This window comes from Notamacropus eugenii, chromosome 4 (genome assembly GCF_028372415.1).
Source record: "Notamacropus eugenii isolate mMacEug1 chromosome 4, mMacEug1.pri_v2, whole genome shotgun sequence".
Taxonomy (NCBI): Eukaryota; Metazoa; Chordata; class Mammalia; order Diprotodontia; family Macropodidae; genus Notamacropus; species Notamacropus eugenii.
In genome coordinates this window covers 302,514,719-302,658,897 of record NC_092875.1, presented here as the reverse complement: position 1 = coordinate 302,658,897, position 144,179 = coordinate 302,514,719, and the positions used below count along the sequence as shown (strand labels likewise).

Below are 144,179 nucleotides of genomic sequence, written 5' to 3'. Positions count from 1 at the left end.
TTATGAGTCATACAAAGAGAATAGGAGTCCTTCATTTTCAAAGAGTTTATGATAATGCAGGTAAAGAGTGAGCTTTGCATTTTCTTCTTCTGAGTAACTGGTCTGTGGAGCTAACTGTCAGTTACAAAATGCAAGAGTAGGTGGCACCAGATGTGGTAGGATCAGGGCAAAGAATTGTTTTTTTCTATGACACTGAATTACAGAGTATGACCCATTTTTCTACAGAAGAAGAAAGCTGAGAAGAAACAGGAATAATAAGAAACAGGATAGCCTGGGAGAAAGTTTTTGTACAACTTAGGGCTAATTTATGTTTAATGTGGCAAATTATAAAATATTTTATACAGTTGCATGCAAAATGTGGTTCTAACCAGAGACTTCTAGATACAGATCCCACTTGCTGGTTCTCACCTCACCCCTTCTCCTTCCTTGGCCCACCCCTACTTCTCACCCCTCCCCCCATAACAAAAAAGAGGTCCAGAGACCTTGAAGCAGCAGGATACACCATGAGTCTCAGTGTTCATAGGAGAATATACCTAGAGCTGGAAGAGACTTAGAAGCCGTTTAGTCCAACCCTTTTATTTTACATACAAGGAAACTGAGGCCAGAAGAAGTTAAGAGGCACCCAAAGTCATGAAAACTTGAAGTGGCAGATCTGTGATATGAACACGTTTTCTTTAAGTCATTGATTTTACTCTGTCTGATGAGTTCTTGTCAGATATTCCCTCTTTATGGAGAAAACAAATGTTCATGGTTATCTCCTGGTATCTGCTCACAACAAGCACTGATAGAAGTCCCCTCACTGGTATCTTTGAACTGTCAACTGGCTTTATCAACAAAGTGTTCTTATTCAGGTGCAGGTTGGACTGGATGGTCTAAACAGAGCTGAAGTGAAGGTCACAAAACCTGTGTTTGAATCCTGGATCTGCTAGTCGTTAGCTTGAGCCTATTGCCCTGTGAAGCTCAGATACCATGTGGCCCCTGCCTAAAGACTCTCCTCTGGACCCTCCTGGCTTCAGAGTGACTATCAATAGTAACTGTTGCTGTTTCCCTTCTGGCCTCAGGTCTTTCTTTTCCTTGCCTCATTAAACGGGCCATGCCTTGGTTACTTCTTAAACGGGCCTATTCAATGAATGGGTGTTACCTCAACCTAAGTGAGTACCTGCATAGACCCTGGCCTAGAGGGGCCAAGGTCTCCCAGTGCATCCTGGGTCATCTCCAGTCATTCTGAGGAATATCAGGTCATTGTATTCAGATGGATCTGGAGGAGAAGTGAGGCTGGTAACCTTGCACAGCCCTCCTTCACTCAAAACAGTCAAGTGCAAGTCATGTCATCATTTCTCTGATGTCATGGTCTTCTTCGGCAATGAAGGACAAACACACAGCAATGGTAATAAAGTCACATGCCTTTCCTCATCTGTAAGATAAGAGGATTTGACAAGATGGCCTCTGAGGTTCTATCCAGCCCAATTTCAAAGGTTTTTTGTGATCCCTTCCAATGCTGAAATTCTATGAAAAAGAGAGGCCCCTCAGTCCCTCAGGCATCTTTCTTATTGGCTGTTCCTATGCATAAAGTTTGTTATTCATGTCTCTTGTACTCCCCATTTAGATTGGTGGGTTCCTTAATGGGCTGAAGAGGGACTTTGGAATTTCTCAATACCCAGAACAGTGTCCCATACATGTTGGGTACTGAAGAATCTTTGTCACTGATAGATGTTTTTTAATAGGCATCTTGGTTACCTTCTAGTTGCTATGGTAATCACAAATAGTCCTTCCATGAGCTTGCTTTCTTAGTCCTTAAGGTTTTTGTTCTCTGTGCTTTATTTCAATAATGGACACCTTCTCCAGGACTACTATGTTTAAAGGATCTCAGACTGTATTGTCATATTTGCAAATTTTTCTGTTTTCATTATATCTCAAGTCATGGTTCTATACAAAACCCCAATCAAACCAACATAATCCACAGGTTTTTAAAAGAGAAACTGGATAATTGCAGCACCCAGGGGAATGTATTACTTGGGTCCCTAGACATGTCTTTCATGGTGTCAAAGTGATTATAACCTGGGAAGGAGAATATGTGATTGCCTTACAACCAGGGCAAATGTGACTTAGAACATGACCTTATTGTTTCCAGACAGCAAGAGCAGGCTAAGTGTTACCTTATAAACTGGCTAGAACAGGAGGGGTGGGGAGGGAGGCACTCCTCCAAGGAGAGTGGGCAGCAGTCAATCACACTTCCATTCTAATTAGTTCAAAAGGCTTCTGCTATTTTGACTCCGTAGAGTGATATACCAGAGCCCCTGGAATGGAAAAACATTTGTGGCTTTCCTATTCATGGAGCTGGGTGTTACAGTGGCAGAGAGGGACACATGATCCAATGGGCAGGAATCTCAGCCAGATCTTGAAGCTGAAAGGTGCTGCAGAGATGAAGAAGCCAGGGTTGTGCGTGAAGTCCAAAACCCTCTAGGGGAGACTGGGTAGAGAGGGGGAAAATCTACCACCTAGTTAGTGGTCCCAGCACTTGTCAATGGTTGAGCCATTAAATTATGTTCACCTAGAGTTTGGGGCCTGACCTCTCAGCTAGAGAAAGTCCCCACACTGTCAGTTAATACAAGGGAATGGGCAGTGGGGGTGGTGGAAGTGGGGGCGGGGAGGGTAACCAGGAAGTCGAGCTTATTTCTGAGAAGAAAAAAGGTCAAAGTTGGAGCCACCTGTGCAAATCTGTAAAAGAATGGAGAGTTTTTAGGCAAGCAGGCTGATAAATAAAAACAAAGCAAAGTAAACACACTCACACAAAACCCCAACACGCAAACATACCCCAATCCAAACATCTTATAATGAGAGGATTTCAGGGTTAGAGGGAAACTTAAGGTTATGTAGCAATAACAATAATGATTAGCAAGGGCATTTAGTTTGTGAAAAGGTTTCTACAACCGTTTTCTACTATTTACCTCATTTGGGGGAAAACACTTCTTCCAACGCAGACTATAAAGCAATTGCAAAGCAATTTTGAATCTTAGAGAATTGCCAGGAGCACTGAGATCAAATGGCTTACTCAAGGTCACATAGCCAGTGCACTTCAGAAGCAGGACTGGAGGGCTGGTCTTTAGGACTCTAAGATTGCTTCTTTCTGTTTCTCTTTCTCTCTGCCTGTCTCTGTCTCTGTGTCTGTCTGTCTGTATCTCTGTCTGTCTGTCTCTCACTCTCTCTCCTGCCACCAACAACCTAGAACCTCTGTGAAGGAGGTGCCACTGTTAGGCCCAATACATTTGACAGTAAGAAACCCAGACTAATTGACCTGCTCACTCTTTGTAGGATGTTGCTGAAACAGAGCAAAGCTACCAAATGCTCTTACTTTGGCCACTATTCAGTTGTTCCGCCATGATTCCTTAGCCTCTATGTCTGTGGACAATTTCTCACAGAACAGCAACAATTCCTTTCTATCTTTGTCTTGCAATCTTTTTTGACTGTCGTAGTCAGGACTCAGTGCTAAACCTCTGGCCACATGTGGATACTAATTTTTTTTTAAAGAGGGGTGGGGAATTGATCTCAAATTCAAATGTTTCTGAAGGAAGTGGCTTTTTTTAAAAATCCATTTTGGTCCAAAGTTCTGCCTCCCTCAGTTATGAGCAATCCAACTGCTTAGTTAACAGTTCATTTGTATGGGGATAGAGGTGAGTGATAAGAGATCATGCTACACTCTGCTTGTACCTCAGAGAGTATCACTTCTCCTGTCATTAGAGAAAAATGACCACAATGACCATTATTTGATATTTACTTCAGCGTGACACATGCATCCAGCTTGGAGCCTGCCTCCGATCCTTCAGCATCAATATGATTGTCGCACCTTCTTCCTACGTGAAAAAGCAGGGCCGCCCACAGGCCTAGTGAAGACAGATATTAAGTTGGTGCAAGGTTAGTCCAGAGTTAGCATAAGGTCACATTTTACTAGAATAGTATCAGCCAGAAAAGTTCTGTGATTTTTGTCAATGGAGGGAGTGTCCAATGTGGGAACCTAGTATCACTAAATTCTGGCTTTTACAACTTAAAAAAAAAAAAGAGAGATTGAAAAACAATGATCAGAGATGCGTTTATGAAGAATTATCCATTGAGTCATTGTGGCAGCCAGGGTTTCACAGTGGCAAAAGTAAGAGTTTGAATTAAAATAGTGGACTAGTTACAAAACTAGCAAGAAAATATCAGAAGTGAGGTTTGAACTCAAAGCCCAGTCTTGACTTCCTAGCTACTACAGCACATTGCCACTGCCTTGAGGACAGGGACTGTTTCGTTTTTGCCTTTGTGTCCCTGACGCCTGGTGCATAGTAGATACTTGTTAAATTCTTGCTGAAATAGTTTGTTTCAAGCTATATTCATAGTGTCATTGATCTTGAGGAAACCCCCTTTGCCAACAGAGATTGTTACCTGTAATGTAACTTATTGTCTTAGAGAATTGCAATTAGAGAATTGTTCCTTCAAGATGAGCACTGAGATTAAATGACTTGCCCAAGGTAACTTGTTAGGAGAGGTAAGACTTGAATTTAGGTCTTCAAGATTACAAGGTGGGTTTTCTATTTATTATACCAGACTGCCTCTGGGCTAGAACAGTATTTTTTTTTTTTTGGTTGGGTAATGGGGGTTAAGTGACTTGCTCAGGGTCATGTAGCTAGTAAGTGTCAAATGTCTTGAGGTTGGATTGAACTCAGGTCCTTCAGATTCCAGGGCTGATGCTCTATCCATTGCACCACCTAGCTGCCCTACTAGTATAGTATTTCAAAGAAATCTTCAGTGGAGAACTCGCCCATATCAAGAAACCCTGAAAGCAAAGTTTCTCAAAAAATCCTGTCTCCCCTTTCCTCTTCTACTACTTAACTCAATATGAACTTTCTCTTTTGAATTAGTAGTGGTTTTATTTTTATTTTTTTTGCCAGTGCCATTGATGGCATGCCCCAGAAGCTTGTCTCTGTTAGAGCAAACTCTAATCCAGTTTCCTACGTCATAATCAGGACTCTAGTTACTATGTTAGAGAAATAGTGAAAGGTAGATTAGTTGGAATACCTATAGCATGAACAAAATTTTTTGCTCAGGCACCGTTTTTGAAAATCTCAAAAGAAATGTGAGCTAATGTGGCCAAAAGTTGACTGGACAGAACTCATAGGGTGAGTGGATAAGGTGTTGGACTCAAAGTCACGAAACCTTTGGGATCAAAGACACTTTTGAGCTTTGTGACCCTGAGTAAATCACTAAACCCCTCTGAGCCTCAGTTTCTTTATCTGTAAAATGGAACAGTAACACCTATCTCCGAAGGTTGTTGTGAGAATTGTATGAGGTAATGTATTTATTTTACATGTAATTGAGAAAAAAATAAAGAATAAAGGCCTAAAAGAGAGACAATTTATATAAAGTATTTTGCAAATGTTAAAGTCTATATAACAGTCTCTTCATCGTAATATGTCTTTAATTTAACTAAGAGAAAGGATGTGCATTATAGTAGAGAGAGACAAGGGCTCAGAACCCAAGAAGACCTGAGTTCAAATCCTTTCTGTGACATTGACTACATGACTCAGGGTAAGTCACTCAGGACAAATGACAGGAAATCAGTGCACCAGACAAGTCGTAAGTGGCAGAGCAGACACTGATCTCTGCATAGAAGCAGCCAAGTGGCACAGTGGATTACAGCGATGTGCCTGGAGTCACAAAGACCTGAGTTCAAATTCTGCCTTAGATGCTGCCTAGCTATGCAACCTTGAGCAAATCACTTTACTGCTATTTGCCTCAGTTTCCTCAGCTGTAAAATGGGGATAATTATAGGATCTACTCTCCAGGGTTGTGAGGATCCATGGGTTAGTAATTGAAAAGCACTTAGTAGAGTGCTGAGCACATAGTAGGGGCTTAAAAGATACTCATTTCTTTCCTTCCTTGGTAAAAGGAGCCTCAAATCAGAAACTACCTACACCGATGGTTCAAAATCAGAAGCTACTAATACTATGGTACAAAAAGGAGAGGAGAGTTGGGGGGGGGAGGGCGGGGAGAAAGAGACACAAAGAGATATAGAGACAGAGACAGAGAGAGCAGTGAAGAGTGATCTTAAGGATGCCTGTACTTCACCTGAAGCTGTCTTCAGTGCTTACTTAGCCCAGAGCCTGACCCATAGTAATCACTTAATAAATGTTGATTGATTGAACCTGACAACTAGTAAATGCTTCCTGGCTTCTTCCTTCATATCATCAAATTTGCAGTGGTTATACCTCACCTGACCTCTTGCTGGCCTGTTCTCTGTGATTTCTTCCCTGACCCTCTGTCATCACAAATCTTGGGCAAAGTATTTTACCTGGATTCTTTCTACTTGATTTCTGGGCTCTCATAACTACTTGTTCTGATTCAGACAATTTGTTACAGTAGATGCCTGATTTTGGCCCTGATTAAGAGACTTGTAGCCTACAGGAGTCTTTCCAAGATACAGTGATCACTCTTTATGATTTTTAAGACAAGGAGGTACAGTAAGTTTATCATGCTGGGAATCTCCTGCTGATAGCCTTCTCACAAAGATAAGAGCTCTACCTTTCCCAAGCTAGAATTTTGGTACCACATTTTTCTGTGTGTTTCAGAGGGACACAAGGGTGGGGCTTAGTGGCAAAGAACATTTGGGACTGATAGGTCAAGAAAGCAAGACTTTATCTTTTCTGCTCATAAATAGAAGTCACCCAGATAAATGAGACATAACTAATCTTAATGTGGAATATTGCTGGTCTATTATATCTACAGGCAGCTAGGTGACACAGTGGATAGAGTGCAGGGCCAGGAGTCAGGAAGACTCATCTTCCTGAGTTCAAATCTGGCCTCAGACAATTACTAGCTGTATGACCTTGGACAAGTCACTTAACCCTGTTTGACTTAGGTTCTTCATCTGTAAAATGATCTGTAGAAGGAAATAACAAACCACTCCAGTATTTTTTTCAAGACATCCCTAAATGGAGTCATAAAGAGCCAGACATGACTGAAAAATAACAACATTATACCTACAGAACAGCACAACAAGAATAAATTTGTAATCACTGCAGAAAAACATAAGAGTTTTTCTGTGAAGAGATACAGTATGATTTTCTGTTAAAATTAATCACTGTTCTGATAGGAAAAAGCACTAATTCGTTTCTTTTTTTCACAACATAGTATAAATTTTTAAAAAGATGAATGCATAGGAAATTGAAATCTGTCATGTACAACTTGCTATTCCTTTAAAATATATAATAAAGTTATGTAAATTTTTTTCTCTCCCCTCGTGCTCTAGAGATGGCTACCATTAGACACAAATATTACATATATGTGTGTATATGTAAATATATGTGTAAAATAATTCTAACCATACTTCTAGTTATTAATTCTTTTTATGGATGCAGATAGCATTTTCTTTTGTAGTTACTTTGGGTATTTATAATAGTTATAATTACTTAGTTGCTTAGAGTTATTCTTTTTTTTAAAATTTTATTTCTCATTTCTAACACAGTTTATAACAGATAAAACAATTCAAACTTTTGGTCAGGTGAAAACTGACCAAACTTTAAACTTCTTTTTAAAACATTTACAAAATGGACCACAAACCAACTGAGACACAAATAATATTTATGTTGCTAACTTCACAAGCTCTTGACCTCATTGTCTCCACAGTATTACTAAGAATTAAAGGACCCTGACTTATTGTTGTTGGTCTAAAGCTTAGTTTTGCCTAATAGCTTAATTTTAGACTTAACCTCAGATTTCCCTACCAATAATCTATAATTTAATAGATCTGGTATTAAGCTTATAAACCTTTTGATTATAGGAAATTGCCATCAAGAGTAGGGACATTGCAGGGATACAATATCTCCCCAGCTTCATGTCAATGCCAGGCAGGATTAGATTGTCCAGTTGCATTCAGTCAGGCTTAAAGTCTGCCAGGTGTCAGTGTCAGGCTGAGCAGCCACTCTCCCACCCTTCCCATGAGATCACCTTTTTCAGTTCATACCAGCATCTCACAGGCTTACTGGTATCATGGGTTGGAGGCTCAGACTGTGTTTCTTGCTATCCATACCTGGAGTTAGACTCAGAAGAACAGTCACTAATAGCCCCATAGCATCTAAAACTGGCAAGTTCCAATAGCCAGGTTTCAAATATGATTATAATTTCACTTTGGTTAAGGAATATCTTTTGAGGCAAGTCTTAAGTGCCTTTACATGCCTTTCTATACATGTTCTAGTTCCTGATTGAATAGCAATCATAAAATCAAATTTACCATTAAAACCTTAACTTTTCCATCAGTGCCAAATTTTACTCAAGGTTATCTTCCTCTAGAAAATTTAGACTAAAATTCTTTTCTCCAAAGTAAAGATGTCATTGATTTATTCTCAGTAATGAATTCTGTCAATTGTTTTAATACTAATTGCTATTACCTCACTTTGTAACATGTCCAATTTTTTCCCCATCACTCCCCCACCCCTTCCTAATACCTTGCATTCTGATTACTCCTTCCCTCAGTGTAACCTCCCCTCCATCACACCCCACTCCTCTCCTATGCCCACCTTCTCTCTTTTCTTGTAGGGCAAGATAAATTTCTATACCCCATTCCCTGTATTTCTTATTTCCTGATTATATGCAATAAAAATTCTCAACATTCGTTGCTAATACTTTGAATTCCAACTTCTCTCCCTCCTCCCCTTCCTCCCCAACCCCACTGAGAAGGCAAGCAATTCAGTGCAGACTAAATATGTGTCATTTTGCAAAAGACTTCCATAATAATCATATTGTGTAATACTAATTATATTGCCCTCTGTCTTACTCTATCCCCCCTTGTTTTCCCCCCCACAATTGACCTTGTCCCTTCTCAAAAGTGTTTATTTCTAGTAACTCCCTTCTCCCATTTGCCCTCCCTTCTATCATTCCCCTCACCCCACTTGTTGCCTCCTCCCCTACTTTCCTGTGGTATATGTAAATTTTCATATCAAATTTAGTGAGCATGCTATTCCCTCCTTCAGCCACATGTGGGGAGAGTACCTTTATTCCCCCCCCCTTATCTTCTCCATTGAACAAGATTTTTCTTATCTCTTTTATGAGTTATAGCCTGCCCCATTTCATTTCTCCCTTTCTCTTCCTGACATTATCCTCCCTCACCCCTTAATTTTTATTTTATTTTATTTTTATTTTGTGTAGATATCATCTCTTCTGATTTGACACAACCTGTACCCTCTGTCTATATATGTGTATGTGTGTGTGTACAATCTCTCCATCTACTCAAATACTGAGAAAAGATTCAAGAGTTATAAATATTTTCTTTCCATGTAGTAATGTAAACAGTTCAGCTTTAGAGAGTCTTTTATGATTTTTCTTTCCTGTTTACCTTTTCATGCTTCTCTTGATTCTTGTATTATAAAGTCAGATTTTCTATATAGATCTGGTCTTTTCCTTAACATGAATGCTTGAAAGTCCTCTATATCATTGAATGACCATTTATTCCCTTGAAGTATTATACTCAGATTTGCTGGGTAGGTAATTCTTGGTTTCAATCCCAGTTCCTTTGACCTCTGGAATATCCCATTCCAAGCCCTTGGATCCCTTAATGTTGAAGCTGCCAGATCCTGTGTTATCCTGATTGTGTTTTCACAATACTCAAATTGTTTCTTTCTAGCTGCTTGAAGTATTTTCTCCTTGATCTGGGAACTCTGAAATTTGGCCACAATATTCCTAGGAGTTTCTCTGTTCGGTTCTCTTTCAGGAGGTGATTGCTGGATTCTTTCAATATTTATTTTGCCCTCTGGTTCTAGAATCTCAGGGCAGTTTTCCTTGATAATTTCTTGGAAGATGATGCCTAGGCTCTTTTTTTGATCATGGCTTTCAGGTAGTCCCATAATTTTTAAATTGTTTCTCCTGGATCTATTTTCCAGGTCAGTTGTTTTTCCAATGAGATGTTTCACATTATCTTCTATGTTTTCAAACTTTTGGTTTTGTTTACTAACTGCTTAGTTTATCTCATAGTCATTCATTTCCCTGAACTCAATTCTCTCTTTCAGTGAATTATTTTGTTCAGTGAGCTTTTGAACCTTCTCCTCCATTTGGCTAATTCTGCTTTTTAAAGCCTCCTTCTCCTCATAGACTTTTTGGACCTCTTTTTCTAATTGAGTTAGCCTCTTTTTTAAAGGTGTTATTTTCCTCAACATTTTTTTGGTTCTCCTTTAGTAAGCTGCTAACTTGTTTTTTAAGGTCTTCTATTGCCTGAGTCCAGTTTAAGTTCCCTTTGGAGGCCTTGAAGGCAGAGGCCTTGACTTCTTCTGATAGTATGCCTTGTTCTTCCTCATCTGAAAGGATGGTGGGAGACACCTATTCCCCAAGAAAGTAACCTTCTAGAGTCTCATTTTTTTCCCTTTTTTGGGCATTGTCCCAGCTGGTTACTTGACTTCTGAGTTTCCTCTCCACAATCACCTTGCCTCCAGTTCTGCCAAGCCAGCACTGGGGGCTGAGATTCAGGTGAGCTGCTCCAAAGCCTCAGGGGCTTTAGATGGAGGCAGAGCTGCTATTCAATGTGAGATTAAGATCAGCTGCTCAGGTTGGGCAGGGCCACCACACAGGGCTCAGTTCCCTCAGGGGGTTTTTGGTGAGACCTTCAACAATGGATGTGGGCTACTGCCTGCTTTGGGAGTCCCTGTCCATTGCTGCCACCTAAGGAGGACACCCTATTCCCTTCTCAGTCAGCTGAAAAGACCCTCTCACTGACCTTTGGCTCCTGTGGGTTGAGGGATCTACAGTGCCACTGGAGATTCTGTCCCTGAAGCCTGCTGGGTTCTGTTCCTCTCAGTGCCGCATGGCCAAGGCTGGGCTGGGCTCTGCTCTGCATCTGGTGCAACAGATCTTTCCTGTCAGTCTTTCAGGTCACTCTGGGCTAGAAATCTCCTCCACTCCATTGTTCTGTGGTTTCTGCTGCTCTAGAATTTGTTGAGAGTTCTTTTTTACAGGTATTTTATGGGCTGTAGGGTAAGAGCTAGCGTATATGCATCTTTCTACTCTGCCATCTTGGCTCTGCCCCCCCCCAAGTTGTTCTTAAAACTATATTGCTATTACTATAAAAATGTTCTCTTGCTTCTGCTATTTTCCCTCTTCATTATTTTGTGCAAGTTTATCCATGTTTTTCTAAAATCAATGAGCTAAAAAATAAAAAAACCATAAAATCAACAAGCTCATAACTTTATGATAGAAATCTATTAGATTGGGAATCTATCTTTAAGTTGCATTAGTTTGGGGCGTTCATAGATGGTAGAAGGGGTTTCAGAGGTCATGTATTCTAGTGCATATCTGAATAATGTTTCCCCCACTTCGTGTTTGTCCAGCTTCTGAATGAAACCACCAATGTGAGGGGATCTACTAGTCTATGAGAAAATCTGCAGGCACATCTCAGAGACATTGTGGGTTCAGTTTCAGACCACCACAATAAAGTAAATATTGCAATAAAGCAAGTCCCATGAATTTTTTGGTTTCTCAGCACAAATAAAAGTGATATTTACAATATACTGCAGTCTTTTAAGTGTATGATAGCATTAAGTCTAAAGAAAATCAATGTACACACTTTAATTTAAAAATACTTTGTTGTTTAAAAAATGTCAACCATCATTTGAGCCTTCAGTAAGTCAGAATCTTTTTGCTGGTGGAAGGTCTCACCTCAGTGTAGCTGGCTGCTGACTGATCAGGGTGATGGTTCCTGAAAGCTGGGTTGGCTGTGGAAATTTCTTTTTTTTTTTTTTTCAAAGTTACTTTTTTATTTTTATTTTTTTTCTGTTTTAATTTATTTATTTAACTTTTAACATTCATTTTTAACAAAATTTTGGGTTACAAATTTTCTCCCCTTTTCTCCCCTCCCCCCCCAAAACACCAAGCATTCTAATTGCCCTTATGACCAATCTGCTCTCTCTTCTATCATCCTTCTCTGCCCTTGTCTCCGTCTTCTCTTTTGTCCTGTAGGGCCAGATAACTTTCTATACCCCTTTACCTGTATTTCTTATTTCCTAGTGGCAAGAACATTACTCGACAGTTGATCCTAACACTTTGAGTTCCAACTTCTTTACCTCCCTCCCTCCCCACCCCTTCCCTTTGGAAGGCAAGCAATTCAACATAGGCCAAATCTGTGTAGTTTTGCAAATGACTTCCATAATAGTTGTGTTGTATAAGACTAACTATATTTTCCTCCATCCTATCCTGTCCCCCATTACTTCTATTCTCTTTTGATCCTGTCCCTCCCCATGAGTGTTGACCTCAAATTGCTCCCTCCTCCCCATGCCCTCCCTTCCATCATCCCCCCCACCCTGCTTATCCCCTTATCCCCCACTTTCCTGTATTGTAAGATAGGTTTTCATACCAAAATGAGTGTGCATTTTATTCTTTCGTTTAGTGGAATGTGATGAGAGTAAACTTCATGTTTTTCTCTCACCTCCCCTCTTTATCCCTCCACTAATAAGTCTTTTGCTTGCCTCTTTTATGAGAGATAATTTGCCCCATTCCATTTCTCCCTTTCTCCTCCCAATATATTTCTCTCTCACTGCTTTATTTCTTTTTTTTTAGATATGATCCCATCCTCTTCAGTTCACTCTGTGCACTCTGTCTCTATGTGTGTGTGCATGTGTGTGTGTGTAATCCCACCCAGTACCCAGATACTGAAAAGTTTCAAGAGTTACAAATATTGTCTTTCCATGTAGGAATGTAAACAGTTCAACTTTCATAAGTCCCTTATGACTTCTCTTTGCTGTTCACCTTTTCATGCTTCTCTTCATTCTTGTGTTTGAAAGTCGAATTTTCTTTTCAGCTCTGGTCTTTTCATCAAGAATGCTTGAAAGCCCTCTATTTCATTGAAAGACCAATTTTTCCCCTGAAGTATTATACTCAGTTTTGCTGGGTAGGTGATTCTTGGTTTTAGTCCTAGTTCCTTTGACTTCTGGAATATCCTATTCCATTCCCTTCGATCCCTTAATGTAGAAGCTGCTAGATCTTGTGTTATCCTGATTGTATTTCCACAATACTTGAATTGTTTCTTTCTAGCTGCTTGCAATATTTTCTCTTTCACCTGGGAGTTCTGGAATTTGGCCACAATGTTCCTAGGAGTTTCTCTTTTTGGATCTCTTTCATGCGGTGTTCTGTGGATTCCTTGAATATTTATTTTGCCCTCTGGTTCTAGAATCTCAGGGCAGTTTTCCTTGATAATTTCATGGAAGATGATGTCTAGGCTCTTCTTTTGATCATGGTTTTCAGGTAGTCCCAGAATTTTTACATTGTCTCTCCTGATTCTATTTTCCGGGTCAGTTGTTTTTCCAATAAGATATTTCACATTATCTTCCATTTTTTGAATCTGCACGGTATGTTCTGAGATATCTGTCTTTCTCATAAAGTCCTTAGCGTTCATCCGTACCATTCCAGATTTGAAAGATCTATTTTCTTCAGTGAGCTTTTGAATCTCCTTTTCCATTTGGTTAATTCTGCTTTTGAAAGCATTCTTCTCCTCATTGGCCCCTTGCACCTCCCTTGCCAGCTGAGTTAGGCTAGTTCTCAAGGTGCCAATTTCTTCAAGATTTTTTTGGTTCTCCTTTAGCAGGGAGCTGATCTGTTTTTCATGCTTCTCCCTCATCCCTCTCATTTCCCTTCCCAGTCTTTCCTCCACCTCTCTAACTTGATTTTCAAAATTCCTCTTGAGCTCTTCCATGGCCCGAGCCCATTGGGTGGGCTGGGACACAGAATCCTTGATTTCTGTGTCTTTGCCTGATGGCAAGCATTGTTCCTCCCCATCAGAAAGGAAGGGAGGAAGTGTCTTTTCTCCGATAAAGTACCCTTCAATAGTTTTATTTCTTTTCCCTTTTCTTGGCATTTTCTCCAACTAGTGGCCTGACCTCTGAATGTTCTCCTCACACCCACCTCGCCTCCTGGTCCTCCCAGCCAGCGTTTGGGGACTGAGATTCAAATGCTGCTTCCCGCCTTAGGGTTTTTGGCAGGGGCAGGGCTGCTATTCAGTGTTAAATTAAGTTCAGGTGCTGAGGTCAGGGGCAGGGCCGCCTTTCTGGCTTGGTTTCCTCAGGGGGTTTATGCACAGACCTTCCACAATGGATCCAGGCTCCTGCCTGTTTGGGGAGCCCCTGTCTGCAGCCGCCTCTCAGCTTCCATCTCCTGGGGGGGCCCGAGCCATGGGAGCACCCCACTCCCCTCTCAACCCGCCAAAGAGACTCTCTCACCTACCCCCGTCAGTCACCTGTTGGTGGGGGGGCTTGTGCCGCCGCTGAAGATCCCGTCTCTGGAGCCCTCCCAGATCCGTGCCTCTCGGAGCCGCGGCTGCCGCCGCCGCAGGTCTGGGCTGGGCTCCGCGTCTGCAGCGTGACGGACCTTTTGCGAGAGGTTTGCAGGTCCCTCTGTGGGTGGGGGGACCCGCGTGGCCTCTGGAGATCCCGTCCCCGTAGCCCTCTCGGATCTCTTCCCCTCGGTGTCATGGCCGTGGCTGGGCTGCACTCTGCTCCCCGTCCTGGTGCCCAGTCCACAGCGTGAAGGACCCCCCGCGAGAGGTTTGCAGGTCTCTCCGGAGCAGAAATCTCCCTCGCTCCAATACTCCGTGGTCTCTGGGTGCAGAATTCGCCCTGGCTTGGTCCCCTCTAGCCGCTCTGTGGTTTGTGGGCTCGGAGCTATGTGTATGTGCATCTTTCTACTTCGCCATCGTGGCTCCGCTCCCCCATCAGTTGACTCTTACTTGAACACTTACAGGACATTGCAGAATTATTAATTGGCCTAATTTCAATAATATTGTGTCTCAGAGAATAGGGAAGAGAACAGTTGGGGGTGCATGGAGCAGTCAGAACACAAACAACATTTATTAATGAAGTTTGCTGTCTTATCTGGGCGGTTTCTGGTGCCACCAAACAGTTACAATAGTAACATCAAAGATCCCTGACCACAGACCACCATAACAGATATAATAATAATGAAAAAATTTGAAATGTTATAAGAATTACTAAAATGGGACAGCGAGACAAGATATGAGCACATGCTGTTGGAAAAATGACATCCAAAGGTTTGCTTGACACAGGGCTGCCACAAGCCTTCAATCTGTGAAAAATGTAACATCTGTGAAGCACAATAAAGTGAGACACAATTAAACAAGGTATGCCTGTAGAAATTCTACTTTTGGATAGCTCTGTTCTATTCATGGAAACCATTGTTAGAAAAGATTAGGCCTGACTGTTTTGAGGCTTTCATGATAGTCTCCCTTTAAGGGAGCTTATAGAACATACTTGTGGAAAAATAGTGATAATAATATTTTTAAAGGTTAGTACAGCTAACCTTTTGTCCCCCCAAATAATATTTTGTCTAACACCAACTTGTTTTTTCTTCTTAATAACAAATTCCCCCAAATAAATTTTTGCTCTTATCCCTGCTATGCAATCTGGCCAGCTGTTGTGTGTGTGTGTGTGTGTGTGTGTGTGTGTGAGTGTGTGTATGTGTGAATGTGCCTAAAATCAGCGTGTAAGAGCCCAATTCTCAGTGGAGCTGTTTGGAGCCCGCCTTCTCCTCCATGAGCACACTTTCCTGCTGAAGCGTCCCCTTTCTGCTGAATAGACCTGTGTCTTAGTGCTTCCCAAGGTTTCACCATCCTTACAGGAGTTACACTGGTTACCATATATGCCTGAGTTGTATGTTAGATCCCCCTTTTCCTTTTTCTTTCCCTCTCTTCCACATTACTTTTAATAACACTTTGCATTGGGCTTCTTCTCATTGTTTTGCTTGTTATTCACAACACTCTAACTCATTAAGGGGGTGTTTCCCCCAATGTTTCTGGCTGGACCATGGGCCTACCCTTAGACAGATGCACCTACATTGGGGGAGTATGGTACTTTGAGGCAGGTTGTAGAGAGCAAGAGTTCATAAGCAACACTATACCCTCCCAGGAGGGCCTCTCTTTTACCAGATGACTGTCGAAAACAATTGTCTTGTCTCTCTCTGTCTCTCTGTTTCTGTGTCTCTCTGTCTCTGTCTGTCTGTCTGTCTCTCCCTCCCTCCCTTCCTCCCTCCCTTGGGATCTGATTTCATAGACATAGGAATCCCCATATAAGGAAACTTCCCAATGTAGTTTATGACCTTCTCTGTAACTTATAATCTTAGAGCATTGCTGGGGGTGGGGGTGGAGTGGAATGGGTGAACTGCAAGGTTCAGTAACTTTCTCAAGGTCACAGAGACAGTATTTGTCAGAGGTGGCACTTGAACCTAGGACTTCTTGACTCTGAGAAGTGGGGAGGGGAAAGGCTTTCAAACTCTCTAAACCTATTTCTTTGTAATAGGACCATTAAAGGAAACGTGTCTCAGACAGAAATTGGTAGATTTCCCTTTTCCAGAGAGAGAATCTCCACTTCACCAAAGTTCCACAGAATGCAACAGTTTACCTTAAAGTCTCAGTGGAATCCTTATCATTATGCCTTATGGACTTGTATGAAGCAGCTACTTCCCATATTATTTAATCCTTATAGAAAACCCTTCCAGAAGAATAACTCTTCAGTCTCCTTAGCTGATCCGCTCTAGGGATTTGCTGGCTTGACTGTCAAACAGTGTCTAACTCCCCACTGTTGACTTTTTTGTTTTTCCATTTGACCATCTGGTAAGATGATTTTAAATGTACTTGCCATGTTTTTCTAAAGGGTGTTGGGAGAATTCATTGTTATTTATAAAATACTTGAAGACCTTTGACTAATTACCTTCTATAGAGCAACAGCAAGCTGTTTTCTTTTTCAGAAATGTGCAGATGATATGGAATTATGATGATAACTCCTCTCTGTATAGTATTTTTAAAGTTACAAAGTGTTTCCCAACTATCTTGTTGGGGAGGTATCTACATATATTTTTATATGTACGTATATGTATATATTCATATTATATATCATATATTATATGCTATATAGCATTACTGACATAAAATAATGTATTATTCCATTATGTATGAGATGATATACAAACATATATACGTATATGTGACACATCCATACACATATATATTTACTTATGAGAGACGGCGTTGGTATGATGGATAGGGAATTTCCCTTTGAGTCAGGAAGACCTAGGTTTAAGTGCCTTCTCTGATATACGTTGCTTCTAGGACTCCATGAAAGTCATTAAACATCTCATCCCCCCTACTCCCTCTTGCAATTATCTAAGCCTATAAGTTACAAAGAAGGTGATGAACCACATTGGGGAGTTTCTTATATGAGAGTTCCTATGTTTAGATAGACAGACAGATGGTCAGATAGATAGATGGATGGTAAATAGATGATGATTTCGTTAGGTGGCACAATATATAAAGCACCAGGCTTGGAGTCAGGAAAACTCGTCTTCATGAGTTCAAATCTGGCCTCAGACACTAGCTGTATGACCCTGGGCAAGTCACTTAACCCTGATTGCTTCAGTTCCTCATCTGTAAAATGAGCTAGAGAAGGAAATGGCAAACCACTCTAGGATCTCTTTCAAGAAAACCCCAAATGGGGTCATGAAGAGTCAAATATAACAAAAATATCTTAATAATTAACAGATGACAGCTGTTTGATAGAAGATAGATTATCATGTAAGTGATATATATCAAGTTGATAGATAACAGATAGATGAAGATATACATGCATACGTAGTGTAATTAGAGATATACACACATATAGATGCCACCTAGCAACAGGTCTGAAAACAAGCTGGTTCATGGCTCTGAGGTTACCTTCCTCTTCCTGCACCCTGTTTTACCATCCACCCTGAAGGTGACCTCTTCTCTACATGTTGTTCCCCCTAATTAGAATGTGAATTCCTCGAGATCTGAGACCGTCTAGCTTTTGTATTTGAATTCCCAGCACTTAGCACATAGTAAACACTTAATAATCATTCATTCATTCTTTAATCTGTAGGGCCTGGTTTGGGGTGGTCTAGGAAGCCTCTCAGAAATGTGAAGACTTACTCTGTTTTCTGTGATCTTTCTTTCAGCTGATCCGTTCCTGAAGCAATAAGTTTAAATGTTTAAAGAGTTTGCATCTCACAGTATCAGATTGGCTAAAATGATAGATGAGGAAAGTGACAAATGTTGGAGGGGTTGTGGACATATTGGGACATTAATACACTATTGGTGGAATTGTGAACTCATCTAACCATTTTGGAGAGCAATCTGGAATCATACTCAAAGACATAAAGTCTTGTATACCCTCTGACCTGGCAATACCACTATTATGTCTGTTTCTCAAGGTGATTGGGGGAAAAAGAAAAGAACCTTTAAGTTCTAAAATATTTGTAACAGTTTTCTTTCTTTTCCAAATTATTTATTTTTAGTTTTCAACTTTCACTTTTATAAGATTTTGAGTTCTAAATTTTTTCCTTTTTCCTCTCCTCCTTTCCGAGATGGCATGCACTCTCATACAGGTTATACATGTAAAATCCTATTAAATATATTTCCTCATTAGTCATGTTTGAAAGTAGAATGAGGACAAAAGGGAAAAACCATGAGAAAGAAACAACAAAACAAAAAAGAGAGAAAAATAGTATGATTCCATCTGCCTTTGGACTCCATAGACTCTGATTGTAGATGGCATTTTCCATCATGAGTCTTTTGGAATTGCCTTAGATCATTGCATTTCTGGGAATAGCTAAATCTATCAGAGCTAATCATTGTACAACGTCGCTGTTACTATGTACAATATAATCCTGGTTCTGCTCATTTCATTCAGCATCAGTTCATGTAAGTCTTTCCAGAATTTTCTGAAATTCACCTGCTCATCATTTCTTATGAAACAATAGTATTCCATTACATTCATGTAGCACAACTTTTTCAGCCTTTCCTCAATTGCTGGGCACTATAGCAGCTCTCTTTGTGGTGACAAAGAACTGGACATTGAAAAGACGCCCATACGCAAATCAACTATATGACATACTCAAATCAACGATAAGGGACCTATGAAGGAAGATGCTCTCCACCTCCAGGGAAATAACTGATAAATAGAAATACTCACATGGTAGTTTTGCCATTTATAAATCTGTGTCAAATGGTAGGCTTCTCTGGTGCAGGGTGGGGTGGGTGGGAGGAAGATTGTTTGGAACTTAAAATGTAACAAAAAAAATTAAATTAAAAAAAGATTTTGAAGATGTTTGTCCTTTCAGGACAATCTGGTTCAGGATTGGTCCTGAACAAAACTGTAGTAAAGACAAGGACTGATCACTACTCTTTCTACCCTGTTTCCCTATAGCCCCTCACTTTGTTCTCCAACATACCGTATCAGTCACACACATACGCACGCACGCACGCACGCACGCATGTGCGCACTGACCAACTTTGGCCTGGACCTGTGATTTCACAAAGGAAAATCCCCAGTGTGGAAACTCCTCCCACTGATGTAGATTCCTATTCTACTGTAAATTGTATCCTTAGAGAGTTATCTGTGGGCATTGAGAGGTTAAGTGATTTGGCTACACAGCTAGCACGCATCACAGGCCAAAATTGAACCCATATGCTTCCAATTCCAAGTCTGGTCTTCTAGGTGCAACACCAGGTATTTCTCTAGTAGATATTTCTCTCCTTAATTTATAGGAGAGAGAAATCAGGTTCAGAGCTGGGAAAGTGATTCGTCCAAAGTCACAAGGCTAATTGGATCATAGTTGAGCACAGGCTTTCTAACCCCAAGTACAGCACTTTCTCCCACTAACTACCTAAGAAGAGTTATAACATACTTGAAATTGCAAAATAAAACATACAGGGCAACTGTATATGATTAACGTTAATAGAATCACAGGTTATAACTCTAGAGCTGAAAGAACCTCATCTAGTTCAATGTCTTCATTCTACAGATAAGGAAACTGAGGTCCAGTATGTTTAATGATAACAAGTATTCTCATTGTGCCTTGGACATGATTAAGAATTGCTTGGGCAGAATTCATTAGGAAACTTTACAGTGATACACAGTGGTCATTAAACATTCCATGCACTTATCAGCCATGGGAAGCCTATTTGCTAAAGGAAGGAGATGTGAGCTGTTCCCTAGTGGGGAGGGAGGGAGGGAAAACCAGCTTAAGTGTTTCTGCAGTTCCTGGTCTGGTATATATGTCACACAGTTTATTTTTCAAAAAGTGACACATAAAACACTTAATTCAATTTAACAACAAGGGCTGGCTTCCATGTAGCTTCTTATGTGTGACTTCAACAGATTTTCCTGGAGGTGGCTCCCCCATGCTTGCAAGGAGGTATGGCCTGAATTAACTGAAAATTAAGTGTTACCCTGCTGTTTACGTAGTTATATCCCTCAATGTAAACCCCCAAGGAAGGTCTGCTTCTGTCATGAAGTGGTCTAACCAGGGCTCTGTCTTATATTCTTTTATTCCTTAACATTAGAGAGAGGGAGAACACAAAACACATGAGGAGAAACTACACACTTGGGCTTTGGCTTCCTCTATTATCTCTGAGGAGTGGTCATTCACTGCTTCTCTCCTCCAGAGGTCTTACAGACTTTGCTGTAAAGGAAATCCTTCCTGCCAGGTTGCTCAGCAACACATTGAGACTCAATAAAGGGAGACTACTTAATGCTGGGTTACAAAGAAAATCCTCCACTCGATGTTACCCTGAACAATACACTACACGACTGCAGTCATTCAAATTAGTCAGCAGTATCAGCCTTGTGGTTTATTGGCTAGTCAGAAGACCTTACTAGGTTGAATAATATCTCAACTTTCTGAACTGAGAATGGGGCTTGGTCAGGGCTATCCCTAGGCAAAATAAACAGAATAAGCACTGGGCTAGGAATCAAAGGTGCGGGTTAAAATTCCAGTCCTGCCATTTGCCAACCATAGATAAATCATTTAACTTCTCAGGGCTTCATTTTCCTCATCTACAAAATGGGGGATGGGTAGTCTAAATGGTCTATGAGGTCTACTCTACACCTAAATCTTTGATTCTAGAGCCCTGACTCCCTACTAACTAACTCCTAGCTTCCCAATACTTTCTTGCTGCCTCTTGGATAGCCAGAATCCCTCATTGTTGCCTCTCTCCAAGCAGCCTTCAGGAATACTATCACTTTCTCCAAAATTACTTTTTTTCTCTTTCCCTTCTCCTCAAATTCCCTTCCCTTTAACTATTAGGAGCAAAGCAAAGTAACTAAACTAATTTACGCTTAGGTGTGACTAACAGTAGCCTAGCTTAATTTGCTTAGCAACCTGCAGGGTGTTTACATTTTAAAAAGGGACTCTTCTAACCCCAAAGACTAAACCAGCAGCAGTGATTTACATACTCTGAATAAATTTAAGAAGCATTTATTGAATGAAATGAGAAATAGTGGAATACCAAACACCAAGATGGAACTAGATTGGGGAGAGATGAATCTTAGTCAAGGGCTTTTTCTGGAAGTTACCTTTCCTTTCCCTAAACACATACATCTATAGGTTTTATGGAGCAAGTAGATTGAAATTGGGATGTTGCTTTATATCTGTAGAATTATGGGGATAGGTGTAGAGAAACTGTTAGAACTGGCTGTTGTTGACTTACGGGTTTGTAGCAAAATTCTATTATAATCACCAACACTATTTGTTTAAGGCATTGTGTTAGGCACTTTGACCAGGCTACAAGATGCTTTACAAGACATGAAGGAAAGTCTATAATAGTTTACAAGCTGTCACATACTGAGTTCAGCAAAAATCTTTTTTCCTGAGCTTGTGTTACAGTCTCACTACAGACGTAGGTCTAACACTAGTACACAAATAACCCTCATCACTGCCCCAAATGACACAATCTCCCTACTATTACTGCATTTGAAAATACAAGAAAAAGACTCCTAGGAGATGTTCATCTACTATGGATGCCAGTAGCATCTATCTGACTGAGATTAAGGTAGGGAACCTTGAAATTTCTTGTCAGTAGAAGGAATCTGAGTAACAAACAAACATGTAAATCATTGACAGGCTTCCCTGAAATCCAAGGCAGAGTAGCAAAATGCTGTCTGGGGTCGCAGATCACAGACAAAGATGGAGACATTTGTGAGGGCTGGGCGGATATAGTCATCACTTGACAGAAATATCAGTGCAATTTCAACAGAGTGTAATAAACAGCCCCACCAAAAGCTAACCTAGCATGGCAGCTAAATTGTAGAAACTTAGTGTCTACCATCAACCTCCCTCCTCCCCAAATGTGCCATTACTCCCCATTGACAGTATGACTGAACATGGGGGCACATTTTTCATCTGAAAGCATTTTTAGAGATGAACACACGGAGATTTGGGGTAGGTTATGTGAGATTTGAGCGAGGACTGAAAGGAGGATTTAATACTGAGAGATTGAGGTGGGGTCTTTTATGGATAGGAGTCAGTTTCGGTGGAGGTGAATGCACTTATAATATGATTTGGGATTCTGAGATAGTCATAAATAGTAGGGAATATGCTTTAATGGCCAATTTGCTTTTTTCTTTGCCTATTTTTTGCCTTAATTTCTGTTTCATTTTTTTTAACCTACTTCAAACCTTTGAGTTAATTTGCACTACACACAATGTCTAGTGACTGACTGAATGTAACAGGGTCCAGTGATCATTCATCTCTAAAGGCATTAGAGGACAATAGCCAGAAAAATAAAAGGAACCTCTGGGAGAAAGGGTGGTAGAAGGGAGAGAATTTGGAATTGAAAATAAAAATAAGGTAAAAAATGAAAAAAGGAGGGAACTCTAAGGTTATATATTCTAACCCCTTTATTTTAGAGGAAAGGTAACTGAGATATAGAGTGGTTAAGTAATTTGCTCAAGTTATATACGGCAGTGGTTCAGCCAGGATTCACACACAGATCCCTTGGATCCAATTCCAGCATTGTCTCCCTCTTACTAAGATGCATCCTGACTTAATGCTTCCTTCCTAGGCTGTGTGAGCTTGAGAGAAGCCTTCAGACACAGGATTTAGGCACCTTAGGCTAGTGAGCGGGAGCACAACCACGCCACTGGTTTGTTATGACTCAACGTTTATTTAGTGCTAGCTTACGTCCTGAAGGGCAAGTTTTGGAGTCTTGTTTCATCATCTCCAGAGAAAAACAGAATTTGGAAGAGAAAGGTGTCCCTTCTTGACCACAGAGGAAACAAGCTAATCAGGAAGAGATGAGAATGATATAATGGAAACGAAAGTTTCTGCTGAGATTCTCCATATGGCACCAATCTGGGATAGACAATGTAAAGAGCAAGTCCTCCAAGCACTGGGGCTTGTTGGGAGCTATGGATCACAAGCTGATGGAGGGGAGGATACACTACCATTGAAAAAAGTGAGAGCTCTTCTAGCTCACCCTACTCCACAAATCCCTAGAAATACACCTATTAACAGTTTTAAAAAGTGGGGAGAAATTGTTGGACCACACAGCAAAAGCAGAGGACTGTGCTATTTTTATATGGAATTATCTGTATAGGGGCAGGAACCTCTAAAATGTTTCCCTTTATATTTCTTCCATTGTTAATAACCCATACAACCAACACACTACTAACATCAGGCAAACACAGTTGAACCAAAAGTTATTTCTCAAATAGATAAGTGGTCAAAGGATAGGAAGAAATAATTCTCAAAAGAATTGTAAGTTATTAATCCCATATGAAAGAATGCTCTAATTACTAATAGTAAGAAGCAAATCAAAACATCCAACTTGCAAATTGGGAAAAATAACCAAAAATTACCAAATTAGAGAGGTTGGTTGTGAAAAACAGGCACACAAATGCATTGTTGGTGGAGCTATGAATTGATACAACCATTCTGAAGGACAACAGGAAATTATACAAATAAGATGACTAAAATGTCTATAGGTTTTGTCCATAGCCTACTAGACATATACTCTATGGAAGTTATTGTCCAAAAAAAAGATTTCATATAAAATTTCATATAAAATATTTATTGCAGTATTTTACAGACATTGATGGGGGAATGACTAAATAAATTGTGGCACATGAATGTGCTGGAATACTACTATGCTGAAAAAAATGATGGACATGTTGAATACAGAAAAGCACAGAAATACTTATATGAACTAATGCAAAGTGAAGTAGGCAGAGCTAAGAAAACTATACATAATGATTAAAACAATGTAATAGGAAGACTGACAACCACTAAAGAAATGAAAGTGAGTGTTGTGAAATTATAAAGAATAGGTTTGGCCTAAAAGAAGAGATATAATACCTTTCTCACCCTTTCCTTTGCCTAGATTGAGGTCCATGGGTATAGAAAATTGCATATTATTGTCAAATTATTTTCTAGTGTGTTGACTGAATTTACCATTTCTGGCACCCTTCCCCTGCCCCATTCCTCTTTTAAAAAATTATTTGTTATAAGCAATAGGTGTGTGGAAGGTAGTCAGGCAAATCTCCTTCGCTACATTTTCATTCTGGTTATTCTCACTAACTGTTGATATTTCCTGAGGTTTTGTCCCAGATCCTCTTCTATCTCTCTACTGTGTTTCTTGATAATTTCATAGAGTTCCACGGATTTAATTATCATCTCCCTGCAGATGATTTTTATATCCACTTATGTAGCCATACCCTCTTTCCTAGCAGCTAGATGGTGTAGCAAATAGAGTGCTGGGCCTGGAGTCAGAAAGACTCGTTTTCCTGAGTTCAAATTTGGCCTCACACACTTTCTAGCTGTGTGACTCTGGGCAAGTCACTTAACCCCATTTGCCTCAGTTTCTTCACCTGTCAAATGATCTGGAGAAGGAAATAATAAATCACTCCAGTATCTTTGCTGAAATGGAGTCATGAAGAGTCTGACACAACTGTAAAATCTCTGAACAACAAATTCCCTCTCCTGACCTAAGTCTTGCATCTCCAACAACCTTTTGAATATCTCTTACTGATGTCCCATAGACATCTTAAACCCAAAGAGTCCAAAATTGAGCTCATTATCTCTCTCCCTTCTCTAACCCTCACTTCTTTTGAACTTTCTTATCATCCAGGCTTGAAACTTAGGCAATCTGCATTTTTACTCTCTTTCATCCCCTACATCCAAGCAATTCCTATCATTTCTATGTTTGTAAAATCTTTCATATACGACTTATTCTCTCCTCTGACATTGCCACCACCTGGTGCAGGTCCTCATCACCTTGTACCTGGAATTTTTGTAATAGTCTCCTCATTTGTCTTCCTGTCTTGTCTCTCCTCACACCAGTCCATCTTCCACTCGGCTATTAAACTGCTTGTCCTTAAGCACAAGACTGACCTTGTCATCCCCTCTTCAACAAACTTCAATGGCTCCCTATTCCCTCTAGGATCAAATATTAAATCTTCTGTTTGGTTTTTATAGCACTTCGTAATCTGGCCCCTTCCTGCCTTCCCAGACTTCTTATATTTTATTCCCCTCCATGTTGTTTATAACCTAGTGACACTGGTCTTTCTGTTTCTCCCAGACATAATCTGAGCTTGTTTACTGGTTGTCTCCCATTCCCGAGACTGTCTTTATTTCTATCCCCTGACTCTCCTGGTTTCCTTCAAGTCTTAGCTAAAGTTCATCTACAAGAAACCTTTCCTAGTCCTCTTTAATCTTAGTTCCCTCCTTCTGTGACCACATGCAGTTTATCCTGTGTATATTTTGTTTTGTACATAGCTGTTTGTATATTGTCTCCCCCATGAGCCCTTGAGAATGGGGATTGTCTTTTACCTTTCTTTATATCCCTAACAGTGTCTTTGACCGACTGAGGGGGGACAAATATAGGAGAAAATGTAGGTGATATAAAAACAAAAGATATTGACTTAAAAAAAACCCCATAAATCCATTTAAATCTAAAAATCTCCTTAAAAAAATAAGAAAGAAAATTACTTAGGCACGCCTCTTCTACAAACCACACAGCTGCCTTTGCTCTGAAGTTTTACTCTGAGGCTGCCTTGGATAAGTTGGTGGCATTTTGAGTCAGGCAGAGATTCTGAACTGACTCAGGTGAAGTTCTGGGAGGGCTGGCTTTGGCTCTGATTCAGGTGGAAATTCTGTGGCTACTCCCACCCTCTAGATCAGAAGTTCTTTATTTGAAATCCATCAAACTCCTTGAGATTTTAGCAGGGTTGGTGAAGCTGGATGGGAAAAATATTTTGAGGATTATGTTTCAGTATAATTGATTTCCTTTGAAGCTCTGTGTGTTCTGTTTTATGAATATAAAAACAACATTATGAGAAGTGATCTATAGGCTTTACTAGACTTTAGAGTGTTCTATGACGAAGATTAAAAACACTTAAAACAGAAAGATTAAGAACTCTTGCTTTACTCATCTCAGCTCTATCCTTAGTTAGGCTTCTGAACTCAGACTAGGTCTGTGGCATTGGGGAGTTGGCTGGGCTGCTTCCACAGAGCTTGGACCACTCTGAAGGGAAACAGGATGCTCAGCTCCAAGAATTCTTTTTATGAAGTTCCCTGTGGTCCCCATAGGACATCCTCTTTTATATTGTGGTGCTTTAAGCAGCTAATGGTTGGTTGTGGGACAGATTGAGCAGGAAACCTTAGCCTGGAGAGTCTGTGTCATGGTTTGGTAGATATGGCTGGAATCATATTGAAAGACAAAATTGTAGAGTTTGTGGAAGAAAATTTCTCAACTACTGTCCTTATAAAATGATTTGAGTATTAAGTTAACAAATGACAGTCTGCCTGAGACTAAGATGAATATAGATTAAGGCAAGAGATAGAATTTTTTTCTCTTTGAAAGATTTGGATTGGAGGACTAGAAGAAAAGTTGAATCAGGAAAAGTAAAAGCCACCATTTTAAGAAAAGATTACTTTTGCTCAAATTCCTTAATGTCTAATAATAAAGAGATTTCTATTCATGAATATATAACAGATTAAAAGGAGTTTTCTTTTCTTGCCACTAGACTCCCTTAATTAGCTAATGAAGTCTGTGTCTACAAGGCTCCAAACATCTGGATGAGGAAATAAAAGATTTGGGCTAGATATTCTCTGAGGTCCCTTCCAGCTTTAAATCTATGAGCCACAATCTAGAAAATAAAGTATTCCAGATGTTTTCAAATATTTGGACAGTGAACATTATGTAACATAACATCAATTATTGCTATGTCATTTCATTGCAAATGTAATCTAATTTTAGCTGGAGAAACCAACATTAACACCGAAAGTCCCAGCTATGAAAATGAGGTCCCAAACTCTGGAGTTATTTGTCCAGCCTAAGTTTAAGATTCAAACTTAGTTCTCATCACACTAGTCATTGCATGATACATTCAGTGCCTACAAGAGATTCTTTAAGTTTTTATTGTGTCCTAAATGCCTTTGGCAGTTTGGCAGAGCCCATGGACCCCTTCAGTGAATAGTTTTAAATTCATAAAATAAAATATATTGAAAACAGATATCAAAGTAGTTAAAAAAAACATATTCACAAATCCCAGGCTAAGAGCCTCTTTTCTAAGGGAACTAACTAGTTCATTCCACAATTTAGAAAAGAGTAGATTAAAACCAACTCTTAGATTTCCAAGTAAAAGTGAAGAGGCAGTCAGCATAAGTGACAGATGGGCCACAGAAGTGCCCAATGGCCTGTGCCCATTGACAGTCCCAACAGATGGGCAGCTGTTCTTCATGGTCTTTCAGGAGCTCTAGGAAAACTTGATTGACATTGCTGGGATTATTTATATGATAGATTCGTGTGAGTATTTGAATACAGGAAAATGAGCTTTTACTAAAGTTTATTTAGTATCTTCATTTAGTGTCTGGAATAGCTAATGAATTAGCATAATGTGTTGCATAAAGAAGGATGTCCCTAAATGTTATTGACTTATCAAATCTGATTTTAAGAAAATAGCCATACTTGTGCGCTAAGACATTTTTTATTTGATTCAATAAGTATTTGTTAAGCACCTATTATTTGCCAGGCACAATTTAAAATCTAAGAAATGAATATTTAAAAAAAACTAAACCAAAATATGTTAGAGTTTAAAGGTGGGGGCAGCTAGGTCACACAGTGGATAGAGCATCAGCCCTGGAGTCAGGAGGTTTTTAGTTCAAATCTGACCTCAGACACTTGACACTAGCTGTGTGACCCTGAGCAAGTCACTTAACCCTGATTGACTTGCCAAGAAAAGAAGAAAGAGCTTAAAGATGATGCTCCATCCTAAAGAAATTACAAATAGGTTAATGGCTTTGGGCGAAACTCCCAGGTTCTCAGGCTCTTCATCTGTAAAATGAGAGTGTTGAGCTAGATGTTTCCATAGTTTTAAATTTGCAATGAAATGGGAGGGGGTATCTCAATGTATTGAGAATTATTTTGGATTTGGAAGTCAGAGCATCTGGATTGATATCCTGACTCTCCCATTTAGTACCCAGATGATCTTGGGCAAGGCATTTAGCTTTTCTGGCTCTTGCTTTCCCATCTGTAAAATGAGGCATTGGAACAGACGATCTTCAAGGTTGCTGCTGATCCTAACTCCTACAATTCAAAGAGGTCAGGAATAGGAAACAAAACAAAACAAGCTTCCCTCCCTTCCCACTTTTTTTTTTTTTTTACTTTCAGGAAAAATATCCTAAACAGATTTGAGTGACAAGGAACAATTTCAGATTCCGTAATGCTAAAGTAGTCTTCAGGAAGTCAATGAGATGTACGTGTGCAATGTGATCTCCCAGTGGAAAAGGCCAGGGCTATTTTGGGCAGCAAGCACCATGGAATAAGGAGGTGATAGTTCTTCAAGGATCTCTTTGGTTCCTCTGGGCTGAGGATGCCTGCTGCTTTCAGCATCCTTATCCTTATTCTTAAATGATGAAATTAGGAAGATTTACAAGAAAAGATAAGGGTAATTAAGAGGGAACAGAGACTGACTCATGATGAAATATGAAAGGAAAACAATATGTATATCTGTATAGAAGAGATAGGGATGGACAAGGAAAGGGTTAGGATGATGATTATACCTTTCATCTCTTTGACACTAAATTGCTGGTCACTTTCAGATAGTGGAGTACAAAGACATACATTTAGCAAATAAAATATGGATCAAATGCAAATGATAAATCCGTCAATAAACATCTGATGAAGCACTTACTTTCAGTCAGACTCTGTGCTGAATACTTGTTCATCCTTGGTTTTCTAAGGGGACAAATGACACGGGGTGATGTCTTCACTCCTGTGTGAACCGGATTTAAGTGAGGCAGATTTGCACAAAGGCATCAGCCTCACTACCTTCCATAATCATTGAAGTCCAGTGGTAAGGCAAAAGTCAAGATGACTGGTGATGACCCGGTGAATGTAGTGGATGACCTAAGCATCTTTGATGTCTAACCAAGCTCTAAGTGCTCCACCTTCGTGGCCTTTGGAACAAGTTGTTCTCCTTCGACCATTCTGTTGGGTGACATGTTTGGGGTAGATATCCCCTAACGGACAGGCCTCAAAAAACTAAGGATATACAGAGAAGTAAAAACACTGCCTGCCCTTAAGGAATTTACATTCTAATGGGAAGGACATGTAGATAAAGTTTTCTATCTATCTCTCTATCTATCTATCTATCTATCTATCTATCTATCATCTATCTGTCTGTCTGTCTGTCTGTCTGCCTGTCTGTCTATCTATCTACCTATCTACATATCTATTGATATATGCATATGTGTGTGCATAAGTATACATACATATATATATATAATACACACACACATAGAATAGATGTAAGATAATCTCAAAGAGCAAGGCCCTAGCATATTGGGGGTGGGGTAGAGGTGGGCAGGAAAGGCCTCCTGCAGAAAATACAAAGTAGATGGAAGGTAATCCCAGAGGGAAAGACACAAGCAGCTGGGGAGACTGGGAAAGGGCTCCTGCAGAAGGTGAGATTTGAGCTGAACGCATCCCAGCAGTAGGGAATGATGATAATGGTTGGTAACAAGGGTGATGGAATGTTGAAATGCTGTAATTCATATTTACACAGAATAAGTATTCTTTAGCTCTGGAAACTTAAAAAGGATGGAACTGATTTTATTTTTTTCTTTTCCCCAAAATAAGTAGTTAGCAACAATTCTATGCAGAAACAGAGGAGAAGACAAGATGGAAATTTTGAAGACGTATTATTTTGTGAAGTCTTAAGGACCATAGGAAAAAGGCTAAAGGTTAGGATATAGACTCTGCTGGAGATTTCACTTAAAATTGATGAAGAGGATAAAGTATTGAGGAAGGTTATTCCGGGAACCACCTGTCTTTGGACTTTTCTGTTTTAGATGTTTGTGCCTCTTATACCTTTAACTCTCTCATTCTTCAGTCTCAGGGACAGTCAATCAAACTTAAAAAACTCCCAGTCTTTGGGCAAGGCTTGGAAGTACTTGTATTAATTACTTTGTATGGTGGCACTGAGAGAGGAGTAAAGTACCCGTGGAGGGAAAGATTAACAAAAGGACAGAGGTAGAGCTTAGAGTCTGGGTACCAGAGCTTCTCTTCACTGCCCACCTGGAAAAGTGTGAGTTATGCTCAGTCAGTCCTCAGTCAGAAATGCCAGGAGAAACTCTTTTAAGGAAATTTAGTGTGAATGCTCAGACCCATTTACCCGAAGCCAGGCTGCTACATCAGCCCCTCCAATCTCAGGGGTTTGTGGAGTGTCTCTTTCCTACTGCCATTGTCTCCAGCTCCCACCAGATGGGTCTCTCCCCTGTTTTTAGGGAAGCAGTGACTAGTGTTCCTTTTAACCTCTTAATTTTCTTTTTTTTTTTGCTTAATTTAGTATTTTATTTTTTCCCCAGTTGCATGTAAAATGATTTTAAACATTTGTTTCTTTTAAAACTTTGAGTTCTAAATTTCGTTCCTCCCTTCATCCCCTCCCTTCCAATTGAGAAAACAAGCAATTTGATACAGGTTATACACATGCAGTCATGCAAAACATATTTCCACATTAGTCATGTCGTGAAAGAAAACAGACAACCCCCCGTAAGAAAAATAAAGTAAAAAAAGTATGCTTTGATCTGTATTCAGATTCCATCAGTTCTTTCTCTGGAGATGGACAGAATTTTTCATCATGAGTTCTTTAGAATTGTCTTATTATTATCTTCATTTTACAGATGAAACAAATGGAGGTTAATTGACTTGCCCAGAGTCACTTAGCTAGTAAGTGTCTGAGGCCAAATGTGAACTTAAGCCTTCTTGACTTTGGACCTCACAGTCTATCCACTGCACCAAGGAGTACAGAAAGTCAACACTCCCAAAGGTTGTTCCTCATTCCTCAAAGTATCAAAACTGGGTTTGGCTGTAAAAACTGGACTGGACTCCAACTTCTGGAGTCTTGTGGTTCATTCTCCCAAATTTCCTAAACTCCCAAAGTCAGAGAATCTCTTCTTTTCACCTGGACTGGAAAAGAGGCAATGCAGAGGCCAAGGGATGAGGCCAATTTTTGGGGTGGCATGGCCTCAGAGGTGATTGGGGCAGTCAGGGCTTCTGCTTTTAGGATGGTCTCTCCCTGGACACTGAGTGAGTGAAGGGATCACTGAATGATGTGGGGAAAAAAAAGGCCACTGAAAATGACAAGCATTTTAAATATGCCTCCAATTCTGGCTACCTAGCCAACCAAAAAAGGCCCCTCAGTGATGAGGTTAGCCGAATGGACCCAGTTATAGCATGTCTATGTCAACTTCAAACTCTCTCCAGGTCCCTCTCTTCACATATCATCATGGCAGTAGTAAAGAGACATTCCACTCCTGAAAGCAGGCTTCTCAGCATCTCTACATAAAGAAACTGTATTACCTGAGCAAGGGGAAGGAGTCTGCTCATACTCTAGACCTTGGTTATAGAAGATATTCAAAAAAAAATCACATATTATCAGAATTGAAAGGGACCTCAGAGGCCTTTAATAAAGGTCCTCCCAAAAGTCTTACTGAATTAAGCTTTAAGCACTTCCCAAGACTTTGGAAGGCTGTTTTGAGGGTTGTGGGGCACAGTATTAAAGTCCCCCCAATGCCTTTCTTTATAGAGGGAAGAACCTGAACTCTCAGATCACTTCACTTTACATCTGCTGCCCTGCCTACAAGATGCCCCTGTGCTGGTTACCTGCTGGTGTCCTTCCTCCCCTCCCCCTTTCTTACCTCCTTTTGGTGGGTTAACTCGCCCTTTAGATTGTAAGCTCATTAAGGGCAAAGATGGTCTTTAGACTATATGTTTATTTTTAACTTTTCCTGAGTTGGCACTTATTATTTAAGATCAAGAACACGTTATGAAGAGGATGAGGAGACCCTAGGGGAGAGGGAAGAAGGGAGAAGATAGGGAGATGAGAGCCTCTCATCTATGTCTGCTCTAGATGGGGTTGATCCTGATTTCAGAGCCTTGGTCCAGGGCACACAACGAAGTACACAATAAGATGGGGTTCCAAGGGGTACAGGTTTAGCAAAACATCTGGGGTGGCCAGTTACACATCCAACCAGAGGTGGGGGCTGGGATTTTGTGGGGATCAGCACAACTGCTACCTTTTAGGAACTGAAGCATAGTGTTAGGTTCTGTTCCACTTATTTCAGTTCTTATAAAACATTCTTGTAAAGTCTTTGTGCTAAAGAATTCTTTCATCACATTTCTAATTTCTTGTACATTGCTTCTAGTTTCTTTAAATATGCATCCAATTTGTATGCTGCTTGCTCCAGAGTTGCTACTTGCTCCTCAGTTAAAGCGATCTGATGCAGATAAGGCTAAAGTACTATGTATTTCTGGTTTAAGTCCTTTAGGTTTCTACTTATATTTACTGAAATATCTTTCATTTGTAGATACTTCTGGCTAGTCAGTTTGTTCATATTTTCCAGAAGTTTATTGTCTTCACTGGTGGCGATCACCTTGCCCATTGGGAATGTGGCCATTTTGGAGAACACGTACTAGTACAGCTCCATGATATCTGCCTTGGTGGGCTCTGTGGCCTTCTTGGCCATCTCCACCACAACATCGTCTAGGCAGGGGAAGAGAGGAAGGAGAAAGAATGGAGGGAAGACTGGGGATGGGGGAAGAAGGGGGAGGGAGGGCAGAGTGAAGGGAGGGGACAAGGAAGGGAAGAAAAAGGGAAGGATGAAGAGTCAGAGGAGGAGATGAGGCTAGAGGCTAGACTATAAGTTTATTGAGGGCAAAGACAGTCCCCCATTAAATGTATTTATTTCCATACCAGGGAGTTGTGCGGTATAGTAGAAATAGTGTCAGATTCAGAATTAGAAAACCTGGGCTCATTCTTTAGAACTTTCATTTTCCTTCTTGTGTGACCTTAGATGTGTCACAACTTTTCTGGGCCCATGTTGTTTCACCTGTAAAATGAGAGAACTGGATTAGATGTATTCAAAGTTCCCTTGTAGCTCCAGATGTAAAACTCTCTGGAATCATAGAAGAGACTAAATCTGCCATTCTCTGTTGTACCTTTCTATAAATCTCTGTTATAAATTGGTTATAAATCTCTTTTTGCTGTTTTTCTTGTACTCCAATCAGCAAGCCTGAAAGGGGCCAATGGACATTGTTCATTCTGTCACCAGGAGGGGAATGGAGTGAGCTATCTGGTAGAGGTCTGTTTTAATGAAGGCAGAATTCAGCAATAGTCTGAATGATTGCAGGGCTAAATCTTAGAGTAAAAATGCTATCCTATTCTGACAGATTTCCTGCTCAGTAATTCTTCCTTAGCTCTGTAAGTATTGTAGAACTTATCCTCACTTTGAAGACAGGAGACCAAAATAAAATCATCTTCTGCTTTAGTGTGTGACCCATGATCCTTGAGGCTGGCACTACCTGGGTCTGACCCTGGGGGTTAATCCAAATGAATAATTTCCTCTCTGTGGTTCCTTATGCCTTCTCCCCTAGGAAATCTCCACTTACAGCTTAGGTGTAGCTCATGTCTAGATAATTCAAAGTAATAATGTGGTGTCAGACAATATTTCACCCCACTGAAAATGTAAAAGACACAAAGGACTCACAGGAGCCCATAAATAGACAGAGAAAACACAGAACCACAGGTCAAAGGACTTTGCAGTAGTTCATAAACAGACATAGAAAACGCATAAAACACTCAAATAGACTTTTTGAACTGCTGAACAAGCAATAGTCTTTCCCAACAGATTTGCTCTGTTTGAATCTGTCACTGCAATAGTGGCAAAGTCAATGTCCCTTCCTTCCCTGAGCCATAGATTCCTTTTCACTGTTCTTTGAGTCTTTGAGGCCACTTGGGTGAGTTTCTTCTTTCTTTAGAAAGAATGGAAAGTCTGACCCTTCACTATGATTGGGTGATAACTATACCAGGAATGCAGGATTGGTTCAATATTAGGAAAAGCATTAACATAATTGACCATATCAATAACAAAATGAATGGAAATCATATGATTATCTCAATAGATGCTAAAAAAGCTTTTAATAAAATACAGCACCCAGTCCTGTTAAAAAACACTAGAGAGCATAGGAATAAAGGGAGTGTTCCATAAAATGATAAGTACCATCTATATAAAATCATCACCAATCATTATATGAAATGAGGATAAGTTAGAAGCCTTTCCAATAAGATCAAGGGTGGAGCCAAGATGCCCATTATCACCACTATTATTCAATATAGTATTAGAAATGTTAGCTGTAGCAATAAGAGAAGAAAAAGAAATTGAAGGAATTAGAATGGGCAATGAGGAAGCAAAACTATCACTCTTTGCGAATGATATGATGGTATACTTAGAGAACTCTAGGGGATCAATTAAAAAACTACTTGAAATAATTAACTATTTTAGCAAAGTTGCAGGATACAAGATAAACCCATATAAATAATCAGAATTTCTTTATATGACCAACAAAGCTCAGCAACAAGAGATAGAGAAATTACATTTAAAACAATTGTAAATCATATATAATACTTAGAAATCTACCTGCCAAGACAAACTCAGGAACTATATGGACACAATTACAAAACATTTTTTCATCCAAATAAAGTCAGATCTTAAACAACTGGAAAAATATCAATTGCTTATGGGAAGGCCAAGTCAATATAATAAAAATGACAATTCTGCCTAAACCAATTTACTTATTCAGTGCTATACCAATCAAACTACCAAAAAATTATTTTATAGCACTAAAAAAAATAAGAAAAGGTCAAGAATATCAGGAGAATTAATAAAAAAATACAAAATAAGGTGGCCTAAATCTCAAATTATATTATAAAGCAGTAATCATCAAAACTATTTGATCCTGGCTAAGAAATAAAATGGTGGATCGGTGGAATAGATCAGGTATACAAGACAGTAGTCAATGACCATAGCAACTAGTGTTTGATAAACTCAAAGATCCCAGCTTTTGGGATAAAAACTCACTATTTGACAAAACTTCTGGCAAATCTGGAAAACAATAGAACACAAACTAGGTATAGACCAGTATCTCATACCCTATACCAAGATAAAGTGAAAATAGGTACATGATTTAGACACAAAAGGTGACACCATAAGCAAATTAGAAGAGCAAGGAATAGTCTACCTGTCAGATCTATGGAGAAGGGAGGAATTCATGACCAATCAAGAGACAGAGGGCGTTATGAAATATAAAATAGATTATTTTGATTATATTAAACTAAAAAGCTTTTGTATAAACAAAACCAATGCAACCAAGATTAGAAGGAAAGCTGAAATCTGGGAAACAATCTTTATAGTAAGTATCTCTGATAAGGGCCTCATTTCTTAAATACATAGAAAACTGAATCAAATTTATAAGAATACAAACCATTCCTCAATTGATGAATGGTCAAATGATATGACTGGGTAGTTTTCAGATGAAGACATCAAAGCTATCTGTAGACATATGAAGAAATGTTCTAAATCATTTTTGATTAGAGAAATGCAAATTAAAGCAACCCTGGGGTACCATCTCGTACTTATCATATTGGTTAACATGGCAAAAAAGGAAAATGATATCGGTGAGGATATGGGAAAATTGGGACACTAGTGCATTGTTGGTGGAGTTATGAATCGATCAACCATTCTGGAGAGCAATTTGGAACTATGCCTAAAGTGCAACCAAACTGTGCATACCCAGCAATACTACTACTAGACCTGTATCCCGAAGAGATCATTAAAAAGGGAAAAGGACATACATGTGCAAAAATATTTATAGCAACCCTTTTTGTGGCAGCAAAATATTGGAAATTGATGGGGTGTCCATGAATTGGGAATGACTGAACAGGCTGAGGTATATGAATGTAATGAAATACTATTGTACAATAAGAAATGATGAACAGGCAGATTTCAGAAAAATGTGGAGAGATTTTTATGAACTAATGCAAAGTGAAATGAGCAGAACCAGGAAAACATTGTATTTAGTATCAGTAACATTGTGTGATGATCAACTATGAATGATTCAACTCTTGTCAGCAACACAATGATCCAAAGCAAGTACAATGGACTTATGAAGGAAAATGCTATCTATCTTCTGTTTTCACAATTGTGACTAACATGGAAATACTCATGTATAACCTATATCAAATTGCCTACTGTTTTTGGAAGGGGGAGAGAGGGAGAAAAATTTGGAACTCAAAAATGAATGTAAAAATGAATGCTAAAAATTGTGTTGACATGTAATTGAGGAAAAAATTAGAGTACTATTAAAAAATAACAATGAAATCTGATCCTTGAATATAAGTACCAAACTTGATTTGCCCATGAAGCAACTGCCAAAGCTGGAGCTATCCAAGGAATTTCCCTTTTCAGGTTCAAAGAAGGCTAGATTTTGAGACTGTGCTGCTTAGGAAATAAAAATCTTTCCTTCTCTAACCCTGAGATTTAGGTGGGTTTAGGGTCATTTCTCTCAGGTCATGTGGGCAAGCATACATGTGCTTCTGTGGGAGCTCTATCAATGCCCTGGTTGCTGCCATCTCTTGGGCTGGGAAAGCCAGTTTTCAACTTACTGGTGCTGTGAACCGTGTTCAGAAAGCTGTGAGCATACATTTATAAATCTCATGTACTACTGCTATGAAGTAGCCATTGATGATTATTGGATGGGCTTGGAGACTGTACACATATACAACCTGCCTCCTCTCAAGACCTAAATCTGTTGTGGGCATTCTGACTTTGGAACAGGAAAAATGAAAAGGGAGCCCCAACTGCTTTGTCAGCTTTCTTTTATGTACCCTTACGCAATGGCAAGGCTTTTTTGATGAAAATTCATCCTCCTAACTACAGGCCATCCAGTGGTTCTGGAAGCAGCCTTAGCCACTCTAAATGAATCAGTCCAATTGAATCCAACAAACGTTTATTAAACACCTTCCTACTTTAGTTGAAGGAGATTTGAAATGTCTTTTTACCATGTGAGTTTTGAAAGGTCAGGAGAATGAACTATCAGAAGTTCAGGAGCTGGAGTTCATGCTGGAATTTTCAGGAAGCCAGATTTGAGGAGCTAAGTCCCAAGAGATCTGCTTGACTCAATTGTGCATAGCAGAAATTCAGACTCAGCCATCCATCTGCCATGCCTGTTTGGAAGTGTGCTTGATAGAGAAACTATTTAGTGCTGTAGGTTTCTCTGTTTGAAGTCCAAGCCCACTCTCCCCAAGAAGAAAGGTAGTATAGGGGAAAGTATGTTCTTGGGTATTGGTCAGGGGTGTGATGTTTATAATTCTGTCTTTGCTATATCCTTGCAGTAAATATCTGTGAAAGTTAATTGATGTTAAATGGAACTGGCACATTAATGATTAGTAGGTATAACGACTAGACAATAGCATCACAGAAAAGATTTCCTAAACCTCTCAGGGATGTAGACAGCCTTTCTCTGCAAGAATTAAGTTGTTTCACCACAAAACATAAATACTTAATCCAGCACTTTAGTTTCAAAGCTGCCTCAGGTATCCATAGAATTGTCATATCTGAAAATGTACATTTCATTCTATGTCTCTAGTTCATTACTTCTTTGCCAAGAGGAGGGAAGCATCCTTTATCATTAGTTCTCAGGAGTTGAGATTAGAGAAGACAACTTAAACACCAAATAAAAAGTATTTTTGCATACGTGGTAGAACACAAAAGAGTATTCTCTATGAAATACTGGATTTCCATTTCATACCTCTTGTTTTTTTGAAGCGTACAGTTCTACACATGATTTTCAAAATTTTCCTGCTTGTTTCTACTTTCTTATTATCTTCCTTCACTTCTGCATACTTTAAAAATGTTACAACCCCCCCCAACCCTCTTTACATTAATTTTGCTTGCTAAACCACTAACATTCACCTTCATTATCCTCCATTAAAAGCTGAGAATAGGAAAAGAAAAAAAAGAAACCTTGTAACAAAGAATCATAATCAAGCAAAACAAATCCACACAGTGGCTATGTCAAAAAATGCATGCATCTATCCCTTGCATCTTTCAGTTCTCTGTCAGAGGTACTTAATCATAGGTCCTCTGTATGTATGGTTGATTATTATGTCGATTAGAGTTCTTGTATCTTTCAAAGGAGTTTTTCTTTGTGATGTTTCTATCTCATATAACGTATTCTCCAGGTTTTAGTCATTCACTCTGCATTCATTTGCCCTGTCTAGGATATCTCCTTTTGTAATTTTGTACTGCACAAAAGCTCCCATTATATCCATACGTCACAATTTGTTTACCATTCAGAACTGTTTTTCTTTAAAATCTTCTTAAATTCTACCACATCACACCTATCAGACTGGCTAACATGATGAAACAGGAAGATGATAAATATTGGAGAAGACGTGGGAGAGCTGGAACACTAATTCATTGTTGGTGGAGCTGTGAGCTGATCCAACCATTCTGGAGAGCAATTTGAAACTATGCCCAAAGGGCTACAAAAATGCGCATACCCTTTGACCCAGCAATATCGCTTCTAGGACTGTATTCCAAAGAGATCATAAAAATGGGAAAGGGTCCCATGTACAAAAATATTTATAGCAGTTCTCTATGTGATGGCCAAGAACTGGAAATTGAGGGGATGCCCCTCAATTGGGGAATGGCTGAATAAGTTGTGCTATATGAATGTAATGGAATACTATTGTGCTATAAGAAATGATGAACAGGAAGACTTCAGAGAGGACTGGAAGGACTTATATGAACTGATGCTGAGTGAAACAAGCAGAACTAGGAGAACACTGTACACAGTAACAACCACAGTGCGTGAGGAATTTTTCTGGTAGACTTAGCCCTTCACAGAAATGCAAGGACCTAAAACATTCCCAAAGGACTCTTGAGACAAAATGCCATCCACATCGAGAGAAAGAACTATGGAACTGGAACACAGAATGAAGAAGAATATTTTCTCTTGTATTATGTTTTGTTTGGTCTGTTTTTTTTTTCATGGCTTCCTCCCATTCATTTTAACTCCTCTATGCCACATGACTAATGTGAAAATGTGCTTAATAAGAATGTATGTATAGAAACCATATAAGATTGCATGCCATCTTGGGGAGGGAAGGGGAGAAAATCAAAGACTTGTGGAAGTAATTGTAGAAAACTGAAAACAAATAAATTAATAATAATAAAAGAAACAAAGCAAAGGTGAAAACTAAAAAAAATATATATAATAAATTATATTCTTCCCCTGATTCTGATCTCCTCACTCTGTCTGCTTCAGTTCATACAAATCTTCCCAGGTTTCTCTGAGACTGTTTTCATTTCTTACATCACAATACTTTTCTGTCAATTCATATGTGATAGAATATTATCATTCCCCATTCGATAAGCACTCCCTTAGTTTCTAGTTCTTTGATACAATCAAAAGTACTATTATGAATGTTTTGTACAAATGAATTCTTGCACAATTTAACAGTTTTTTGGGGGCAGTTCCAAATAAAGTTGAATCAATTTACAATTTGACCAGCTGTGTGTTAGTGTGCTGGTCCTCCTACAAGCACTTTAACATTTGTCATTTTTTAAAAAATATTTGCCAATGTGATAGATGTGAGGTGGAACCTCAGAGTTGTCCTGATTTTTAATTCTGTTAATATTAATGATTTAGAGCATTTTTCCCTGATATATTTGTTAATAACTTGATTTTCATTTTCTGAGGATGGCCTAGTTAGTATCTTTTGGCCTATTGAGGAATGGCTATTTTTCTTATATAATTGAATAATTTCCCTTTATATGTTGGATATCCCACCTTTATCAAATTCACCTTTATTCCTATAAAAAGTGGTTTTCTTTGTTGTATTCGTATAATTCTTGAGTGTCTCTTGTAGATGGACTTCCCAACATTTTATGTATTTTGCTGTTATTTTGAACAGCATTTTCCTTTGTATCTTCTCCTCCTGTGTTTTGTGGATAATATAGAGAAAGACTGCTGATTTGTGCAGTTTATTTTATTTTCTGGTACTTTTATGAAGTTGTTAATTGTTTCAATTAATTTTTAGTTGACTACCTCAGGTTTTGTAAGTAACCAATTATATTATCAGCCAAAAGCAATAATTTTGTTTTCTCTTTGCTTTTACTTATTCTCTTTATTTCCCTTTCTTACTTTATTGCAATAGTTAGCATTTCTAGAATTATATAGAATAATTATGGCAATAAGACACCTTTTCTTTACCCCTAAACTTATTGGAAAGACCTTTAATATTTCTCTATTACAGAAAATGCTAAGTTTTAATTTTAGCTCAATCCTGTTTATTATATTCCTGGGCAGCTCAGTGGTGCAATGAATAGAATGCCAGATCTGGAGTCAGGAAGTCCTGAGTTCAAAGTTGACCTCAGACACTTAATAGCTATATGACCCTAGGTAAGTCATTTAAACTCTGCTTGCCTCTGTTTCCTCATCTGTAAAATGAGCTGGAGAAAGAAATGGCAAACCGCTCCAAGAAAATTGCTCCAACCACTCATGAAGAGTTGAACATGAGTGAAATGACTTAACAGCAAAAACAATTTATCACATTAAGGGAAAGTTTAATCATTCCTATGATTTTTCATTTTTTAAAAACATAAATTGGTGTATATTGTTAAAACCTTTTAGAACATCTAGTGATATAATCATGTGAGTCTTAATTAATATGGTCTATGCTATTTATAGTTTTTCTCATATTAAGTCAACCACCTTGTATTTCTGGCACAAATCTTACCTGGTCAAACTGTATAATTTTAAAAATATATTTGTGTAGTCTCTTTGCTAATATTTTATTCATTGTAAGTGCAATATTCATTAGGTATATTGATACATAGTTTTTTTTTTCTTGGCTTTATCTCTCCTTGGTTTAGACATTGAGACCACATTTGAATCACAAAAGAAATTTGGTAGGAAATCTCTCTCTCTCTCTCTCTCTCTCTCTCTCTCTCTCTCTCTCTCTCTCTCTCTGTCTCTGTCTCTCTCTGTCTCTCTGTCTCTGTCTCTTTCTCTCTTCAGTCTACATAATATTTTTCCATTTACAAATTTATTTATTTTATTCTGACCTTAAGAAATAAAACAAGCATTTTCATACTGCTGTAAAATAGAAAATAGATGATTGTACATTAAACTGCAAATCTGTTATGTAGAACTTGCTATTCCTTTTAAATGTGTAGTAAAGTTATTATGTAACTCTTTTCCCCTCCCTATGCCCTCCCTTTAGAGATGATTGCCATTAGATACAAATGTGTGTATACACACATACACATGTAAAACCATTCTATGCATACTTTCATTTATCAGTTCTTTCTCTGAATGCACATAGTATCTCCTTTCACATCTCTTTTGTAGTTAATCTGTCTATAATAGTCACAATGACTTAGTCACTCAAAGTTGTTCTTAAAACAATATTGTTGCTACTGCACACAGTATTCTCTCGGTTCTGCTCATTTTACTCTTCATTATTTCTTGCAAGTCTATCCATATTGTATTGTTTTTGTCATCTGTTTTATAATTACTTAGAATTTCTGAAGTTTGCCTTAAATGAAGATTTTCAATGACTTCGGGTTCTTCTCTCTTCGGGTTTTAGTAGCTCCTTGATTTCAGTTCTCATGTCATTGAATCTGGTCTCAGGATTGAAGTTATTTCCAAACTGCTATGTGCTAGTCTACAACTCATTGCATGATTTGGAGTTGAGAGTACCATTAACAAAAAGCCCTTGGTAAGATTTAGTACATATTATATTGGTAATATAATGAACATATAATATTTTGGCAATGTAATGAAAATATTCATATTTTCAGGTCATTTCATATCATCTCATGGTTGACCTCCTTTAGTAAGTTAGAGCCAACTTGATTTACAAAAGAATTTCTGGCAGGAGTATTGCTATTTGTGATTTGTGATTTTTTTCCATTGCATTTTTCTTTTTTGCTCCACTAGAGCATTGCACCTAATAAGATTTCACTTAGTACAAGTGGACTTACCATTTATCCTCTGTATCAGCCATCACTGTGGTCCTGAATAGGGCTAGACTACAACCCTGTCTTCCATACAGTCTTATTCTTTGATTCTTAAGAGCAATTGCATCACACTGACTGGGTACTAAAGAAGACAGTGGAATCTTTAGACCCAATTTGCCAGCATTTCAGGGTTCTTGTCAGGTCTTCTCAGCTTCAGAGCAGCTTCTGGGTACACGAAATCTAATCTTCCTACTCTGACATTGTAACCTCTTTTGACACGGAAAACTCTGGTGAAACATGGGTGAAACTTTGAGGATATAATGATGTTAATGACAATGATGATGTAACGATGATGATTTTGATGGTGATGGTGGTGATGGTGATGATGCTGATGAAGATAATGATGGTGCTGGTATGAGGGTGATGATGACCAATCAAACTGGATTGTTTGTTGCTCGTCACACATGATGCTTCTATTTCCATGCCTGTGCACTGGATTCCTGAAATACACATGCTTCACCTTCACTTCTTATAATGCCTTGTTTCCTTCATAACTCTACTCAAAAGATACCTTCTGTTGAATAATATTTCATTTTCCCAATGACACTTAAAAACAATTTTAAACATTTAAAAAAAAATTGAATTCCAAATTCTCTCTTTTCCTCCCTCCTCAACTCCCTCCATAAGACAGTAAGCAATTTGATATAGGTTATACATGTGCAATCATGCAAAACATACTTCCCTATTAGTCATGTTGTGAAAGAAAATACAGACCAAAAATCCCCATTAAACAAAATGAAAAGGAGCATGTTTTGATCTGCATTCTGTTCTTTGTATGGAGTGGATAAGATTTTTCATCATGAATCCTTTGGAATTGTCTTGGATCATTGTATTGCTGAGAATAGCTAAGTCATTCACAGCTGTTCATTACACAATGTTGTTGTTTCTGTGTACAGTGTTCTCCTGGTTCTGCTCATTTCACTTTGTATCAGTTCATATAAGTCTTTCCAAGTTTTTGGGAAATCTACCGGCTCATCATTTCTTATAGCACAATAGTATTTGACTACAAATATATACCATAACTTATTCAACCATTCCCCAATTCATGGACATCCAGTTTCCAATTCTTTGCCACCATATAAATAGCTGCTATAAATATTTTGGTACAAATTGGTCCTTTCCCCTTTAAAAACATCTCTTTGGCTTACACACCTAGTAGTGATATTGCTGGATCAAAGGATATGCACAGTTTGATGGTCCTTTGGGCATAGTTCCAAATTGCTCTGCAGAATGATTGGATCAGCTCACAACTCCATCAATAATACATTAGTGCTCTGCCTGACAATTTTTCTTATATTTATTTTATGTACACTGTGTACATACATGTTTTCTCCCTCAATAGGATGTGAGCTCATTGAGGTCAAAGACTTTTATTTTTGTTTCTACATTGAGTACGGTGCCTAGAACATTCTAGTGACATGCTTAATAAATGCTTATTGATTGATTGATTGAGGATGAGGAGGATATTATTCCCTGAATTATCTAATAATGCCATTTTGAGGAATCATCATGGTATGCAAGAAAGAGTAGAGCTGGTGGAGTTGGAAGACCTGGGTCTGAAGTCCGTTTTGGCTACTTACTAGCTGTGTGAACCTTAGCAGGGGCATTGAAAGGGGCACAGTGGATAGAGTACTGGCCTTAGAGTCAGGAAGACCTGAGTTCAAATAAGATACTAACTGTGGAACCTTGGGCAAAATCCCAACCTTAGTTTGTCTCAGTTTCTTCCTCTATAAAACGGGGACAATAATAGCACCCACCTCCCAGGTTTGTTGGAGGATCAAGTGAAATACTAATTGTAAAGCACTAAGCCCAGTGCCTGGCATGAAGTAAGCACTACATAAATATTAGTAATTATTATTATTATTAAGTCACAGGCTCCCTTTCCTTATCTGGAAAAATGGGGGAAAATATTTAAAGTATCCTATCTTATTATGAGAAAAATGTTTCATAAAAAGCAAAGAATAACAAATATGAGTTATCATTATTTGGAAGTAAAAAAAGTGAAGAAGGGCCCCTTTCTCAAATATTTGCCCAGGAATTTGTTTAAACATATTCTATTGGGTAAGTCTAACTTTGATCACAACTTATTTTTTTTAAATCTAAAGCAGTGTCCATTGACTTTTTCCATTAAAGAATGACTAAGAAACCCTTTAGCCCCTGCATAGAGAATAGATATCAACAAGGATTGAGTCACTCTCCCTGTTCAGACACACTGTAAAGGGATAGAAAAAAGAGACATTTCTTCAAATTAACTCATCTTTTAAAAAATTCAGGCCACAAACTATTCTTTTAAATCAAAACTGTCCAAAAACATGTATGAGCATGTTTTAAGTGTACAAGCAGATCCATCAACCAGGAGACCAAACTATGTGCCCTGTAAGGCCCTGTCTGGTTCTAGCAGTCCATGATTTTATGAAAAGAAGAAAGTGCTAGATTTTATGCTCATTGGGGATGGGACTATATTTTTATCTAAACTTATTCTTCCTCCCAGCCTTCATCCCTATGATCTTGTCCAATGTTTTGCAGATAAAAGCTTCTCAACAAATGTTTATTGGGGAGATAGAAAATTCAAATACAAGAATAAATGATGTTTGGATGAATGGGACCTTAGTTTCAGGTTTTCCCTAACCAATGAGGAAATTTTGTAGCTGTTAAAACATGACTTTTCAAATAATGAAAGAACATTTTTGCAACTTCTTGGTTTATTACAGTCACCAGCTTCCCTGAACTCCATCCACTCTCATTTTTAAAGAATTATTTTCTTCAGTGAGCTTTTGAACCTCCTTTTCCACTAGGCTAATTCTGCTTTCTAAAGCCTTCTTCTCCTCATTGACTTTTTGGACCTCTTTTTCCAATTGAGTTAGCCTATTTTTAAAGCTGTTATTTTGCTCAGCATTTTTTTGGGTCTGCTTTAGCAAGTGTTGACTCACTTTTCAAGCTCTTCCATGGCCTGGTCCCATTGTATATTCATTTTGGAGGTACTGGATGCAGAAGCCTTGACTTCCTCTGACAGTAAGCTTTGTTCTTCCTCATCTGAAAGGATGGAAGGAAATACCTGTTCACCAAGAAAGTAACCTTCTATAGTCTTATTTTTTTCCCCCTTTTTTGGGCATTTTCCCAGCCAGTTACTTGACTTCTGAATTCTTTGTCAAGGGGAGGGTCCTAATGCTCCTGCTCACCCCAGGACTGTACTCAGGGCTGAGATTCAGATCAGCTGCTCAATTCCCCCAGGGGCTTTATGCTTAGTGCTCCAACAATGGAACAATAGATGCTAGATGTTGCCTGTCTGCTGTGGCCTCCAGAAGCCTCTACTGCCCAGCCTCCACCACCACCTTGGGCTGGGGCTAGGGGTGGACTCTGCTCCCTTCTCACTCAGGTTAAAAAGCCCTCTCACTGACCTTAGGTGCCTATGGGTTGAGGGATCTGCGACTCCCTGCTGCTTCTGGGGGTTTTGTCCCTGAAGCCTGCTCCTGTCCTGCTCCTCCCAGAGTCACATGGCCAAGGCTGGTCTGGGCTCTGTTCCACGTCCGAAGAGACAGACCTTTCTTGTCAGCCTTCCAAGTCACCCTGGGCTGGAAATCTCCTCCCCTCTGTCTTTCTGTGGCTTCTGCTGCTCTAGAATTTGTTGAGAGTCTTTCTTTATAGATATTTTATGGGCTGTGGGGGAAGACCTAAAGTATGTACATCTTCCTACTCTGCCATCTTGGCTCTGCCCCCTCAAGAACATTTTTAAAAGAGAATTCTGAGAAGGAGCTTTCAATTCCCACATAGATACCCATAGTGTTTGTTTGCATGTATACTTATATACAGTCAAACAAAAATTTGAAGTGTTTTTAAAATTTAATTTATAACAAATCTACAGTAGGACAGAGTCTTTCATACTAAAGAGATCATGTTTTCCTGATACATAGCTCCTGGCAGGTTAGCTTTCAGCAGGTGTGGTGTCAGTGTATTTTTAGCTTTGTAGGCACCCTTAACTGGCCTTATTCTCACTTTGAGGTGAATAGGGTGGTAAGGAAGGGTGAAGGCCACACTGTAACTCATTTCTATAATAGTTTTAGAAAGGAACTTCTAAGATGGTAGGATTAGCAGATCCCTAGGAGTGACTGGCCAGGTACCTCACAGGCTTTGCATGTGTGACCTAATTAATCCCACCATATTAATCTAAGAGAAGCAGGGTATCCTTTTTAAAGATGGAGAAATGGAGACTTGGAGGAGTGAGATTGCTTTCTCAAGGTCACACAGAATTTGTGGTAGAGACAAAAATAGAAGCCAGTCTTCCTAACTCCCTAGATGCCTTTATAGATTAGGCTTGGCTTTTATACTCCATCATGGTCAACTAGCTTTCAATTTTTGCCCAGTCTAGAATAAAGTGATTTTTTCCCCCAAGATCTAGTTTTATTGATAATTCTGCTTTCAGTCTTTTACTTCCAGAGACCAGGTCTGGGCACCCTAAGTTACTCAGCACTCCCTGGGATCCTGTGGCCTTGTCTTCATCTCTGCATGACTATTTTCCACACTACTGTCCTTAAAAATGCTTCCATACTTCAGCTTTCCACCCCTTGTTCTGAGGACTCTGTAATCAAATCAGCACTCCTGATGTTTCTGAAAAGGGAATGAAAATTGACTCACTGTGGTGTCACTGACCATCTTTGTGACTTCCCAAAACACCCCTGCATTCTCTTGCTATCACCAGTCTACCTTTGTTTTCTCCTCCATCAGGATGTAAGTTCCTTAAGAACAAGGATTATCTTTGCTTTTGTAACACAGTTGACTCTGGTTCCATTCTCTAAGTGTCATGTCTGTTTCTACTTTTTTGGGAGTAGGGGAGTCGCTTTTCTCTGTCATTGGCTCAAGCCCTCTCTGGCTACATTCCCTTCATTTCTCGGGGTTAAGGTATTTCTTACATTGTGTTAGATGGTCTTTCTATTTGGATTGTCAGTGGGACCTAGTTTTCTAGCTTCCATTTTCTCAAAAGCTATTTTCCCTTTAATTTCTTGCAATCTACTTTTCATTCTAAACAGTTTTATTGAAACAGCTAATGCCCTAAATGATAAATATAGCAGTATTTACTATATCCTCCGTTTCTAAGACTATTTTGTTGCATCTGATACTGTGGACCATTCCTTTCTGATACCTCTATCTCCATTGCATTTTGTAACATTATACTCTCCTACAATTTATACCACTTCTGTTTCTTCTGCTCCTTTCTCTTCCACTTCTGGACATACCCCAAAGTGCAGTCATTAATCACCTACTCTTTTCACTAAGATATTCTCTATTGGAAAACTCACTCATCCTAATGTCTTTGAATGCAATTTGCTTACTGGTATGTCCCAAACTTACATTTTTAGATTTGTCAGTCTTTTAACCCTTGATTCTATTTTCCGTCTCTAACTAAATGAATACTGACATTTCCACTTTCACGTGTTATCTTCATCTCAAACTTTATCCCAAACTGAAATTATTTCACCCCATGCCATAATCCTTTTCCAACTTCTGCATTTCTGTTGATAACATTACTGTTCTTTTAGTCACTCAGGACTGAAACCTCATAAATTAACTCAATTCTCTTTTCTCTTTCTTGCCTGTCTATTCTTCCTTTGATAAGACTCTCACCATCATTTTTCTTCTCTATTACTATTCTACCCCACATCACCATCAGCTCTTACCTGGATTTTTTCAATTGCATCCTGTCTAGATTGCTTGATCTCATGGTTTCTCACTTTGAAACTATCCTACATGCTGATATTACCACTAGTATCAAATATAAATTCCTCCCTTGGGCCTTTAAAGCCCTTCATTACTTGTTCCCTTCCTACTTTTCCAGTCTTCTTAAAATTTACTCCCATTTACACCTACTCTTCAATCCATGGATGCTGGCCTCCTTGCTGTTTCTCACATAAGACACTCTGTCTTCCAGTTCTTTATTTTCATTGAATGTCTTCCATGCCTGGAATTCTCTCTCTCCTCCTGGCTCCCCTGGCTGAAGCTTCAAGTCTCAAATAAAACTCCACTTTCTACAAGAAGGCTTTCTTGATTGCCCTTAATGCTAGTGTCTTCCCTCAGAGATTGTCTCCAATTTCTCTTGTATATATCTTGTTTGTACAAAGTTGTTTGCATATTATTTACTGAATAGACTGTGATCCCTTTGAGAGCAGGGACTATTATTTTTCCTTTCTTCGTGTCCTGAGTGATCTGTACAGTGCCTGGCACAGTAGGCTTATTGTTTTGTTGACATCAATTAACTTTTCTCAGATGGGAGCTTTTTAATCATGTCATTTCTACCCCCTTCTCCCCCAACCTGAATGGGTTCTGTTTCCCACGAAATCAAGTTTAAATTTTTGTCCCTATTTATGTTTTATTCATTTTGAATTTAAATACAAAAAGACAAAAAAAGTCCATTTATACACAATACAAAAAGAGGATTCAATATGAAACCATGAATCTCTATTTCACACTGTTTACTTTTTTTTGGAAAAACTATGTAATAAATACTTCACATTATTTTCAAAACTACCCTGTTTTTCTGTGCTTCCTGCTGAGTTTTCTTTTGTTCTCTCTTGTGCAGCTTTTTCTCTCTCATTCCCCACCCTACACTAGAGAAGGCCACCATATCTCTCTCTCTCTCTCTCTCTCTCTCTCTCTCTCTCTCTCTCTCTCTCTCTCACATACACATATATACACAAATATACACATGTAAAATCATATTATACATGCTTCTATTTATCAGTTTTTTCTTTGGAGGTGGATAGAGTATCTTTCTTCATAAGGCCTTTGTAGCTGATTCAAGTATTTATAATACTCAAATAACTTAGTTGTTTCATAATTGTTCTTTGAACAATATTGCTATTACTTCACACAATGTTTTCTTGGCTTCTCCCTGACTTTAAAGAGGAGCCAAGGTCTAGTTCAATCTTACCTCTCTCATGAAACCTTTCTTGACTATTCTAATCCCCTAACTCTTCTCTAAACTCCCATAGCACTTGTATTAGGCACCATATGAGGTAGCATTTGATCATACATTGCTTTGTGGTATTCACTAATCATTTCATGACTTTGTTTAGTCTTTTTAAGGAAACTCTACAGTCCTTTAGGGGAAGAACTTTGTTGGGCTTTTGAGTCTCTCACACCATGCTTAGCAGAGTCCTGAGCACATAGAAGGTGTTTAACAAATACCTTAGTTAGGTTAGCTGCCTGTAGGGAATAAGTACAAGTAGGCTTTATAAAAAGTGAAATGATTTTCTACTATGTTCCCAACTCTCATTTCACTCTTCCCAAATTTCAGTCACACTGAATACGAGCACAAGAATTTCTGGAGCTTTAGACCCTCTGTTCATTTTTAAAAATTAGATTGATTTTTTCTAATTAATCAAAACCTCTCTTCTCTCCTCCCCCCATCAAAAAAAGAAAGAAAAAAGCCCTTGTAACAAATATGTGTAGCAAAGCAAAACAAATTTCTGCATTAACCATGTCTAGAAAATACATGCATTTCAATCTGGACTTGATATACTGCCTCTCTGTCAGGAAGTGGGTAGTATGTTTCATCACAAGTCCTCTGAAATTGTAGTTAGAGACTTCTGTTCTTCAGCATATAGACAGACTGGTCAATATCTCTACTTTGTTGTTGTGAGTCATGTTCTACTCTTTGGGACTCCACTTCGGGTTTTCTTGGCAAAGATACTGGACTGTTTTGCTATTTCCCTTTCTAGTTCATATTCCAAATGAGGAAACTGAGGCAAATAGGGTTAAATGACTTGCTTAGGGTCGCTCAGCTAGAGAGTTTCTGAGGCCAGATTTGAACTTAGGAAGATGAGTCTTCCTGACTCCAGTCCCAGGGCTCTATCCACTGTGCTGCCTAGCTGCTCACAATAGCTCTACACTATCTGTTAACTGCTGGAAGCTGTGATTGCTACGGCCAGTGATTTTTGAAAGATTAGGAAGAATAGGAGAGTTAATGCAAGATTGGAGAAGGGTAAAACTAATAATTTTCAAAAGAAAGGAAAAGATTGGAAGCTGCAGACTATCAGACAGTGAGTTTGACTTTGATTCCTGATAAGCTTATAGAATGCTTTACTAAAAAGAAGATGAGTGAACAGGTAAGTAGTATAACTATTATTATCCCTATTTTATAGATGAGGAAACTGAAATTCAGAAATCCTAAGGGACTTGCCCGTGGTTCCACAACTAGTTAGTTGTCATAACTCCGAACCCCACACTCTGAGACTTCCTTTGTATTCCTGCCACAGTACTTTGTATGTAGTAGGTGCTTGATAAATGTTTATTGAGAGTTTTTTTGATGTCTTTTGTTTTTATACCACAGACATTTCCTGATGTCTTCCTTCCCTACTACCCTATTCCTTCCTTATAATAAAGAGAAAGGATTAAGCATAGTCCCAGCAAGCACCTGTGGATATGGGGGAAGGTTAGCCAGAGAAGTCTTCTAAGGGACATAATAACTTTCTTCAAATATCTGAAAGACTGTTACCTGGACAAGTCATTAAACTTGTTCAACTTGATCCCAGAGGGTAGAACTAGCACTGGTGGATGGAAGTTGTAAATTTAGGCTTGTTGTCAGGAAAGGCTTCTTAACTGTAGGCATTTAAAAGTACTTATTGGCTTGACTTAAATCCCAAGAGGAAGGGTTACCCCAGAAGATGGTGGGCTTTGCATTGTTGAGGTTGGACAGCGTCTTGTCAGGTATGTTGCAGATGGGCTAATTGTTCCTAAATGGACTGGACCACATAACCAGGGTCTTTTCTACCTCCAATCATGTGATTCCTGGGCAAACAGTCTTCATGCCATGCCAGTGATTGTTAGGAGGAAGTCATATTTTACATGTTTTGATCTGCTCTGACAGGAACCAAATTTTTAGCTACCTCAAATGACAAGCCCCCAAGAGCACATGGTCATAGATTAGTGCCAAGGGATGAGAAAGCTACAGTGCTTAGTCAGGCTGACAAGGGTGAGGAAGCCCAGATTACTTAAAGCTCAGGGGATCAAATGACTATGGACATTTCCAGTTCTGTCACCGACCACAAGTGCCATTGCTGCAGAAACTCTGCCCTACTGTGCTCTGCTTTGATTTTCTTGTCAGTTAATTGAGAATGGTAATTGCTTCTAATCTAAGTCTGAGGTATTCTGAGGCTAAACCGGGCTCTGTTAAATATTGAAGATGAGTTAGATGGAAAAGTTGAGCAGCATGAATCTCAGCAAAGAATGGAAACCGGAAAACTCCTCCTCACTAAATATTAATACCTGCTGAGAACTACATCTGGGTGATGAAAATTATAAATGATAAGGAAGTGGAAGTTTTCTCTCTGTTAGGTAAGGATAATTATAGTATTATGAATATGAAGCTTCAGTTTTTTTCCCCCTCTTTTCCTTTTCGGGCTCCTAATCCAGTTACAGTACCATGCTATTTGTCAACTTAAAGGATTATGTGCTTTATTAGTTACGTAAAGTCAATGAATAGCATTTTATGTCTCTTTTTTTTCATCCTGGAGTCATCAAGCAGGAGTATCTTTAAGAAAATGAGACATATAATCATAGGTTGCCCCCTGGTGGACTCTAGTGGCTTCACAGTAGGTCCTGAAGACCTCAAGTTTCATTTGAAACACAACCGTGTATATCTCAGGCTCCCTTTCCCCAAATATGCACAATCTCCTTCCCCTCCCCTCTTTCCCTCCTCTAGCCTAAATTAGTATACGGGTAATGCAATATGACAAACTATCAAGTTGACATTTAAATTCCGATCTTCCAATACAAATCAAGAATGAAAGGAAAAGGAATCAAAGTATTAGGCTACGTAGTAAAAACAAAAAAGAAACAGAGGGGACATTTGCACAGATGTTTACCTCAAGAAGAAAGGGTCAGAGAATGTTGAGGGGTCTCAGTTTCTTGTGCCTATCCTAGATACCATTGTGCTTGTTGCTGTTGCAATGCTTATTATCTAAAGAGGTTTAAGTGATATTGAAGGCATATGCAGAAGACTTGGGGCTATATTCTGGTTCTTTTCATCCTAGAGTTATAATATTGTTGTCTTAAGAGTAAGAAGGAGGTTCACAGGTCATTTATGGATGAAGAAACTGAAGGCCAGAGATATTTCGTGACATTGACAAGGTCATACTGCCAGTAAGTGGCAGAGAGAGGATTTAAATCCCTGTGCTCTTACTCCAAAGCCCTTCTACTACACTGTGATGCCACTTGCCAACCCAAGTGAATAGAAACTTACACAGAATTAACTAATAGGTGAGTGCTTCCTAACACATTTTCTAAAGTTCAACTTGTAAAACAAATGAGTCAAAAATAACTGTAAGATGGGGAAACATCTTAGGAACAAACATAGCCCCTTCCTGCTTACAATATGACTCATTGTCGTTCTTTCGATTTTCAGAAGTTTAAAGCTTGTAACTCTGAATTTACATGGAAATAAAAATTCATTCTAGCATTTTACTCTTTGTATTTTTCCTCTTTGGAAAAAATAGAAATGTATAGAGATTCAACACAAATAAATTACATGAAGGTGAGTTGGCTTCCCTGCCTTCTTTTAAGTCCTTACTAAAATCCCATCTTTTATAGGAAGCCTTTCTTGTTTTTCCTTAGTTCTAGTGTTTTTCCTCTGTTTATCATTTCCTGTTTTTCTTGTATATGGCTTGTTTGTACGTGGTGGTTTGTATGTTGTCTCCTTCATTAGAACTGGAGCTCCTGGAGAGCAGGATTGGCTTTTGTGTTTCTTTGTATCCCCAGTCTTTAGCACGGTGCCTGGCACGTAGTGGGTGGTTAAAGTTTTTTGACTAAGTTAGTTATTAGTTCATTGGATCACTTTTTTCATTTCCATTGAATAGTCATAGAATCTCAGATTTGGGAGGGACCTCAGAGGTTATCTAGTTCAAGATCTGAACGAGATTTATTCTAGATTGATTCATTTATTTTTACAGATGTGTAGTCATTGAGGACTTACTTGGAAACTTGTGGGCTCAAATGAACTTTACAGTAAATGCAAACTTTATAGCATCATATTAATGCCAGTTATTATTTTTAGCCTCCAGTCACCAGGCCTCCAGTCTGGTGATGACTTCATTCCCTGAGTCTTCTATTGTACTCCCTCTGAGCGTAAGTAGTATTGTTAGGGTGATACAAGGGTGTGTGCTGGTAGATATTTAGCAACCTGATTCTTCAGAGACACACAAAAAAATATACTCACACACATTCTAAAGTTTAGTCTGTATGATTTACACTTTTCTAAGAGCAGGTTATCAATAAAACAATAAATTAAACCCTGGCTTATAGGTAATTTTTGAGGTATAAATGCTCACATTGAAAATTTAATAGTAATAAAAAAGAAAGCTGAACAATCATCCTCACAAACTGGGCAGAGCTGACTCTAGAACCCTCCTGCCTGTGGCGAGGGGGAACCCATTCCACTCTACAACTTCTGCCTATTGCTCCTAGTTCTGCCCTTTGAAGATAAGCAGGTTAGTCTAACCCCTCTTCCTATGAAAACCCATTTCAAGTACATGGGAAACTGTGATTTGGTGTGGTAGACAGAGTGCCAAATCAAGAAGACTCAATTCATATCTCAGACACTTATATGACCAGGAATAAGTTGCTTAATCTGCTTCAGTCTCAGTTTCCTGATCTGTAAAGTGGGTATGATAGTAACGAGGAATGAGGAAGTACTGTGTAAACTTTAAAAGCACTATATAAGTGTCAGCTATTGCTTGAAAATAACCAATCTTATATAGGTAGTATAGACGTTCCTGTGTGTGAATTATTTCATACTTACTGCCTCAAGTCTGAGAAAACTTCAAACCCTCTTAAGTGAGATCTATAATCACTGGCACAAATTTAGCCCAATTATCCAACAAATTGTAACATACAGTTGAATGGAAAATCCATTGAGTTATTCCATCAGCACATATATTTTGGACAGGAAGGGAATAAGCATTCATATAGTACCTACTATGTTCCAGGCACTGGAACGAAGCATTTTACAAATATTATTTCATTTAATCTTCCTGTGAGGTAGGCACTGTTATTAACAGAATCTTGTGCAACCCTTGGTGTACAAGAGTTACGAAGGATGAGAATGTATGGGATAAGTTGCACTCTGCACGAATGTGCCGTAAAATCATGAATCATGAACTTTCATTTATTCATTTATGTGATAAGCATTTATTAGGCACCTGTTATGGAAACAAACACAAAAACAAAATGGTTCTTGCTCTCAAGGAGCTTGTAGATAAAATGTAAACACAGATAAATGAATGCAAAATTAATGCAAATAAATTGGGGAGAACACTAATAACTGGGGTGGATTAGGAAAAGTCTTTAAGGAAATGGTAGCTGAACTAGGCTTTTGCAGGGAGACAGAGATTCCAAAGTGGGGAAGGAGGGAGGAAGAGGAGTATTCCAAGCGTGGCAGACAATAGAATACTGTGTAAGAGGAAGTACAAGTAGCCCAATTTGGCTGGAATATATAGTTGTATAAGGGTGACCTGCATAATAAAATACATACAATTATACAAATACCAGCTACTACCTCCTGCCTTCTCATCAGCTACCCCACGAGTTCCTTAACAAGTATAATTAATTCATTATGTGAATGAGGAACCTGAGGGTTCAAATGGGGAAGTGACTTACCCAAAGTCACCTAGCTGGTGTGATGAATCCAGATCTGGAGCTCAGGTCCTTCAACTTCAAGACTAGGGGCTGTTTCCATTCTGTCAGGCTTACTCACCTTATAGGATAATATGATATAGAATCCAGACAATTTAAAGGTTCATTAGCCTTCAGAAACTCTCCTCAGCCCTAGTCAGACCTAACACATCTGGTGTGGGATGTTCACCTCTGGGTGTCACATTTTAGGGAACACTTGAATATGCAGAAGGTCGCAGAGAAGAGGGCAGCAACATGGGGAGGAGCTTCAAAACTGCCATACAGAGAGAGGTTGAAGTAATTAGGGATGTTTAACACAAAGAAAAAGAGACGTGTTAGGGATGAGTAACGCATAGTGCTGTGTTGGGGATGAGAGGAAGGTCTAAAAAGAGAGATGGCCCTTTCTGGGCTGGATGAAATAATGACCATGGAGGGCAGAGAGAAAGCAGACCCATCTGCCATTTATTTTGATCCTTGATCCTAAGAACAGAGCAAAAACATAAGGCTAGAATGGCTTCAAAACCACAAGCAGGAAATTCACAGGTGAGCACAATGCTGCTCTTCATGGCGTTCATGAAGGAACTGGCTGGATGATTGAAAAGCTGTTGACACCTTTCTGATTAATTTAATTCATCCCCCTGAGCCACATATATGGGCCATAACCTCTCAGGGTTGTTGTGAGGGTCACATGAGGTAATGTTTGTGAAATGCTGTATAATTGTTAGCTATTGTTATTACCTTGGGTGAGGGTGCATAAAAGCCATCAAAGTATTTTAAAGCCTGTCATGAGGAAAAGGGACTAGGCTTGGCAATAAGTGGCCATCACTGATGGTCTTCAAGGGGCAGCTGAATGACTCCTTGTGGGGAAGGTTGTAGAGGGGCTGTCTATTAAGCTGTAGCTTGGACTCCTGGAACTAGGAAACCCCTCCCAGCTCAGAGCTGTTGTGACATGACCCATCAGCAGCTTAGAGGAGATAATATAATTCATCGGTGAGAATGCTGATTAAAAGACATGGGTTCAAATCCCAGCTATGCCACATACTACTTGTGTGATCTAGGGCAAGTCACTTAACTTTTGGGCCTCAGTTTCCTCATTTGTAAAATGAGAGGGTTAAGATTTGATGACCTCTTAGGTCTCCTGGTTTTAATATTTTTGATATATGTAGAGTCCAGTGCATGGAAATTCTACTGGAAATATATCAAATACATTTGATTTCTATTCCAGGACTTGGATAGGGTGTTGTATACTTGGAAATCTTCCATTTTATACTCCTGGACAATTAAAGGAATGAACTGTCCTTGTGGTTAGATGTTAATATGCTTTGTATTATCAGCTACATTAAATGTTTCTGATCCCCTGAGAAATAGGTTTGTATGGGACATGAAACTTAGTGCCAAGTCATGTATGCAATTGGACGCTCTAGGAAATTCAGACAGTCAGTACACGTGATGGAAATACAGGGCTAATATGTGGTTTGATATTTAGTTTGTTGCTAAATATTTATTAAGGGGGAGATTTGAAAAGAGATTACCTAACAGTCAGATCCTTGATTGCGGTCATATATTCTTCACTATCCAGTTCATGGATGGATTAATAAAATGTTATTACTGCTTCTATCCTGCAGCAAGGGTCAGTTGAAGTGGTGGTGGGTTTGTGATTGGTGTGAAAATCCTAGAGTTAACTGTTATGACAACAGTCTTCAGAATAAATTTTGCAATGCCAAATTTATGTAGTGCTTCAAGGCTTACAATGTCTTTTCCATATAATAACTATAAAATAAATGTCACAATTTTTATCTTCATTTTATAGAAGAGGCAAGTGAGGCTCAGAAAATATAAGGGACTTAACTTGAATCACACATCTAGCAAGTGGATGTGAACCAAGTTTTCCTGACTCCAAATGTTCTTTCTAATACATTATGCCCCCAGTTTCTATCTTTTGCTGTACAACTCTTTCAAAATAATGTTTTAACATGTTATATGTGCCTTTTATTTTTATATGCCACAGTCTTTTCCTCATCCCCTTCCAAATTTCTGTAATTGAATCCTTCCTAGTAAGAAAGAGAAACAAATAAACCCAATTGGCACAGTGACTACTTCTGGCAGTATATATCACATTCTGCAGCTGGGTTCAGTGCTCTAAATAACTCTAAGACTATGAGTTGAAGGGACAGGCCCAACCTGCCTTGGTAGAGAGCATTTCTTCTTAGGTGTTCCTCATACCAATGTTATCACTGATCCAGTTTTCTTATTCTAGTTACATTGATTTTGTTATCACAATATCATTTTAATTTATTATAGTTGGAATATTATGATAGTTTATTTCTATTCTTTGGCTAGTAATTCTACTCTTTATAGCAGCACGGGTCTATCGTCCTATTGTCCCTCTACTTTAAAAAGAAATGTGATGTTTTATATTTAGATTTTGTCTCCATTTGGAGCCCTTGTGGTGTAGAATGTGGTAGGCTGGAAATTCTGATCCAAATCTCTTTCCTGACAAACTCTTTTCTGGTTTATCCAACATTTCTTGTTGAATTGCCCAATAGTTTGTGTGTATGTCTTTATTGAACACTGAATTGTCATGATGGATTGCTTCAGTGTTTCTTTCTAATTTTTTTCTTTCAAATTTGTACCAAATAGTGTAATTACTCATATATAATATCATCTGAAATTAGGTAATACTGGGTGTCCTTCTTTCCTCATTTGGCATTTGTGTGGGCAATCATCCATTTTCTTTAAGTTCTCAGTTTTATAAGCATGTAATTGTACCATAGTTTTAAATAATTCTTTCTTTTCCCTCTGTTATGAATTAGCTTCTTTTATTTTTGTTTGATTGACTTTATTCTCTTTTCCTGAGCAAGTTAACTAATGACATTGATTTTATAGCAGTTTTTAATTTTATTGGTCATTTCAATACCTTTATGTTCACAGTTTTATCTATTGTTCTATTTCTCAAGATTTCTTCTTTTGAGCTTGTTTTGGATTTATCAATTTATTTTATATTTAAAATTGGATTCCCACTTTACAAACTGTTTAGATCACTGTGTTTTCAGAGATAGGAATTTTCTTCTAATGGCTGCTTTAGTTGCATCTCTAAAACTTTAGCTGCTCATTCACTGTTATCATTCTCTTTTTTATAGTTATTGATTATTCTTATGATTTGTTCTTTGACCCATTTATTGTTCTGAATTTCGTTATACTTTATGTCTGCATATTTTGCTTGCTGCCTCTTTAAATTACTACTTTAGTGTGTTTTAATCTATAAAGAATATGGTTAATATCTCTGACTTTTTACATTTATTTATGATTTTTTGTGCCCTACCACCAGTTTTTGATCAGTTTTTGTAAAGGTACTACTGATAATGAGAAATATGCAAACTTTTAAATATTCCCATTCAGAATATGCCATAAGTTTTTCAAATATAATTCTTCCAGTGGTATGGGCAACTTTATTATTATTATAGGTAGGATATATATATATATATATATATATATATATATATATATATATATATATATATATATATATATATGGTATTTTAAGATTTGTGAAGTGCTTTATACTCATTTGATCTTCATAACGATTCTAAAGGGCAGGTGGTATTATTATCCATGTTTTATAGATGAGGAAACTGAGACAGAGACTAAATGATTTACTCAGGGTCAGATTTGAATTCAGACCTTCTCGACTCCAGATCCAGCACTCTGTCCACTGCACTATGTACTTTGCTTTGATCAGTGTAGAATTTCTCCTTTAAATGATAATTTTGACATCTTGGAAACATGAAAGAAATGAGTTCATTGAGTTATATTTACTAATCTTGCACATTTTTCATTTAAAATTGTTGTTATTGTGTTTGTCCTTCATTCTCGAAGAGGACCATGATATCAAGATGATGACATGACTTGCAGTTGAGTTTGATTTGAATGAGGGAAGCCTGTGCAATGTCACCAACCTCACTTTCTTCTCCTGAGCCATCTGGGTCTAATGACCTGATATTCATCAGGACAACTGGAGATTGCTCAGGATGCAGTGTGAGACCCTGGCCCTTTTATGCTAAGATTTTTTCACATTCTCACTTTGAGTGAGATACACCCATTCATTGAAGAGATTTCTTTAAGTTACTCAAGGGATGGCCCCTTTAATAAAAAAAGTCAAGCTAGGAGGGAAGACCCTCAGAGTTCCTGGATAAAAGAGAAACAATTACTATTTAGTTACTACATTCACTCTGTGCTAGGTGGGTGAGGACTTGTTGTCCAGTCCATGAGCTCCAGAGTGAATTGGGTTTAAGGCTTGATCTTTGAGCAAGAAATATAGCCAGTAAACTCAAAGGAAAAACAGGCAACCTGTGGCCATGAAGTTTACCTTCCCCAGGGCAGAATACCAAAGGAGAGGAGAGGCGAAGATAGAATAGGAGAGGAGAAGAGAGGATAAAAAAGGAGAGGAGAGGAGAGGAGGGGAGGGGAGGGGAGGGGAGGGGAGGGGAGGGGAGGGGAGGGGAGCTGCTACTTATTCACAGGTTATGTTCGTCCTTTGTTCTTGAAGAGGATCATAACATCAAGACCTGACTTGCAGCTGACTTTGGTTTGAGTAAGGGAGGGCTGTGCAAGGTCACAAACGTCACTTTCTTCTCCTCTCATTTGAAGTATTTGAATGTCTATTAGCCTGTTCAAGTCTACTTTCATTTGAAATTCAATTCATGTGCCTTCCTTTTCTTGAAAGTCCATTTTTTCATTGATTATTTTGCTCAGTTCTATAGGATATGTTATCATACAATATGTACTATTCTCTTTTGCTTTCCAACAATTTTATTCCTTCTTTGATCTCTTGTAGGTTGAGTAGTCTGAGGCTATTCAGATAGATTTTCCTTAATGGCCAAAACCCAATGTATATATATATTTACATTAAAATCCTGGACTTTAATCACTTCATTTCTTGGTGACTAAAGTTTGAAATTTCTAATTTCTCTGTACTGGAAATCTAGAGAGTACTTTGTACTTAGCTTTTAATACTTTTTTTTAGTGATTTCTGTGTCTTACTTTCTGCAATAGAGTATTCAGGCTTTTCACAATCATAATCAATAAACTATTTATTAAGTACCTATTATGTGCCAGACACTATGCTAAATATGAAAAAGATATATAGTCTTAGGGACCTTATTATCTAAGGAGAGAGAGACAACATATAAACAAATAGTGGGAGGTAAGAGGGAAGGGAGAAAGGTACCTGATGGGACAGAGTGAAGTGAAAAAAAAATCCAAAACGAGCACAGCTGAAGAAGCCAAAGAATTTAAATTAATGTAGTTGGAGAAGTCAAAGAAGTCCAAACATGAGTGCAACTGAGTGGAAAGTGGGGAGATGTCTGAGGCTTTTCATAATTATTTTTTTCCAGGTCTGTAATGATCATATTATCTCAGTAAATCTTGTCCTCGATGCCAGTAGCTTTTCCTTTTATGGAACTAATGTGACCTTCAGTGCTCCTGTCCTTTGATTCTTTCCAGCCAATTTTTCCTCCATAAATCTGCCAAATCTGCCATTCTCATTTTCAGAGACACTAATGTTTTTAGAAAATTTCTCCATTATGTGGTCTAAATTACCTACCCCTTTATTGGTCTTTTTGATTTCTTCTTTGAGAGCTCTGATTTCCACCCTAATTTCCACCTTAATTTTCTCCTATTGCATCTTTTACTATTTCCATTTATCTTTGAAAAATTATAGGGTTTCTTGGTATTGTATGACATTTTGTTTCTGGTAGTTCTGTAGAATTTATTGTTTTCCTTTTTTTTAAATTTAGAATTTTCAGACGACTTTATATCACTGCTTTACAGTGTCTCAAAAATCTTAGTGTAGCTTTAAGTTTAATGGCCATTATTGAAACACATACATACACATATATGCACATATGTAAATATTTTTCATTTGTCTTCTTCTTTAGCTTATTTATTCATTGTTATTTATTTCTTGGTAAGTCTCACTTTTTCACTCCTATTTGGGAGCTAAGTTTATCCCCAACCTTTTAGTCAGTCTTGCATGTCTTCTGCCCCTCTGTTTCTCATTTAGTATTACATGTCTCGATATTGTTTGACTTTCTACTCTATCTTTGTCATGGCATTTTCTTCTCTCCAGATGACTAGGGGATGGTGGGGTGGGGTGGGTGGGCAGGTGGCAGACTGAGCAACTTCAAAGGCTTCCTCTCATTGAAGGTCGAAAGTGTACGACTGGGTACTTACCTCATGGAAATTCCTCAGGGAGAGGACTGCAGCTGGGTCACTCTTGGCACAGGAGATTGGCTCTGTGCTACTGGGTCTCTCCTTTCATGCTGTAATGAACACCCAGGTAGGCTTCTACAATTCATTGTTTTTTCCTTTTTAAGTAGTGTGTTAGAGGATTACTATGTGTTAGGCTGGGTCGCTATTGAAAGAGGAGGGACAGAGGTAATAGATTGAGAGCTTAAAACAGAGGTCACTCAGGGAGAACTGGGTGAGGAGCTGTTTCAGCCTTCTCCAGTTGTTTCAGAAGATTTTACATTGGGTTGTGATATATCCCATCTGATCTTTCTGACAAAGTTTGAATTACTATGTATTTGAAGGATTTCTTATGGTTTTGAGGTGGTAGGCTTTTAGAATCAGGCTCAGGAAGGCTTATTCTGCCATCTTTGCAGTTTCCTATACTGACCTTTCAAATAATGTCACTGTGTATATAATCATCCTTTCTATGTATAGAATTAAAACATAGTTATTGAAACTTAAGGAAGACATTTATTTCCTGTCATACATTTGAGTGTTTACTAAAGTCATCAAATAAAGGAAATCATCTACAGGAATCAAATTGTAGTACAAATGTAGTACAATGCTCTTCTTTCTAGATGATGCAGCCTCCCTTATCTCTGTTTAAACAAAGAAATCAAATAATTTCTCTAAAGAGGTAATATGAGTCATTAGCAGAGACATTCAATCTATGATTCTATTAACGACTCATATTGCCTTTTTAGGGAAATTATTTCATTTCTTTGTTACTGACCAACTCATGTAGAATTCAGGGATACTTTAAAAAACATTTAAAGAGGGATAAAGCAGGCAGCATCATATAGATGCTGTCAGAACACCTGGGCTCTAAAATGAGATTCTTGATTAAAATTTTTTTTTCTGAGACATTGGACATATCACTCACCCTTTGTTGGCCTTGGTATCTGCTTTTATAAAATAGGAGAGTGGGGTGGTCGGATGAAATCAGGGATTCCCAACCACAGTGTCCATGAACTTAGGTGGGAAAAAAATCACACCTTTATTTTACTAGCTTCTAACTAAATTTAGCTTTTCCTTCAATTATGAATGTAGGTTATATATGATTTTGCCAAACTGCAATGGGGTCTAGAGCACAAAAAGGGTTAATAGCCCCTAGATTACATTATCTATAAATCTATGACTAATGGCTAAAAGTTTTGTAAAACTAGCACTGTGAAGTAGAAGGAGAATAATTTCTCTGCATATTTAGGTAACTAAACAAATTAATGATATTTAGGAAATATTCTTTTCTCCACTGAGTTCTTTCATCTTCTTCCCATCACAGCGTGGAAATGAGTGAGTTGGTAAAGGCCATTAAGAGGATGACTTGCAATTGTTCCAAACTTCTTGCATATCTGGACTCCCCTTCTGTGCTGTTCTTTTTCTGCTCTTTTTCTTTTCTGATCCCCCCACCCCCACTCCCTTCTATAGCTTTGGGCATGAACACACTTTTCCATGTGCTATCTATCTTGGAAAAGCTTTGAGTGTGGTCCCAGAAGAGTGGCCCCTAGGGGATGATTTTTTTTTTCTATTTAAACTTATAGAGATGAAGATGGGGAGTACCTATAATGATGAAATTTTGGGTCTTCTGAGGTTGAAGAATTTCATCCCTTTAGATAGTTGTTGAAGCTTTTGAAGGACATCCTAGTATAACTCCGGAGTATCTACATTTGAGCTCTTTCTTTCAGAAATCTTTACTTCTTCACATACTAATTAATGTTGATGATGATGGTTGTGCTGGAGGTCATGTAATTATGAAGGTTGAAAAAGGGAAGGTTTTGGGGAAAGAGCAGAGTGCATTTAGGGTTGGATTCATTACTGTTTAGGACTCTGCATGTACTTTCATGGCTTCCAGAAACCAAACAGATTAAAGGATAAACTTCAGTGACTCATACTATCCCAGATTACAAAGTGGAGAGCACAGTAGGAGCCCAGCAAAACCTTGTTCTTTGAATGGTTGATCATGTGCCTCTTAAACTCACGGTGGTTGGTGTTCTCTCCTCCTTTCTTTCTCCCTTCCTGGGAAGCTCCATAGATGAAGTAAGTGCTGAAATTTGCTGGCTGTGGGATCATGGGCAAGATAATTTACCTCTTTGAGCCTCTATTCTTAGCTGTAAAATGACCAGTCACAGTCTGCATCCTAAATTGGATGAACTCAATTATTCATATTTTTATGTTGTTTAATAATTTATGCTTTTCTGCATAAGATTTCTCTAGCTTTTAAAATCCCTGTGATTAACCAGAATTCTGCTAATATATTCTTGTTACAAGGATGTAAGAAAGGCAATATTTTACAGGGTCAGAGTGGTCTTGATACGTAGGAATAAGAATTTATGGAAAAGCCTGAGAAATCTTGCCTCATGGTCCCCATTTCAGGATTTTCCTTCTCTGTATTTGAACCCACAGCACCTAGCACAGTGTCTGCCACATGGAAAGAGCCTGGTAGCATATATATAGAGTCCTGGACTTTGAGACAGGAAGACTTATTTTCAGATCCTGCCGTGTGGCTTTGGGCAACTCAACCTTTTTTAGCTTGTTTCCTCATCTATAAAATGGAGATAATAATAGCACTTACTCTACAGAGTTGTTGTGAGGGTCAAATGAGATAATATAGGGAATTTCAAATCCTTAAATTTCTATTTAAATAGTAGCTATCATTAGAAAGTGCTTAATAAATTCTTATTGATTGATTGATGTGGTTAATGGGATTCTCATGGGAGACCTGGAAGGGGATAACACTTTTCAGAACCATGGGAATGAGTGTTGGTGGGTCTTATTCAGGACTTATTTATTTATTTATTTATTTTTATTTTTTTTTATTTTTTTATTTTTGGGTTGATGAGTCAGGGTTTCCTGGTAAAGGGGCTTCTAGGAGAAACGTTATCTACTGACGTGCTTTCTGCTGGGCTGGAATGTGACTCAATGGGGCTTCCATTTCTTCCTTGGCTGCCCTTTGGAAATTTAATTATCCAATTATTGTTGTTTGTTCTCTCGAAGGGGACCATGACATCAGGAAGGTGGTACTATGACTTGCAGGTGGACTGGATGTAAGTGAGGGAGGGCTGTGCAAAGTCACCAGTCTCACTCTCTCCTCTGGAACCATCTGGGTCCAGTGACCAGATATAGAGCAGGATGACTGGAGATGGCCCCCAGTATCTGATTATCACACCACTGAAGCAGCAAGAGAACAGACCAGACCTTTTTCAGTTCACAGAACCCCAATTCTTTATTAATCACAGCTTGCTCACAATGACATACAGGAAAATAGCACTAATGAAGAGGAGAATATGCAGGCAGCAACCTTCGAGAGGTGGGGTTGGGGGAAACAACTTCAAAACTGCGAATATTTTTGAGTGGGTGTGTTTGGTGAGTCCCGTAGTTGGCAGCGAGTGCCTATCTAGCCCTCTAACTGTTACAGCCCTCATGGTTAGAGATTTCTTTTAAATGACGCAGGGTCCCCTAACACTGATGGAAAGGCCAGCTTTGAATGGAAGTCAGCAGTGTGTAGGAGTGTACATGTAAGTGTGTATATGTTTTAAATGCAACAACCAGCTCACAGGTTCCAAGGTGAAAAATATTCAGTAGCATACTTGTACTATAGGTAATAGCATAAAAATGAACATCATCAATCATGGCATCCACAAATAAGCCACCTGACACATTAATTAATTCATTCCATCAAAAGAACTTAAACTAGAGAATTAAGCCCACTTTTATGAAGAATGTTTTATGGCTGCATTTGTACCATTTAGACTTTGCCATGTTCAGCACTTTATAACATTCAGCTTTTTGCTTCTACTTAAATCGATCTCAGCTGTCTTTCCATCCATCCCTTTTCTAAATTTGAAATCACATTTGTTGCTCATAACCCAACGGAAGCAGAAATGAATGAGAAGATTATCAATTTGTCTGTCTTAGAATTACTCTGTTGTCTCTAGGTTGTTAAATAGATTATGAGCATACAAATGTCAAAGAGCTATTAATTTGGATGGTTTCCAGGTGGAGTCACAATACCTGTGATCTAGTTATTGTCTTAACCAAGCTCAGAGATTATGAAGCATTCTAGGCAATTAGGCATGATTGGTCTCTAGCACCATAACCTACTACTGACCTCATTGTTCCGTTGGAATGAAAAGTGCTGGGAATGGAGTTGGACGTGGGGAGCTTCCAAAAGAACAGACCTAGCAAATTCAATTGAGTGGAAAGAGACAACATCAAAAGCCTGTTACAGGACATGTAAGATTATGAAATAACTTGCATAATGCAATACTTGTATTTTTTAACAAAAATGTAAGTATTTACAAAATAAGATCCAAGGTTTTTTTAAACATCAAGCAAATCATTCTGCAAAGAGACTGCATTGTTTTTATTTTTGTTTGTTTTTTATAATGAGTTCTTTTTTTTTTTTTAAACCATGTCATACATTTTCCCATACTGATATCGCGTGATCCATTATAATATAGGCAGGGGAGTTTACTAGAGATGGGGATATGTTATGTCTGCCATTATCTTCAGCCAGACAGTTCCACCTGCAGCTCCTTGTTCCTACGGACCTCTGCAGCATGCCTCTCCTGGAAAACAGCAATGAGAAAAATGTCATAAGGAGATTGCATCGTGTAGCAGAAATAGTACTGGCTTTAATTCCATCAGTTGTATAATAAGGGGAATTGGATCTCTGAGGTTCTTTTCTACTTTTCTACTTTCTACACTAACATTCTATGCTTCAAAATTCTCTAAGGATGTGATCACATGACTAGAGCAGGGATTAAACCTGGGATCCATGGACCTTAAAAAATATGTATATATTTTGGTAACCACATTTCACTATAAATGGCTTATTTATAATCCTACATCTTTTATTTTTATGAATGTAAAAATGTTATTTTGAGGGGGGCCAATAGGCTTCATCAGACTGCCACAAGGTCTATGACATATAAAAGCTAAGAAGCTTTGGTTTACAGTGCTATAGACACGCTTCCAGTTCCATGACTCTATGAATAGATATTCTGAGGTTGTCTCCAGTTCTTTGATCCTATAATGTCATAAGGCTGTTATGTCACCCAAGAAGAATTATCAAATACTTTTCTGTTCCATTTTAAGCTTCAATTATTTGGAAATATGGAAATGACATATTATTCTTTCAATACATGTATCTGTCCCATTTATCCAGCCAATTTCAAAAGAAATGAAAATTTGGGTCTAATGAAATCCATCTCACAGTAAGCAAATTCTCTCCTAGGAGAAAGAATACTGGATTTGGAATCAAAGGAACTGAGTTCAAGTTGATTCTGCCACTTAAAACTTATGTGTCCTTGGGTAAATTCCTTCATCTGTCTAAGCTTCCGATTTCTTATTTATTAAGTGGAGGACTTGGATTAGATAACATCAAAAGTCCATTTAAATTTATTTTATATATTTATATCTATCCATCTATAAAATTTATACTATATTCCTGTGATCTCACCAGACTTAGGAACTATATATAGAATATGTTTTATGGATTAGCATAGGAAGATGTTTAGGAAACAGTCTTACTCCCTTTTCCCCTCCTCTAATTCAATATAAACTTTTGGGAAATCTGTCGAATTTAATGTCATACTATTTGTATACACTTGTGCCATAACTATTAATATCTGAGTGAACTGCTATTTCTCCTTATGTGACCCTTGCACACATTATTTATTTACTCTCACTGGGCCTCAGTTTCTCCTTTTACAAACGAATGGGTGACACTGCATAATCTCTAATGTCCTTCTAGTTCTAAATCCTGTGATCCCTTCATCAATAACAATGACAACAATGTGTTTTTATAGATTTATTCTTATGTGGATGCACACTCATGAAACCATCTGTTTTATCAGATTTTTTATTTAATTACATTTTCATAGCCACATAAAGAAAGCACTATTACTTTAATGAGCTATCTATATCTCTATATTAGAGCCAGATGTTATAATCATATTAATTATATACAATGATCCTCTATCTTATTCTAATTCTAATTCTTATTCTTATTCTAATTCTCCAATCTCTGTGTCTTCTGAATGCCACTTGGGGGAATCACTTGAGCTCAGGTGTTATGAGCTGCCAATCAGGTAGACTGTACTACAACAGATGCACTGATTCCAACAGCAACAAGGCGCTGCCTACAGAGAGGCAACAGGGCCCAGGTTGGAAATGGAATAGGTCAAGGCTCCTATGCTGATCAGTAGTGGGATCAGGCCTGTGAGAGCCCACTGCATTTCCAGCCTAGTGAGATAAGGAAACCAAAAAGAAGGCAAGCAAGCAAGAAATAAGAAAAAGAAGGAAAAATAAGGGAAGAGAGAAAGGAAGGAAAGGATAACAGAAGGAAGAAATTTACTATGAATCAGGGTAGCTTGCATTCCACAAGAAGGTATGATCTACTGAAAGGAACCCTGGATAAGGACATAGAGGATTTGAGTTCTAATTTTGCTTCTGTGAGTTTTTAGTCCCATGATTTGGGATAACTTAAATCTTTGAGCTTGAAAAACGTAGTTCATCCAGTTCAGCCTCTCCGGTTGAAGATGATGGTATGAAGGACAAATTAAATGATCTGCCCAGGTCTTAAGTCATTAGTAGCAGAGATACAGATTTTTTCCTCTCTGAGCCTCATTTTCCTCATTTTCAAAATGAGAATAAGAATATCTTCTTTATTTACACCGCAGGGCTCTTGTGAGGGCCAAAGAGATAGCATGCCATGGAGCTTTCAAATCTACATAAATATAATGTACGATGATGGTGAAATGCATATGTATGCATATGTGTATTACATATATTCACACATATATCACCATCATTTTAAAGAAATGAAAAATTCTTGTGAAACAATGTGACAGGAACAGATTATATGTATACCTCACTTTTAAGGGAAAGAATTAGGGTGGAAAGGTATTAGCAAATAAAGCTGAGATCTGTTTATTTTACAATTACTAAAGGGACCTCTTTATTCATTTTCATTTCAGGACCCTAACATTAAGATAATAATGGTAACGATGTAATCCTTTCAAGCTCAGAAATCATATTACCTATGATTTAAAAGAAATCCTTCATTTTAGTTTGTGTTCAGCTTCATAGGTATTAATAGTGCTTCTGACTAAAGCGGTAGCCACAAAATTGCATTTAGGCTACTGGATATTTACCAAGATTGCTCTAAATTGTTATATTTAAATATTGACAAATGCTTTGTTATATTGTTATATTTTTGTAAAAAAGAAAACAGTTGACATGATTTGAGTACAATCATCCATTTTTGTTGACTGTCTCTAATTAATCCTCTGTATAACTTGTTTGTCCATAGTTATTTGCATATTTTCTTCCACATTAGACTGTGGACTTGAAGGTAAGGACCTTTTTATTTTTTTTGCCTTTCTTTGTATCTTCAGCACTTAGCACAGTGCCAAGCACACAGCAGGTGCTTAATAGTACTTGCTGATTTGACTTGTTCTTCAAGCCTGCAGAAAGTTTAGCTAGTGGATCCATATTACTACCCTAAACTACCATTTGTTTTCCTGGAGGCAGCTATGCCTTTTGTGGACAGTATCTGAAAGGTCCTTATAAATGGCAGCAACTTTTATAATTAGTCTGCTAAGAAAGCAGCTTGAGTGATTTTAATACTTTTTGGAGAGTCCCCCCTATAAAGCTGTAAATTAGCTGAAGAAAGAAAACTTTTGTTTGCCACAGCGATGAACACATATGGTCTGTGAGCTAGAAAAGCAGCAGGAAAAGGTCAGATTATAATTAAGCCTGCGTTTCTAGAGCATTGTTTTCTTTCTTTTCAGATATTTCATGGCTCCTTTGGTGGTAAATTCCTGACCAGACTTCTTCAGAGATGGATCCTGAATTATCTTATCATTTCTGTACTACTGAAATTATGAACTCAAGTGGAGCAGAACATTCCCCCACACCCCCTCCTCATTCTATGCAGCCAGTAGGGAATTATAGAGCAGCATTATCTTTTCGATTCATCTTGGATTCTACTAAAGTATTTGATATGAAGACTAGATCCCATAAGATGACAAGTTTAGTAACAGTAGAGATTGTTTCATTTTTTGTCTTTGTATACCCTGCACTTCCCTCCATCCCTTCCTCTCCGCCCCTCTTTCTCTCTCTCTCTCTCTCTCTCTCTCTCTCTCTCTCTCTCTCTCTCTCTCTCTCTCACACACACACACACACACACACAAACATGGTACTTAACAAATATTTGTCAATCAATCAAGGACGTTTGACTACCAGAAAAAAGCTCATCAAAGTCATAGTTTATGAGATCTTTTCACATTCATTTCCCATCATCAATGGAATGAAAGAGGGTGGTACAGCTTGTTTTGGTTATTCTTTGCATAATCTGTACCCAAGGATATAATAAAAGATCTGGAATCTAGAGTTACATTGAACTTTTGTACTGACAAGAATGCTTAATATAATAATAAAAAAAAAGCATTAGGTTTAAAAGTAAAAAAAAAAACAACCCAGGATTTTGGTTTTGGGTCAAACACCAATGAGTTGTGTTACCTTGAATATATCACAGACCCCCTCCTGGTATTAGTTAATTCATTTGTAAAATTATGAAAATCACCTTTAAAGTGATTTTCAGCTTATAACATTCTATGATTCTATTTCAGCTCAATAGGTTGTCTATCAACAGAAATCCTTGGGACCTACAAAGTTCCTCATGCTATTGATTTATACTCGAACTGCAAACTCAGAATGATACATAGATTATGGACTGCTCTGCCAAATCCACATATCCTGAAGATGACACTAGCTTGTATCATGAATGGCATATCAGGAGTAATGAGTATAAAACACTTTGCAAGGCTGTCTGACTGTGAGCCATTATTATTCATTTTATTACCTACATACAGCTACAGAAATGATAGTTAATCATGCTAGTTTGCTCTTTTAGGCTTCTTAATTTGTGATGACAAAGAAATAAAAAAACAACACAACCCTGCAAGGGAACTATGAAACTTGGATCATTCAGAGGGGATACTGGAGAGAAGCAATAAGACAGAGTGAGTCTCAAAACTAGGAGGAACTGTGGTCGCATACTGACTCTGACACACACTGGTTGTGTTACCCTGGGCTAATTACTTAACCTCTCAGTGCCTTTGGCAGCTCTTTAAGACTATATATGTCAGAGAACGTGCTGACCTGCATCTGTACTGGGAGTTTTCTCACCTACACAAATGAAGTCACGGTTCTAATTCCTATATCTGTCCATATTGAATATTGGATACCACTGCCATCTGTTTCTGAGGAGTTTCATTACTCTCTCATGGCATATTCAATGGCAATGATGGGGTAGTTTTTAACATCTAAGCAAGATTTTGAAAAAAAAATGACAAGGGGACGAAAAGGCCAAGATGTACACAAAAAATGTTGGCTACAGCTGATGGAACTTGATGGTGGGTTGTTGGGTTTTTTTTGGTTGTTTGTTTCTTTTGCCTTTCTTTGTATCTTTAACATTTAGCACAGGGCCAGGTCCATAACAGGTGCTTTATAAATCCTTGCTGATCTGACTTTTTTATTCAAGCTTGGAGAAAGTATAGCTATTACTACAGCAAAGTACCATGGTTTACCTACCTTGAATAGAGCCCAGCCACTGGAATCAGGACGCCTAGACTTGAGTCCCAGCTTTGCTCTCAATTAATTGCTACAACACTAAGTAAAGGCACTTTACTTCTCTCAGCTTTAGTTCTCTTCTCCCTGCTATGATAACACTGACACTTTTTACTTCACAGGATTGTTGTGAGGCTCAGAGGAGATAATGCACATAAAGTACTATTCAAATGAAGCTATTATTGTTATTTCTGTTATTAACTGCGGATATGTGATTATAAATAGAAAGCGGAGGTAACTGGATGGAGCTCCAAGCTGTCTCCTGGGGAAAACATGGCTGAATTTTATTTTCTCACAGAAAATATTTAGTTTTATTATTGCTGCTACATCATAGTGTATGATGCTATTACCGCTGTAACAACAGCTGTAATGTTCTCTATTAGAAGTGGCTACATGATTAGAGGTGGAATGAACAATCAGAAGTAAATCGTTTGTTTTATTTTGCATTTAATTTATATAAACATTTAATTTTTAACATTTCCATGGGACACCTAAATGTGATTACTTAGACTGAAAGTCCTTTGGCTATGAACGGGAGAAGGAACCTTGGTGAACTTGCTCAGAGCTTGTATTAAAGCTGTTAGGATTCCTTGCTCCTGGCACTACTGAAGGGCAGATTGCTGTTTGCCTCCAAAATCAGAGACGGGTCATCCTGGCAGCCCTCAGGCTCGATGGGCTCAGGAGGAACAACAGATCCCTCAACCATGTCTGGGCACTAAGTAGTATATTCAGCAAGGTCTCCATTCTTGATAACAACGATAATAATAGTAGCAGCTAATATTCACGTTGGCAAAGTGCTTTACAAATATCTCATTTTATCTTCCCAACAAGGAAGAGGTAGGTGCTATTATTTTCCTCATTTTTATAGATAAAGAAACTTAAAATCAGTTTAAGTGACTTTTCCAGGGTCACACAGCTAAGTAAGTGTCTGAGGTGGCATTTGATCTCAGGTGTTCCTGAAGCCAAGTCCAATGCTCTACCAACTATGCTATGTAGTTACCACTCTTCTTATTTTTGGAAGGTTAGGAGGAGGGGTCATATTGTATTCTATTCCTCACCATATCACTGAGGAAATGGTGAGAAATTTAACCTTGGTCCATTGAAACAAGTAACTTCAACCCATGAACCACGTCTGATACTCACCAATAAAAAGGAAAAGAAATGAAAAAACATTTGTATATTACCTACTTTTTTTTGACCAAATTTCTCATTTGATCCTCATAACAACCCTGAGCTAGACACCATTATTATCCTCATTTTATAGTTGAGGAAACTGAGGCAAAAAGAGGTGAAATGACTTGCCCCAGGTCACACACTAGCCACCAGTCTTGAAAGGAGCAATTCCAGGGCAGCCTGTACAGTGGTCCAATTCCCACCTCCCTCTTCTTCCTGGAGATATCATAGATTCATTTGCATTGCTAAGAGCAGAAAGTTATGGCAGGTGACTTCATCTATCTGAACATTTCTTTGGAGTTCTTTCTTTGTGCTAAAATTAGAGCAGCCAATGAATTCTTTCTTTACGCGGCTTTCAGAGAAGAAGGAAGTGATGAGAGGAACTTCTGTTTTGGACCTTATTCTTACTAATCAGGAAGAACTAACTGGCAAAACAAAGATGATGGAAACCATGGAGATGAACGACCCTTGCCATCTTAGACTTTGACCATGTCACTCCCCTGCTCATGAAGTTCCAGTGGCCTAGCAACCTTCTTAGCTGCCAGAGTCATCCTTGTGGAAATTCCTTTGTATATAGTTTGTATCTTTTTTCCTGCATACATATTGTAACCTTCAATAGATGTAAGCTATTTGAGGACAGGGCTTTTGTTTTGGTCTTTAGTTTCTCAGTGACTACCACAAAGCATGGCATGTAGTAGGTGTTTAATAAATAAATGCTGAATGAACAAATCCTCCAAAATGTAGGTTGATATCTGTAAAAGTTTTAGAATGAATTATTGAAAGGGTGGCTTATAAGCATTTAGAAAAAGTGGATGTCATTGCTAAGAGTCAACAGGAGTTTATTAACAAGAAATCATGTAAATCTGATCTCGTTTTCTTTTTTGAGAAGGTTACAAGACTAGTAGATAACGTCATGATTATAATGATGTCTAGGCTCAAAAAGAGAAGACTTTAGTGGGGACAGGATGCCTGTCAAATATTTAATGGCTTATCATGGGTAAAGGGATTAAACTTGTTATTGGCCACCAAGGACAGAAATAGGACCAATGGGTGAAAATTATAGAGAAAGAGATTTTGGCTTATCATAAAGGGAAAAAAACCTTAAAGAGGGAGTTATCTATCGTAGAAAATCTTCTAGCAGACTCAGGATGTAGATAGGATTTGGCTAGGGTGGGCTCTGGTTTCTTCTAACTCAGGATTCCAAGAACAGTAATATGTTTTATTAAGCCAAAGTAGACTGTACAGGCACTAATTGTGACTTGTCAATTAAATTTTGAACTCTGATTTCAAATATATCAATTAGTGATACGAAGACATCAGCATGAAGAAGGAATCTTTGTGCCATAGCCTAATAAACGTGCTTCTCATCTACCTTCCTCCAAATCTGATCCTCTTCTGTGTAAAGAATTAAACATTTTAATAAATTACATGACTAGAAGAGATGAAGTAAAAGGGTGTATCACATTTTCCTTCTGAGGCAGAAAAAGAAATGACTACGAAACTAATGGATATTACAGTATAATTTGTGGCCGCCAAAGAGAGAATGCTTATCTGCTGAGGGGGCCTTTATTTGATGGATACATGCTACTTTAGTTGGGGTCCTGAGAGACTTTTGGGTTTCTGTCAGTCAACAATATGAATTGACTACCTAGCCTTATTTAGAGCACTCTATCAGGCTTTAGCCTGGATGGAATGGGGAAATCAAGCCAGGGCTTGAAATTCAATTCATAGGACTAGGTTGTGAAGTGACCTCAGATGTCATCTAGTCCAGTGATGTCAAACTCAAACAAAAACAAATCATTGCAGGTTGCATATTGATTTAGAAAATCAAAAATTAACATGATCTATATTGTCTCATCTATGTTGTCTATATGTTGGTTAAAGATATCCCAATTACATTTTAATCTGGTTCTGGCTGGCCACTCCCCTGCTTGTGAGACATGAGCTGATACCTCTTGATACCTGTGATCTAGTTCAACCCTCTCATTTTGTTGATGAGCAAGTTAATTGACTTGCTGAAGATTGTAGATGTAATAAGTATCAGAGGTAGGATTTGAACCATGGCCATTGTACCATGTTGGAACCTTAAAAAAATCTCCCAGTCTCTGGATCTGCTGGGGGTCACGTGAAACTGTCACTCTCTTATTGTGCTAGATCTGGGTCCATCTTGTAGCTGCTGGAGTGGTCTTGGTTGGGGTCATCATAACTTCTTTTATGCTGTATTGAAGTTAGGACCTATCACATAGTATATATTTTTCTCTGATTGTCGTGCACAAGTCAATATTTAATTAATACTAAGTTTTTCTCTTAATTAGACCTATGATGTCACTGATATATGAAACTCTCTGGGAGGAAACTCCATCAGTCAATGCCCATAAACAACTCCTTAGCAATTTACAATCTTTGAGCATTTCTTAGAGAGTGACTTGCCCAGAGCCACAAAAGGTTCTGACAGAGGCAGACCCTGAGTCACTCTGATTCACCTTTCTACCCCCTGTTCCATGCTGCCTTCTCTAATTAGTGAGGGAGGCAAAACCTAAATAGACTGTAAACTCCTTTCACAAGAGGTTATCTAGTACTTCCTCTGTATTCTCCTCCCACTCCAAAGTGCTAAGCGCATAATCAACTCTCAATAAATGCTTTTAAATTTTAGACCTGGAGTCAGGAAGTCAGGAAGAGCTGAGTTCAAATTCTTTTTAATACACTTAGTAGCTGTGTGACTTTGGGCAAGTCACTTGATTTTTTAAGCTTCAGTTCCCTCATTTGTAAAGTAAGGATCATTATGGCAGCTGTCTCACAGAATTGTGAAGATCAAATCAGGGAATGAGTGTAAAGTACTTTGCAAACTTAAAGGTCTACATAAATGCTTGCTATTATTTTTATATGCTATTACCAATTGTGCTAATTAACTTTCAGCATTTCAGTGAACAGTTAGGATTTAGTTACTTTGAATAGAGTAGGTATCATCCTGGCTGTTATGATCCATATTATTCCTATTACCATTTGCTTTTTAGTTTTTTAATTTTTCTTTTTTCTTAACATGGCATAGTGGATAAGCTCAGGACTTGACTTTTTTAGGAAGATCTGGCATTTAATTCTTCCTCTGATAGTTATGAGTTGAGAGACTACAGGCAAGTCACTTTACTCTGACCTTCATTTTCCACATCTGCAAAATGGGGATAATGATATCTTTAGTTCTTATTCACCAGATTGTTTTGAGGAGGTCAGATGAGATACTGAAGGAAAAACTCTGCAATCTATAAAGCATTATATAAGTGTCAGCTATTGTGCTTTTCATTTTTAATTTCAGGAGTGTGACAGTAGTGAATTCACTCCTACAGAGTGAGGCATGAAGAATAGTTTTTAAAAAATTATCAAATATTAAGGAAAATATTGTAAACCAGGGGCCCCAAACTCCCTGAAAATGTTCCCCTTTTTCATGTAGTATGTATTCAAGGAAGAAAGAAGTTCAGAGTGCCAATTAGAAAAAAATCAATTTAATTTTTATTATTCAGTCATATCTAGCTCTTGGTGACCCCATTTGGGGTTTTCTTGGCAAAGATACTACAGTGGTTTGCCATTTCCTTCTCCAGCTCATTTTACAGATGAGGAAACTGAGGCAAACGGGGTTAAGTGACTTGCCCAGGGTCACATAGCTATAAACTGTCTGAAGTCAAATTTGGACTTATGCAGATGAGTCTTCCTGACTCCTAGGCTTGGCACTCTATCTGCTGTGCCACCTAGCATTGATAGGGCATCTAAAAATTCACAAAACAGAAATTTATGAGATAGTTGCCTAAAACTGAGAAAGGGGAAATGCCATCATTCCCACATACCGTGGATAAGGAACAGATGTCCTGTTAGATATGGCTGTTGTATGCTGGGCTATGGAATGCTGGTGTGACTGTAACTGCTGCAGTAGCCCATTTGGGCTAAACCGTTAATCCTAGCACAAAACCTTCCTATTTTAGATTTATGACAGGAATGGCCATAAGCATGAGACTAAGTGATGATAATTACTTTCCATTACAAGAAGAGTCTTGTTGGCAGATGTCAAATCTTATGAAATATAAGTATAATGCAAAGTGAAAATTTACAATGAGCTCACAATGAACTTACTTTCAAGGACATAGGGTCAAGAATGAGAGTTAAACTGTAAGCAAGGAATTAACTAACACTTGGAATGTTTTTTGCTTTTTAAATCTTGAAAAGAGGTCTTCTCCCTTCCCCACTCCAAGTAGAATCTTTGCTTTCAGCCTCTGGTATAAAAATCATCATGGCTGACCCATGTGTTTCTAGGAGTGCTGTCTTATTTGCCCAAGTGCATTTTTCCAAGGCTCAAGTTTGTCTTTTGTTCAGGAGATCTGCTACCTAACATTAGGTAGTCATGGTGATCATGGTGAAATTGCTTCAGGAAGATCATTAGTGCATAAATATTCCTGCCTAAAGGAAGCCACATTAGCTCAGAATATCTTTAGAGAATGTCTGTCTTGTGAGATGAAGCCGTAAAACAGCAGCAGCTCAGTCTAGCACTTAGGTCCACAATCAGGAACCTATTCCAGAAGGCAGAGTGAAGTAGTAATTGGGGGATATTAAAGAGAGTGCATAATGGAAGGAGATCAAGTAAAGGATGTGGAGGGATATTGAAGAGGGAAACAAGTTGGTTTGGAAACATTAGGCTGTGGGCTGGAACTGCATATAGGGGAAGAGGAAAGGATTTACAGTATGCAAGACAAGGCAATTTGCCTGTAGAAAGAATCTCATCACCTTTTGGAAGTAAAGATGAAAAATGTAGGCAGAAGAGGATATATGATTTTGCAAATGGAATGAGAAAGGACTGTGTGTGTGTGTGTGTGTGTGTGTGTGTGTGTGTGTGTGGTTTTACAAATATTACCCTTCCCAAGCTGTCACTAATGTAAATACAGTCCTCATTTATTGCAGGATAGCTTGAAGACGCTTGGAATAAAGAAGAGCTCACCCAATTACCATTCCAGTTGCAAACATTTACCTTCTGACAGGGAACTGAGTATAACACATAAGGTAATTCTCCACTTTTTATTTTTTGTTGTTGTTGCTATTAAGATCCAGAAAGGGAAATGGAGGCACAAAAGGAATGTATATTCCTTCTGGATGACCACTCTGTTTCATAGTTCTGCTTTCCCGACCTCTCATCCAAAGCTTCCCACCATTTTACTGATAATAAAATGGAAGGAAAGTGACTGGTGCAAGGTTGCCTAGCAACCTAGTTGGTGGAGGAGAGAAAGAACTCTATTCTCCTGTCTTATTGCTTGGTGGCTCCAGAGCTGTCAGAAAGGAGCATTCTGCTGAATACTAAATTTCTTCTTCTTCTTTTAATAATTAGGCATATAGAGGTAAGGACTGGACTTGCGATTTTCATGGTTTAAGTAATTTTAAGGGAGGAAATTCGCTCTATCAGTGCAGATTGGCACCCTTTCTTCACCTTATTACCATAGAGAGTTGCCTAGATCGCTGGGAGGTTAAATGCTTTGCTCGTTGTTAACGAACCAGTATGTGTTAGAGATGGGACTGGAACCCAGGTCTTTTTGACTTTGAGGCCAGCTCTCTACCTACTATGCAACACAGCCCCAAATTGGCATAGTAAAGACAAATTTAAATGCTTTCACCAGCCTAATTTTCCCTCTTGTTCCTAGATATCTTAATGAATCTCTTCATTTTCCTGTCCCCTATTCTCCCCAACTTGATGCAGCGATGGTAATGGTGTGGTTCTGCAATTTCTGTATTCCAAGGTCATATAAACATCTCCCAGAAGCAAAAACATCCAAAGAATTTCCTCTACGAGGACCCATCAAGAAAAAGAGGCAGAGTTTATTTTAGTTCTTTCGGCCTGCTGCCTCATTTGCTTTGGAGCTGAGAAGATTTCTCCCGCTGGATGTCAACAGCTGGAGGTACGAGCTTCCAATCTCTCACAAGAATAATGTCCCACTTACCTTCTCTTGAAGGCGTTCAATGAGCGCAGCTAAATTAGCTTCACGGTTCTCTTTAATCTGTTCCATTTTCAGGATCAGCTTTTCCTCTGCCATTTTGCTGAAGTTGTTGTTTTCTTCCAAAGCCTTCTGAAGGACTTCTCTCTCATGCTCTCGCTTTTCTGCCAATTGTTTCAGCACCTGGGCCTCCTGAGACTGAGAGAGAAAAACACATCCTGTTCACAATCATCCAAATGCAAACCTGTCAGAAGAATGGGCTATTGACTTGGGGTGGAGAGAGCTTTAGGAGAAATAATCCCTCTCTACTCCTTCATCAATGCTGTTCAGTGAGGTATTGCTAGGAGCTTTTGCTAGCACACCGTTAAATGGAGAAAGAGCGTTTTCAGCTGTGGATTTTTGCTTTGGGCAAGCTATCTTAAAAGAATCGGCATTTAAACTATGCTGAGTAGGTTTTAGACATTGCTGTTAGGCATTTATACAACATAAAGTGCTTTAATTAATCAGTGGATGCCAACATTCCATTTAGGTCAAAGAAGAATGGGTGAGGACTGAAGAGAGTTCCGGCCTGGTTTCCTGCTGCATTGTTCTTGGCCAGCTGTAATGCCTTGCTGTGTGGAAGCCTTTTAGTCTCACCAAGGAGAATAGCTAAACTGACAGCTCTCTTATAGTCTCTCCCTTTTTTATGAGTCTAGTGTTCCACTTTGAGTTTGGGATGGTATGATGCCTATTTGAGCACTCATAGGCAAGAGATCTCCTGCTGGTGTCTCTCTTGGATCCTCTGAGAGGATCCTCTGATCCCCCACCTCCATGAGAGATTCATTGCCCTGGAGGAGGTGAATGCTTGGAGTAGAATCTCCACCTAGGCTATCTCTTCCTAGGATAGTGTGGTCCAAAGAATGTGTCAGGATAAAGTCAATTCAATTCAATAATCCATATAGGATCATAGAATTACATCTAGAATGAACTTTAGAGGACTATTTAACAATTTACTTTAGAGATGAGGAAACAGGCTCAGAAAGGGAAATGACTTGCCCAAGATCATATAGCTAGTAAATGGCATAGTTGGGACACAGATCCATGTAATCTGATTTCCAAATCCAGTACACTTTCCTCAATTTAATTCCACAAACATTAAACACCTACTACATGTAATGTGTTAGGTTCTGGTGCTATAAAGATGAAAACAATTACAATTTTGGGTTCATAGAACTAGGGCTTGAGCTTAGAATTCAGGAATTGTTCAGAATTTCCATCTCCCTTCCTCTTTCCTCTTTGTCTAAATCCTACCCAGCCTCCTAAGGTCATCTAGTCCAACCTCTTCTCTTTTCGGATAACTCCTTAGTATTCACAATCTTCATCGCTATTGAAAATGTTAAAAAAAAGGTTAAAAAGTAGGAAGTGATTGGGTTCTTAGGAAGCCTCCAATAGAGGCCTGGCAGATTCCTAGAGAGAGGGATGACATTCAGCTGGGAAGGGCTCTTGATAGAGGTGGCACCTGAGCTAGACCTTGAAGGAACGGAAGGTTTTTCATAGGCTGAGACAAGCTTATGAAGGATGGAGCCCATTCTAGGAAAGGGCAGTCATTTGGAGAAGGTCTAGGACAAGATCAAAGAACAGCCATTCCACTCAGGCGCATATATCAGCTCATAGGTACACTTGTATTGTTTTCTTCACCCAGAACTGTCTCACCTCCACTCCTCTCCCTGCTGGTCCCATTCTTTGAAACCCAGATAAAGTCTCACCTGCCCCTTCAAGTTCTGAGACAGGTATAACGAGCTAGGTAGTTCAGTGGCTAAAGCCCTGACCTGGGAGTCAGGAAGACCTGGGTTCAAATTCAACCCCATATAGCTGTGTGACTCTGGGCAAATTATTAACACCATGTGCCTCAGTTTCCTCAAGTGCAAAATGGGAATGATATTAGCACCTACCTTACAAGGTTGTTGTGAGGGAAAAAATGAGGTAATATTTATAAAACATTCAGTATGGTGCCTGGCTCATAGTAGGTGCTTAATAAATGCTTGCTTCCTTCTCTTTGCTCCCTGTAGTTCCCTTCACCCCACCCCACTCTCTGAATGCAATAAGAACTCATTTTCTCCTTCTATAAACTCCTATAACTGAATTGTCTGAGCCTCATAGTTTGGTAGTTAATGGAATTGGTTTGCCCATGGTAGATTGTAGCATCAGTCTTATTGGACCACACATCTGATACAGCTATGTATCATTTATGTGTGTTAGTCTTGTGTTCCCTACAGGTCAGGGACCACTTGTTATATAACTATCTGTCCACAGTCCTGAGCCTACTTAATAAATACTTGCTGGTTTATTGAAGGAATGGTAGAGGGACAGAAGAAAGGAGATAACCTCTGGATTCTAGAAGGTTTTAAAATTAACCTATCATAATGAGATGGCAAAATCAATCAATGAACAAGCATTTATTAAGCTCCTAAAGAAAAAAAGCCATAGATCATAATATGTGGACTCTGTAACCACAGATATTTCTTTTAGATGTGGAAGGGAGACATTTCCTGATTCCTTGGGTATCATTTGGACACATTTGGAAAGATCTTTAAAGGATGACCTCTCATATGATGAATGCTTTTCCTGTTGGCAAGAAGGAGTGAGCTTTGAAAAGACATAAATTATACCCAAGGAATATATTATTCACTCAGAAGGATCTGACTCATTGGTATTTTTTCCCTCATATAATGATCTCAAGATTGTACTAAAAAAGGAAATAAGAGGTGACAGTGTAAAAAATATGTAGGGAAAGTCATGAAAATAATTAGCCACATTTTTGTCAACAAATTCATTAGATCAAAGTGAAGGAAAAAGTCATACATGAGTCTGACACCTATCTTTATTACTAGACTAACATCTTGTTTTCTGGGAATATATTAGGCATAGATTATGCTCCAGGTTGACACTTCAAAAGAAATCCTTATACATGACAGTGATAAACAATATTGGATTTTAATTTAGACACTTTTTGGTCTTTTAACTTAAGTAGTGAGTGTTGTTGAAAGCCCTAACGGAGAACACTCTAACTGGGAGAAAAACAAATCCAGTGACAATTTTTCAGACTTCTGATAGTTGCCTAAACACAGCATTTGAAACCAAAACACTATTGAAATAGTGAAATCATTTGATACCAAAACACGATGGAAATAGTGAAACCATTTACGTCAATGCATTCCCCTCACATTTTAAGATGAAAACAGCTCATCTCTGGAGAGGTACCAATAGCATATTGAAGGTTAAACTGAAGCAAAGATTACAGGTTTAGAGTTGGACAGGACCTTAGCAGTCATATAGTGAAGCCCCTCATTTTCAAATGAAGAAACTGAGGCTTGGAGTGGTAACGTGATTGGTCCAGAGTCATGTAGGCAGTAAGAGGTGACAGGACCAGGATCCAAGTGGAAATCTTGCCACCCCCCTGATGAAGGCCTCATCACTTCCTTCCTGGATTCTTACTGGTTGGTCTTCTTGCCCTAAGTCTCTTCACACCCTAGTCCATCCCTCACTCAGCTGTCAAAGTGATCTTTCTTTTAAAGCGCAGGTCTGACCATGTCACTTCCCTACTCAGTAAACTCCTGTGGCTCACTATCACCTCCAAGATCAAACAAAGAATCCTCTATTTGGTATTCAAAGCTCTTCCTAACCTGTTCTCCCCTCCCCCAACTTTTCCAATATTCTTTCACATTTCACCTTCCCCACATAGTCTTTGATTCAATACTCTGACCTCCTTGCTGTTTCATCAATAAGATATTGCTGCCAACTCTGCATTTCTACTGGCTATTCCTCATGCCCGGGATATTCTCCTTCCTCTTCTTCTCTGTGTTCTGGCTTCCTTCAAGTCCCAGCTAAAATCCCACCTTCTACAGGAAGACTTTCCTGAGGCCCCTTAACACTGGTGTCTTTCCTCTCTTGATTATATTCAATTTATTCTGTTTGTACATAGTTATTTGCATGTCATCTCCTCCATTAGACTGCAAGGTCCTTGAGAGAAGGGAATGTCTTTGACCATTCTCTGTATCTTGAGCCCTTAGTACGTAGTGCTTGTCATGATGAACGATTGCTGGTTGACTGGCTGACAAATGCAGGACACTGTCCACTGTAACTTGCTCAGAAAAAAAGGGATCAATCATGGCTATCTGCTACATATGTTTTAACTGTCATCATTAGAACCTTTTGAAGGGCCTGTCACTTCCTAATTCTCTTGTATCTCATAGAAAAGACCTTTAAAACTTGCACTCAAGAAGCAGCTTGGTGTAGTGCAGGGCTTATTAACTTGGAATCCATGAACTGATTTTGATAGCTATTTCAACACAATTGGTTTCCTTTGTAATACTGTTTTTTAATTTTATGCACCTAAAAACATTATTCTGAGAAGGATTCTGTCCATGGGTTTCACCAGATTGCCATGATACAAGAAAGGTTAAGAGCCTTTGATATCATGGATAGAAGGCTGGGCTGGGAGTCAGGAACACCTGAGTCTGAATCTTCCTCCAGTCCTCTGCTCCTCTTAACCTTTTTTTCTTTCTGTTGTGGTCCAGTATGATGAAAGTCATGAACCTCTTTTCAGAGCAACATTTTGAAATGCATAAAATGAAATCAAAGGTTTACAAAGGAAGCCAATAACACAATTATTGAAGTTTTATTTTATTCTTTACTACTGTTATTACTGCATTTTGAAAAGGCTCAAATAGTAACTTGGTTCAGTGTGTTGAATGTGGTCATTGCTGTGTAGCATGATACTGTAGTCTTGTTGGAGTCTCACTGTCCCATATGTTGAGAGTCTTTGCTCCTTGTCTACTAACAAGAGGCAGTTAGTGAACTCAGAGAGCTCCTAAGGCTGACTGTAGTTTGCTCCCTCTATATCACCTTGCTGGACAAAGAGAGAGCTGGGGAAAGGGGCTAAGTCGAAGGGCAGTTTCACAGTAAGACAAACACCAGGATGCAAATGGTCAAGGGGAAAGGGACCTTGATCTCTGACTCCAGAAGGTACAATCTAGGGCTGGGTCATAATATGGACAGCCCTCTGGAGAAGGCTTGGTTAGTTGTAGAACCAGGATTCAGTGGTCTTCAGGATGATAGATTGAATTGGAACCCTTGCCTATTCTTGAATCAAACATAAATCCTTGAAGCAGAGGCAGAATTGCTTTAGATCTTTGAGAGTTCTCTAACTTAAGACCTTGGTTAGATTTCCAATTATGCTTTGAATGAACCAGCCAGTTTCTCCATCTAGAAATCCAGGGTGTTAGTTCTTGGGGTGGGGAAGAAAAAACAGAGGAATAGGAGGTCAAAGGGACAGGGTATAATCAATCCTGCTGTTTGCCTCTGTACTCTCCACATAATTTTTTGGGGGGGTCATGGTCAGACTCATGTTGGTAGAATGGTGAAATTTATGGACTCTACTCAAAATAATGTTTTTATGTATATCAAATAAAGTACACAGGATTACAAGAGAAACCAAATATATATGTACATATATACATGGACATATCCATATCCATATATGTATATGTATACATTCCAATGCATGAGGTCACAACTGTTTGACACTCAAAACTATTCTGATTTTCCTAATTTTTCAGTGTTAATACTAAATTAATTTGCTTTCTTTTTATATTTGTGATGCTAATTTTCCCATTCAAAAAAGTCGAATAGTGAGAAAAGTACACTGGGAAGTGAGCATGAGAAGAAAAATGGATAGGAATTTAATAGAACATGTTGGTGACAGGATATATTTTCAGATTTCTAGCCTTGTGGGACCAAATTGAATCTTTGAGCATGAATGTGCAGTTCCCACTATGATCAATGGGGATTCTATGCACTGGCCAGTGTGCAGAATTTGACTCTATGAATGGGGTTGGTACTTTTATAGTTTTTCAGAGCTAAATCAGATTATATTCCCCTAGGCTCCAAAGTTTTCTGGACAACATTTATTCAGCTCTAAGGTAGTGAAGAATGTGACTGTAAGTGTATTCTCACTTGCCAACAACAAAGGCCTGGAAAAGTAGGTCAGGTCACCCTCCCTGGGCACCGTTTATGTCTCTGGATTACTCATATTACCTCTCTTACATACCAGAAAGAGTCTGCATCTACTTTTGTGTTCACAGTCTAATGCATGCTGGGACTCCATTATCTGCAGTGAAGTGTAGAATGGGAGGCATTTTAAGCCTTTCTCAATATTATGGTACCTTATTAGGAGTTTTGTTCACTAGCACTTTGCTCATAAACCAGTGGTTCTTAACCTTTTTTTTTCCCTATTATGATCCAGTCCGATGAAGGTCATGAACCCCTTTTCAGAGTAATACTTTGAAATGCATAAAATGAAATCAATGGATTTCAAAGAAAACCAATTACACTGAAATATAATTATTGAAAATATTCAGAAAACAAATTCATGTACCAAGGTTAAGAACCCCCGTCCTAAATGAAGACTCCTAGACCCTGGTCTTTTTCTGGTCTTTCTTTTTATCAATCTTGAGTACCTCCCTAATAACTCTGCAAGGAGAGAAGGTTATCATCATCTCAAATCTTTCATTGTTCCAACAGCAGGCCAGGGGTTGGGCAGTCTCATCTATTATTTTCTGGTGTTAGTTGCTAGGGTAGGATTTGTTTCTGTTATCCTCTGAATTCAGCCCTCCAGCTTCTGTCTCATGGGGAAATTGTTTTAAATTTTGGTACCTCTGTTACCTTTAAATGTTGAGCTGAAATGAGACATGATTCAACATGAGGATGTGGAATCAAAATTCATTTTTACCTAGAGGAACATTCATTTTAGGGAAGGCAAATGCTCTAACTTAAAGCTCTGAGCTAAACATCGGAGGGCCTATTTGCAAATGGGAAATACTTGATGACTTGGATGATTTAGACCTAATCCAGAGGCGGAATTTGCTGAGGGCTGTTAAAATGAGCTCATTTAGAGAAAAATTCTTCAGTCTTGGAGCATATCAGAATGGCATCGATCTAAGATGGAAGGTCAGCAGGATGGAATAATAGGGCAAGATAATGGCTCACTGATGTAATGCCAATGTCAGGAGGATAATATTTATAGAAAATAAATGTTAACCATGACATTCGGGAAGACAAAGAGCCTCTTTACACTTTCTCTTAAAGAAAGACATGTAACTTATTGTAGGATGTTTTATCTTTACATGAATCCCACACTGGACTCCATATAACAGATATAATTTCTTCTCTAGTGTATATGGGAAGAAAATCATGAGACACAGAGAAGAGTTATTGAACATTTTAGTAGCACTTCTGAAATGTTCCAAAGTCGTTTACTGTCATTAGTTATAGTACTGGTTATAGGAGTTTAATTACTACAAAAATAAAATGGAAGATAAATTTGAGGTAAGTGGTATCTAAAACTAGATCACACTCTACATATACATGAGTTAGAAGGAATATGAAGGTCTAAATTTTAGTTATTGCTTTTCTTTTCTCATATGAATTTATCTTCTATCACTACATTTTCTTGTCTAATCTTGATCATTTATGGATATATTAACTTGCTATGAAGAATTGTCTATCCAAAAGTAAGTCTCCCTGTGTCTTATTTTCACATCTTGGTGAGTTAGGCTATTTAAAACATAATGAATGATTTAACTTCTAACAATAACAAGTGCTGTTAACCTTATTACACTAAAAAAAAAGAACAAACATATCTAATTTAATCCAACAGTGCCTTGTTAAGAAACGTCAAAGAGATTTAATTATAGAAGAGAAACTCTGCTATATGAATTCTATGGTGAAGAGCCAGATGTATTATAAAATTTATAGTCATTTCAAAGACTTTTGAGAATGACCTCTCCAGAAAGAGCAAACAAAAAGTTGATTGTGCTGAAAGGCCAAGAGGGAATCACTGTGTTGCTCTCTTATTATGTAACTATGCAAATCAGGATTCTATGATTCCAGAGCTCATGGGACATCCTCCTTACAAAGTGAAAGACTTTTTGAATCTTTAACTCAGAGTGATCCTAGGTAGATCCTAGGAAGTCTAAACGACTTCATATATAAATATATACACACACACACATATATATGTATATATGTACATGTTTATGTATATACATACCTATGTCTTTCTTTGTTTCTTTCTATCTGGAATTTTAATGTAAAGAGTATTGGATATAGGAGTGAAAAGATTTGGATTAAGGTGTCTTGCACCTCAGTTTTCCGATATGCAAAATGGAGATAAATAATATTTTCCCTGTCTGCTTTAAAGAACTGTTATAAGGCTCTGTTAAAAAAGGCCAGTTTTAAAGTGCTTTGCAATGACAAAACTACCTATCAGCAAGAGTCACTTATTTCTTGAATCACTTATTTATTATATTTAGATAATGATTATTATTAGAAAGGGCACATGATATGAAAACAGAATTTGTCAGAAATAGTGATTAAGGGATAAATTTAATTATATATGTCTATATGGACATACACACACGTTTGTATATATGTATATATATATATATATGTATATATATTAAAATAAGCAAGAATAAGTCTCTCTTTCCAGTAAAGAAGTTAGAGGTGATAGCTGACCTAGTATGGATTGGGTTCTCTTTTTGGGCATGATAGTTTGGGCATGATATCATTAAATCCTTAAGTTTACATATTTAAAAAACATTCATTACCGTTTTTTAAAAAAAGATCCATTTATAGCCATTTGTAGTTGGGCTAGTAGGCATAACTCTCTTGTCTTATTTCCTAGCAAATTACATTTTAAAGACCAATTATGAAACTTGAAAAAATAAGCATTTTTAGGTTTCCTTTTTTGAGAATTTTACCTAAAAAATGCAATTATTCCGGTTCTATGTAGTCAGCTACAGGGTGGAGACTGTGATTTAGCAATCTGGGCTGCAGTTACCTCATTATTTCCTGATTCAGAAACAACAGGTGCCTCATGGAAGTCACCATTTGTTTTCTTAAACAAGGGCAGGGACTGGGGAGAGACAAAGACTTGTCAACCTTCATAACAACTTCCCCCTAACATTTATTTTTGGTCCAGTCAATCAGTGGAGCAGTATTAATTCCAGCCCCAAATGTGCCCAAAGCAGTATGTTCCCACCTAGCAGCCAGATGGCCAGTGCTGAGATGCTGTTGGCAGATGGAGAAGAGAGCTACCCAGAACCAGCAGGTGCAGAGCACCAAGGTAAATTCAAGTCCATGCTGTGATGCATCACTGGAAGTCCTTCATCAACCACAAAAAAGTCCCTGGTTCCTAGTCAAGGTGGCACTTTTGTGTTCTGAACCTGGTCCCTGGCTTGTAACAGATATATTCTCCTCACACATGTGGCAATCCTGATTTTTTTTCTGGCACACAGAGAGGTAAATCCTCCAAGGCTGATGCTTTGACTTTTTCTATTGAAAACTAGGATGGTTGTTGTGAAACTGTAACTCTCATTTAGTGCAACTGCAGAAGATATGCCCATTTGGAAACTTTTACTGACCATGGCTTTGTTTCAGAATAGAAAACTGAACCTCAAATCAAGCTTACAGATTAGCCTGAAACTCTAAAATTGGCCCTAATTTGGTAAAAATCAGTTAGTTAATGAGAAAGTAAATCAGGGGAAAATATGTAGCAACAAATATTTTTTCCCCACTCATTTAGGGCTGGCTCCTTCATTTTCCTGCTTCTCTTCCTTAAAATATGTAATATATATGTTCTTTTATTCTTCCTTGATTCAGAAGAGATGCCTCTTCTTTTGAAGGTTAATTTGTCATTCTGTCTCTTCTCCCCCTTCACTCCCCGCCCACTGTCTCACATATTTTCTAATTCCCATACCTTTCCATCTTTCCTGGAACCTGGCTCTCTCTCAATCATCTCCTCTCTCTCTAACTCATTCGTCTACTTAGCAAATATTTATTTAGTGCCTATTGTCCCTAAGATGAGTTTCAAACCTTACCTAAACGTCTTGCCCACAATTGGTTCTTAATAAATGTTTATTTGAAAAGATGCTTTGCTGGGTCATTTGGGGGTATACCAATATATTAAGATAAAACCACTGCCCTTAGCAAGTTCAATCTCTTACAATTTATTCCCTAATAGGGATATACAGACATGTATATCTAAGATATCCTATTTTGGAAAGAACTGCCAAAATATCTTCAAATCACTGCTGTCAATTGAAGGTGATGCTATTGATCCCCTTCTTTCACTACTAACCTCTAAAGAGTGATCTGTAGTTTCTTCTGACATTTGCTTATCAACTTTTCACTTTCTTAATCTTATATGGTCTTGTTCCAGCCACTAGTACTCTATGAAAACTGTTCTCTTGATGCTCCTTAATTCGATCTATCATTTATGGTTCATAGATGTGGAGTGGGAAGGGATTTCAGAGGTCATTTGATATGACCCTTCATTTCCCAGAAGCTAAATAATTTGCCTGCTGTCACACAGGTAGTAAGAATGGAGGTATTATTTGAACACAAGTTTCTGTTTCCAAAACCAGCGCTCAGGCCACTGTACTATTTATTATACATCTGTTATATACAGGGCACTAAAGATAGAGAAGATCTTGTTTGCCCTCAGCAATTTGACAAAGTATTGGAGTACATAGGATGTATCCAAGAATAAGTATGAAAAGATAGAACATGATAAGAACATAGGAAAGAATTAGATGAAATGCTTGGTGAGAAATGGATGATGAAGAGATCATTGGGTAGTCAGACCCAGGGTAGCTTCATTAATACTTTGATGTTAATATGAAAATGTTGTTATTGTGTTTGTCCTTCATTCTCGAAGAGGACCATGACATCTAGATGATGACATGACTTGCAGTGACTTTGATTTGAGTGAGGGAAGGCTGTGCAAGATCATCAGCCTCACTTTCTCCTACTGAGCCATCTGGGTCCAGTGGCTTGATATTCATCAGAACGACTGGAGATGGCCCAGGATGCAATAGGAGGCCCTGGCCCTTTCCAGCTAAGGTCTTATCACATTCTCACTTTGAGTGAGATACATCCATTCAATAGACTTCTTTAAGCATCTACTCAAGGGATGGCCCCTTTAATAAAAAATTAAAACAAACTGGGAGGGGAAGACCCTTTGGGTTCCTGGGTAAAAGAGAAACAATTACTATTTAATAATTACAGCATAGGTTGAGTATCACAGTGCCTGTCTGATCTGGGACCTTCTATCACATCCCTTATTTTTAAGCTTTTGTGGGGATTTACTTCCCTGTCTTTTGAGCTTAGTTCTTTCTCTCCCCTCAGTTAATATTCCTTTCTTCTACTTTTTTGTTTTCACCTGTTAGCTTTTATGGTTTTATTTTTGTTGTTTATTTCTGTTTCTCTCTTATGCTATTATCTAACAAAAGGACCTTGTTATGAAGTGTCCTGTCCTCTCTTGCTTTTTTTTTGTACTGTCCTGTCCGTTACCATCCTCTCCTCTCATCTTCCTCCTTTTTAACCCCCCACCTACTTTTTACTCCTTTTTCTCCTTTCCTCTTCTTTCCTCTCCTTGCTTAAAATATTCAGTCAGGAAACAAACATTCATTAAGCACTTAGCATGAACCAGACACTGTGGCTAGGAATGCAAAGACAGAAAGTCCCTGCCATCAAAGATCTTACAATATGAAAACTGCTTTCCAGTGGAGCACCAGGGATCTGTCCTTGGTCCTATGCTTTTAAAAATGTTTATCAATGACTTAGATAAAGGCAGTGATAGCATGCTTATCAAATCTGAAGATGAAACAAATCAGAGAGTAAGAGCTAGCAAAGAGTTAGGATTCTAAAAGATCTTGACAAGCTAGAATATTAGGCTGAATTGAATAAGGGGAAATTGAATAGGGACAAATGCAAAATCTTACACTTGAGTTCAATAAATCAGTCTCTCAAGTACATTATGGGGACAGCATCATTCTATAGTAATTGCCCTAAAAATGTGAGGTTTAGATTATAAGGTCCATGTGAATCAACGGTATAATGTAGGTTCCATTTGAGTCAACAGTACTATATAGTAATCAAAAAACAAAACAAAAATTTCAAGTAAAATGATTTTAGGCTGCATTAAGAGAATTATAATATGTAGTACATGGTAGGTTATAGACCTACTGTTCTGTACCCAGGTTAGATCACAACTGGATAATCTTTTCTATCTTACTAGCTAAACTTATGTTATTATTTAATAAACAGACCCTTCTTTTTCCTGATCCTAATTCTCTACCTTGAGTTTTGGAGGGTATAAGCAAGAAGGAGAGCACATAATAAGATTGGGGACAACCGGTTGTTCAGTTTTGCTGGCTTGCAGGGCAAAGTAAAGCTGATCAGTGACTTCCTATTCATCTAATTAAAAGGCCTTTTCTCAGTTCTCATTCTAAAATAAAATGCTAGCGCTGGAAAGAATCTTAAAGATCAGCCAACACAAACCCACCATTTCATAGAAGTTAAATAATGGGACCCAGAGATATTGTTGTCATCAGAGTTGGGAACAGAACCAAGGTTTACCATATCCCAATCTGGTGCTAATTTATGCTGTTTATGCTGATTCGCCTCCTCTTTTATCCCTGCAGTATTTGTGACCACTCTTCTCTTGGCATTCTCCTTCACTAGTATTTATGACATTCAACCATCTTCTCCTTTGACACATTCTTCTTGGTCTTTTTTGATGCCTCCTATTCATCATTCCCTCAATGGAGGTGTGCCCTAGAGCTCCATGCTTAATCCTATGCCCTTCTCTCTCCCTGCTTTCTTCTTCAACCCTCATAACGTTAGCTTTTCTCTCTCTACAGAGGGTTGGGGGGGGGCACTCTCTTTAGCCCTGTCCTGTCTCCTGAATAGTAATATTACATCTTTTCTTACTTGTTGGGAATTACTACTTAAGAAAAAAATAGAATCAGAAAAGACATCAAGGGTCTTAAATTCATAGAATGTGATGGCTGGAAGAGACCTTAGGGGTCATTGAGTCCAGACTGTTCCTGGACAGTAATCCTCTCTATAACATCCACAACAACTGGTCATACAACTTCTTTTTGAAAACCTCCACTGATGGGGAAGTACCTTCCTTCTGTGTAGTCTATCCCATTTTGGGGCTACTCAAATTATTAGGAAGATTTCTTAATATTGAGCCAAACTTTGCCTCTTTCACACATCCTGTTCCTTAAATGTCTCAATATAAGTGCTTTGCAAACCTTTAAGTGTTTTATAAATGACAACAGATATTATAATAATGATGTTTAAAGTTTACCTCATTGTTTTTCCTTCCAAACTAGCACGTTCTCTTTCCTGACTTCATAACATTTGATAATCGTTCTCTCATGGCTTCATATCAATTCTGCTCAGTTATCAAGTTGTATCTATTCTTTTGTGATGTCTCTTACAGCAAAGCCTTTTTTTCCCTCTCTACTACGGTCTTAGTTTTGGCCTTTTCACTTTAGATATTGACTGTTGCAAAGGCCTCTTAACTGGTCTTTCTGTAGTATCCACCCTCTTTTACTTCCTCCACACCCCATTCACTCCTGCATATTCTTACCAGGTGAGATGTCATAAGAATAGAACCTTTTATATCCTCCTCAAACAAAATAAAACAAAACAGTAACCCTTCAAATATACTACCTATGCTTTACAAGTTAAAATTCAAGCTCCTTAGCCTCATATTCAGGGTTCTGTACTACCTGGCTTTAAACTATCTTTCCATTCTCCTCTCCCATCACTTCCCTGCATAAACCTTTTGCTTCAGGTAGATTGATGTCTTCAAGGCCCTGAGAATGTGTCTTGTCCTTCTACCTGCGCAGGTCCCCTAGCTTAGACTGTCTTCCCCATGTGTTTGTTTCTGCAGATCCTACCCTTCCTGTAAGGCCTATCTCCTCTCAGAAGCCTAACCTATTGATGATAGGTCATAGGTACTCCTTCTATTAAGTCCTCAGAGCCTACACATAGTTTCTATTTTTGATCTAGCATCATTATACTGCCTCATACTAGGTTTAATTAAGTTTTTATGTGGGGAAATCTTTATTCTCAACTAGAATGAGACTCCTTGTGGGTACTGTCAGTAGTTGTTACTACTTTGTACTACCTCTCAGGTGACTACAAAGTGCCCTGCACAAAGTAGGTGCTCAGAGATTTTTTGATCACTTCGGTAAACTATCAATTCAAGTGTCTCTGATTTCTATATGCAGTATTCTACTTCAGTATATATCTATTTTTGCAATTTAATTTTACTTCCATCTAGAATGTTTGTCCCCATGAAATTAGTGTTATAAGCAAATGATCTTGGAATTGTGAAGATTGCTTGTTTTATGTCTTGGATCCTGTTTGATTTAGAAAATAAATGGACACATTTAGAGGACCAAAAGATGTTTCCCTTCTTCCTTTTGCTTTTAGAGATACTAGGATTAGAAAGAAATCTCTGAATGGAGGAATGTCCTCTGGCTAGACTGGTTCAAACTCTCACTTTAGGAGGCAATACATGGGATCCTGGGTGGGGGCAAACCAGATGGAGCAATTCTGCTGAAGCCTAGGAATGCTTAAGACACGCAAGTCCTGGTAGCATTTGACTAAGGTCCATTAAGGGTGAAGAGGTGTTCTGGCGCCCCCTAAAGGATGCTGCTTTATCAGCTCCCTCTACTTGAGACTTTGGGTCTCTGTGATAAATGACTGGTAGACTCACAGAAAAAGTTGTCATACAGTCTCCCCTTTCAGACATGGAATAATATGGGAACTCACTACTTCATGTCCAGCCTATTGCACTTTTGGGTGGCTTTAGATGCTAGGAGGTTTTTCCTTATATCAAGCTAATCTTTGCCTCATTACAATTTCTAGTTACCCTTCAGTATTCTGCCATCAGAAATGATTTAGTCCAACTCTGTCATTTTACAGATGAGGGAATTGAGGCTCAGAGAGTAGAATGGACTTGCTTTCTCCCCAAACCCATCGCTTCACCTCTTCTACCCGTTTCTTTGCAGAAGACTACACAATGTCAGACTTTTTTGATATGTTGGTTAGTTGGTTAGTTTTGCTGAGTTCAATTTTCCCCATTTTTTGATTCTGCTGCAAAGGACGGCTTGCTGACAGAGAAAGAATGGGGAATATATTAGAAAATATAGGTGATGAGAAAAACAATAGAGATCAATAAAAACCTATTAAAAAAACCCCCACAACACATTACCTTTCTAGCACTCAAGGAAATGATTAGCCTGTTCTGTCAAGAGGGTAATGTGGCTTTTCAGAAGTTATGTGTACCCTTTTTGTGGAGTAAAGAAACTCTCCCTAACCTTTCCTCTTGAGATCAGTTTCCTTTCTCAACTGCTTTTTTTGATATTTCCACTTGGTTAACCTGCCACACAGACAATCATGTGCAAGCTCACCACTCATCCTCTTCTAATTCTACTCTTTCTCCTCACTTTTCTGCTGATGGCATGTCCACTCTGCACACACAATCAGCCACCAAATTACAGCAGTCCTTCCTTGCACTGTAATTTTTTCATCTGCTTCTCCCTTTCTATTCCTTAGGTTTTTAGGGCTGGAAGAGACTTTTGAGATAATTCAACTTCCTCATTTTAAGGTTGGAACATTGTGGTTCGAATCAATAAAGTTACTTGACTCCAGAACATGTTGTGGGGAAGTAGGAGATCCCGCATTCTTATCCAGGATGCCAAAACTACTGTTTCTTTCCATTGCACCTTGCTGCCCATCCTAAGTCTTGTTCATCATCTCTCAGCTGAGCTATTTCAATAACTTATTGGTCTCTCCACCCATAATCTTGTCCTTCTTTTGCTCTACCCTATACACTCCTGACAAATTATTTTCTGAAAGCATTTACTTTATATTTATCACCTTGCTTTATTACAAAGATAAAACTCTAAAGGTTCTTTATTGTCTTCAACAAAAAACTCTAAACTTCCCAATCTATTTTTCAAATGCCTCTACTACTACATTAATTTCCCACTACTCTTTGTTTTTCACACACACCCTATCCTTTCCTCTTCATTTGAGCTTACTTCTTTCTGTGTCTGTGGAACAGATGCTCCAGGTCATTTAACCTCTCTCACCCTCACTTCCTTCATCTGTAAAATGAGGACAATAATAGCCACTACCTCCCAAAGTGCTATATAAATATTTATTATTATTGTCTTTACTTTCTTTTGGACTGAACTCAGGATCTTATTGGTATAGGGAACTTTGAGTAGTAAGAAAACACTCTTTACTGATGCAAATCTGCAATTTGTCTGCAAGTTTTAATCTTGGACAGCAAGCTAGAATTTACTGAGAGAGAGTTTCAGTGACTTGCCCAGGGTCACTCAGACAGTATACAGTAGAGACAGGGGTTGTGCCCTGATCAATCTGACTCACAGGCCAATTTTCTGTCTACTGTGTCTCTACCTTTCCATAGCGTTGCTTTTAAGGTAATGGGATCAATGCAGAAAGCCAGTATGAGTAACTCAAGCCTGAAGCCCCCTCTTTCCTTAATAGCATTAAAAAATAACTTGAAATAATGAATAGCTCATATCATTTGCCTTAACTATCTGTTTAGGTCTTCTGTATGGAGAAAAATCACAATGTCATCCAATTGAATGGAACTGAGAAGGCAGGGGAAGTGGCTACAAAATGAGTATCTGTGGACCCTAAATCTGAATTCTAACTGCTATGGAAAGGAGGAAGAATACAGCTTTTCCAAAGCAGTAATCCAGCTACAGTCTCTTTAATGAGAATTTAATACTTTTCCCCTGAAGAACACTAATCTAATTAACACAGTGTAATCTAAGAGTGAAAAATCAATTAATGATTTTTAAAAGGATAGCATTTCCTATTAATTAGTTGGACTTACTGCTAATTAAAACTGTGCCACGAGGACATAATCTATAGTGACTTTTCCTAATAAATGTTTTAGAGAGGTAGGAGAAAAGTGAAATAGACATAAAGATTTTATAGGATTCTAAAATGAGTTACTTATGGGCAGCTAAATTTCAGGTGATTAGACATTTTTAGCCAAATTGTAAATTTCTAGTCCAATTAAATTGTTCATATTGATATGACTGCTGGAGTGGAGAGAATATATCAGGACCCACAATTTATCCAGTTAGAACCAGTTGCCAGAGGGCTTTGTTACAAGAGTATCCAAATCATTTTACTCTGATTTTATTGACTTCGCGCTTTTCTTTTTCCTTAGTTTGGTGCCTTCTAGAAGTCAAAGGAAGCATTTTGGGTGGAGAAAACAGCAAAAATCTGAAGTCCGGGTCCAGAATTGTGTACATTAAAAAAGATATGAAAGTATTTTGTATCTTTTATTCTTTATCTGTAAAATGCAAATAATATGTACCTGAGAGGTGCTAAGAAGATCAAATGAGATAGTATATGTAAAGTGATATGTAAATATTAAGTGTGATAAACTACTGCTATGACTTCTTATATTTCAGGTCTATCTCTGATTTTCTATCATAAGTCATGGTCTCCCTCTACTTCACATTACTTACTTGTAGATACCAATGTGCACCAAAGGCAATTTTCTGTAATATTGGGGGAGAAAAGATCAAGGGTAGCAGTACACTACAGTTTAAGACAGCAGTTCTTGAATCTATGATGTGCCCTCCATGTTTAGGAGGAAGGTAGAAAAGACAACAAAGCAAACTTATAAATTAATCCAACAGGAACAAAAGGGAATACCATGGAGTTTCCTTGGTTTGGTATAAATTCAGCCCAATCGTCTACATTAACACCACAAAGACATCATTGGTCTTAGAACTGTGGTCTTGGAGCCAATATGAGAATCTGAGTCTCCAGTGATAGATGAAATGTTATGCAAGAATATAATCAGTGAAGTAGATAAATTTTTAGAAAGATTTTCAACAACAGGAATTGAAGCAAGAGGAATTTACTGGTTAATAAATTTCAAACAAGTAGGAAACTCTAGTTTCTGGACTTTCCACTTAATTTTGGCTTTAGTCTTTCTGTTTCTATTGTACTTATATATGTGCTGACTTATATTTGTCTTGTCTCCTTTAAGCAAAAGTAGAGCCGGGACTGTTCTTGTCCCTTTTAAAACCATTTATTAGTGCTTAGCTCAGAGTTGAGCACATAGTAGGTGTTTAAAAAATGCTACAGTTAATCTCACCAGTAGGAATAAATAGCTAAAGATAAGGTTACTTAAACTCTCTGGATTTATTTTATAAATGAATTTATTTATAAAATAAGGCACTTGGATGAGATAATATCTAAGGACTCTTCTAACTCTAAATATATAAGCCTGTGGGATCCTATGGTGTGTGCATGTATCATCAGTGCTCTCACTAGCATGAAGTCATCAGATCATTGCCCCAGGGAAGAAATTTTATATAGTACCAAACAGTGGGATCTTGTGGTCCATTTTTCTCAACCTGCCAGTTCCTCCCCGTTCTCCATAACAGGCCATTGTTCCGTTGACTCCTCCTTTTGGTACTTGCCCCCGCTCCCAACCAAAGTAGCCTTCAATAACAGAAAACTCCATGACCCTGCATCCTGAGGTGCCCCCTGCCTGTTCCTTTTCCTCCTTCATTCTCTGTTTGTTTCAGGTACAGTAACTGATACCTACAACTCTGTAAAAAATACTTTCATATTATCAAGAATCATCATGGAGATAGGAGTTTTAAGACTGTGCAATGGCCATAACTCGAGTGGCTTTGAATGCTATAATCTAGGGAAAAACCACTCACAATGGAATGAAATGATACTTTTTATAGTGAGAAAAATTGCCAATTAAGATCCAAGACTCACTAGCCCAGGGTACTACTGTTTATACCATGGGATCTTGAGAAGATTTAGCTGAAGATCCTTGTAAAGAACTGCAGTAGGAGCCCAGGGACTGTGTGGTACAAAAATAATGCAGGATTAACAGGAATCTAAAAAGAAAGAGGATTTTTAAAGGCTACCTTTCTTCTTTCCTCTGCAGCTTCCAGCTTCTTCTGGATTTCCTCCAGAGAGACATCCTTCTTCTTTGGAGATGCTAAAGTTCGAGGAGCTTCAGACACGGGAGATGGTGGCTTTAGGATCAGCTCAAAGGCCTGGCCAGAAGCCCGTTTGTTAATCTGCTTCACTTCCATATCTGAGAAATGAAGGGCAGAAAATTCTGAGTATGTGCTAGCAGGAAGGAGAAGATAATTTTGATGATGATGAAGACAATAATAGTAACTCACATTTATTTAGCACTTTAAAGTTTATACTTTATAAATAATCTGATCTCCAATGGGCAAATGGAGACATTTGAATCTGAGTTGGAACAGAAAGGACCCTGAGATTTTCTGTGCAATGCTCTAGAAATATAAATTCACACTGTCGGCATAATTAGGAATGCATTTGAGCCAGATAAATATTTATAGTTTTTGAGAAAGATGACAGGATTTAAGGGGAGTAGAGTGGTAGGAGGCCTACTTAGAAGAAAGCCCTGTCCTCACTTCATGGTTAATTCTGTTTATTTACCTCTGGAATAAATATGAGCCACTTCAGGAAGATGAAGCAGTACAAATTTGCTTTTTGGTAATTGTCATGACTGGAAACATCTTAAGGCCACCTTTTAAGTAATGTGAATTAGGCATCCTGATATGCAGATGCTGGGAATTACAAGCATATTTATTGGAACTAGAGAGCAAGTCACTTAACCTCCCCATACCTCAGATTTCTTGCCTTTTTGGTTTTTTTTAGCATTTTCTCCCCACTCCACTAATTGTATTAACCTGAACTTTCCTTTACTGCAGCAATGTACTATAATTACTTAATACCCTCTCAGGTTCCAGTCTTGATCAATTAATCAATCAACTGGGTCCCGGTGAAAGGGTTACCATGGGGTATATATAAAATATTATGAATCAATTAAATTTGTTTTATAATTTATATATAATATTTAACTATATATCTATCTCAGTATCTGTACATGGGGTCCAAACATGATTTCATCAGGGTGTAGTACTGTCAATGAGTCAAATCTTGTCAGGCAGCTGGATGAGACAGCGGATAGGGTTCTGGGTCTGGAGTCTGGAAGACCTGAGTTCAAATCAGGCCTCAGGTGCTACCTAGCTGTGTGACCCTGGGCAAGTCACTTGTCCTCTGTCTATCTCAGTTTCCTAATCTGTAAAATGAAGATAATAATAAAACCTACTTCACAGGTTTCTTATGATGAACAATTGAGACCACTCTGCTTACCACGGATATAGATTAGGAACTCCTTGGTAATTTAGGACTATGAGATCATAGATAGGGAGCTGGACAGGACTTTAAAAGTCAACTAGTACAACCCTTTCATTTTTATAGATGAAGTACTGAGATTTAGTAAGTTTAAAAGAGCAGTTCCTGGGGCACAGAGAGGTTAGTTATGGGTCTAATAAGTGTCTGAGTAGGACTTAAGCCAAAGTCTTTTTGATTCCAATTAGGATAAAAAATTACTTTGATCACATCTGTAAGAGGTGATAATTCAGTTTCTGATCGATTACTTCCAAGAATAGGGAGCTCACTCTTTCATGAGGTAATTCATTGCTTTTTTTGTAAATTATATTTCATCATCCCAAATAAAACACAGTCTCTCTTTTTTAAATGTATTTCCAAAATAAGTGATTAGATTACATTAGATTAGAACTCACTCCTTTAAACATCAATTTATTCCTTTTTGGGGAATTCTACCTCAAATTTACTCCAAATATGGCTCCCTGAAGTTCCATTTTTCGTTCTGTTTTCTGGGGCAAGACAAATCATCTTTTCCACATGATAATCCTTCAAATACTCGAAGACAGCTATTCCATCTTCTCTAAAGCTCTCTCTTTTCAGGGCTATACCTAGCCTGTGCTCGTAAGCATTCCTCAGCTGAAGTGGTTTCCATTCTCTCTTGATTTCCCCCCTCTGGACACTCCTTGGTTTGTCAGAGTCTGCTCTTAAAAGATAATAACCAGAACTATACCCTACACTCAGTTATTTCTGACAAGGATAGATTACAGAACCATTACTGCCTTTCATCTAGCTGCCATAAATCTATCAGTGCTTCCTGAGGATGAATTAACCCCCTTTTCACACAGTTATATATCTTGTGACCTCTTTCATATGACCTGCTGTGAAACTGTCTCTAATTTTAAATTTATGCAAATAAACTTATGCAAGTACAAAACTTTACATTTATCACTGTTATTTTCACAGTGTTGATTTTATTCTATCATTCTAGTCTATGTGAATGTGGAATTTCCCCTAAATTATTTGTATCTGTGACTTCATAGGTCTGACTTTATTGAAGTAACCCGCGATTTATTAGCTGGTGTTCTAGTAATTGACCATTAACACTTTGACAGAACAATGATCTATTATGTTCATAGTGACAGGTAGGAGATATTGTGTGATATTTTATGACAAACGTCTTCTGGATTTTCAATGGAAAATTTAATTAAATGTCTTTGTTAGATTTTTAAAATTGAGTGGATTTTGATCACCTCCTAATTCTTTGAAAATTGTAAATCTATGTGTAATAACTTTCTGTTAATCAATAAACAAGAATTTCGGGAGCTACTATGTGCCAGGCATTTTACAAGTATGATTTCATTTGATCCTCACAACAACCTTGTGAGGTAGGTACTATTATCATCCCTATTTTATTGTTGAGGAAAGCAAGGCAGATAGAGGTTAGGTAGCTTGCTCTACATTGCACAGCTGGTAGGTATCTGAGGCCAGATTTAAACTCAGATCTTTCTGACTCCAGGGCCAGTGCTCTATTTGCTGCACAATCTAGCTAACTATCTCTCCTACCACCCAGATGCTCTGGGGACCCAAATAAAAAGAATAAAATAATACTTACTGTACTGGAGCTCACATTCTAATGAGTGAGGTAAGTATAAATAATATATGCAGTAGAAATTAAATTGAATAAAAGCAACCATAGACAAAGTAACTACATACAAAGTAGTTTGGGAGGGAAGGCACTAGTAGTGTGTGTGTGTGTGTGTGTGTGTGTGTGTGTGTGTGTGCATCAGGAAAAGTTTCATGCAGAAGATGATGTTTTAACTGTATCTTAAAGAAGAGAGCGACTCTGAGGTAAAGGTGAGGAGAAAGTACATTTCAGGCTTGCGAGGTAGACTGTTAATCAGGACAGTCTCCTGTGATGCTAATAATTTAAAAGTTAATACATACAGGGTGTCCCAAAACTCTTAGTGCAGCTTTAAGTTTAAGCATAGTTTAGTTTTAAATTTTAAGCTTAAAACTGCACTAAGACTTTTTGGGTACTGTGTGTATGTATACACAAGTATGTGTATATACTATTTATATATGTTTATGAATGTTAATTTACAAGTCTATATGTACATGTTATTATATGTATCTTGGCTAACTGATGCCAAAACAGGGAAAAATTAACAAAAACAAATTCATGTATTAGGGGAATTAGTTACGTTTTGATTATGAAGGATTAACACGTGTTAATCCTTCACAATACTTGAAAAGTCCTTATTCAAAATAAAGTTCCTTTCCTATGCTTGATATAAATTTACGTATTGCTAAAAATTGTATCTATCATTCTAGACCCCTGAGAGTTTCCCTTCTCATTATTGTACTCATTTCCTGTCCTTTGCATTCCATACTTAGCAATGCTTGTTAATATCCCTATTATTTATTTTATGACTATCCAAGAGGAATTTCCATGAGAGGCTATTTAGTATTCCTATTTAAGAGATGAACAGATAGATCCTCCTTAAGCAGTCCCACTGAAAGGGCTCCCTCTACAATGGATCCCAACACCTTTAGAAATAAGTACTGTGCATTAACATCCAAGGCAGATCAAACTCTGGACTAATGCATATAATAGGGGTCAGTTCTTAGACCTTCTTAGACCTACCTTTCCAGCAGTTGGCACTGAATTAAAGTATCATCTAATGGGCTTATGAACCGCTCCAATTCTAACAACCTTGTGCTGGCTGGATGGTAAATTTATAACTAACTTTCAATTCTGGGAGAGCTTTTTTAAAGTGCTGCAATAGAAATCCTTGACATCTAGGATATCAAATATTAAGAGACAACATGGAGAGATACAATGTCACTTTTGTTAACAACATTTAAATTCCCTCCTCCCCCAAATTAAGAAAATATTCTCCTATTTATTACCTAGGTAATGTTGACCATGTGGAACAGTGAGGATTCAAGATCCTTTTGAAAATATGAAGTTTTCACTGAAAGATTTATCTATGCTCACGTTTACAGATATTTTAGAATGGAAGGAATAAACTTACACACATATACATGACAAACAAATTCTTCTTGACAGAACATTTGATGAAAGTGGAGGGATTGGTGTGAAGGTGGAGTAGGGAAGGTAATGTGGTGTAGTGGGAAGGTTTAGGACTTGGGATCAGGAGGTTTTCCCCCAGCACCTAGTATTGTACCTTACACATAACAGGTGCTTACTATATGTTTGTTGAATAAATAAACGAAACCCAAATCTTTGTTCTAGCTCTGTCATTACCTTGAAATAGGGACATGTGGCAAGTCATATCCCTTCTTTGGGATTCAGTTTCCTCATTTATAAAATGAGGTGGGGTTAAGTAAAATGATTTCTCATCTCTCTTGTAGCTTTAAAATTCTGATTCAAAATAGTGATTTGAAACAGATGTGTGCTCTTGACATAGAGATGTTATTTCCAGACAAAACAGTTAGTTGGCACTTATCGTGAATGTCCTGCCACTGACAGAGCTCTCAACAGGATGACAAATAAAGTGACAGAGGAAGAAAAAAGTCCTTGTCCCCAATACTCAGCTTTAAAAACAAGGGAGAGTGGTAATATAAGATGTGGGCCTCCTTCCCTTCACTTAAGACCTCTGTGTTTGGGACTAGTTCAAACAGTGTGGCTGAAGGAATTGATTATTGTGATTTTCATGACTGTATGGAAGTGAACCCTTACATTACTAATTAATGAATTAAAACACATTGGGGAATTGGAATTGTTAGGCTTCCCCCAACTCTCTTTATCTGGGTAACCTCTGGATCATCAACCCCTTTGGTAGTCTGCTGAAGCCCTTACCCAACTGCTTCTCAGAATAATGATTTTAGATGCAACAAATATCTCAGAATAATGATTTTAGATGCAATATATATTATAATATACATTATGCTTGTAATTACTATATGTATGTATATATTGCATTTATGTAAAATTATAAAGGAAGCAATTTTACTGAAATAAAGATGTAATTTTAGCTGCTTGGGGATCCATGGACCTCAGATAAGAATCCTGATTCTAAATGAAATTAATTTTCTTGTAGGTCCCTGCTGGCTTTCTGACATTAATAAGCAAAATATACTTAAGTGTATTTTTCAAAACCTAAATCATTTTTATTCAAGATTTTCTCTTCTTGCATTTGCAGTGAAAAACCTGTTCTTGAAAATGGGAAGCCACTTTAATTATGGATCAACATGCTATTTATAATAATAAATAGTAAATGAATGAATGAATGGTTAGATAGATGCAGTTATAGACAGGGACAGATAGATGACAGACATATAGACAGACAGACAGACAGACAGACATAGATAGATAGATAGATAGATAGATAGATAGATAGATAGATAGATAGATAGATAGATAAACAGTGGTTGCATGTGTGATGTTATTCTGGAAGGACTGTTGTGGTTAATCTAGCTGGAGCAGCTGCTAGTAATGCTGCTCTGCTTCTGATGAGGCTTTAATGTGTTATTATTAGGGCCAAACACAAAATGTGTCAAGCAATAGACAGATCAATAAGTGCTAATAGCCAGAAACAGTAAGTCAATTGTGAGATCTATAGGGTATTGATTTAATTACAGTTGGGGCTGGGACAGAGAAATGAATGATTTCCCAGCCTTCCCAATGATGTAAGAAGCTAAGTGACTTTCATCACAAGTTACTCACCATCATAAGTATAGATGTTAATGTTGCGAGGCTCAGGATAAAAACAAGAGCAGATCAGTGACAGCATGGACAGCTCCTTCATTTTTTCCTTGTAGGCTGAAACAAAAAAAAATTGTGAGTGAATTTTCATTTTCAGATTCTTGTCTTTAGATCTCCATGTTAATTAGAGCATTGTGCTAAGTATTAGGGAGGCAAAGAAAGGAAAAAAAAACCCCAAACCAACCAGTCCTTACTCCCAAGAGGCTCACAGTCTATGTGGGAGGAAACATGTAAACAATTATGCACAAACAAAATATCTACAGGAAAAATTGAGGGTAATCTCAGAAGGAAGGTGCTAGTATTGAGGAGGACCAGGGAAGGCTTCTTACAAAGGTTAAGATTGTTGCTGAGACTTGAAGAAAGCCAGGAGGCAGAGATGGGGTGGGGTATGGGGGAAAGCCAAAGAAAGTGCCCAGATTAGGGAGATAGAGTGTTATTCCAGGAATGGTAAGAAAGCCAGTGCCAGCTGGATTGCAGAATATGTGCTAGAGGGAGTGAGAAGTCTGGAAATATGAGAATATATTGAGTCCAAGTCTCTCTTCTAATACATTTTGTGGGTGTCTAAATAGCTACACCTGGAGGGCTATGCGTAGGCCCTCATAAAGCAGAAGGTTATACCTACATTCCTCTATTATTAATTTATATAAATTTATAAAATTATTAATAAATTTTATTAATTTATTCAATCAGAAAAAATGGTCCCAGTTTTATCAGTAGATTGTAAGTTCCTTGAGGACATGGAATATTTTTGTTTTTCGTTTGCCAGAGTCTAACATACTGTAGGCATGTAATATATCCTTATACTATTGAGTTGACTTGAGCATAGATTTAAGCAGCAGCTATTTACCCATTTATTCAGAGGGGGTAACAGTCTGAATTAGTAGGATAAATAATCTGTGATGATTGAAAGAGATGTTGTAGAGAGTAATGTGGGTGGGTTACATAGGATAGACTGATAACAGGAGAGGCTGAATATATAGACTAGCTGCAATAATTTTCAGGCCTAGATTGAGGGAATGAGAATAGTAGCAAGGAGAAAGGAAAAAAAGGGATGGGTGCAATACACATCAAGAGAGAACTTGTTGACTCTAACTGCATGTGAGGGTGAAGAAAGAGGGCAAAACGAAAGATTGCTTCAAGATTTCACACAGACAATGAACTACTTCACTCATTCAGAAGAGGGAGAAATCACTGCGAAATGGTGTGGTCATGCAGGCATATCTGGAGAAATGGGACATGAGATGGGCCTTGTATAGGATTGGGATAATCAGGCTCGGGGGTAGGAGGCAGGCATATGCAAGGAAATCTAAAAATCAATTTTAAGAAAAATGCAAAGCCCAAGAAAACAAAACAAATATGGCATGTAGTAAGAATAATAAAGCTTAACAATCGATAATGCAGTTGCAAGTGGTGACAGAATGGCAATTCTTCTTATAGGTTAAGGCTAGTAGAATAACCACAATCCTTTCAACGTATCCCAGCATAAAGTGGAGCCGTGAGCTTTCTTGCAACTTCTGGGAGGTGATAAGTAATTTCATATCTTTTCCACAGTTGGTTGCACTTGATATTAGCTATTAATGTTCAAGAATAAATTTCTTACCCCAGTGAATTTCAAATCTGACCCACACGAAGAATATTGATATGAGAGTTGAATCTATTTAGCCAAATGACATAGGAGTGCTAACCATTTTCCTCCATTTCTCCACACAGTTATCATTAACCATGCTCCTTACCCTGGCTTTCAAACAGATCTTCATTGTTTAATCATTGTGTTTGAACAAGAAAGTAATGTATTGTTGATTTTAATAATAAAGAGGCTGAATCTTACATCTTCTAGCTCTAAAGTTGATGATTCTAAGATGTTTTTCTCTCTGTCTTGCTTTTGCAACTTATATTTGATAATATCAAGTCTCCATAAGGAGACTGTCGTCCTGTCTATCAACCCTAGCCCAGAAATGGAAGGAAGGGGTACTGCGAGAGAGAGCTGCATGCAGATCAGAGGTGGGATGGCTAGCAGGAAGTGGGGTAAGGGAAAGTTTCAATGAGTTTTTAGTTCAGCTCTCTTTCCCACTTGCTAATGAAATTTATACCTTTATAGATGTGACTAGAAAAGCCTTTGATCAGAACTACTTATACTAAGGCAATTATCCGGGGAATTTAGGACCAGAAAACTTTTGCTTAAGTTATTTGGGCATTTTAAGAATAAATAATTTTTTGTATGAGTGATCTCTTGTTTCATTATTCTGTGTACATATACAGCCTTTAATCTCTCTCTCTTTCAATAGTTCATAGATTTTATTCTAAAAGCTTTAATTTTGCAGCATGTTTGTTGAAATGAAAACTTAAGTATATAAAACAGTTGATTACTAATTTTGTGTTGAAAGCTGTAAGTTTCTATAACACTAAATATTCTTTCCTCTTCCCTCTCCTTTTCTTCTCTCTCTCTTTGTCTTTCTCTCTTACAGGAGAGTATTTGTGGAGGGTAAGTAAGGATATTTTGCATATGATATATATGCATATACATATGAAGTGTTAAAATGACAACTATGGTTAACTGAGTCATGTGCATAGATTAAAAAGTCCAGAAAATAATAATATTATAATATATTAATATAAATGGGGCAGTTAGAGGGCACAGTGGATAGAGTGATGAGCCTGGAGTCAGAAAGACCTGAGTTCAACTCTGGCCTCAGATACTTACTAATTCTGTGACCCTGGGCAACTCACTTAGTCCTGTTTGCCTCAGTTTCCTCTTCTGTAAAATGAACTGGAGAAGGAAATGGAAAACCACTCCAGTATCTTTGCTAAGAAAATCCCCAAAGGAGGCCATAAAAAGTTGGATACAACTGAAAAGACTGAACAACAAAAACATTAACATAAGTAATAATAACAGCCAGCACTTATAACACTTTAAAGTTTAAAAAGAGCTTTACAAATCTCATTTCGTTTCATTCTCCCAATAATTTTGGGAAGTAGGCGCTATTATCATCTATTTTACAGATGAAGTAACTGAGGCAGAGTGATTCACCCAGGGTTACACAGCTGGTAAGTGTTTGAGGCTGGATTTAAACTCAGGTAGAACTGCATTGATGCACCAAAGTGGATCATTGAGAATTGAGGCTATTAGCCACTGACTCAGAATAAATCCTTACCTTAAAAAATGATATAGATAATGGAAATTAAATATTTTTAATGGAACTACTTGAATGATTTCTTCAATTCCATTTCATTTGGCCTGTGTAAATGTAACCATAGATATGGGTCTTCACTTTTTGTAGTAATCTCTATAAATCTAGATCCCCAGGTTTTATTACTCCCAGAGTTACCCAAGATCACCCAGCAAGGACAAGGTGTTATTGACTCTTTGACCTACCTTTTCTAACTCCATGTTCTTTTTACTACATAAGTGTGGAATGAGTAGGTAGTGTGGCTCAATGGAGAGAGCATTGGCCTTGCAAGCTCAAATTCTGCCTCCGATACTTACTATCTGGGTTACCTTGGGTAAATCATTTAATCTGTCCCTGCCTCGATTTCCTCATCTGCAAGAAAGGGACTAATAAAATTGGTTAATATTTATTACACATGATTGTGGTGGCAAAACAAATGAGATAAAAGTACGTAAAGCACTTTGCAAACCTTGAAGTGCTGTACAAGGTGCCCCCATAGACTTAGTGCAGTTAATAAGTTGAAACTACTCTAAGCCTTTTGGGACGCTGTATAAATGTCAGCTATTATTATGTAGTAGTAGCTTGCTAGTTTCATATTCATTAGGTTATAGAAATGGCAATGGTTCCTGTAGAGAAAAGGTTACTTCTTTTAGGTTGTATAGCAATTTTGAGTGTAATGCATAGCAGTTGATTAACAGCTCTGTTAACTAATATGTGAAATGTCAAGGAGAAATATTCTAGAAAATTCCAAATTTCAGAACCCATAGTGGGATAATATTCATAGTCAGATAAAAGTGAGGTACCATGATTTAGTCAAATGGGGACAAATTAAAGTGGATACAGGAATGGATGTCCTGAGACCTGAGTTTGACACCTAATTCTAACATTCACTAGCTATGGGAACCTGGGGAATTAATTTCATCTTTTTTCAGGTACCTTATTTTAAAACTTGGATTAACCATAGATATTATGCCTATCTTACAGGGCTGTTGTGAACAGAGTGCTCTGTAAACCTGAAAGCACTATGTAAATTGGAGCTCTCTTTATATCTCAGAAATTGGCTATCTTAATAGTAAACTGATTTTCTTGACTGATGGTATATTCCCTTAAGTTTCTGCCACAGATTCTGAGAAGAGCCCAGAATGTCAGTTAGCTGCCAGTCTACAAACTGGAATCTGTGTGTTCCCCTCCTCTCTTCCCTCTTATTTTACCTGCAGCCCTTTCAGTAATGAGTTTTTTGAAAAGTTCCAGTTATTGAACTCAATTCCAATTTTGCCTGTTTTCTTTGGAAAAACCTCTGGGGATAAACTCACTGTATAAAAGAATAAGATTAGACAAAAGGGAACAATGGGAGGCAAAGTGGGCTTGCCTTACTTAGACGTACAGTAACTCTATTTACCTAGACCTCTGAAAAGATTTCATTGACAAAGCACTCTTATTGAGCTCTGGAGGTAAACGTTTATTTATGCTGATTTAGATTGTAGGCTTCTTTCTTACAAAAGAAATTTTGTCCCAAACAGTCATTTTAGCATTTTAGCAATGCACCAGTCCCTATATCATGCTAAACGTCCCCTGCTGCTGATGACTGGCCGGGAACTGGGGGCAGAGGCAGGCGGCAGCTCGGCCAAGTGGTGTCACAGAAACCCCAAGGTATACATACATACACAATTGAATATCAGTCATGAGATATATGTATTAATAGTTGAGACATGTACATATAGATGTGTATACGTAGGGACCTATGCATGTATGTTTCTATTCATCTCTCTCAGCCTTAATTTTCTGTGATTCTCATCTTCCTCTCTACTTTCCTATTATTTTAAACCTTTCTTTTTGTAATCTTCAGATTTATTCTTGATAATAATTTTAGCCTGATTTTATCTATTGGTAGGAGAATATTGTGGTCGAGAGAAAGAAAAGATGTGCTCCATTTCCACCTTAGGCCTCAGATCTAAACTAATAATAATAATAAATAAAAATAAACTAGCATTTGGATAGTGCTCTGAAGCTTTCAGAGAGCTTTTACACATTATTTCATTTGATCCTCACAACAATACGAGGTAAATGCATTATCACCCCAATTTTATGGATGAGAAAACAGGCAGAGAGGTTAAATGCCTTAACTGGGGTAATGCTTCTAGTGAGTGTCTGAGGTAGGATTTAAATTCAAGTCTTCCTGATCCTAGGTCCAGTATTCTAATTGCCAGAACACATAACTACCTCTAAACCAGATTATTGGGCATAATGCACCAGCCAGGAGGTTTAGGGCCTGGAGTTAGGAAGACTTTGCTTTAAATCTGGCCTCAGACACTAGCTGTATGTTTCTGGGTAAGTCATTTAACCTCTGCCTGTCTCAGTTTCCTCATCTGTACAAAAAATAATAATATCAGCCACCTCACAGAGTTGCTGTGTCTCAAATAAAACAATATTCGAACAGCTTAGTACAATACCTGGCCCATAGTGGGCACTTTAGTAATTATTTAACCCCCTCATCCTCCAAGATCAAATCTTTCATCTCCTTGCAAACAGAGCATGCTTTGATCAGATACACGTTCACTGCAGTTTCCTTCTTAAAAGCCTGAAGAGAGCAGACCCTGACAATTTTAAGTAAAAAACATTTCTAACCCACTATGGATTCTAATTTGAGATTGTCTGATTTTTTGGAGAGGTTGGGCAGGGGATGACTGTGATGTAAGAAATTCATCATTTAAGCAAAACAAATGAGCTATTTGGACATCATAGACAGTTGCTGTTAGAGCTGGCCTTGTTCCAGTTGTTTCTGGTCTGTATGATGTAATGGAACACTGTTGAGTATGAAACCGTATCCATTTTATGTTCAGTTTTTTCCCCTAGTAAGAATTATAGTTCCCAAAGTACAATTTTCAAGGCCATTTCTGTAGGATTAATATTTAACTAATGTAAGCACTGTACCTTTCATGTGGGGACAGATAGCAAATCAAATAAAGGGACATTTTAAAAGGTCAAAGAGGAGCAACCCATCACTGGTTTTATGGAAGCATATGAGGCTCTAGAATCCTAATATCTTTCTAGTCACAGAAAATGTGACTAGAAAGATAAATTGGGTGACATGAATCAGTCCTTGTGATCAAAATCATAATGAGAATAGTAAATTGTACCAACCAGGGACCTAACCCTGCCTTGATCCCCATTTAAAGTTCTCATTTATTTTAATCAACGTCCCACTTGATGACCTGGAATGCTATCCATTTTTTTCCTGATAAAGGAAAATTGGTTGCCTTTGGGGAGGTCTTGGTAGACTATTGTTTATAGAAATAATAGGAACACAGTCTGTTTCCAATCAACATTTTGTCACTCAGTCTAATTCTCCTGTGGGCTCAGGAAATCATTCTTTTGTCTTGCTTTGGCATTCAAGGTTGGTCAGATGGCTACCTGCCAACACCCAACTTATGTATGTCTAGGCTGTCCATCCCCTTAGACTATTCATAAATATGGTTAGACAAGAATGAGATGACAGCTCCCCAAACCTCAACAGTTCTCACTTCAGTGTGGTTGCATTCACTTTACAAAGACAGATTAGCGTGAATGGAACAAGCATTAGACTTTGCAATCAAAACAGTTTGGGGTTCTGATGGCTATTGTGATACTTACTACCCATGTGACCTTGCTGGTGTGTGGATAGAGTGCTGGGTCTGGAGTTAAGAAGACCTGAATTTGAATCCAACTTTGGGCACCTGCTAACTAATGTAAGACTTGCTAACTAATGTGTGACCCTGAGCAAGTTACTTCCTCTGTTTACCTCATTTTCCTCAACTGAAAATGGGGATAATAATAGCACCTAACTCATAAGCTGTTGTGAGAATCAAATAAGATGAGATTCATAAAGCACTTAGCACAGTGCTCAGCATATAGGAAGTGCTATAATTGATCATTCCCTTCATTTCTTTCTTGTCTTGGGCAGGGCACCTAACCTTGGTGGATCTCAGTTTTCTTATCTACAAAACGAGGGCATTGGACTAGATGACCTTTATGGCCTCTTTCAACTCTAACTCCATAATACTTGTTATAGGAGAAGAGATTAGTCTTGGAGTCAGAAAACCTGGGTTCAAATTCTGGCTCTTCCCCTGATTAGCTGTTGAATAGTGGTTGAGTCTTATCAGCTTTGGTTTCCTCATTTGTAAAATTGAAATGATTGTATTTCCACTACTTAACTCACATGGTTGTTATGAGAAAATATGTAAGCTGCTATGGAGGCCAACCTATCATTCTCTACCATCATTTTGCAAAGTGCTTGACATATCCTTTCATTCCTAAGTGGTTTAATTTAGGGTGGACTATACAAGTCCATACAATGGATATTTCTAATTTTGGTTACACTGACCCAATGATTCATTCATTCATCTATGATATATTAAAACCTTATTATATATTAAACTCTAACTAAGCACTGAGCAGCTCATGCACAAAGTTCTTTTTCATCACTTTTATTAATACCATTTTACATTAAGTAACTTAATAAATTTCTAGAATCACGAATGTTTTGGTCAACAGAAATAAGGAAAATAGACTATTTATATTCCCTGTTGCCATTCCAGTTGTTGAGATGTTTTGAAGGGATCCTCAGAAAACAAACCAAAATAAGAAGCTCTCCATTAGTATTTCCCATTGACCAAGCATTTAAATGTGGCTATCTATGGTCTAGGTTTTTGCATGGGAGGATGTCAGTATGAAGATAAAATAGCAATTATGCCATGGCATCCATTCAGTGGCAGCAGAAATTTTCAAAGATGGATTCATTGCAATGGCTGTTGGGAATATGAAGTTAAAATCATTTTTACTAAAAAGAATTTAGCCATCAAGTCAATGACATTACCTGGCTACTGTCAATGAGCTGCCAAGGGAAACTGCATTCTCTCATTTTTAACAAAGATTCTTTGTGATAGGTCATTTCATTTTTTTCTTTGTATCCTTAGGGCCTATCATGCTATCTGGCACAAAGCAGGTTTTTGATAAATGCTCACTGATTGATTGATGTGGAACATAACTATGATAATATTCTTTAAGTTTTCATGTAATATTTACAATCCTCTTTGAAAGCTACTCTATATATACCATATTGGTTGATTCCATATGCATATATATCCTTAATTTTTAATACTATTTTTAGGAGAGCTTGAATAATTTCTGATAAAAAAAAGCAGGGGTGCAAAAATTCTGAATCGATATGATTGAGTACTCATTCCTATAGAATTCATTTCATTCAAAGATGGTAAGTAGAGATGCATGAGTAATTCTTGGGCATCCTCTGAGGGCCTGCAGACCAAACCATAGCCAGGACAATTTCAGTTTTCAAACTCTTCTCCCTTTACATTTAGGTTTAAAAAAACATGAAATATTTTATTGAGAAGTTGAAAAACATACCAGGGCTGTGTTCCATGGTTCCAATAGAATCAATAAATAAATGAAAAAGTATCAGTTTATTTTTCTCTCTGCCTTCTGAACTCTGAATTGGTTGAATATTTGGACATTTTAAAGGCAGCATTAATAAACAGGCTTTAAGGAAGTGCTGTACCTTGCAACCCTGATTGGGTTAGGTGACGACACAATAGCTGACCAATAGGCTATCTTAGATGATATATTTAGAAGAAACATTAGGTGGAAGAAGGTTACATTAATTTCTGGCAGAAGTCCTATCTGTAACCATCTGATTTCTCTGTCATTATGAAAATTCATGTATGTTCAGCATGCATTTTATGGTGAGGCTGTAGATGAAACTTAAATTTGATGAGTGGTTCATATTGTCATGGGTCAGTAGACCTGTGTATTCCTTTCATTTCCCCATAGATTTCTGTTATTTGTAAGATTATCCATTCATTTCCATTGTGCTTATTAAAGATACATTAAGTTAAAGGCACTGTGATAGGGGATGAGGATACAAAGCCTGTAATGAAGCAGTGCCTGCCCTTAAGGAGAGTACATTCTTCTAGGGGGATACAACACATATTCAGATAGGTGAATTTGAAGTATATACAAAGTAACGGAAAGAATGACTATGAATTACTCATACACCTCTACTTGATATTTCTAAATTCCTTTAAAGAGAGAGTGAGGACCAAAAATGATTGGGTGGGGCATGGGGTAAGGGATCTCTCAGGGGTGATTAGGGAAGACTTAGGAGGAACCCACCTAGGTTTTGAAGGAAGCTAGGGATTTTGTGACATGAAGGTGAAGAGGAAGTATGTACCAGATATGAGGAATTTGCCTATGCAAAGGGAATGAGGTGGGAGATGAGTTGTGTAGGAGGAGCAACTAGCAGTCTATTATGACTGGGACAGAGTTTTCATGGAAGGAAATAATAGCAAATAAGGCTGAAAACTTGGGTAGCAGCAAAACTGTGGAGGGCTTTAAGTAACAGACTGAGGATTTTATATTTTAGAGGCAATAGAGAGTCAGTAATTGAAAATTTTTGAGTAGGGGGAGTGACATGTGTTTTAAGAATACCAACTTGGTAGCTGTGTGGAAAACGGATCACAGCAGATAGTCTAGAAGCAAGATCAATTATTAAGTACAAATGACAGGAAAATGTAATTTAATGTTATACCAAATACTTTGGGTATTCTGTATTTCATTAGCACTGCTTTCATTGATACTGCTTCTAGTGCCTAGATTACAAAACTTCTATTCCTTTGGGGATAGCTCTGACTTTTCAGGTCTGGTAAAAGAGCTTCTCAGACTAACAGGTACGTAGTCTACTGCTGGGGCCAATGGAAGTTTTTCCAGTCTTGTTGGACCTTGGTGCTATCAGACTATAAGTGCTATCAGAGTTATGAGCCAATCATGGACTGTTTACAGTCTACACTAAGGCTCAGTTTTTTTTTTTTTTTTTTTTTTTTTTTTAGCGAAATGGGGAAAGGGGCTTCCAATTAGGTAGGGCAGAGGATGATGAAGTTTTTGGCCATAAGCCCTAGGTTATAGAGGGTTATGCTCTGTGCTAATTGAAGGATTACCCATCCTGAAGAAACAGTGGACCCTCAGAGACCTGCAGGATGTGTTAAATAAAAGAAGGGCTAGGAAATTTAACTTAGTAATTTGAGCTCTGCTTCACCAAGAGAAAAAATACCAAGGTTGGATTCAATGGAAATTATCTTGTAAAATACCTCTTTATGAGTCTCTAGCTTCTAAGTAAGTAAATGTCAAATAGAGACCAATAATTATCTGAGACTTTGAAAGCCTGTTGAAACTATCAGTCCTTTAATGCCATATGAGGAAGCCACTCACTTAATTGACAGAAAAAACACCCAAATCTTCTATTCCAGCATGGCTGTTGTCAGATTAAATTTACCCATGCCACTTTGTGATTAATCAGAGTGTAGGCAGAATCCCAGAATTCAAACATGATAAGGCTTAGGCTAAAATAACATTTAAGGGTCAAAGATAAACACAGAGTGACAAAGTGGCTCTGGGCAAAGGATGCTGGAGAAGATTCGCCTCTATCCAGTGATCATTGAAGCTAGAAGACATGCTATTTACTGCCTGTGTGACCTTGGGCAAGTCCTTCCTGGGACTCAGGTGTTCTCATCTGTAAAACAGGAGAGAGGGACTAAATGGCCACTACGGTGTCTTCCAACTCTAAATCTGTGATTTCATGATCCCTTTGGACCACCATGGTACAGCAATCAAAATAGCAGAAAACTATGAGTCAGGATCTCATGCAACATCTCATGCAACATCACAATACATCAACCATATTCAGTCCCCACAATGTCCCAAATCACTTCTATTGTGATTCATCTTACAGGCACTGATTCATTTATTCAGCAGATATTTGAGCATCTATGATGTACAAGCTATACTCACATTCCTGCTATTCATTCTTAATTTGAATGATTATTCAGAGAAAGCAAGAAAATAAATGAAGTCTTCTACGTTAAACTTTTAAAAATGTTTGATATTCAAAATAATGAATATTTCAACCAAACTTGCAGTAATTTTATTTTTGAGTCATTGCAGGACTCAGTTATTTAAGTGAGTGTTAAAACATTTTGCTACTACTCTGGAAGTATAATTTCCTTTAGAATCCATTTTAGAGATAGATAAAATAGTGTGAAAGAAATCCTTGAGGTTAACCTAGATATGTCAGCTAAAACTGCTCGCGTGTGTTGGCATTTCAAATACCCCACCTCCTCACAGTTTGCCATGGATGATCTCATTCTTTTCTGAAATGGGCTTTGTTATATTGCGGGCCGAACTGTAATTAGTACAATATTCTCAGTAGCACAGTAATACATTAGCCAAGTAGGGGATGAAATCACTGCATTATTGTGGAAATAATTTGTCTCTTCCCATCACTACTGAGTGTATTAAAATGGGATATAACCCAGAATGATATAAACCAGAAAAATTTGGGGGAAAGAATCCTCTTTCTTTCAGGCTCTTTACTTCCTGGGAGACATTTTAAAATAGAATTCATTTCAAGTGAAAACTGTTTTCAATGGGAAAAAAAATCACAAACTCAAAAAGTACAATACATTAAAACATAATAAGATGAGGACAGATTCTTTGGAAAGTGTATATGATTTAGAAGCAAAAGATGTTAATACAATTTTTGAAAAGTGTAATAAGAAAACTAGTTTAATGTTAAAAAACCAGACATTTCTATGTAGAAATATCAGCTTGACATCTATCATGATTGAACTAATGGCTACGGGGAGGAAAAAATAATTAAAATCTTAGTTTTGTTTACGAACAATAAACAATTTAATGTCAGAATAAAAAACTGGGAATATTCTTAATTATAAAAAATCTCTAGCATGCAATGATAACTGCCCGCTTTTAACTAATGCAATAAAAAACAAAAACGCGTGTAATATTCTCAATCAGTTCATCCCTTAGTTAGAGGAATTTTCAGCAACCTTCCCCCCATTATTATGAGCACTTGGTTGATTTGAACATATGAATATTATTATTTGCAAATGTCCTTTTAAATAAATTTACAATTTCTGCAGTCTATAAAGTCTGTAGTTTCATTCCAGTTGAACACACATATATTAAGTGCTTACTGTGTGCAAACACATTACTTTTAAAAAGAATGTAATTATAACCATAGAATTTTAAGCTGAAAGATAACTTGGAGTCTTCTTCCTCTTCTTGCCCCTTGTCCCTCATTTGACAGATGAGAAAATTATATCAAATCATCTTTCAGTCTTTGGTGTTTTAATCCTCTTGTTGGGTGAAGGAAAAATTTCTCCCCTCCCCCTCCAATGCCTTCCCCAACTCATCATGGCTGTGTTTGTTCTCAAGATCAATTTTAATCCTTTCAGTCAGTTTCCTGATGACTGTACTAAAACACTCCCTTACTCTGAATGCTCTTTTCTGAAATTACTAAATCTACTTTGTTCCTCCTAAGTACCAGGCAATAGCAATTTTATAACATATGCCACATTTATTATAGTTCCCTTTGGAACTATGAAATGCTAAACTCCTCTACATTGCAAAATGTCAGATTTATATTTTTTCTGTGTGCCATTGAAGGATTGGTGCTTGCAGAAAGGCACATGGTACCTGTTGGCTCTCACCTCTATGACCCTTAGTGACTAAATGGAAGCTTGGGGAAAGCAGTGGTTTCTAGCCATATATGACCGAGAATTTAATACCCTGGGATGATAATGTCTTCTAATTGGCTGCAGAAGTGGAAGTACTGATGTCTCAAGGGTTGCTGAGCTGGAACTGGAAGGATATACAAAAGGGATGACCCATCTCTTCATTGATCTCTTTCCTTTGTGACTTTTTGACTTTATGAATGAGGTAGAACTAACTTAAATTAATCTTTAGAGTAGGGTGGGATAGGATGGCAGTGTTGTCTCTCACCTGGACATAAGGGCTAAAAGCCAGTGGGAAAGGAAGGGAAGGGAAGGTAATAAGCATTATATAGCTCTTGCTACATGCCAGGAGCTGTGCTAAGTGCTTTACAAATATCTCATTCATTCCTTACTTAGGTGCTCTTATCTCCATTTTGCTTTGTGACTTTCTCTGAGTCACACAGCTAGTAAGTGTTTGAGGGCAGATTTGTACTTATGTCTTCTTGACTCCAAGTCTATCTACCGTCACCTCGCTGACACAGTGGCCTCCTCTATAATTTTGCGCTTTTTCTGATTTTAGATGAATGAGTATTTTGTGATAGAAGTGTCTGGGTGACCTTGTGAGTTTGGGAGACACAGCAGTTACACTGGAAATCAGAGTGGAAGTAGCTATCAGTAAGGTAGCAGCACATGGACATTGTACTGCCATGGTTGTACTGGGAGTGGAGGGACGGTTAACTGAGAAAACATAGCTTCAGGGACACAAGAGCCACCTAGAAGTGCTGGCTACAGTGTCAACAATGGCAGGGGCATTAGTTGGACTGCCTGCCTGACAGGAAGCTACACCTAAGCCAAATTTGGTGAGTACTCCACAAAAAGGAGAAAAGTCTCCCGGTGTCCGAGTTGTGAGTTACCTCTCTGTCCCACATGTTCTCTGCACCTGTGCCTTGTTATCTGTATGCTTCGAGTTTGCTCCACTCTGCTCAGGAATCTTATGTGTGCAAGGGGAGAGTGTATCCCAATTTCAGGGTTTTGAATGAACTATTTATGCTATACCAGTTTAGTAGATACTTTTATAAAAGGCAATTAAGTCAGGTTAATCATGAATGATGAACCCACTACCAGGAGTTCATGACCGATAATATTAGAAACTCAGTCCCTCAACTAGAACCATGAAAGGAGAAATAGTCACTGACCCTGAGAAACCCATTCTGCTAGTGCAAGTGAAAATTGAGGGGAGTGGCTACAGAAATGACTACCATATTACATAAGTGAACTTTATTAATTTTTATATTAGGGATGGTGAAGAGGATTCATGTTATAGGATGGACTAGATGACTTATGACATCTCTTCCAATTCTGAGGTTCTATGGTTTTACTGGTTTACAGTTTACTTGATCAAGGACTTCCTTAATTTCTCCCTTAATCAAATACTTCTACCATCTGGGTAGAAAAAAAGTGTTCCTAAAAAGCCCCCTGTTTTTCATATTATTGTCAAATAGTTTTAATTGTTTGATTTCTCCCGGGCTGTTGCTCATTTTTAAATCCACTTTCTGAAATATGGCAATTGTATTGTTGGCACTTAACAGTAAAGAGGAACACTTTAGATGCTGAAAAAAATAGAGTCTGGCAGATGCTAGAGAAAGTAATGGTGCCTCAAATGGAAAATGAACAAATACAGGATTTATGGCCAATTAACAAGGCAGATTCTACTCTTTCAAAGACTACGACTAAAAAATTTTAAAATTTGGATAATTCCCTTCTGTTTTATTCAGGGCAAGTAGTGTGTGGAAAAATAAACTTTATTGATGTCAACTAGACAGCTTTGCTGATTCAGAATCCCTGTTCAGAAGACCTATTGCATAATGGGAATCCTGGTTAAACCAGACTAGAATAAAGTTGAGACTGTCTTTTTTATTTCTGGAAAGAAATGGAACTTTTGATGATATATGTAGACCAAAATTGAGACAGGTGTTTCTGTTTTCTAATCTGCATAGACAAGTATTAAATTCAATCCAATGAGTATTTATTAAGTCCCTATTGTGTGCAAGCTGGGAGATCTAAAAACAAAAATGACAAATATTCCCTGCCTGCTTGTAAACTGATAAATATGAAATGGAATTTGATATACTTCATCATTAATACTATGAATACTCATGTCTCACTAAAATGCATAAGTACAAAGATTGCTGTACCTCACTTATTTCTGGAATTCATTTGATTTATTTAGTGTTAGTTTAAGTTTGGTATTCCATCTAGAAAAAAAAAAGGACTCCTTTTTTTGTCTTTTGACTCTCACAATTCTCAAGGCACATAAAATTATGACTTTGAGATGGAGCAGGAGCAAAGTGGTTTACCCAGACATAGTAGGGTTTTTCATATTTTTACAATAACTTTCCCATATGCAATTTACAGAATTCTAGAATCTCAGAGGTGAAAGAGTTATTAGAGCACATTTGACCTAATTTCTTGGGGTCAAATCTACACTCCTCTAGGTCAACACCATTCACATTGCTACCTCTTCAACTATAGATTATAACTTAGTTATATCTGCCCATCCTGCGCAATGCTTGTCCATGTCTCTCATAATTTCTTCACAGGAGGTCTGCCCAACATGGATGGGGCCTTCCTTGTGTTCTCTTTACATCACAAGGAAACCAAAAGAAAACATGTGATGTCCAATGATAATTGATCCATCTTATTATGTAACATGATCTTTTTTTTTGTTGTTTTTAATGACACCCATTTAATATCTCCTTAAAAATAAAAGAAAATCCCCTATTATGGAATAACAAAATCTCAGAGTTGGAAGAGACCTCAGAGGTCTTCCATCTAGGCCAAGTATGAGAAAAGCATCCCTTCTACAAAATATCCCCCCAAAACCCCAACGCATGCTATTCTGTTTTTGGATGGCTTTAATTGTTAGGAATTTTTTCTTTAGGTCAAATCAAAGCTAAATCTCCCTCTCTGACATTTCCATCCACTGACCCTAAGAGTGCCCTTTGGGGTTAAGCAGAACAGAAATATTCTCTTCAGTACTGAAAGACAGTAATCATTCTGAATTCCCCCTCCCCCCCAATCCTTCTAAGATTTTTCTTTTCTAGGACAAAGATTTCCCATTCCTTTGACATGAAGCCCTTGCCATCCTGGTTGTCTCTTCTGGATACTCCTTAGCTTATCAGTCTCTTTAATTATATTTTACTTAAATTATATTTCATTTGTGTTAATCTTGTCTCTTCAACCTGATTGCAAGAGGAATGATGTCATATTTCTTGTTCCTAAAGCAGTGTTCTGTGGTGGAAAGAGTCCTGGCCTTGGGTATAGGAGACCTAGACTGGAGTCAGTTCTACCTCTAACACAAAATGCCCTTGGGTAAGTCACTTAAAGCGCTTTGGTTCTCATTTTTCTTAACGGTAAAATTGGATGGTTAAACTAAATGGTCTCTAAGGCCTCTTCCATCTCTAAAATTCAGTGATTCTATTGGACTTCTATACAAATTTGTTAACCAACCCATATCCTGAGAATTGCTATCCTGGGCAGGTAGTAGACCTGGAATAAGGAAAACCTGACAGATCTGGCCATCAAGGCACTTACTAGCTGTGTGATCCTAAGAAAAATCACTTAGCTTCTGTTTGCCTCCATTTCTTCATCTGTAAAATGGGGATAATAATCACATGTACCTCCCAGGATTGATGTGAAGATCAAATGAAATTGTAATTTTAAAGCACCTGGCACATAGCAAGCACTGTATTATTGTTAGCTATTATTATTGCTATCTGTGAAGACTCAAGTCAATCTCCCTCCTTTCTCAGTGAATTTAGTATCTGGCTCGCTAATTACCACTTCATGGCAACTTTGTGCTAATACTTGGGGACTTCAGCAAATGAACGATTGGGCCCCCAAATACTCCAATGGTACTGGTTAGTCATACTATCCTGTTTGCTGTTTGTCACAATATACTACCCCTAGTCTTTGAACTTTTTCACCGGCTGGTTCTTGTGCCTGGAATGCTCCATCTCTCCAATTTGCCTCTTGGAATACTTAGCATGAGGAAATTTTTGTCATTGTATCCCCAGAATTTATCTCAGTGTCTGGAAGATAGTAGTTAATAAATATTTGTTGATTAATTGCTTTCCCAATAGAGTGTAGATCAATGCTGAGCACACAGTACGTACTGAATAAATAATTATTGATTGACTAGTGCTCTGCCAATAGCAATTTAAGGAGGGACCAAAAAGCTACATGTAGTATTCTTAATGATACCCATGAATTCTACACCTAACTTCCTGACCTTAACTTTTAGAGAAGATTGTATTCCTTTGGATTTGAGTGCAACTGAATTTCTCATTATTACACAGTGTTATAACTAATGTTATATTTATATGTATATATAAAACATATACATATTATATATTAATATAATTATAATAATATGACACATTATTATAATCATATGATTATACATCAGTCACATGTATCAACATCCAATGGTGCAGCTAGAATTTTTTGATCCCCAGGAATAATTTCAGAAAGAGGACTTTTGTTAGTTTTCAAGTAATGAATAGCTCACCAATGACATCACTTTAATCTTAGTGGAAGAGTGTTACTATTTTGAGAGAAAATTTATCCTTATATATACCTTGTCAGTACATGGTTGTTTGCATGTTTTCTCTTCCATGAGATTGTGAGCTCCTTAAGAGCAGGGACTGACTTTTGCCTTTTTCTGTATCCCCAGAACTTTACATGGTGCCTAGCACATGACAGGTGCTTAATTAATGTTTATTGACTGGCTGAGAAAAATGCCACTGCTGGAAGAAACTATTTTCTTTGCTTTTACTTCGAATCCATTGCCTTCTACTTGTTCTACAAATAGAACAGAGCCTAATTATTGGCCCGGATCAAGCTGAGTAATTGACATTCACCTAAACCTGCTGAAGGTTTAAAGGTTAGTTATTATACTATGTTATGGATATTTCAAAGTCTCTGATGTTCCTGGCAATGTACTGGTTGTACAGATTGCTGATTTTGGGATTGGGTCACTTTATCCTCAGCCTCTAGCTGGCTTCTTCTTCCCTTCTTATTTCAAAGGACACATTCCAAAGTCCTCATTCAAATAGAAACATTTGACTTCTTTATTCATGTTGCCAAAATATGAAAATATACTTTGGAAAACATACATGAAATATGACTTCTTTACTTTTGTAAACATGATGACCCCTCAAAATGATGTAAAGCCATTGAGACCCAAACTACCACCTTTGAATCTGGATATTCAGACCATTATGTGATTCAATTGAAAACATGCTAGCTTCTACCTAGAAAGCGCCTACTTGGTTGGTATGCACTCGTTTTGTACAAGCATAGTCACTGTCCTCGTTTCTGGGCCTCAGTTTTCTCATCTGTAAAGCAAAGGGAGTTGAACCAGATGACCCCTAGGCCTCTTCAAATTTTACCCTTTTATGGGTCTCCAAGCATGTGAAACAATTTCTAAATTAGTGCTTGAAGGATCGGAAGTAAAATGCTACTTACCTGTCCCACTGTTAACCAAAGTTATCTCTTTCACTTATTCTTTTTTTCTCTTGGCAAATCAAATAAAAAGCATCTTTTTTTGATAGTCCACCATGTAAACACCTGGTGACTTCTCAAGGAGCCTGCTATATATTCAGGGAGACAAGTCACAAACATTCCAATAAGAATGTAATCTTTTTGAGGGGAGAGACTGTTTTGTTGTTATCTTTATATCCCTCCAAATTAGCACAACATCTGGCACAAAGGAGATATTTGTTGAATGAATGAATGCGAAAAGTTAAATAACAATACACAATTTAAACAATAATAGAAAACGTGATATCATAAAGCAGTGTGGAGACTCGATGTTCAGCACTGTCATTTCTATAACTTGCAGCCTTTGGTTGAATTACCAGGATCTGCCTAAGACAAGTGGTGTTTCCTTCCATTATGTGATTTGCCTATACAGAATGCATTCCTGGAATGATGTGGTTATGCCACTGTGGCAGAATTCTACCACTTATCTGTGGAATAAAATTGTAGTATTCTTTCTCTTAAGCAATGCCAAAATCCAGGGTTCTTTATCCAATTTTTTTTTTTTGTTATCTGCATTGCTTCTTTTCAATTCAGTTCAACAAATATTCACTAAGTGCCTAGAAACTGGATTCAGAGGCTTGGATTCAGTTCTCAAATACAGATCTTATCACCTTGGACAGATTCCTAAGCTGTTAGATTCCAAGGTAACTCTCTAAGACTTAAACTGAAAAAACGTTGCAAATCTGTATTGGTAGAAGGAATTTTCTCACTTAGAGTTTTCCAGAGCTATGAAATCATAAGTCCTCTATAAAACAAAATCTTATAAAAACACTCACATTCCCAAATTTTCACAAGATGAATAGTTTTTTTATATTTGAGGGAAGAACTTTCATTTGACTATGTTGTCTAGTATTATTATCTCCTTTCACAAAGACCTTGCTTCACTGTCAGATGAGGTGCACTTTCTTTTCCACTTCTATTTATATCATTCCATTCATAGATTTCAGAAACATGACACTTTTCTTAAGTGGAATGAATTTTTTATATTTCCTTCGATACTAATGCCAGGCTCATTTTGGAATGAGGTAATTTTCTTCTTCCATTTTTTCCTTCTCCTATTTGTGAAATAACCACCAACATCAATTCATTCTTGGAACCAAAAGGAAAGAGTTGAAAAAATGCTAGTGCCCAGGGGCAAGACAGAAAAGCAAGAAGAAAGGTTTATCAAATTATCAAGACATGAAAATTCTAGGGAAGTCCATGATATAGCCGGAGAAAGACAAGGCAACCAAGTCATCAAAGTGAGTAACTGTGGATATTAACTCAGAATACTGTAAAAAACCTCTTTCTCACTATGAGTTTGCCCTCAGATGGGATACCAGAACAAGAAGAAGCAAAGCTTCCTGGTTGGTGTCTTAGATGATCCATTCTACCACTATTTGTCTTGAAAAGGGGGAGAGATGATGAGCCTGGTGTGCTCTCCTTGCGGTAGAACAGTGTGGCTGCAGGATTCTGTGCATCCTCTTTCACTTTCCCTGTTTGTTTCCATATTTCTCTGTTGTTGTGTGCATCTCTAGGGATGTCAAAGTGCACCAGCTGTGTGTTGTCTACAGTTTACTCGTAGAAAATTAGAGCCCTGGTGAATCTTTATTATGAAATCATTGACAGCTACATCCTTGTTATTCTCTTTGAACATTTCCATATTCTCTTAGGCATGTCTGTGTCAAAGGTGAAGAGGCTGAGGAACAATGGATTCTCCAGTGAGGGGCACTGATTTTGGAAATGAATACTTTCATACCAAAAAAAAAATATATCAGTAAAATAAAATACCCTTTTCTCCTCCCAAACTAGTCTAACATCTCTTGGCAGAACATGGATAATTAGAGTACAGGAATTATAAATAATATAATGTAATATAATAATATAAATAATTATAGAATACATATATTCTTTTGAACTGCTTCATTGTACATTTTAAGACCAACTACAAAAAGATTAGCGGACTGACAATGTGTTGTATATTTTAGTGTTTCTGACCAGACTCCATTTTGTGTGGTTTTTAGTGCTATAGGCTCCCTAGGAGATGGGAGTAGGGATCTTTTTCTGTGTTATCTTGGTCAAAATGCCTTTTCTTTTACTCACTTCTAAAAATATGATGACAATAATGAAAAACAATTCTGAAATTAATACTATTTCTTCTGAAGAACTGACTCCCTAGATACTGAATAGAGCAGCAAAAAAGTTAAAAATTGAAGACTAATATGAATCCCAACTTAGTAGGAAGGAATATTCCAAATGATCAAGTGAATAAGAAATAGAGACAGAAAAAGAGAGAGACAGGCATAGGGAATGTGCCATGAATTTACAATGTAGTTTTCAAAGCATTATGTCTCTTCTGTATAGTTAGGCTAGATGAAAATTTGGTTCTTAATTGAAAAAGCAATTGTTTATTTCACCTTGAATTTTAAATATGCCTTATTTTCCTGAAATAAGTAGCAGCACCCTAACATTCTGCCCAATGTTTTTTAGGTGTTTAGAAATCCTGAAGCAGAAATGTCAGGATTTACACTTCCCAGGAATATTTTGCTTTTCATATTCAATGGTAGAATAGGTTTACAAATCTGGGAGAGGAATGAATAAATGCTATGTTAATGAGGTATGAATATAATGTGTTCTTTCATAGAACTACAGAATCCCAGTATTGGAAAGACCTGAGAGGTCATCTACCATAAACCATAACTGAGAGTTATGACTCCATTAAAAATGGTTTCACAATATACCTAACAGGTGGTCATCCAGCCTCTGATTGAAGGCTGCCAGTGAGCATCAGCTCATTCTCCTTTGGGATAGTCATTTCTAAATCTTAGGGACTTCTTTTTGATATCAAACTTAAATGTATCTCTTTGTAACTTTACCCCTTCACCTCTAGTTCTACTCTGTGGGGCCAAGGAGAACAAGTTCAATCTTCTTCCATACAACAGCTCTTCAAAGACATGAAGATCACTATCACTCTCTCTCCACTCTTTGACCTGCCAGTCTTCCCCAGGCTAAACATCCTTCATTTCTTCAACTGCTCCTTAGGGTGGCATGACCTTAGCATCCTTCATTATGTTGGTTGCTTTCTTCTAGGTGCTTTACAGCTTATCAAAGTCCTTCTGAAAATGTGGTCTAGCCCAGAACACTTTCAAAGACTTTGTATGCATTATCTCCCATACCTTGGTAATATAACTGAGAAGAAGGTCTGTGGCTATTGTTAATTTCATTTTATAGATGTGGAAAATGTATAGTGAATGTTTCATTTACATTGCACATATGGTGGTCACTATCAATACTATCTTGTTTGAACTTGAAGGACATAAAGAAATACCTAATGACTTCTTCATTTGTTGAATTTTTTTTTCAGGGGTGGGGATAGAAAACATATAAAATGTCCATTTACAATCAATAGTAATTTTTCCCAATTCCAAATTGAGTATAAAATCAGCCCTCTTTGTATTCTAGCTTTTTAAACTCATAGAAAGTGGAGATAATTGTTACTTAATTGGTCTACTAATTATATTGTGATAGAATGTTACAAAATTTTAAAACAAATAACAATATTGATTAATGCTCAAAATGCTATAAAGTAAGATTTTATTTTCCCATATTAGAGGTAAGAAGAGGCAAGAAAGTACATGAGAAAAAATACCAGTGAAAAATTGTTTCTATTTAGTGATTATAGAAATTTCTTTGGTTTTGACTTCTATGAGTTGGTATGCAATTTAAATTACAATGAAACATAATTCAAAAAATGGATACAGTTAACTAGATGAAATAATATTTCTGGAAAGGAATATTTCCATTATGTCATGAATATAACCCAGAACTCAGAAGCTATTGGATAGTGGTAACTTTCAGAATAGTTTCAATCAGATTTGTATAATAGAATTTCAATAATTTTTATAGATTTAAAATAGATATGTCAATGCATAAGTTCTAAAGTATTAGATGTTAGAAATACGACATTCTTAGCTAATATATCATCACCTATTAACTCTCTAGTGCATTGACATCTATATTTCTATCTTTATTGAGATAATTTTTGTAGAGTGCTTAGCACAGTGCCTGCCATATAGCAGATATTATATAACTGCTATTATCATTCATGCCAGCATCAATGCTGAAAACCATGCTGTCTTCAAATAGATATAGGACTTTTGCACCTCTGTATGTTGCACTGAAAATACATTTTCATTGGATTTGGAGGATGGTGAAATTCTTGCCTGGAAAGATTATATGTATGTGTGTGTGTGTGTGTGTGTTACGCACACATACGCATATCCACACATATACATATACTGAAAATGTGTTTGTCACTTGGATGCTCTAAAGCAGTGAGAGAAAGATCTTGCTACTATTATAGTGCTACTGCACTGCAGACTGCAAGGTGTATGGTATACCAGATGACAAATGCTGCAGTAGAGGGTGATGGGAGATGCCAGAAGAAGAGCACCATCACTGGTAAATTACTTGAATGTAGAATATAAGCTCTTTGAGAGTAGGGATTGCTTTTTGTTTTATCTTTGTATCCCCAGTGCCTAGCATGGTGCTTTGTGCACATTAAGTGCTTAATTAAAGCTTGTGGCTTAGAATAGATTATATAAAGATAAGAAAATAAATTTGATCATGGAGTATGAACTAGGTCTGTGGCTACCAGGAGATCAAACTACATGCACTATAAATGGAGTTGTTCATTACATGAACACTTAACTCTACAGCTTCAAGTGACAGATGTATTTCCTCCAAAATGTAATTTAGGTCTTAGCTAATCTTCTCATCAATATATTTGTGGGTTTGCTTAATTATTTATTTGTAAAATATAATTAGTACTCTTAATTCTGATATAAAGACATAGAATTGAAACATAAAACTTACACATTATTGATAATGTGCTGACTAGATAGCTCCAAAGGGTAGAATGAGCTGGAAGTTACAAAGAGGAAAATTTAAGATTGATGTAATAAAGATCTTCCTCTATCAGAGCTAACCGCAAGTGGGTTGGGCTGCCTTGGAAGTATGGTCAGGAGGCAGCTGGTGGCACGGTGGACTGAGCACTGGACATGGTGTCAGGAAGATGTGAGTTCAAGTTTAACCACAAACACTAACATGGTGACTCTGGACAAGTCACTGAACCTCTGATTGCCTCAGTTTCCTTATATGTAAAATAGGGATAATAACAACACCTCCTTCCTAGTGTTGTGAGGATCAAATGTATATATCTATACATATATACATACAGGTATATGCTATGTATGTTGCACGTATATTAATTATATGTATGATAATTATATCTATATATGCATGTATATATGTATAGATATGATTATTGCTATAATGAATTTGTCCTCATCAGAGGTCTTCAAGGAATGATTGGATGGCAACTTATATGTGTTACAGTAGAAATTCTTGTTCATGTACAGGTTGAATTAAAAGGCTGGTGTATTCTCTTCTAACTCTGAAGTTCTATGAGTCTGTGGGTGCATAGGACAATAGTAAATGAGCCAGTTCTTCTGGCTGCAATGGGATTGTTCTGGATCGGTAACTGTTAAATAAGCACTTTCACATGGATCACTTTACAATGTCCATGAAAAAATCATTCAGTTATAAAACATCTACTTCTCCTATGAAAATGGAGAAATGATTATTTATTAAAATTCCATGTGAGGACTGTAATTATCTACTTCTTGCTTACAGAAAAAAATACAGTCATGATAATGCTTCAAAGTACTCAAGACTACAACCTTAAAAGCAACCAAAATTATAAAAGAGAAAAGTCTTAAGTGTTTGTATTACAGACTTACATCATAATCTGAAGTTTATTTGGAGATAGGCATCTGTATGGTGCCTTAAACATCAACAACTAGAGAGGCTGTATTTTTCTATCACTGGGAAAACCACTGCTCAAATGCATTAATTAACCTTTACGTTCACATAAAAGTGGTTTGTGAGAACAAATACATACAAAATGGCTAAATGTTATCTTTAATCATGACTAATAAAATGGGTTATATAAACACAAGTGTTACTACGGCAAATGTCTCTTTGGCAAATGATGAGCCTGCTTCATTTATTAAAAGATAATTAAAATGCTTCACAGGGGGATTCACAGCTTTCTCACAGATCTTTTCTATCTGCATCCATGTGAGGTAAAGGAGATAAAGGAGGACTTAAGGTTATATTTAATGCTTGGGAAGGATGTTAACCTTTGAGCCATATACATATCTTAAGTCCAAATCTAAGAAATTTTTTCTTAAAACCAGCATGGCATAAAAAAATCAACATTCCGTTTTATTAGAAAGGCAAAGGAATCATTCTGGAATTCATTATTTTCAGTGAGATTCAACAGCTAAAAGAAACTTATCCTGAGAAAAATATAGTCATAGTAGAGAGAACATTGGATCTTAAACATAGTTGTCCTGACCTTGGATGAAGCATTATATAATCATGCATTCCATATCTTAGAAGAGAATACAGTTGGCCCAACAATGTTTCACAGCTTAATTTCTCATAAAGCTTAAGAACATGTCAAGTATTTGAATAAGCCCAAGGCCCACTGTTAAAACTATACACATAGCTTTTTCAAGATACTTCTTGGCCAAAGTGAGTGTGACTTTAGAGGACAAGGAAAACTTATGTTCCATATAAAATAGGAGAATTGTAGGAAAAACCTCCAAGGTTGGAGAGCTTCTCTGACATTACATACATGTAAGGGTAGAGGGTTATCATCACACATGGATGAGCTGACATTTGCACCCAGGCAAGAAAAATGATCCTTTTAGTGGAAGAGAGATGAGAATAGGAGTTTGAAACAACACATTCAGCTAACAAAGAAAGGGGTCCCTTGGGAGTTCAATCCTGCCTCAACAAATACAGGAGAATATCCTGTTAATTCTTAGGCCAATGTTTTAATGCACTAATACATACGTATATGTATTTGTACATTCACTGGCAATGAATGAGAAAATGTCATTTGGGGATGTCTATAGTCAAAAAGATATTTTCAAATATGATGCTCATTTTCTCAGTCATAAAAGTAAGTACAACTTGAGATTCTGTAGGGTGTTTATGATTCACTGCCTTTCACAGGCATTTTTTTTTCAGTACTCATGGTATCCTTGGTGTTATTTCTAAGAACAATACTTTTTGGGGTAGAATTTGCTGGAAAATCAGTCTCTAGCAGGCAGTCAAAAGGCTGAATCCTCTTGAAATTAGAAAGCCTTCCCTTCCATTGCATGGCCAGTTTAAAGATAACAGCAACCATCACCACAACACAGCAAAAGACAAACATATATCCAAGTTTGAGAGTAAGTTTTTTTAAAAAAGATTTTTCTAGAGATGAAAATGTAATATCCAGGGTATGGGTTATATTGAAAAATAAGCTGAGTTATGTCCAACCTTAGGGATTCTCAGCTCTTTGTCTTAATTCCTTTAGGTTTTGAAATAATTTCAGTTCATTAGTGCTGAAGGTCTGAGGGCTGAGCTCTTCTTGTACCTTGATCAATAGACTCTACATAATGCATAGTCATCAATATTAAGTGATAATTCAATCCTTTGCACTTATGTTGCCAGCTGAGAAAAGGCCTCTTCATTACTTCTTGGAATCAGTTTCTTAGGCACAAACACACACTCACATTTTCATTTTCTATGCCATAATTGTGAGACTTCTGCTGTACCTCTCTTAGAAAATCTCCAATTACTGATGTATGACAATGCAAAAATCCGTTCTCTCAGAAAGGAGATGTCTGTATTTTAATTTATCAGATAAGTCTTTAAAAAGTGATAGGGCAATACATTTATTAAGACTTAGCATGGAGACTTAAAAAATGCAATAAAATGAATACCCAAGTAATGCAGGCAGAATTAAGTCCTTTGTTTTATAAATTTCCCAATATCTATTTTCCTACCTAATTTCCTTCCTAATTTCTTAATTAGAATCTCTGGCTACTTTAAAAGCTTAGCTCAGGTGACCCCTTCTATTTGTATTCTCTCCCCTGCATTTATAGTACTCTCTTCCCACTGAAACGATCATTATCATTTTTAACTTCTTATTGATTGTTTATAGATTATTATTTAGTAACCTTTGTACATATTGCACAAACTTAACTGTATTGAATATTTCTTGAATTTGAAAATGAAACCTCATTAAATAGTTATAGAAATGGCCATGATTTTGAAAATGTCGAGGTATACTACTTTAACAATGAGGATCAGATGCAGGAAAGAATTTTACATTTCCAGAGTATTTATGTTTCATGCCATTTAGCAGGTAATTGTAAGTATCATAGACTACCTGGAATTATAAAATTATTCCTTAGATAGATATTCTGATAATATGAAATATGAGTGTATTCTACCAAAGCAAATGTGAAAAAAAATCCTAATTGAATCAAACATTTTTCTTTTCCTTCTTTCTTTAAAACAAAAGCAATTTTAAAGTAAAAAATTAACTAAGAATCTAGTAGGTAGCATGCCTTATGCAGTAGATGTCCAACAAATATTAACAAATCAAGAATTGAGAAGCAGCATAGCATAATAAATACAGAGCTGACTTTAGAATCTTGGTTTGAATATTGCTGCTGATAGCTATGCCTCTATATGGAGAGAGGGAGTTTCCTCACTCTAATCAAATGAAATTTTAGGATCAGAAAAAAATTAGTTTAAAATTGAAATTTCCCAAATAAAATCACATTGAGTTTGTGGGAGTGAGGCAGAGGAAGTAGGAATTTTGAATAGAAAATAATATAAATATTAATAAAACCAAAATTAATAAAATGTTCTTTTCCTAAATCATATTGTAATTGTCAGCGTTCAGTTTGCTGCTGTCTTGGATGTATATAAATCTCTGCTATGCCAAAAACAATGTAAAGGCATAAAAATAAACAATTTATGAAAGCACACTGAAAAATAATGCAATGAAACCAGATTATGTCAGGGCCCAAGCTACTCCTGTTGATCTGTCATCTTTAAAAGTTGTTACATTAACTCTTTTGACCCACAAAGGTAATATTTAGAACAGATGTTGGAACTTGCAAAGTAGACATTTTAGAGGCTAAAGGAATCCCAGGAATCATAATTGTCATCTAAATTTTTTGGATGACATCTTACAAATACTCAAACTGAGGGTCATGGAGGGGATGGGCTCTCTCAGTCCCATGTGAGTCAGAGACATCACTGACACTAGGGTTCAGGTTTCCTGACCCCTAGTTCCATTTGCTTTTCACTGCCCAGTAACTTTCTAAATCATTCATTATTCATTCCAGGGTGAGTATTTGGGAGTGTACAGGGGCAAAGTTCCATTAGGCTGTTAGTACTTGTATACTCTTTAACTTTTTCAGGGCCCAATAATAGATATATTTCTTTTTAATTCTTTTCTTTTTCTTGTTTTTTTTTTTTTTTCAGAGAAATTTCTAGTCCAGCATGCTACAGTTTGCGCTACCATTACAAAAGGGTTACTGCAGCTGACAAATCTGGTCTGCTCTCAGCCTGGGAATAGTTGAGGCCCAGGGAGCACCTACCTCATTGATCACTCTTACAGTATTCAAATATTACAAGGCAGATTTTCCTCAATAGAACTGTCTGTGGGTCCATGTTGAGGGTCAATGATTTTTTCATCACTGTAGGCTAGTTGTTTCATAGCTGTGGAGACAACTATTGGGAAAAACTAGAATGGTAGGCCTAGGATCTAATTAGAAGTTAGTGTAAATTAAAGTTCAATTTTAGCATGTTTGGACAGAAAATACTTATAAATGGGGAAGCACTATACAAACATGAAAGATGACCTGACTCCCAGGCATGTGTATCTAAGCATAGAATTCTACCTGTTGTAACTCCAAGTGTATCCAACCCTCATTTGGGCAGTGATCTTGTGAATGTGAGGAGCGTCAACAGTTTTTCATTTAGAACACAATAAAACTCCTCCCCCCAATTCCCATATTTGGCTTGTTGGCATTATTCGATCATTATTACTTATGTAATTATTATATAAATGATTATTTCATATTTTAAAAATGGTATAGATTGTTGGTACCTGATTTTGATCTTAATAGAAGCATGATATCCAGAAAACTAGAGGTGATTTGATTAGGCCACATCTGGATTATCATGTCAGAAGACTGATACTACGCTTTTGAAGAGACACGAAAAATCAGAGCAGGTTAAAAGTAGTGTAACCAAAACAGCCGGGTGATTAGACATCTTTTCTCACAGTGAATTGGTTGGAGGAACCAGTGATTTTTAATTTGGAGAAGATTGGAGGGAGCTGCCTGGCGTGGGGATTGATGTTTCTGAAAGACATACAGAAGAGATATAATTGTAGTAAAAGAAAAAATAGGTGAAAATGACAAGGAGCCAGATAATATTTCTGGATTAAGAAAGCTTCTTAATTGTACTGTCTCAAAAGGGAAAAGGCTGCTCAGAAGATAGGAGGTTCCTGTCCACAGAGGTCTTTAAACTGAGGCTAGAGGATCATACGTATAGCTGCTGTTGACAAATTCCTAATCTTGGAGACAGTTTGTCCTACAAAGCCTCTGAGGTCTCTTTCAGTAGGAATAAATCAGCACCTTATCCCATTTTGCTTAGTTGTGTAACCTTATTCTACACCTCCCCTCTCCCCTTGCCATTTTGTTTCATAGCTATTGAAATGTCAACAGAGTACCAAGGAAAGTTTTTATTTTAAATTATTTATGTAGTAACTCTTCATTTCACTGAATATGATGTGGTTCTGTTCTTGAGACAATGAAATATACTTTTTAAAGTCTGAGTAAAACTTGGAATTGTATACTATTTTGACTAGCAGGAAAAGACCTATTTGATATGTGATATTTGTGCTGATTTAACAAGCAAAGATTCATCTCACAGTTCAACCCATGACCACAAATGCTTGAAGTGAAAATGAACTAAAATATACTAAAATGACACTTAAAAAAAGAGCAAAAAAATCTTTTGAAAGAAAATTCAATTAGTGTCAATAGTTAGAACAAAGGTAATTCCTTAAACAACAAAAACATTTTTGCGTGTTAAAATGTGTAACTGCAAAAACAACAATAGCCAACTCCATCACCACCACCAGAAAACAAATCCCAAACAGGTATGAGGAATCACAAGGAAACTGAACTTGGCTCTGCAATGAAAGTTCTGGGACCTCATAGCACAAGTCACTGTACTTTTCAAGAACATATTTCTTCCTAAAATAAAAAATGTTTGGACAGACATCATTTGGGTAGGACCCTTTATAATATTTAATCTACTCATCTACAATGGGTAAAGTCAATCACCCGAAGCTTGATTTTCCTGCGTTATATTACTCACTCGGCAACAGCCCAAGAGCCCCATTGTTTGTGCACTTTCATTTTTATCGTCATCCTGAAACAGTACCCAAATCTCTGGAATATTCACTTAGTTAATTATGTAGCATAATCAACATGCATATTTTAATTTTTGTGTGTCAAGTCCTTGTTAATTCTATTTCTTCTCTAATCCAGAATAAAAATCACCCAGAAGATATCTGAAGGCTAAAGACCACATCTCACCCAGCAAACATATCGCATGCAATAATTGTGTAATGACTAAGAAAAAACCACCACCACCACCAAACAACAGATTCAGCATTCATAAACGGAATGATCATCAAACTCGTTTTTAATATTTTAGCAAATGATTTAGCATCGCAGAATTTGACTTGATTGCTAAATTTGCCAATTCATGTTAACTGCCGCTAGGGAGGGTGCTTGTGTTGCCTCCTCCTGGCAGCTGGGTGTCTGCTCAGGGTGATGGTGATTTCCATTTCACCACCAGGGTTTTAATTCAGAATTGAGATAATTTAGTTCACAACACATGCTACTAACCTACCAGCAATGGGAAAAGCTAATCTTAAAATGACGATTTTATTTTTTACACATTTTTAACCTTGCAAAGTCTGTACTGAAGGAAATGAAACCTTAGTAATATTTTTTCACCCATTATAACTTCACGGACCAACTTGACGCCAATTTTTCAATCAGTCCTTGGCAAACCACCCCTTTTCTTTTCAAAGGCACGGGCATCCATCGTGGGCACATATACACACTCTCACAATACGGTGACAAATAATCTTTACAACATTTAAATGTTTACAGGACCTATATAACTTTATACATCTATACAGTGAAGAGAGAGTTTTAAACGTCTCTGCCTCTCAGTGGGGAGAAAGGGGAAAGAAAAGGGGCTATATAATCTTATTTCAGAAAAACTTGTCTCGTTTCCCCCGGACTATTTAAAAAAAAATTAAAGATATCTTGAAAGATTTGAAACAATCTCCCCAATTATTTATGCAAACAATAAGGCCACTGGGTAATTAGGACGTGACTAGTCGAGAAGGGGAAGGGGATGGGGGCGGGGAAGGAACTGAATGTTGAGAGGCAGATTCAATTATCTCGGGGAGGGTTGGATGGTTTTGGGGGGGTCTTTTCCCCCGACACAGAACCCCTCCCTAGTTTTTAGGGATGTAGGGAGAGAACCTTAGGCAAACACGAAGGAATCTTAGGGGCGGGGGACGGGGGAAGAAGGTAGGGGTGGAGTGGGAATCTTGCTGGGACGAATTTCTCAGACTACGAATACCCAATACCAGACTGGTATCATCACTAGACTACTGCAATGGGGAGCACGAACTGCGGGAGGAGGGCGCGTCCAGCACTGCAGGGTTGGCTACCCTCCCACAACTCCGGCCTCAGTAGATTTGCATATCCAGCTATTTTCTGTCGCGCTATGCCCCTCTCCTATTTCATAATTCCCTCCTCTTTCCACCCCCAATTCTTTTAGACTTCCAGGGGTATCTTTGAGATGGAGTGGGATGGGGTGGGATGGGGTGGGGTGGGGTGGTGGCGGGTGGGACTGGTTTCCGCTAGCTCAGGTTCCTTTCCATAGGGAAAAGCAGAGATCTAGGGAGACTGGGCAGTGGGGTTGGAAGGAAGATACAATTTTTCCGACCCCTCAGAGCTTGACTGATGAAAATGGGTGGGTGTGGGTGATGAGAGGAGGGTAGAATGTCCCTAGATGGCTTCTGCGGGCTGTCGGGGGAGGGGCTCCGAGTAAAGGGCACATCTCCGCATGTTGGTCTGCGCGGGGCTGTGCTGGGGATGGGGCGGGGAGGGGATGAGAAGGGAGGGCAGGCCAGGAAGGCTTTGTGTAGTGGGAATGGGCTGGGGCTACTCCCACTATGCTTCAAAGTCTGAGACTTTCTGAGGGTCCAGTGCTCCCCTCTAAGTAGCAAGCGTAGATATCGATGCAAAAGAATGGGTAGGGCGGGGTTTGGGCTGGGTCAGTAAACTCAGGTGGATAAGTGCCTGGAGGGGAGCGTGGGCGCACTGCGAACCGCGGCAAAAGAGGGTGACCATATTTGCGGACCTCCGGAGCCACACCCTCTTCCTGCATTTCAGGCCTTTCTGACTTGGAGAGCAGGAGGCACCCTAACGCGGCGGGTGGGGCTGGAGGGCTAAACGCCCCACAGGAAGCCTGCTCTATCCTCCTCCTTTCATTTCTTTCCCTCATACTGCATTCACTGTCCTGGAGGCGTGCCCAGATGCAGGAGCTACTGGACACACCTTGCCTCCTCTCTTCTTTCTATCCTCCCCTTTGCTTTCTCCCCAAAGGGAGGAGGCCACAGTTTCGTGAAAACTATTGTATGCAAGGCCAGTTTGGTTGTAGTGATACAAAACAATTGGAAAGGAAAAAAAATTCTTAAGTAATCTGCCTTGGGTTACAAATATGATGGTCGAATGGTATTGAGACTTACTTATTATCAACATCTAATTATCCCGTTTTTAAAAAGGAATAAGATCAGATACATTCATTTGTTTTTCTAAAGTACATCCATCTCCTAAACAATAAAATGATTGAATGGAAAAAGGGATAATCTCTAGATCCACGGTTTAGAAACTGAGAGACACACCTTTATAATCCGGTGCGTGCCCTCTTTACCCAAATGCAGGGCAGGATCTCCTTATATTTTGTCCTTCTATTTTCCACTCGTGCTCCTGCCCTTCCCTAGATTTCTGATATGCTAAGCTGGCAAAGAGATAGATAGATGGGGAGGGGGCGGGGAGAGAGAGAGAGAAAGAGAGAGAGAGAGAGAGAGAGAGAGAGAGAGAGAGAGAGAGAGAGAGAGAGAGAGAGAGAGAGAGAGAGAGAGAGAGAGAGAGAGAGAGATCGCGAGCGAGAGCGCCCTAGCGCTTCTGGGAGGAAGAGGACGAGGAAGCAGTAGCAGCAGCAGTCTCAAGCAGATGGGTGGGGTCTGTCTGCATTGTGCTGGGCTGCTGGAGTGTGTGGCACTGAGCTCTGCAGGTGCCCTCCCCACAGGAACGCTCAGCCTCACACAAAGAAACCCAACGCAATCTTCCTCTGAACCACCCTCCCTCCATCCTTCTCCTCCCCAACCCCGCCCCTGCAGCTCCCCACCCGGCACCCTCCCACCACCCCCACCTTCCCACACCCTTTCCACTGTTCTTGACTTCTTCCCCTTTCTACTAGTCTCCCCTCCCCCCAAACAAAGGAGCGGCTGCTCCCTTCTTCAATACTAGCGGGTTAGCTAACTAGTCAAAACGAATTATTTCACCCTATTCTCTCTCCTTTTCCCCACCCAACCTCCAACCTCAGAGTTGGAATCAGTTTGACTTTGGGTTTTTCCCCTCTTCCTTTCTTTTCGCCACCCTTCCTCCCCCTTCTCATTTCTTCTGGTTTACTAGGGGGAAAACTGGAAAAAAAAGAAGAACGTTAGACTGGCAGTGTAAAGCTTTCTCATAACTCCAGTTTCTGGCTTTCTATATAGTGCTTTCCTACATTTAAGAGAGAGGTGGTTGATGTAACTTTTTCCCCCACTGAGGGGCTATTAAGACTAAATAAAACCTTTATGGGTGAGAAACCAACTTACCTGCCCCTGTGACTCTGGAGTAATTCTTCATTGAGATTTCAAAAGATTCCCCTCTCCACCCTCCCTCACCGCACCCAAGGCTGTTCAGTTCTTCATCTCCTCTCTTTCCTAGCTTCTAGTTTTTGATATTACCAATAGCATATTTTTCTTTATAAACCACGCCAAACTCTTTTTTAAAAACCCAAGGGACAGTCTGTGCCATCGTCTTCAGGAAAAAAGCTAAAGGAGTAAAAACGGATTTCTTACCCATTGCTGTTTTAGCCATTGTAGAGATATGCGGATGGATGCTCAGAGGTGGGGAAGGCAAAGGGGTCCAGCTACAGCAGCGGAGAGAGAGAGAGAAGACTGAATAAGGCACTGAGTCTGCAGAGTGGGGCTGTGGAAGAGAAAGAGCAGGAGGCAGGAGCCCATGAATAATTATCACTTCTCAGTCCAAGCAGATTGGCTCTGGAGGTCCCCTGACATGACTCCTGCAGAGTCAGAATCTCCAAGCATTAAATATTGATCTGCCAATGGTGCTGGAGTACAAAGTGCCAAAATGCAGTTTGAAATGGAAATCAGTACTTCTCAGGCAGCTCCCCCCATTTTAGGGGGCTTAATAGTACAGTCCATGTAGAATGTTTGGTGCCTTAACATGAGAAGCCTCTTGGAGCTGAGAGCTGGTCTTTGCCTACCTGGGGGGTGGGGGTGGGGGTGGGGGTGGGGAGTGGGAGGGAGACAACATTATTCACACATGTTTTATTGCATAGATTTGAGATTTGATCAAAGAGACAGAATAATTTAGAGGTGTTTGAAGATAATGACAATTGGATACTTGGATTGTCGGGATTGCTACTTTTAGAAAGAGAAACTTTTATTATTAAACTGGATTTTAACCTACATATATATTATATGTATGTATTTACACACATATACATATGTATATGTGTGTATAGAATATATATTCACGCATACATGCATACACACATATATAGCTCTCTGTCACCTTTTTAGTAATTTTATTAAAATTAAAAAAATTTAGTAATTTTAGGAACCACTTTTTAGTATTTTTATAGTCTTTCTATCTTTAGTGCTACCATGGAAAAGGTCAGGCACTACTTTATAGTTCTTTGTTCTTTGGTAAGACTGAACCAGGAATCTTAAAGTGTCACTAATTTCCTCAGAGGTCTACTCAATGATGGGATAACTAACTCTGTGTATGGTGTTTGCTTTCCTGTATTGTAATGGAATAGGATTTCTGAGCTGATGGAGAAGTAGCATTCAAGAAATATGATTATTTTAGAGGATTTAGAACTCTGAATACATGGGTTCAAACTCTAGTACAGATATTTGCTATGTTGCATTGGACAAGTGACTTAACCCCTCTGGAGCATCAGTTTCCTAATACGTAAAATGAAGGAACTGGAAATGAAGGTCTCCAAAATTCCTCCTAGCTTCAAATCTATGATCCTATCATTTTCAGTCTTAGAGACTTCTAAGGGATCAGGAAGGCTGATTAATTTCCACACTGAGTGAAAGCTAAAGTGAGACTGACCAAAAGCATTCTCTGGGGTATACTTTCACTGGCTCTAAAAATTTTCCTTTGTTTGGAGAGGGGGAGTTGTTAAAGTGAAAGGTCAAAGCACACTTCTTGGGTTAGAGATACAAAGTGCCTTTTCATTAGTGGTAGCATGGTATAGTAGGGAAAAGTATTGCATCTAGTGTTAGGAGAGACCTAGTTCTGAACCCCAGATTTCACATTTAGTAGTTTTCTGACTTTTGGTATGCCTGTTATCCTCTCTGAGTCTATTCCTCCTGTGTAAAATAGAGATAAATAATACATACTCTATTTGCTTCAGAGTAGTTGTGATGAAAATTTTGCATAAGTGTTAAAGAACTATATGAATTTGAGTTACTATTATTAAGGGCAGGTCATATTAAATTGGAATTTTACTGAGTGTTATTCCCTTGATCCTTCATTCTGCTGAGATCTAAGTAAAAAAATGATCTTAAGTATAGCAAAATATACAAATGATGAAAGACAGTTCCAAAGAAAACAGAATAAATAATATGCAACTTATTTTTATTATAAGCATGTAAAAATAGATTTACAAGCATAAATTGACCAGAACTACACAATTTCACCCCAGTGTTTTACTAAAGTGAAAAGAAATGTTTATATGAATGTTTTTTCTTGGGATCCTGTTAAAATACTTCTTCAATATAAGTTTATACATATGTATGTAAACTGGGATGCATGTATTCTAGTTTACATGCTGTTTTGAAAACTACAATCTAGGTTTGAAAGGGTTTAGGAAACAGAGCACTCTCCTTGGTGCTGAAATAAAATCCCATGGCTATTATAAACTATGACACATAATTTCAACTCCATAAACCCTTCATTAAATGTTAGGCAGCCAACAGAACTGTAGAGTTTCTGATCTGCTGAATCGTGAAGAAAACCTCAAATAAAATAGAGATCAATAAAATTATCCCCCTATCGGGAAAATTAGAAATCATTTTTCCTGTCATAGAAAGGTATGTGGGATATGACACAGCAGACAAAATAAAGACAGAAATATTGAGAATACAAATATAAATGATTACTTTTTCTGACTTTTGTCATTTCCTACTTTAAATGTTATGGTTAACTCATACTAAGAGAAATAGTTATTAGTCTTAAGATGAGAAATCTTAGGGTAACTGTATGAATAATACTTTAGCCTCTACTTGCTTACCTCATCAATGAGCTATTCTACTCAGACCTCTGGGAAAAATGAAATTCTGCAAATCATGGTAGAAAGAGGTCTAGCACATTCTGTAGGCATATTGTAAAGAAATGTCAACCTCTCAGGTGGGAAAAACACTAGAATGGCCATCAATTTTTCATTTCTAGGTAAGTGGATGTAAATGGAACATTCCTATAGAAATGGATAGAAAAAGCAAATGATCAGAGTGTACAGGGCCAGTTTCTATGAGTTTTAAATTTTGAATAGCTAGATACCTTGTAGTTGGAAGTTATCCCCTTAGAAAGGAATGATATAATAGAGAGAAAGTGCTATTTTTCAGCTATGTCAGGCAGAGGAGGGAAGGCAATCAGTATGTTAAGGAGCCAATATCATATGAAAGATAGTTGATGAAAATGGAAGGTGTTATACCCAGAATTTAATATTTGAAAAAAAGATCAGCAGAGTGACTTTTAGTTTTTCTTGGACTTCAAACTGGGAGTCAGTGGACTTCAAGCGCAATAATTCAACAGTGTAATATGAAATGGCCCCAAAACTAGGGTTGGATTGTACACAACATCACTCATAAGAAGGATGTTAATGGACATGACATTCTTTTTCCTTGTAAGGCCATACCTTGTTTACTTTCTTAAGTTCTGAGACCACATTTACAGGTAAAGAAGTAATGGTGAAGGTCCTCTAGGCCATGCCATATATATTACAGATGTAGATTTAGATTTGATGTAAGGGAAATTTAAAACCAATGCTTCCTTCAAATGGAATGGGATATCTCAAAGAGATAGCATGTTCCATTTTACTTAAAGCTTTCAAGTGAAAGATATATAATCATTTATTACAGATGTTGTAAAGGGGATTCTCAGGTAATGTTGGGCTATATGGCCTTGAAGGTACCTTCCAACAATGAGATTTTCTAATTCTACAAGTAAGAAAGTTGTTAATAATAAACAAGATCATGTCAATGAATCTGGTAACTACCAGTTGGACAATAGAAACTTTTTTTTCCTGTATAATCATTGATCATGACTTATTTATATTTATATTTTTAAAGTATGACTGTCCTTTAAAACCTTAGAGGTAGGGGAAGGGGTAAAAAAGGGATGTATTTTCAGACTTCACAGTAAGATAAGCATAATCTTCAGTTTTATTTTAAGAAATCTCTGATTCTCTTTTTAATCTTCCCCCTTAAAAGCCCATTTTCTTCAAATAAATAATACAAAAATATTTCTTGTTACTACTAGAAAGTAGATGAGGATGATGGCAATCTACCAGTGTCAAAGAGATACTTTCATTATTTTCTCCCTATCCTATTGGGAGCAAAATCCTACTTTATCTTATACTTTCTTTTCTTCTATAACTCTTATAACTTAAGGCAGCATTTATGGAACCTGGAAATCAAAGAACTTTTAATAGAGATTTTAGTTACTTTGAGTTGGGAAGGTTCAGAAATTGTCTCAGAGAATAGAACTGAATGTGAAGGTGTTGGTTTTTCTTCCCAGTTGTTGAGGAGCAGCTGCTTAAGTGAATTAGGTGATATCACCAACTAAAGTCACATGGCTTACTGCCATAATAATCAGCAATTAAAAAAGACAAAATCCTAAGTGAATTGCTAAAGAAAGTGAGAAATGAAGAATATCTTTAGGATTGAACTTATTGTTTGGAAGTAAACCTCAATTTCTTTCCAAATCGATTTTCAAAGAGGTGTCCTACACAAAAGTTTTGGCAGTATACCATACGTATGTGTTTGTCCTTAGTTCTCAAAAAGAATCATGATGTCAGGGAAGTGATGCCATGACTTGCAAGTGAATTGGATTTAAGTGAGGCAGCGCTCTGCAAGATCACCAGCCTCACTTTCTCCTCCTGAGCCATCTTGGTCCAGTAGTCAGATATTCATCAGGATGACTGAAGATGACCCAGGATGCAGTGGGAGACCCTCACCATTTTAGACTAAGGTTTTACCAGATTCTCACTTTGAATGAGATACACCCACTCAATGAATAGACCTTTTTAAGTAGTTACTCAAAGGATGGACTATTTAATAATAAAAAAAAATTGAACTGGAAGGGAAGACCCTCAGGGTTCCTGGGTAAAAGAGAAGGTTATTATTTAGTATTTACATTCACTCTGAGCTAGGCAGGGACCTGTTGTCCAATCAGTGAATTAGGTTTACAAAGTATCTTACAAATAAGGTCTCCTTTGATCCTCACAACAACCCTAGGAGGTAGGTGCTGTTATTATTATCCCCATTTTGTAGATGAGGAAACTCTGGGCATGGAAAGGTTAAGTGACTTGCCCCAAGTCACACAGCTAGAAGTGTCTGAGGCTGAATTTGAACCAGGTCAAACAACTTCTAACAAACACACATACTCCACAAGATCTCTGTAGCCTCATAAGATTAGAAATTCAGAGCTGAAAGGGACCTGAGAAGGCATCTAGTACAACCCAATTATTTTTCTGTAAAATGCTCAGAGTATGGACTCCAGACTAAGTTGTCAGACTCAAAACCAGTTGATTTTGATAATAATTGGGTTGGACTAGATGCCTTCTCAGTATCATACATATAAAGCCTCAGTAGAGGGAGATTTAGCATTCCCAGACATTGGAGAAGGCTAGAAAGGGAAAATTGGGAAGACAGGGAGAAATATTTACCTCATAGAGTTGTTGTGGGAAACAAACAAAAATGAATAAAAATAGTGTTTTTCAAATTGTAAACTAATGATAATAATTTCATCCAAGGAATCCTGAATGATCCTGATATATGAATGGGGCACACCTTTTTGTAAAAGAGCCTGTAAAGCTGCATTTTGTTCTTACAAATCAAATTTCTTTTCAGAATGAATTAATAGCAATTAAAATGAGGTCTTCTATTTTTTGTATTTTTCACCTAATTTTGAGATGATAAAGATATGATCCATTGTTGGATTGTGAATTGCTTGTAAAAACTTAAGTGTTCCCTACAAATAAGTTCCTTTCACATCCCCTCTAGTTTTTCATCTCCCTTTTGTGTGTTCCCTTCTCTTCAGCACCTTGGAGGTGGGAAAAATTTTTACTTGTATCTGTATACCCAGCTCTTAGCATAGTGCTTGGTGCATACTAAATACTTAATACATTCTTCTAGCTCTGCCTTTCCTTGTGTCATACTGCTTTTTCAGATATATTTTATTCTATTCCCCCACCATATATTTTGGCCTCTATCTAAACTGGACTACTTGTTTTTCAAACATTCCCTGTGATCTCCTGCCCATGTACCTTTGTTCAAAATTACAACTCCTTTATTTACTGTGTTCCTGTTCATATTTTAAGTTCAGTTCAGATGCTGCTCATTCCATGGTTCTTTCCAATAATCCCTTCAATTCATATTGTGCTTTCCCCTAATTATTTCGTATAGCCAATTTGTTTTTCAACTAATTAATTTATTATGTATTATTTTGTAGTATTGTTAGCTGTGTACACATCATGTTCCATTTTTGGACTGGAAGTTCCATGAGGGCAGAGCAATGTGTTGAACAAAAACGATGCTTCCCCCAACAGTTATGTACACATAATAGGTATTTAATAAATGTTAATTGAATTCAAAACTGTTACATGTTTGAACATTGAATTGACTAAAGGAAACATGAATTTCACTTTTAACGTTGATAAACAGCCTTAAAGGGAAGAAAAATGAGTTCTTGTTCTTTAGTGGACATATTCAACAAACTTTACATGAAAGGAAAGTCACCCCAAGGAGAAAGAGATAATTCTCCTTTGAAGCAATGCAATCTATACTATTCTAAGATTCTCTAATGCACTGGGGAGTTGATTTTTGAAGTGGTAAGTGGATATAACATGCTTTATTGTTTGTTTGCCTCTTTAATCAATTATTTTAGAACAAAGAATGAATTCAGTTAATTATTATCTCTCTTTCTTAATCAATGCTTCTTTTTATGTCAAATAGGCACTTATACATATTGGTAATTAGTAGGCCTGATCCCTGAAGCAAAATGACTGAATTAAATTACTAAATCCTATTGATGATAGTTAATAATTGAGTTTTTCTGGAAATTAACTTCTTTCACCCATAAGAAGTGCTTGATGTAAATTTAATAACCTGAATCTTTAAGTCAATTTATCGGTTTTGGTACCTTTGGTATCTTGGCAGCAACTACTGTAACTAATTTTTTCTTTTACTACACATATTGAATTCCAGCCTGGGTCAAAGGAAGACATTTGTTTCAGTACAATCAGACTTGGGGAATGTATTTCCCATGGGAGACTATTAATTATTTCTATATCATCTGAGGGAGGAAAGTTTGAACACAGTAATGAAGTGCTTTGGACAGATATCTATGGTAGATCTGGATGATTTGGTTCAGTTCAATACATTTTTGCTGAAATTTGTTGTGTATAAAATCATGCTTGGTACCAGTATATTGGGAGCTAGGCAATTATAGGATAAGTTGTTTATGTTTTAATTCAAGTCTGGAATTACTTCAAGGTTAGGAATGAAAAGTTAACATGAGAAAACACAGTTTTTGGCATGTAGTAAATGTTCTAGTGAGACTTGTTGACTGACTGACTTTGAATTTACCATAATACCTTTTATGAAATAGTGAATAATAAATGAGGCTACAAGAAAAGAGGTGGTGGAAGACAAGGTGGAAGTGCTTGACTGTGCAGTCTTTCAGCAAAATTGTCTCACAGACTTTCATTGTTTTACGATTACAGAATCTCATGGAATGTACTTCAGAGACCATTTAATTCAATCTGTACCTGAACAGTATTCCTAATAAACACTGAATATTCACTTGATCCTAAGTATATGCATGTGTATATAAGTATATGTATGTATGTGTGTATATATGCACACATATGTATGTTTTATATATATACATATATGTGTGTATATACATGCATATGTATGTACACATGCACACACACATGTGTTGTGTGTGTGCATGTGTATGTATCTGCACCCAGTTGTAGCCTTCTTGGGGGAGAAGGGGGAGGAAGGGGGAAAAAAAAGAACAAAAAAAAAGTGCACAGTAGAGAACAAAAGAAAATTTACAAGAAAGCAAAGAAAAGATGGACAGCTCCAAACACAATATGTAGTATTTATTATATAGGCTTTCTTGAAATAGACATTTATTACTGTACATTTTGAATCCTCTCTTACATTCTGCTCTGCACATGACAATGCTTTTTTTCTTTTCTTATTTTGTATTTAAGTTTTAATATTTAAGTTTATAATATGTTTCTTTTTCTTTTCTTATTGAGTATTTGTTTTAGTATTAAGTATTTAAGTTTAAAAAATATTCATTTGACCTCAAGTGAAAGGGTTCTCACTATTCCCTAAAGCATGGATTCTTAACTTTTTTTGTGTCATTGATCCCTTTGGAAGTCTATGCACCCCTTCTTGGAATACTGATTTTAAATA

At 37.8% G+C, this 144,179-nt stretch overlaps 1 protein-coding gene across 1 annotated transcript; it reads right to left on the bottom strand.

Moving 5' to 3' along the window:
• Positions 1 to 64,384: 64,384 nt before the first annotated feature.
• On the bottom strand, positions 64,385 to 136,564 carry STMN2 (stathmin 2). Its single transcript, XM_072604946.1, has 5 exons — positions 136,287 to 136,564; positions 102,793 to 102,888; positions 96,818 to 96,990; positions 77,967 to 78,158; positions 64,385 to 65,756 (listed from the first exon to the last, which is right to left on the bottom strand). The coding sequence occupies exons 1-5, from the start codon at positions 136,303 to 136,305 to the stop codon at positions 65,697 to 65,699; spliced, it is 540 nt and encodes a 179-aa protein (XP_072461047.1). The 5' UTR covers positions 136,306 to 136,564; the 3' UTR covers positions 64,385 to 65,696.
• Between the last annotated feature and the right edge of the window lie 7,615 nt (positions 136,565 to 144,179).

What these genes read in the sequence shown, in the direction of transcription:
- STMN2 (XM_072604946.1), bottom strand. An exon ending in TAACATCTATACTTATGATG is followed by an intron (nt 96,991 to 102,792) that starts GTGAGTAACTTG and finishes TTCATTTCTCAG; the next exon opens with ATATGGAAGTGAAGCAGATT. An exon ending in CTGCAGAGGAAAGAAGAAAG is followed by an intron (nt 78,159 to 96,817) that starts GTAGCCTTTAAA and finishes TTTCTCTCTCAG; the next exon opens with TCTCAGGAGGCCCAGGTGCT.